The sequence below is a fragment of the Scleropages formosus genome, chromosome 22, assembly GCF_900964775.1.
Source record: "Scleropages formosus chromosome 22, fSclFor1.1, whole genome shotgun sequence".
In the NCBI taxonomy this organism is placed as follows: domain Eukaryota; kingdom Metazoa; phylum Chordata; class Actinopteri; order Osteoglossiformes; family Osteoglossidae; genus Scleropages; species Scleropages formosus.
Genome location: NC_041827.1, coordinates 24197496 through 24311654, shown reverse-complemented (window position 1 = coordinate 24311654; position 114159 = coordinate 24197496). Strand labels below are relative to the sequence as shown.

At 45.3% G+C, this 114159-nt stretch overlaps 5 protein-coding genes across 9 annotated transcripts; all 5 read right to left on the bottom strand.

Moving 5' to 3' along the window:
* Positions 1 to 5327: 5327 nt before the first annotated feature.
* On the bottom strand, positions 5328 to 17820 carry itih3a.1 (inter-alpha-trypsin inhibitor heavy chain 3a, tandem duplicate 1). Its single transcript, XM_018734180.1, has 22 exons — positions 17506 to 17820; positions 17045 to 17074; positions 16728 to 16751; positions 16197 to 16351; positions 15949 to 16053; positions 15646 to 15808; positions 15392 to 15502; positions 15139 to 15267; positions 14816 to 14932; positions 14158 to 14326; positions 13798 to 13923; positions 12013 to 12194; positions 10707 to 10892; positions 10294 to 10430; positions 9707 to 9867; positions 9237 to 9263; positions 8875 to 8913; positions 8626 to 8739; positions 6965 to 7166; positions 6576 to 6748; positions 6187 to 6298; positions 5328 to 5751 (listed from the first exon to the last, which is right to left on the bottom strand). The coding sequence occupies exons 1-22, from the start codon at positions 17608 to 17610 to the stop codon at positions 5613 to 5615; spliced, it is 2706 nt and encodes a 901-aa protein (XP_018589696.1). The 5' UTR covers positions 17611 to 17820; the 3' UTR covers positions 5328 to 5612.
* Positions 17821 to 22528: 4708 nt separating this feature from the next.
* LOC108923440 (musculoskeletal embryonic nuclear protein 1-like) lies at positions 22529 to 24943 on the bottom strand. The gene is made up of 3 exons (XM_018734181.1): positions 24731 to 24943; positions 24222 to 24345; positions 22529 to 23385 (listed from the first exon to the last, which is right to left on the bottom strand). Exons 1-3 carry the CDS (start codon positions 24737 to 24739, stop codon positions 23276 to 23278), a joined length of 243 nt encoding a protein of 80 aa, XP_018589697.1. The 5' UTR covers positions 24740 to 24943; the 3' UTR covers positions 22529 to 23275.
* Positions 24944 to 31524: 6581 nt separating this feature from the next.
* LOC108923436 (scm-like with four MBT domains protein 1) lies at positions 31525 to 55668 on the bottom strand. 4 transcript variants are annotated; one of them, XM_018734174.2, is made up of 22 exons: positions 55572 to 55668; positions 54545 to 54743; positions 45941 to 46021; positions 45607 to 45701; positions 42877 to 43117; positions 42369 to 42457; positions 41947 to 42199; positions 39760 to 39860; positions 39342 to 39443; positions 38962 to 39112; positions 38761 to 38843; positions 38309 to 38435; positions 37368 to 37481; positions 37021 to 37063; positions 36865 to 36932; positions 36629 to 36798; positions 36418 to 36527; positions 35560 to 35735; positions 35077 to 35258; positions 34617 to 34832; positions 34023 to 34151; positions 31525 to 33825 (listed from the first exon to the last, which is right to left on the bottom strand). In XM_018734174.2, the coding sequence occupies exons 3-22, from the start codon at positions 45963 to 45965 to the stop codon at positions 33685 to 33687; spliced, it is 2616 nt and encodes an 871-aa protein (XP_018589690.1). In that variant the 5' UTR covers positions 45966 to 46021; positions 54545 to 54743; positions 55572 to 55668; the 3' UTR covers positions 31525 to 33684. The 4 variants fall into 4 exon arrangements, with proteins under 4 accessions (XP_018589690.1, XP_018589692.1, XP_018589693.1 ...); XM_018734176.2 differs by having other exon boundaries at positions 36629 to 36771; XM_018734177.2 differs by having other exon boundaries at positions 36629 to 36768.
* A 6033-nt stretch (positions 55669 to 61701) lies between these two features.
* rft1 (RFT1 homolog) lies at positions 61702 to 73606 on the bottom strand. Of its 2 annotated transcripts, none has more exons than XM_018734185.2 (13): positions 73322 to 73606; positions 72727 to 72812; positions 71935 to 72051; positions 70574 to 70763; positions 70153 to 70254; positions 69537 to 69671; positions 69033 to 69111; positions 67847 to 67897; positions 67594 to 67724; positions 66985 to 67129; positions 66534 to 66639; positions 63823 to 64072; positions 61702 to 63732 (listed from the first exon to the last, which is right to left on the bottom strand). In XM_018734185.2, the coding sequence occupies exons 1-13, from the start codon at positions 73382 to 73384 to the stop codon at positions 63568 to 63570; spliced, it is 1620 nt and encodes a 539-aa protein (XP_018589701.1). In that variant the 5' UTR covers positions 73385 to 73606; the 3' UTR covers positions 61702 to 63567. The 2 variants fall into 2 exon arrangements, with proteins under 2 accessions (XP_018589701.1, XP_018589702.1); XM_018734186.2 differs by having other exon boundaries at positions 71935 to 72012.
* A 1108-nt stretch (positions 73607 to 74714) lies between these two features.
* On the bottom strand, positions 74715 to 108246 carry LOC108923432 (protein kinase C delta type-like). Its single transcript, XM_018734167.2, has 18 exons — positions 108075 to 108246; positions 87846 to 87975; positions 87499 to 87698; positions 86270 to 86336; positions 84598 to 84757; positions 83899 to 83930; positions 83161 to 83246; positions 82605 to 82734; positions 81896 to 81996; positions 81137 to 81221; positions 80797 to 80963; positions 80503 to 80676; positions 80332 to 80423; positions 77603 to 77665; positions 77246 to 77384; positions 76771 to 76959; positions 76458 to 76586; positions 74715 to 76240 (listed from the first exon to the last, which is right to left on the bottom strand). The coding sequence occupies exons 2-18, from the start codon at positions 87952 to 87954 to the stop codon at positions 76082 to 76084; spliced, it is 2082 nt and encodes a 693-aa protein (XP_018589683.1). The 5' UTR covers positions 87955 to 87975; positions 108075 to 108246; the 3' UTR covers positions 74715 to 76081.
* Between the last annotated feature and the right edge of the window lie 5913 nt (positions 108247 to 114159).

The window sequence follows — 114159 nt, the reverse complement described above, 5'->3', positions numbered from 1 at the left end:
AAACGCTGGAAACACGCAACGTAAGGTTGAAAATTAAATTGCAATCAAAACTATTTTGCATGACTGCTCTGAGTTTAAGAAGGGAGCAGTTTTCCTGAACGTTTGTTCCATTATCTTTAAACTTTATTCTTCAGACATTTTTCTTTTTTAATTTTTGATAATGATGTATATATACTGTACATAATGGGACATGTGTGTTTTTCCTAAGTTTACTTGTATGAAATGATGGATACAGTATTTACATCTATCGAGTCAGCAAGAACAATATGTTTGTTTATATTATTGAAGGTCAACATACAATGTTTCTCAGGACTGGAGCTACATTGTTCACAGGGAGAATTGAGTCTTTTTCAGTAAAGTGTGTGAGGAAATTCCCCAAGCTGTCACTGCATAAGTGAAACGCAGCAGCATCATTTCTCTGTAAATCTGTAATAAAGTATTTCTTGGAAAAGGTTTTTTTTTTTTTTTTTTGTTCTTTTTTTATTCAAAGCCATCACTTCTGAAACCTTTTTTGCCTTAATATCAATATGTTTTGCCCATGATGACTTCTCATGTATATAAATTCCCAGGAAGTTAAGATCTTTCTAAAGTTTCATTGTAGGTTCTATATATATATACGCTGTGTCTATATATATATATATAAATTCTCAACAAGTCTGACAGATTTAACCACAGAATTTTGTATCTTATACTTCATCAATAGACATTTTAGTAATAACTGATATCACTACTATCATAATAAAATATACATTGTTATAGTAGATATTGTCCATTTCTTTATAGGCCTGCAAATATCTCCATTCACGTCAGCTGAATTCAAAATGTATTGACAAAATACTACATATGACAAAATGACAGAATTGTATACATGGAGCTGCAAACATTTCAGTGTCTATGGGGACCATATATCATCTGGTGAATATGGCTATAATAACAGAATGCTGAGATTATAGTATTTTGTGTAAGTTATTCAAGCCCAAATCCTAGGACAATCTCAACTGACTATTAACACACACTATGAATGTGGGAGGATGATGAGATTACTTTATTCTCTTGGGTGACTTCGTCCTGCATGTCTGGGACATTCATGCAGCCGGTCTTTGGCCACTCCCTCAGTCCTTCGACCTGTCGCTGTCCCAGTCCCCTGCTACTCACGAAGCTGGCAATCGTCTGGACCTTCTCTTCTCCAGTAACTGTGGCTGTCCCGTCCTCTCTGTTACTCCACCACATGTATCTGATCACTTCTTCATCTCCTTCCAACCCTGCCTCACCACTAATCGCTCTCCTTCTGCACCCATTGTCACCTTCCGCCGTAGATTTAAATCCCTCTCGCCTCCCTGCCTTGCCTCTGCTTCGCTGTCCGCTCTCCCTTCTGCCGCACGGTTCTCGGATCAATCAACAGACGATGCCGCTAACATTTCCCTCTCTGCCCTATCTTCCTCTCTTGACTTTCTCTCTCCACCGTCTTCCAGACGGCACACTCCAGTACCGCCCCATTGCTGATTGATACGTTACATACCAACAGGACCAAACTCCAGGCTGGAGAGAGACAACGGCATAAATCCAAGACTCGCACGGACCTGGATGTCTGCAAGCAACTATTAGCTACTTTTCACTCTGCTGTCTCCTCAGCTGAAACAGCTTTCTTCCACAAAAAAATACAGTCTGCAGCTAAAGAAAAACACAGAGACTCTTCGCCACCTTCTCATCCCTACCTCCGCCACCCCCTCCTCCTTCTCTCACTGCTGATGATTTTCTTTATTTTTTAGAGACAAAGTCAACAACGCAATCACGGACAAGTTCACGGCATCTCCCTGGCCTGTTCGCGCTGGACTTCCCTGGAAAGGCATGCTCTCTGAATTCAAGCCACTCTCAGTATCTAAAGTCTCCGACCTCCTGATGTCACACAAACCCACCACCTGTTCGCTTGATCCGATCCCACCCTCACTCCTACAGACCATCTCCCCGCAACTCTCCACCTCCATCGCTAAGATCATCAACTCCTCGCTCTCCTCTGCCTGCTTCCCATATGCCTTCAAAGCTGCTCTCATTTCACCTCTGGTAAGGAAACCTGGCAGTGTCTGATTCTCTCCAGTAGGCCAGAGTGGCCTCCCTTTCCTCGGTCCTCACCCTCTTCGATGTGCATTCTCTAGCATTAGACGCTGTCAATCACCACATTCTACTCTCCTCGCTTAGTCAGCTTGGATCAAAGGAACGGCACTAAGATGGTTTGAGTCCTACCTATCAGACAAATCCTATCAAGTGGTCTGGCGGGGCTCCCGTTTTTCTCCTCTGCCTCTCTCAACCAGTGTCCCGGAGGGCTCAGTACTGGGTCCTCTTCTCTTCTCAATCTACACCTCCTCCCTCGGCCCTGTCATAGCCTCCCATGGATTCAAATACCACTGCTACACTGATGATACCCAGCTCTTACTCTCCTTTCCACCTGGAGCATCCCAGCCTGTCATCGCATTCTGTGGCAGCACGTGGACAGAGAGTTGCTTTCTTGCTTAGAAGTGTACTTCTATCACACTCACTGTATATCCAACCCAAGGAGCTGTGAGAAAAGCAGGACAGAAGATGGCATTTGGAGTACTGTACACTGGTACTATTTCTTCTCCAAGGGCTGTGGACCAAGGAGACCAGTTGAGATTTTTGCGAGTGATAAGACTCAGCTCATACTCCTGGAGATGGGAGACCCAGGGGATGGTTACAGCAAAAGTTTTAATGACATGATCAACAAGGTGAAGACTGCCAAGGGCTCCAAGGTCCTCGAGAGCAAGCCAGGAGGTTGTGGTGGTTTCCAATAAATTCTCCTGATTCAGTCAGTTATTGCTGATCTCAGCTCAGTCAGCAATAAATGTAGAATCTCACGTGGAGAAGATGTTGAACGCAGAGAGACCTTTGCTCAAACTAAACCGTGACCTGGGGTTTATGCTATAGATATAATTCCTACATGTTTTTCCAAATCAGACTAAGGTTTAAGCCGATATGGGTGGAATCCCAGATGCTCTCGTCCCTCTCCTCTGCTCAGTCTTACTAACTGTAATGCACTGGGTTATTTCCGATTTCCAAATACTTTTCCAGAAGCTGAAGTTTTAGGCAAGCAAACTGAGGAATAATTTATTTGCAGGGAAACAGGGAATGAGAAGTTGTATCTTCAGCTGACATTCTGTTTCCTTTATTAATTTTAATAATATGTGCAAAGAGAAATTGCCATTTTTTGTGTTTTTAACGGTTTTATTAATTAAACAGGAATCCCTGATTCACAAAATGAATCTGTTTGGGATACCAACATTATGGATATCGGAAGCCTTTCTGTTTTAAATGAGAAAAACAATGCTTCCCCAGCCCGTCCGAAAAGCCCAAACCAATTTTCCCAGATATCAATCACTACAGCACATAACTACACACACACACACACACACACGCACATTTTCTGAACCGCTTGTCCCATAGGGGGTCACGAGGAACCGGAGCCTACCTGGCAACACAGAGCGTAAAGCCGGAGGGGGAGGGGACACACCCGGGACGGGACACCAGTCCGCCGCAAGGCACCCCAACCGGGACTTGACCCCCAGACCCACTGGAGAGCAAGACCTGGTCCAACCCACTGCGCCACCGCACCCCCTGGTATATAACTAGTAACACGATTTCAGCTTTGTATAGAACACGTTTACCTTTTGTCAGAAATCACTGTAAGGCAAAGTGGTTCCCAATGCAGAAGTTTATTTTCATGAAAGTGCGATGGGAGGGCACAACCAAAGTAGAACTCGTCTCCGAGGGTCTTGGGAAGGTGGACGTTGTGCAGGACTTGGTGGATGCGGACGGGGAAAGGAGCTCCCCGTTTAAAGATTCTCGGGACGCGGACAGATTTCCGGAACGAATTAGGTCTGTGTAAAGGGGGATACCTGTATGTATTATAGTATACAGTATACTGTAGTACAACTATAATATTATGCTATTAATGGGCAGTATCATACAAAGTAAACTTTATGTAGATAACCGAATTTTTTTCAGGGCTTTTAAAATTTTTCTCTGAATAACTGATGTTTACGTTGCTTAATTGAACATTTTCTCCCAAGTAACAGATCATTTCCTATTTCTCCATTATTTTCTTTGGAAAAGAAAGACTAAAGAAGGAGCGCGAGATCAGAATGTAGGTGCTAACCTGCTGCTCTTCAATCCCTTCTTTAACCCTGTGTTTCACACAAAATTCACGAAAACAATGTCAGGTTCTTACTTATCATAGAGTAACACAACACAAGACCTCAGAGCTGGAGGTTTTGCACTGAGCTTTAGGATGACTGAGGTACATGCGGATAACAGATCATCTACAGCTTGTTCACCTTCTGTTTGCTTCTTTTCCACCTTCTCCATAACAGAAAAGCATCTGTGAAATGACTAAATGTGAATATAATGTCTGGCTGGATTTCCTTGCCTCATGCACCGAGATGGGCCTGTCGGCTCTCCGTGCTGCTCCCCGCTCTCTGCCCGGTGCTGCCGCCGACCGCCACTTGTGCCCAAGCCAGGAGGGACAGGCTGCTCATACCAGCAGAGGTATGAATCTGATTCCGTTTGCAAGGTGCATTGGTGGTTTTAACTAACGAGTTCATTCCTGAGCGCCCGTGTAGTTCTCGCAAGCGTTCGTCGTTCTCACCATGTTCTGCTGGCGACCACGAGTAAAAGGGCACCTACGGTGTTTTGCAATGGAACTGGCGCTACAAGCTGGGGCGACGCTCTGTACACAAGCTTATCAGGCACAGAGAGTTATTCTGAAGAAGGAGGTAAGGAGCCAAACCAGATTCTATGCCCTTCTTCTGCAACGAAATGCAGCTTCTGCAATTGCTGAAGGCTTCCTGGAGCTGTTTTTGCTCCCTTCTCCATGGAAAACTTTTGGAGGTTTCCAGGCAAGAGCAGCTCCTTTCAGGTCTTACCACAGGTCTTACCACAGTATCTCATTGGAATTCAGGTGAAGACTCCACAATACCACTATATGAGGCAGTAAGTCACTATAAGTAATCTGTTTCTGTTCCATTGTTCTGCGTCATAATGGTGGGTCATGTAATTATGTTATTTGTGAAAGAATTTTAGGCAAGTATAATTGCTCATAATTTAATAACTAATTACATTTGAAACTGCTATAAGTAGTCAAAGATCGAGCAACTTTTTCATGAGCCGCTAATTGCACCTTTAAGCATCCAAAAACAGCACATGGGATTTTAAAATGTAACCACCTCTTTCAAATTCTGTATTGTCCTTCTGCTCCCCCGGTAAAAAACAACAAAAAAAATCAATGGGTCGGTCTAGGAAATGTCAATGTAACAAAATTTTTGAATTTTGATTTATTTTTTAAGCAGGCAAATTGCTTTATTTGCTTTATGAATATGTTTGATGAAAGCAGATTGATAGCATATAAATTTCTGTCATGCCCATTAATTATAAGTGGATATTTATAGCAGCACATGCAGGCACAATGGTCAGCATTCCATTAACAATGTGTCATGATGGATGAAGATAATGAATTTCTGTTTTTCTGTCTACAGAACAAATGGGAAGTTGATCCAAACCACTTTGCCATTCTGTGTCTTTCAGTGTTCCGGTGGTGATGTCGCTCAGCTAGTTTTGAATATCCCGGATACAACGTAGTCATGGTGGGTGCCATCGATTAGTCCGGTGCCGTTGTTGTGGATGAACCAGCAGGGTACACCCTCACCGTACTTTACATCCTGGCGATAGTCTCTCTGCCAGCCCCTGTTGCCAAATGAAACAACAGCGCTAAGCGTAAGCGTGAGGAGTGAGGGTGGTCTACGTGCCAAAGGTCCGTGTCACGTGTCCAGCTGTGCGTAAGTACTTGTGTGACAAGCCTGTAGTGTTTTGAGCATCTGTAGGACAAGCATCACTGTGTCAAATGTTCATGTGACGAGTGTCGCTTTGTTGCACATCTGTGTGACAAGGGTTTAGGTGATAATGTGGATAGTATGCGGAGCTTTGCAATTTTTTTAAATAGCTTAATACTGAATTTTGCGACATTTTCAAATGTACATCAGTCTAAGAAAATTCTAAGGATGCTTTAGAATTCATTTCTTACAAAAGACTTTGTTATTGTATTATGACATTTCTTGATGACTCAGAGGAGACTAAGAACTGCACTGGCAGATGGAAACAGAGGTCGGTGCCAGTACTTACCTGGTGACATTTATCTCCACACCTTTAATCTTCATGGTAGCGTCTGGTTTGTCTGCATTCTGCCCTTCGTGCAAGTCACCGACCACGAGCTGCAGGCCATGGTAAAACTGCCCTGTGGACAGCGATAGAGAACAGGGTCCACAGAGAGCCTCAAATTCGTGATGAAATTAAATTTATAAGAGAAAATAGTGCACACGGTTAGGTCAGTATGTTGTTCAGTGGTTACATGTTTTCCAGGACACAGTTCACAAAATAGTCCGCGGTGATGTTCGAGGGCTTTTCAGGAGTAACCGTGCCCTGAATATTTTAGTCTTTTTTTCTCTCGCTCATAAAATATGATGACAATATGGTCCCGTAAGGTTTAATCTGAAGCATGTTTCTGTTCTCACCAAGTAGGCCATGAGTTCTGTGAGAGAGCAGATGGCTGTCCAGGGTGTAGAACCCTAGGAAGTCTTGGTGGTAAGGGTGCTTCTTCCAGACCCTGTGCAAAATGACCACAAACTTGGCAGAGTCCTTCATGGTGATGGTGAGACTGCGGTCCTTGGTGACCTGAAGTTCCATGCTGCATAACGGAAACACAAAGAGCAGCAATGCATTGTAGGTTATGGAAAAGGGCGGTGGGGGGGGTGGGCTAGCTGACTGATGGTGTAGTGAGTGTGACAGAACTGAGTTTAGCAAAAAGGTCCTCTAAACTTTGCTGTAATTTTCTTTTCTACGGGAAGCTCTTATTCAGCGCTCTGAGCAGCATTTATACTAATTTGTGCCCCACATTGCTTACCCGAGAGTTCTGAAAGTCCTCGTTTCTGCCCAGGAGAGAATTGTCTTCATCCCCTCCCGGGAGACCACTATGTTCTGCGTGCTCACTTCCACCCGGAGGCCCCGTTTTTCATGAGCAATTCCAAATCGTCCAAAATAGGTGTGGACCTTGCTCCCCGGCTGTAACTTCTTGTCTCCAATAGTCTGGCCGTTGACCACAATTCCTGCAGGGAATAATTTGAGAAAGGCGCTAATTTTGCGGTTAAAAAGTGCAAACAAAAGCTGCCCCATTGGCACACACCCCCAATGGATTTCCTCATTCCCTACGAGACAAGAGACCTGAAAGGAACCGCCGGCGAGGGCCCGGTTGGAGCGGAGGGCTCTGCGGACAGGGAGACGACTGCCGCTCTCCCCTCTGAGCACGACTGGCACGGCGATGTGCCGGGTCACTAAGAAAGCCGCGTGTTGCACATTTGTCGCTGACATTTGTGTTTCTTTGTCGGGACCTTTTCGGTTGATAGCTCTGAATCGTTCATTTGCTAAGAGAGGTTGAAACAGAGAAAAAATTTTTTGGAGTTACGCTGCAATCCACGGGCTCCTCAGGTCTTTAGAACCCCTCAGATCTCACAAAGATGGCGGAGAATGCAGGCAAGGCTGCTGCAGTAACAAGGACATTATGGATTTTTAAAGAGGTGTTGGAGATTAATTTGGCCCAACAACATCAGCTGCTAGCCAGCATTCAAGGAGCCAGGATTTTATGGTTGAATGATGGGTAACAGTTGGCATCATGCTGCAGCAAGTAGCACTGCAGCCTCACAGTGCCTGTGCAGTGCAATAGAACATGGGTTCAGTCCCTGGCCAGACTGTGTGGAGTTTGCATGCTCTCCCTGTGTCTGCGTGGGTTTTCTCTGGGTACTCTGGTTTCCTCCCACAGTCCAAACACATGCAGTTCAGGTGGATTGGTGACGCTAAGTTGCCCTTAGTGTGTGTGAGTAGCAACCGTGTGATGGACTGGTATCCTGTCCAGGGTGTACCCCCCTCAGCCTTGCGCCCAGTGCCTGCTGAGGACAAAAGGATTATTGAAAACTGATGAATGATGGGCTACTCAGGTTCTCTTGCCAGGCCCCAGAACCAGGCCAAGAACTTCTTGACTGTAGCAGTTGGTTCCTGAGTCTTTCCTGTACACGTTCAAACAGATGAGGAGCTGGGACCCACTTTATGGTTCAACATCAAGCACAGAACGCCTGTCTCAACTTGAAAAGAACGGAGAGGAGGAATGACCGTCTCCTATGCACCGAAATCCTGGCACAATGTAGCATCATGCCAAGAAAAGTGCCATCCGGGCACATCAGTCAAGCACTTCAAGAGAAAGCAAGATGATCTTTTGCTCCCACTTTATTTATAAATAAAGATCCTGATTCCAAAGAACAACAAGGAGTCTGTTTACTATAGTCCACTGCTTCCTTCAATTCTTCATCTCCCCACACCACCTCATAAACTTAAAAAAGAAGTACATGGCAGATAAATGTATATTTAGGTTTACTGCTAACATTTTGCCAATTTGATGAGGTCTACTGCCTAATTTGCAGGTTCTTAAAGTTCCTTATAGAGTAAAATGAGAGCAGAATCTTGGCACACTTTCTCGATGGCCCTTGAAGCTGATAGTGCCGAAATGCATCTCACCTGACACTGGGTCTCTCACCAAGTTAAAGATGGTGCCCGGAGTGTCGTCAATGTTGAAGCACAGGGTGTCGTTTCGGTCTGGTACCTCAATAATAAAGTGCGGGTCTCCATCCACTGAAGACAAAAAGCAAGTGAGTTTACATGAGTTGAAAGGCGAGAGAGATTTGATTTGCTGAGCTGATGTTCAAGAAAAACAAACTGTTAGGAGCCATGAGAAAGTAGCTCAGAGGCAACGACTTGGTGACTTACCACTTGTGATAGGAGAGTAACTGGGTGAGCTGTAGTAACCTGCATTGGAAACGATTTACATGCTCTATCAGAATTCTTGACTTGTTCCCCATTTTTCACGTTTCATTTTACCACGTGCTCTTTTTGACAGCAATATCAACAAGAAAAAATACAGTAACGGAACTGAAATTATCTGAACGAACATACTATTTAAACAAAGTAAGGCCTTTGCTACATGCATTGTTCAGTCGTCCATGATAGACATTAAACTCATGCTAAGGTCTGATGTTGAACAACACAAAGAGCATGTTCAAAGTGTTGGAAGGTCTTCAGCAAAGTCCCTTTCCTCCAGGAAGCCCTTACGAAGTGTGACCAGTCCTTACCGGTATAGCTTGGTCTGCCGCGCTGAGCTGCAGAGCAACAGAAGGGTCCATGGGTCAAACTTCTCGACTTTTGAAATATCACTCAGTGAATAACTTTGATTATTAGTCAGACATAGGGCCGTTTACCGCGCTGTTTACAAGCTAATCAATGGTAACAAATCCAACTGGCATATTTCCCCAGTAATGGCAGCAGCTATAGCTTCTGTTATTCTAATGTATATGACTCGTGCTTATTGCATTTCAACAAAACTGCAAAATCAATTGTTTATGCGATAGAAAGTATAGTGTCATAAATGCATGCATAACTGTTAATATCTTTAATAATAATAAAGCTGCTGCCTTTGGACTCAAAGGTCTCAGGTTTGAGTGTGATCTGGAAAGGCAGTATCCATATATGTGAAAAATGTGGTGTTTTTATCCACTGCAACCGAGACCCCCGAGCAGCTCCACATGACCACTCTGGTGCCCACCTTCAGTTAGCTTGTCTGCAATGAACATGTCCTCTGGCTCCTCATCCCTCTGGGGCTTGGTCACCACCATGGAGGTGAGGGGTGTCACAAAACTGTACTTGAGGGATAAAGCCAAGGCCTCGGAAGTGGCATTGCTCTTCTCCTCAGCGGTGCCACTTCCCCTGGGAAGACAGAGAGCAGCTGTGGCTCCTCAAAGATTCCCAGTGTGCTACAAGGGTGGATAAACCTGTCACTTCAAACTCTCTCTACTGTCCTGCTTTGGAAGCTGGACCTGAATGATGACCACAATACATCTACCAGTTTTACATTTACGAATGATGATCGATGTGCAGTATAAACGGCGGCTGACCGTTTGAAATAATTTACAGAGGAGTCTCAGAATGATAAAGCGAAGAAAGGTTTTGAGGGAGTAAAGGTGCTTTGAACAGGGTGAGTGAAACAAAGATTGGTGCACATGGAGTAAAGTAGCCAAACAAGGTACTCAAATAAAATACTCAAGTAAAAGTACTGCAGGAATTTTTCTGCAGGGAATTGTTACATGGAGAAAAAAAAGACCCGAGGGAACAATAAATTACGCTTCGACTGACCTCTTATTCAGTAGCTGCTGGATGGTCAGATAGGCCCAGAGACGCTCTGTGAAATCCCCAAAGATGTACTCCTCGTGAGGAAACAAAACATCCCACTTCTGGGCACTGGCCTCACCCTGGAGGTGGATGTCATTAACCTGGAAAAGTTGTTGGGGACGGACAGAGAACGAGCACAGTTAATCCTTTCGCCAAACGACTGACTAGTCCGTGTGTCTGTGTCGCGGACTCTGATGTTTTGTGTAGCACCGCGATGGTCCTGGAGGAACGTTGCTTCGTTTCACCGTGTACTGTTGTGCGTGCTTGAAATGACAATAAAGCCTCTCTCGACTTGACTCTCGACTTGACTCTCGACTTGACCCTTCCCATGAATCCCTTCACAGATGAAGGCGAAACCAAGCGCAGACTTCTCTTACCCCCTGTGCCGAGATCTCGAAGAGGAAGTTGTCCAGGTCATTATCCGTGAGCCGCCCTGCGACCACAATCTCTGAGCCGTTGAAGAGCTGCTTGAAGTGGCTTTGGGTCAGTGAGTCAACTGTGTTGTCTTGATACTGCATGTGCACCTCGGAGAGCAAGGGGCTCGCCACCTCACTGTAGAACCCCTTTAAAGGCAGACGAGTGGGAAACACTGCATTTCCATGTTTCTCTCACCCCCGACCCCGCTCACACACACAGCGTCACATACGTGAGTCATTATTAGTCACCATTTCTTGCAATGCAGCCCTTTGCTGAATTTCAATAATCCTTCAGCAACAGGATGACAGTGTCCTGTGTAACAGTCCAATGAGCACAAACTCTGAATAGCAGCGATGTTTCCACACTGAACAGGGCTGCATTCAGTGCGGTTTCAGGAGCCTCGGAAATGCCACAGCATTGTTTTTCAAGTGTTTTAAATTGCTACATGCATAAGAAACAGATGTAACATCAGCAAAAAAGTGAAAATATTTAGTAAATTGGTAAATTCAAAATGATAGTGCACAATATGGGCTGTCTAATAAAAAACGATCGATGGGAGGCTTAATAACCAAACCTAAGAACTAAACTTATGAATCTTTAACTTTATAATTTTTCTGTCCATGTGTTTGCATATAGATATACAGTATACATATATAAATTATACTATTTAAAATTTAAATGTAATACTATTATAACAAAGAAAAGTACACACACACACACACACACACACACACACACATATATATATATATATATATATATATATGCGTGTGTGTGTACTTTGTCTCCATGACACTGGTTTCATGGTGATAAAAAGAACAATAAATTGTATTGTAACGGCCCGCGTTACTGAGGTGTGTCACGGTCGAGCGGGAACAGACGTTTATTGTAAATAGTTGGGACTTGTGGGAAAGATGTAAGATAGTTGTTTGGCTCTATGGCTGTTCACAGGGATTATGAGGAGGTGAGGTTAAGAAAAGCTTGAAAAAGACTAAGCAGGCTCGGAAGGGTGGCTTGAGGTGCAGGTCTTGGAGGAAAAGGGCTCCTCGGAGCGAGAGCCTCGTGTCCATCGGTTCGTGTTGAAACCTCTCGCTGTGTGTTCCGATAAACGTTCGTAACGAACGGTGTCCGCGTGTCCTTCTTCGCCCCATCCGAACCCCGAGTGCAGCGCGCTACAGTCTGCATGGTTTTTCAAACAAAAGTTTCCGAATTGAATTTTTTTCCACCTTTTTGAATCTTTCATTCAAATGTGACTGATGGAAGCACCTTAAGCTGAAGCGCAGCATCCGAATCCTCGTAGATCCTTCTGGCGAGTCCATTGTTCTGCTGGGCCATGACGTCTAAAAAGGTGTAGTCAAGACTGTAGCCAAAGCCCAGGCAAAACAAGGTCACGTTTCCTTGGATGGCATTGTGCACATTCTCCTGGATCTGCTTCTGGTCAGTTATTCCTGCCAAACACATACATATGTAAATATACAACTTACTTTTTCATGCACACACTGACAGCAACTGAGGGTCTCTGCTTCACATGAAACACGTCTTCAGATTTCAGGAGCACATAAGCACAACAACTGCACACAAGCTGAACCAGATTTGAACCTATATCCAAACACACAGCCCAGGAGCTGTGAGGCCCCAACGCTCCCTAATGCGCTACTGTGCCCCCCATAGTTACCATAGTTTGTTCATCACGATTGAGCACAACTGCAGTTCTCTGGCTCGGAAAGAGTGAGCACACCTCTAGTTTTGTCATCTTAATCAGTTTTCATTTACCTTTGACTCAGCAAAACAGCTTTCCAAAAATATGATTGCAAACAGAGGAGTTTTAATAAGCCAGCTTTGTACAAAGATGAGGAACCTGCTGTGGTTTTGAAGTAACCACACATGAGAATGAATACATCTTGCCAAGGTCAACGTAGATGTCAGAGGATCCACGAGGAAAGATTTCTGATGCTCACAAATCTCCAAAAGGATACTGAGCTCTAAATTACTGTCAGTCTACCAAGAACAGGTAATCACACCAAATTCAGAGCACATGATGACGAAAAATGTCTCAAGATGTCCCCAAAAAGTCCAGGTCAACATCAAAGGATCTACAGGCATCTCTTGTGACAGTTATGGTCAGTGGACAAGAGCCAACAATCAATACACAGCTTTCATGTAAAGTCAGAGGGAAAGAAGCCTCTGCACTCCAAAATGAACACTGGGGGCAGCTGGTAGCATAGTCGTTAGAGATGCTGCCTTTAGACCCAAAGGTTGTACGTTTGAAGCCCACCTCTAGCTGTAGTACCCTCAATTATTCCTGTGAAATTACTCTGCTCTTTAAATTGGTAAATAATTGTAAGTTGCTTTGGAGAAAAGCATCGGCTGAATGAATGAATGAATGAATGAATGAATGAATGAATGAATGAATGAAAAGATTTGATGTTCCCCAGAGGCCACCTGAATTGAACACATGACTTCTGGAACAGTGTGCACTGGAGAGATAAGTAAAGTAAATTGTGGAATTATCATGCAGCAAAGCCCGACACCATGTTTGCTGCCTTTGAACACAAAAACCTCATAACAAGTGTAAAAATGCTGACTGTAGCATTTTTGGGGCTGCTATGGTGTTTCAGGGCCTGGCCAACTTGCTATTATTGAGTTTACAACGAATTCCGCACATCGGAGAAAAGCGATGCAAAACGTGAGGCCGTCTGTCAGAAAAAATGAAGCTGAACTGGCTGATCATTCAAAACGCTCAAGCAAATCCTCAACAAGATTAAAGGGCTGAAAGAGACGAAATGAAGACCTTTGCAGCAGCCGAGCGAAAGACTCAAGTTCTGTGCGGTAAATAATTGCAGATTACAAATTTCCGGTGATATCTGTTAAATATTGTTATCTTAACCCACCACTCGCATGTAGAAGAGGATCATAGCTCCACATGCCTTCATTCAATGAAAATGACAAAACTTGAGGGCATTCTCACTTTTCCACTTCACTGTATACTGTGACACAGCTGAGTCTTGGGATTCAAAAACTCGCACTCTTATTTCACCCTGCTGGAGGCACCTGAAGTGGGATCCCCATCGGTCAGCAGGATGATCATGGAGACACTGTTGTCTGGTAGCGTTTTGTTCTTTTTGTCTTGGTACAACAGCTCAGTCGCCTTCAGAACAGCTTGATTGATGTCTGTGGCTGAGGACAGAGGTGGAGGTCAGAGGTGAGAAAATGGAGAGGAGGAGCTGGTCCATGACAGTGTGAGTCCAGGGTCAGGGATGCAATCAGGATGGAAAAATGCTCAGAAGACATAGCAGCCGCAATCAGGCAGGACTCGAGATGTGGCAAGACATGCTGAATTTAGGAAGAAGAAGAAGAGGGAGAAAATCAGAGAGGAAAAGTTAATCTGCAAAAAACCACCCGTTCACTTACCTCCTCTTGCACGGAGGCCGGAAACAAATTTTTGCGCTTCTGCGACATTCTCCACAGTGGCCTGGGTCAGAGACGGCTTCCAGAACTCAACATAATGGTCAAACAGGACAAGGTTGAAATAATCGTTGCTGTGAATGTCATCCAGGATGGTCTGCAGAGCTTCACGGGTCTGTAGCAGAAGAACAAGATCTTACTAACAAATCTATCTGCCGTTACTAAGGAAAACTCAACAGGTGTTTCATACTGCTTTAGGATACAACAGCCCCCCCCTCCCCCCAATATATAACAGGCTGTTTGTCAAAATAAACCTTTATATCAACATTTTTTATGCCAACCTGAACCTTAAATTACTGTTAACAGCGCTGCTGTGTAGCTGGGCCAGAATCCAGCATTTGCACAGACCAACTAACCAGCAACCTGCATAGCACTACTAAATGTTAACTAGTAGTGAGGTGTAATACACTACTAACTAGTTGCAATGTGTAATATTCTACGTACTTTCACGACATCACAGGTCCAAAAAGCAGCCGACCTGTGAGCACCACGTATGACCCTACAGTAGTTTATTGACACCGAGGGCAGGAAAAAGAAAAATTGAGATCGATGAAGAGCAACACAATGATCACATTTCCCGTGTCATTTTTCACTGTTTCCTTACCTGTTTTATCTTTGCTCCTTCCATAGAGTAGCTGACGTCTATGACAAAAACAACATTCTTGGGCACTCTGGGCAGATCCGAGGGGGCGAAGAAGTGTACAAAATATCCGTTGACTATCTGCAACAGGAAGGTCACTGTCACAGAGCTGTTCTTCAGCCTCCACACAAGTGCACCGCAAGGACGTCACCGACAACGTGACGAAAGCTGAGTTCACCTACAGAACACACGTGAAGCGACTGAACTGTACACATTGTGAACAAGTGTCATTGTCATTTCGGCCGCTGCGTAAAATAATTTTGTTTGAAAATAACTGAGAGCGTGACCTGTATGTCACCAACGTCCTTGTCTCGCTTCACGTCGTATTTGATGAAGAAATCCCCATCGATGAGCGTGCCTTCGCAGTCGGGACACGTGCGCTGTTGCTCCAGCGTGGGGCTGAAGGACACATGGGCCTGGGAAGTGGGAGATGGAATGAGGGAGCATCAGCTTTTCCTCCACCTCCCTGGACTGAACTGCACGCTTTTTTTGCCTCTGCAATCATGTGACATGTGGCTCCCAGTAGAGTAGCCCAGGCACCTTATTGTCGCTGACGGTTTTCTCCACCAGAGGGAGCAGATCATTGGTGAGGAAAGTGCCGTGGGCGTCCAAGGAGGCTATACCCTGTGGCTCGTAGATGTCTGCTACAATCTGTTGAAGAAATATATGGAAAACACACTCGACTGAACTGACAGCACGAGGATCAGCTATGCGAAGGAAGGAAGGAAGGAAGGAAGGAGATTTCAACACCAGAACCTTTGCATATGTGTGCGATGTTCACGCTCATCCCAGACCTCAAACTTGTGGACCAGCTGCTTTGGTTTGACCCGGATCATGAGCTCGTACTCTCCCAGGCGGCGCTGGAGCAGCTCCTCGTAAGTCAGTACGAATGTGACGTCGCTTTGGGCCGCTACGTTCACCGACACGGAAAATTTCTCCATCTTCCTTCCCGATGCCCTTTACGTGCGATACACAAGTCCCCCGTAGGAGCCATGAGGGCCACATAGTCGGAATGCGTCAAAGAGGTATTTCATTTATTAGAGTTACATATTGTTTGCAAACAATACCGGAGACAAGAACCCAAGTTCCACGTTCACCTGACGAGTCCTGCAGTCTGGCCTCGAGACACAGCCTGCTCGTACTGCTTCTTGGCCTTCTCCTTCTCCTTCACCTGACCTACGTACGTCACTCCCTCAATCTCCCTGTGACAAAGGCGCACGTCAACCAGAGTAACTCATCGGAAGCAACAGCAGATGATCTGATGTGGGGAACGAGTTCTGCTCACGTGTCCAAAGTGTTACGGTGAGCAGGGAACGGAGCGGCACAGCTCGCCACGAGGACTCACATGCTGAAGTTGGTGATGAATGCTGTCTTGGGCAGCTCCACATCAAAGAAGACCTCCTGAGAGGTGTTGGCCCTGTTGATGGCTTTCGAGGTCATGACGGTGTGAGCGAAGCGAGACGCCACCTTGCAGTTCATTGTCACACTCTGAACGTCCACCTGTCAGTCACGTATTCGTGGAAGGTAGGGAGACAGAGGACGTGGAGAAAGGTGTGAGGGTTGTGCGTGAGTCTCAGTGCGGCGAATCCAACTGGCCATTTGGTGCAAACGGTGCAATCGATTCATGTACCTTGTGAAGAACTGGCCTCACGCCTCAAATATCATGTAACATTTTGGACAGACTCTGCTTTTGAACCAAAAACTGGACGTAAACAATACGTAAGAGCCTGTCGTTAAACCCACCCTTAAAATACAACGAAATGATCGTCTGAATATCATAAATGAAGTAATCTGTGAAAACAAGGTGAAATTCCATAAATGAGTGAGGCCAGTTTTCACCTGATGAAACCAAACTGTGATTTAAAAATGTACCGACCTTAACTTCCCCGAGACTTCGTTTCTGTTAAGAAAATATTGAAACGCTCATGAGGCACATGGACCGAGTTTGGAAATTTCAAAGGAATAAGAGGAAATCCATGCAAATCGTATAAAAACATCCACATTTTCAACGACTTGTTGAAACTTCCCTCCCGTAACTTGTTCTTCTGCCCAAATGCCACGTACATTTATGTCTTTGCCACTTTAATTCTGCAAAATGTTTCGCTACTGCTGTCCATCAAAAGTACAACATTGAAATATTTCAGCGCTCTGTAAAAATACAGAACATTGAACTGAATCGGATATTGAAGGTACCTTGAGCCCATGAATCCCAGCGTCCGTGTCCTGGAGGAGAGAGAAGGCGAAGGGTTCGACTGGGCTTTGAAGGACAGAGGCAGTTGCTACAGATACACAACACTGATCTAAAATCACGTTTAATTTTTCTCATTGATTAACCTGATCTTCGCTTAAATCATTCCTGCTGGGAAACCTTCTAAGCAGCTGAACACAATTTGTTAGGGAGGCACTGAACCTTGAGTTTCCAAACAGCCTGCAGTTCAAACATTACATGTGAAACAGCTCATACTTGGAGTGAAGCTGTAACGTGAAAAGCAGGACTAGCAGGAACTTGCAGGTTTTCTGTCGCCAGTTTATAGTTTTTTACCAGTTCTTGGCATCAAAATGCAAATGCAGAGAGCGGATGAAGCAGAGCGGAGCGAGAAGAGGAGGCTCAGCTGGAGCGCGAGCGGAAGCAGCAGGAAGGTGCAGTAACTTACCTGAAGAGCGGAGTCACGAGAATGGACCAGTGCAGCGTGTGTCCCCGTCAGGACGCAGGCCCAGAGCAGCAGCAGCGGCGGCGGCGGCAGCGTCCACTGAGACATCGTGGGACCGAATCGCAGCCCCGACGCACTAAGGCAGGGTGAGGCCGAGCGCACGTGGCCGGCGAAAGGGACAAAGAGAAAGAGCGCTGCGTGCCGTGCGCTCTGCACAGGGAGCAAGGGGCAGCTGAGCCGAGCAGATCCGTTCCGCGCCTCACGGGAAACGTGAACGCCAGGACTCGGGGTCAGAGGCGGGGTTGTGCAAGTGCTGCGCTCTCTTTATTTGACTGGACTCTCATTGCCCAGTCACTTTTTCCAGCACTCCAGGGTACATCTGGCACTTGTCACAAAAAACACCTTTAAGAGCAGTGAAAAACAAGGAGTCGTAGCTCAAGTAAGTCCATAAGAAGGGCTAAGAGCTGGCGTGACGATTCAAGGCACTGAAAAGTGCTCTACTCTGTGACCCTCTGTTGCAAATTCGGCAAATGTCACCAAAAAACGATCAAACTCTCTGAATACATTGGGCTACAGCTGGGGCTGCAAAGCCATTCCTATCTGGATTTATTTGGAAATTCAGGAAGTTGTGAAAAACTCTTGGATAAAGCTATAATATATGACATGTATTTATTTCATATGCTATAATTTAGTTAGAATAAAGAATATAGTTTTTTTTTAATTCTAACAACTTCAAACTATATTAGAATTAAAATGAATTTAGGATGGCTGACAATATGTCTCCTAAACTCCTGTTCAACACCAATCTGGACATACAGTTGGGTCCATGAGTATCTGAACAGTGACACAATTTTCATTCTTTTTGTTTTCTGCACCACAATGGATTTGAACTGAAACAATCAAGATGTGCTTTAAGTGCAGAGTTTCAGCTTTAATTTCGGACACTTGGCTGCAAAGCTGTTCCATGGCCGGGTGTGTGTTATTCCCTCATTGTTTCATTTCCCAGTAAGCAGATAAAAGGTCAGGAGTTGATTGGTGATTTCACTGACACGTTTCATCAATAAAATGGGCATGAAAATGTGCAAAAACACACAAACAATTGGATTTAAGTCAAAGCGAAGGGAACCGTGTGTGAGTTGGCCCAAGTACACAGACTGCAGGCACTGGTTCGGCACAGGAGGCTGTGTGTCATAAAGGCACGGTGCATACGGTGCCTACAGTGCCACGGTACCGTGGTACCACGGTGCGTCTGTGTGCCCTTCTCGCATTTCATTACATTTATATTTACTGTTAACTATGCTGCTCTTCCAGCTGCAGAGCCGCTCCCAGAGACACTGATGTCAGTCCTGTGTGAGTCATGATTTCATGCTAAAGCAACAGCCCCCACCCTCCATGGACCTGGACCTGAAGCACTGACTACTTTAGCAGAAAATATCATTTACCAAGAGTTCAAGAGCAAACAAAGATACTGTGAGACTTCATGGCAGTCACCGGTTGCTATATTGTCAAATGTAGAGGTGGCGGCAGCATTATGCTATGGGGCTGTTACTCTTTAGAGGCTCAGGATAGTGATGAAACTGACGACCTTCTAATGTCAAAATATTCTGGCACAAAAGCTCAAAGGAAGCTGAAGTTAAAGTAGAGACAGCTCTGGAAAGAACTGACTTCAAAAATAAGATTAATGTCCTACAATTGCCTGGTTCTCAGTCGTATAGAATATTTGAGGATTAGCATAACAATTCCCTCAAAAACTGATTGAAATTAAATTGAAATTCGGCAAAAAGAGGAGGGAAAAACACTAAATTAAGGTATGGTAAATTGAAAGCGATCAAAACAGATTTACTGCTGTAATCAAAGCAAAAGTTGGGCGCATTTTACTGATACAGAATGCTGCTGCACGAGTTGTTTTTGGACCTGCCGAAGTGCTCCCACGTATCACCCCTCCTTATCTCTCTGCATTAGCTTCCTATAGCTGCCTGGATCAAATTCGAGATTCAAGGTGGGGCATTCCTGACGGTAACGGGTAGACTATTCCACAGTTTAGGTGCTCTATAACTAAAGGCGCGATCTCCTACTGAGGTCTTATTGATCACGGGTACTTTAAAGTAACCTGTATCTAATGAACAAAGACACCATCTTGGGATCTAAGAATCAATAACGTCACAAAGGTAAGCTGGAGCAATGCCATGTACTGCCTCATAGGTCAAAAGTAGGATTCTCTAATCGACTGTAAATGCTACCAGGAGCCAATGCAGCGATTTCAGTACCGCTGTTATATGGTCGTACTTCCTAGTTCTTGAAACAATTCTCGCAGCAGCATTTTGTACCAACTGTAGCCTGGATACAGTCTGGTATGGACAACCCGACAACAGAGCATTACAACAGTCCAATTTACTTGAAACAAAAGCATGAAACAATTTCTCAGCATCCTGCCTGCACAGGAATCTCCTTAATTTATTTATATTTCTCAACCGAAGGAAGCACAACCTAGTCAATGTAGCAACATGAGACAAACGACGGGTTTCCATCCAACAAAACACCCAAATCCTTAACACAATCTGTAAGCTTGAAGATTATAGCACTGGTGGTAAAGAGTGATGTGACTGTGGCAAGAATCTCAGCACCATCGCCTACCACACGTACCTCTGTTTTACTGGCATTCAGACATAAAAAATTATTACGCATCCATAATATTATACTGGTAAAACAGTTTGCTAAAGACACAAAATGTGATGGGTCATCGGGCTTAAATGAAACTTATAGCTGAGCATCATCAGCATATGAGTGGAAACTTGCATTGTGTTCGCAAATAACATCATCCAATGGTAACATATAGAGTGAGAACAATAATGGACGCAACACAGAGCCCTGAGGAACACCCTACTGATCCTTAGACAAGAACGATGATCCATCTGATGTACGCAGTAGGTGAACTGTCAAAGGGTCAACAGTATGTTGGTGGCACTGCAAGCCATGCCAGTTGAATAATGTACCAGGACCAAAAACCACAGAGACAGAGAGAAAGAAGAGAGGACAACTTTCAAGTACATCACTTAAGAACAATTACTGAAATTCAAGGTTGAAGAAACATATTTTAAGTCCAGATCTGAAGGCAAAACATTAGGGCAAGTCTCATTATAGCAGGCAAAGACTTCTACAATTTATGAGCCCAATGGCTAAATGCTTTGCCACCCTCAGTCTTCATATGGAACTCTGGGACCACAAGCAAATTGGCGACTTGTGAATGTAGGGCACAGGGGAACTCGTAAGTAGTGAGCAGACTGGCAACGTACGGTAGTGCCAGACCCTAAAGTGCCTCATAGCTCAAAAGCAGTACCAGGAAGTCACATCTATAAGCAACAGGTAGCCAGTGAAGGGATGGAAGAACTGGAGTAATATGGCAGTAATTATGGGAGCAGGTGACAACCTTGGCTGCAGTATTCTGGACCTGGAGCTGAAGGGACAAGGTGATGTGAGCAGAGCAGTGACACAACAAGAAGTTGCAGTAGCCTGCAGGAAACGAAGGCATGAACCAGCTTCTTGGCGTCCAGTCTAGTGAGATACTTTGATTTGGAAACATTCCTCAGCAGGAAGCAGGACATCATAACTGAGTTGATGTGGGATTTTTAAGACGGTTCTGGGTTAAAACTCAGAGATTCCCTGAGAATGTAGCGATGCTGTAAAATCGGTCCTCAGATTTCAATTGTGACAGTTTGCTACCAGGAGTTTTTGGTCCAGGATCTTTGAAAGTTAGCAGGATCTCTGTTTTTTCTGAGTTCAAGGCAACATAGCTGCCACCCATCCCTGTCTTAATGTCATCGATACAGCAGGTCAGGCGCTTGGTTATCAAACACATCTGAAGGCTTGAAGGAAAGGTAGAGCTGATGATCGCTAGATAGGAGTGGAAGTCGACACTGCTCCCAGGTAATATAAACTAACAATGCAGGTATAACGAGAAGTGCACGGCCCCAGCACAGGAACCCTGAGGTACTCCGTGTCGGTGTGGGGAAAACAAGGGCGGCAAAGAGTTCTCACTGAGATATAGTAACTAACAGGATGCCTTGAGCGAAGAAAACACTCCAAACTGGACGCACTGAACACAAGTGTCAGTTAAGTTGTTCGGTAATACGCAGCTTCACCCTTGATGGGACACAAGTCAATGAAAAGTCATTCACTCGCACGTGAAGGGAAACGTAGAGTCGCCAGTCGTCACTGATCCGCATTCATTAAACTCTTAGTCTGCAGTCTGTCCAGGAAGCGCTGGGCACCGGGCTACAAGCGATACACCCTGGATGACACACAAGTCCGTCTCAGGGTAGCCACACACACCGACACCCTACAGCCTATTTAGGGAGGCAGGAACACAGATTGCGGGGGGACCAAACCTGCGTCTCAAAAAGTAGTCCAGGCGCTAGAGGCACCAGCGCTACTCACTCTGCGACCACGACGACTAGTAATGTTAATGATGTGTTTTTCATAGTAAATAAAACCTGTTGCGGGAACGTTGTGTCTTACAACTGAGTCTTTCTCACAATCATCATCTTCAGAGTTCACCAGTTCTACTTGCAGCCCGTTTCTGGTGTGAACACACACACACACACACACACGGTGGCTGAAACCGCTTCTCCCGACTGAGGTCGCAGGGAACCAGAGCCCAACACGGCAACACAGGGCACGAGGCTGGAGGGGGAGGGGACACACCCGGGACGGGACGCCAGTCCGTCGCAAGGCACCCCAAGCGGGACTCGAACCCCAGACCCACCGGAGAGCAGGACCTGGCCAAACCCGCCGCACCATCGCACCCCCGCACCCCCCTAGCGCAAACACAGCTGAAAGTATTTATGCCTGTGTTCGGCACTCTGTGTCACTGCGGGAGAAGCGCACTCTATAAAAATACATTGAATTGAATTTCCTCTGTCTGCCTTTCATGTAAATCCAACGTCAGGTCTCGGTGCCCAAACTCACTCATCTGTCCCAGCCACGCAAATGAAATGAATACAATTCAACACAGACGTTTTTTCTGGCACATGTTTTTATTAACAAAACGCACACAGAAAACAGAACACGCAGAAACATTTTATTAAGGCGGACGTGACGTAAACCGTTTGCTATTTTGCGCATGTAGACCCACACGAAGCGCGGGCACCGTCTCCGCCTGCTCCCGTTCGCTCGGCCGGGGTCCCGGCTGCAGGGTCGCTCCCACGGACACCGAGTTAAGTTCCGTGTGCCGGATGATCTCACGCTACAGGGCAGCACCCTCCCCCCACGCAGGGCTGGACCCGGACCTGGACCTGAAGTACTGACTGTTTTAACACAAACTCTCTGCTTCTCAAAACACGCATTGTGCTTAAAGCGAGACACAGAGGCCGGATTGACCGGTGCCACTTATTCGGGATGCTGAGCTGTAACTATTGCAGATACATCAGACAGATGCCTCATGTTGTATTAAAAATAAACATTGCACAATGCGGTCCAGCCTTGAACAGTATCAACAGTGTCTGTCCTGCGGCGTCACGTCCATGGACCTTAGTCCACACAAAAATGAGGAAAGCAAAGCAAGTTGATACAGATATATATTCAGATTTGTGCCAATACAAACACACGCACACACACACACAAAAAGACACACACACACACACACACACACGCTCTTCCTGCACTGTCATTCCAGCAGGGAATAAATGGAATTTCTTCAGAGCTCCGTTGTCTAGACGTCCGCCCACTTTCACTCCATGGAAGACAAAGGCAGGCTGGTTATATCTTCTCTGTGGCTCTACTTGCCAAAGACGCTCGGAGGTGCTGGTTCGCCGGGCTTGCTGAGGGCCGTCTCTGACCCAGACCGCAGGTTGCTGAACACGGACGGAGCCACTTTGCCCATGCGCTCTACAAACAGTTGGGGGGGGGGGGGGGGGGACACACACACTTAGCCACGTTAACCACTGACAGCGAGAACAGCAAAACCCCGCGACTTCTCTTCGCGAGTCCAGCTGCTGGAAAGAAACATTGTGCCTGTGGGATGGCAGTAGCTGTGGCAGTGGCGCATTTCAAGTATATACCATGTTACATCGACCCAGATGCTGTATTTGCTGTCGAGCAGCCTTTGGACATAAACTGCTGAACAATGTCCTCTGCCCCTCTTCCTACCCCGGGACAGGGCCAGAAGGGCAGTGAGCCCAAATATTTACCGCCGCACTCCCCGGCGTGCCATTTCAACACCAAATGCTCTGCAGAAGGAATGGAAACTTAATCGCCCAGTAAAAGACTGTCTCCCTCAAAGGACCGAGCACTTTTTATAACACTGCTATAGTTCTCCACGCTCGTCTCTCCGGCGCTCGTACAAGAAACAGTTCCTCAGTACTTGTCTCTGCTCAGCTCAGGCAGTTCTCCGTACTCGCTCCCTCCTGGCATCCGTACGAGAGCTCCTTTCAGCACCTTTACAGGGTTCTTTGGCTGGAAACTTCCTTTATGCAACTCACACACACACACACACACACACAGTTTATTAAATATACGTGAGAATTCTCACGAGCACAACGTTATTTTCAACACGCTGATGACGACGTAGTATAAGAAAATACACTTCCTGCCGATATCGCTGATGTTCGAGGGCTGAAATATTCTAATTTCCAGTGACTTATGGTCATATCCCCGACCCCTAACCCTACCTATTCGTATGGCTCTCGTTGGCATTCGTGAAAATTGCAGACACGCAAGCTCACCGCATTCCACCATGACTTCGTAGGTCTTGCTCTTCACCTCCCCCTTGAGACCCAACTTGCTCCTGGCTCCTTTCAGGTCCTCTTCCTTCATCACGGGCCGCTTCTTCTTCTTAACCTCGCCTGGCTAGGGGGAAAGCGGATGAGCGGTGACACTTTTAGAGAGGTTTTGGAGCCGAGCCACAAAGATGAGAGAGTCGAGAGGTTTCTGAGGCCGCACGCTAAGATCGGTCCTCGGCGTGAAGGACCGTGTGCTCTGTTGACTCCGAACTGTTTATCGCTTGTTAATGACAGCAGCCATTATTTCAATATAGCTTCCCGTACCACCGGCACAATTACAGAACGCCGCTGCGCCGTCCCCCGTTCCCAGCGCAGCAGTTGTAGCGACATTGTAGCGACGGTCCGACCCGACGACGTCTTCAGCCCTTGCGCTGAAACCGATATTCTTTCAAACGGCAAATCTCCCCGCACACGTAGACAGAAACAAACATCCTGCATTTCAGGGGTCTTACTTGGGACATGATGCGTGTGGCTTTGCGGTGCAGTTCCAAAGATGCACCTATAGTGACGAGGAGCTCCAGAGGGAACGGGTCCTGGTGCAGGTCTGTCTCCTGCCCTTCACTGCTATTTGTACCCTGAAGGGACCCTTCGTGAGTCAGTGGGCTCTCCCTCCGTGCTGTCACAGTATATTATTAGCCATGATGTGATAGATGGTACAGCTGGTACAGCCTTGTGTTCAGCGGGCTCCATATGAGCAGCTGAAAGTGACAAAAACAACCACCAGCGTCTCACATCCTCTCCAGAAGGGCAGCACAAGCGGAGGCCAGGTGGAGCCTGCAAAGCTTCCGGACGAGAGCTTCTAGAACATGTCAGCAAGTAGACTGCAATGCAAAGTAGCAGGAAGGGACTGGAACTGGGAATTGAACACTTTGCTGCGAGTGGAATGCGTGTAATACGTGTCCTTCTGCGCAACGCAATCTAGTGCTCTATTTTACTGAAAAATGCTCTCGGTGAGATCAATGTTGTTCAGGGTGGGGTGGGATTGGGGTTTGAACTCTACTTGTGTTGTTCCCCTAAACTAAGAGTCAAATTTCTGCTTACACTCAAAACAGATTCTTGTCATCATCACTCCAGCAGTAATTTACAGCTCTATAGTCACTTGTACTAATCCTTAAATCACTCTGCTATTTTCGTCTAAGTGAACAGATGACTATAAATCGTGACACCCTGGAAAGCTCGGATATTATCAAACACCCAGATTTAAACCATTCAGCATCTCAAAGTTACTTCTGTCTTGCAGCAAAAGGAAAAAAAAGAAAAACAGATCATCAAGTACAGTCCTGATGTCCTCTGGTCTGGGTGGACAGCAAGTCAGCTGATCTATGAAGGAGTGATGTGTGTAAAAAGCTAATAATAGCAGTAGTAATACATAGTGTGCAAGTCCATGGGCAACTGAGGAACGTGAACACAGCATATAAGAGTCATTTGAAGCAGAGTAAAGCTTTGACCCCCCACCCCCCACGACCACGCCACCATCTCCAAATTACTCAAGGCTCCTGCTCTTCCGCCACGTTTGCTTCGGGCAGCCGATTCGAGGCCAGCGAGCCCCTGCCGTAATCTCGGTTAATTCAGCAAATGCTTTACTGGGATCCGCTGGGGTCAAACTTACGCTCTCAGTGATTTTCATTCAATTCCTCTACCTTCAGCTTCTGTCCTCTTTCGCATTATGGCACTTGACAGAAAGCAACGATGTCGGACCTTCCGTCCCCTTGTACCGTAGTAGATAAAAAAAGAACAGTTTTGTAAGAATAACATTTCAAGAGTGAAGCATTACAGTTACACCGTACCTTGGGTTGTGAAAAGTCGAGCTGCGAATTTTTGAAGATGCGCTTATTCCTCATCTTATTCATTTTTCACTATGTTTCCTTCAGCATTTGACAAGTGCAGAGAATTTTAGTTCATTTTAAGACTTCAGTACATCCTTGCTTAGAATCCCAGTGCCTCTTTACTACAGCGTACTCAATCCTGCGCCGTATTAGCGCTGCAAATTCTCTCAGTCGGACCACGTTTCTGTCCCCGGCTGGTAAACCGCAGCACAAGTGTGTTTATTTAGTTGACACTTTCCAAAGCGACTTGCCTATTTATCCAAGTGGGCAGTTTTCTCAGACATTAATTTAGGGTAAGTACTTAACTCAAGGGTACGAAGAGCAAGCGGTGCAGTTCAGACCTGGATCCTTTCAATGCAGGGAAGCGGCTTCCCCAGTGTCAGCTATTGAAGGAAACTCCTGCCTGTAACTCACTCGATCATAAACCAGGTTAAAACACACACGCTCACAAACCTGTGTGCTTCCACTCGCACCGTTATAAAATCATCGTGTGTCCCGACACACATCAGAGTGCGCAACTACCAACTTCATCTATTTTCAGTCTACTGCAGCAGGAGCTGTGTTGTGTACTTGTCTTTCTGCTTGACCAGACCCATAGGCTACCGATGATCCACCGCGTCTCCCTCGCACACCTGGCCACAAATGACGGCTTTCAGAGATGTGTGTTTCTGAACGAGAACCGCATTCGGCAAGATCCTCAGCGAGGTTCATATGGTGTCACGCAGGAAGTCCAGCCTGAATCCTTAGGCAAGAAAGAAAGAGCAGCTGTGTGAAACGGTAGGAACGCTTTTCGTGAACTTTCATACCTCTTTTAGACCTGACTGTAGCTACACTGTACAGTCCGGGCGTTACATGGTGCTACATGAAATGGTAAATGAGGACGTCCCGCAGCTAAAGGCTATGCTCAGCTGAGCTCCCCTCTGACTCCTCGCGTGACAGCGCTCACCTCTACGAGACCTTACTGCCGCTCCGAGAGAGTCCTCCGTGGAACGGCAGAGCTGAAAGTTGAGTCAATATTTATCAGAACACAAACATAGAGATCTTCCAGTAATACAGACCAAAGGTGCACCAGGAAACTAAAGCTGTGTGTAAGGACGCGAGGAAGGACCCGGGATGGGACTTGAGGAAGTCTAACGTGAGGAGGGAGGCGTGAGTCTGAAGTCCAAAGAGCACGGTTGAGATCCAAAGCGCACGTCGAAGGTCCAAGAGACAGGTCGAGGTCCATGGGCACGATCTCGAGCGTCTTGGTCGTGGTGCAAAGTACAGGGGTTGCGATCACAAGGGTTGCGGTTCAAGCGCGAGGACAGAAATGCAAACGGTCGCAGTCATTGTTCGAAGAGCGACGCTTGTAATCCGAAGGGCAAAGAGCAGGGATGATCGCAAAGAAGGCCGTGGCGTCTCAGAGAGATTCCCCAACCTTCGTGGGGAAAGTGTCCCCACGGTCATCTGGGGTGTTGTCCCCAGGGGTTGTGATGCAAACATTTTCTTAAATTAAAACAGGTCTCCGTAAGACAACTTCCTCTTCTGAACATGAACTTTATTAAGCTCTGACCTCATATACTGAGGACACTACAGCAGCTGGTGAAAATATTCTGCTTTCATACAACAGCACATCTGCCTGTTACGCAGTTATTCTACTTCCATACTCATCTTTTTTTTCTTTTGAATTTTAAAACAAATTGAGTGACGCTATTAATAACCACAACTCTTCAATAAAAGAGAACACAACAGGAAACAAGAAAAACTTCCCCTCAAGCAGTAGTTCTCACGATGTACTTAACTTCAAGGCTCTGTGTTCAACCAAAATGCAAACGTTCATAGAAAAGAGTCTCTAGTTCTCCAGTCCTCACGTGACCGCTTTGAATAGATTTTATAAAGTTAATTCAGTGGACATTAAGTGAGCTCAACCTGTGATTCTTCCATCTTTCTTGCGTTACCCTTTTCTGCCCGAAAAAAGACTTGCTGAATCCAGCTACTGCTGTCTTCAGCCTCCCCAAGAAGTATCAATAAAGCTTTCCTGGGGCAATCTGTAGGCTTTCTCATCCACAACCCCCACCCACCCGGTCCTACAGCACCCACCCATTTAAGCGACACTCCCAACAGTCCAGACTCTCTGGAACTGATTCTCCCCACGACTCACAACCCTTCTCAAGCCATCGCCACGCCGACCATCTGAAATGTTCCCAGGTTCAGCCCCCACCTCCCTATCCCATCTCATAAACTCGGAGCTCCTTCACATTCCCAACATCACGGGCCGCTCGTTCCTCCTGGCCGCAGGCTGCCACGCAAAGGAGATGTCCGGTACCCAAACAATGGAGCCAAGCCAGCGCAACCAGTACATTCAAATCTCTGTCTCCCATTTGCAGAAATGTAGGCCTTCCTCCCCTGCCTCGCCCCACAAACCGCTGCCAGTATTCTGGTGTTGAGCTTTGGCCAGCAGCTGGCGACGCTCAAAGAGTATGTGGTTCATGTTGACAGAGCACAAAGCCCACGATGTGTACAAACCTTGCACAAATGTTGATAGGGCGATAAAAGTTGAAAAGCTGAGGAGGCACCGGTAAAACTCTCATTCGGCCCAATCCGCTCGCTTCACTGGGCATAATGTGGCAGTACTACATTACTGCATATGTCAATCATAACAATGAGAACTGAGATGAGACATTTTTTGAATGCAGGCTAAAACAGCAAGTATACTTAAATATACCTTACTCACGAGAGAAATATTCATGGGGGAATTAAGTAATTGATAAAAAATGTGCAAAAACATGCATTTCCAAGGCCAACAAGATCTCAGACCTGAGAAGAAAAATAGTTTAATAACTAGTTTAATTTCTCAGTATAGCGTATCTATATAAGGGGCACTCAAAGCGAGCTCTGACAGGAACGCACTGGCAAAGCGACTGAACAACATGCCAATAGCTTGTTCGGAGGTGTCCGCAAACCTGACGGTGGGCACAGCGGAGTCACTGTCAATGACAAATGACACAGCTAACAGAGTAAAGTGCATGACCAAAAGACACACACATTTCATATACTCTTTGTTAAGAGTAAGGGCGGTTTATGGACACGTGGAGGGAGTTTTGTCTGTAACTGGTGGCACGGTGGCACAGCACCTCCCACAGTCTAAAGACATGCTGTTCAGGCACACTGGGCGCTCCCAAGTCGCCCACAGCGTGTGAGTGACACAGGGAGCGTGTTCCACTGGTGTATGGATGAGTGACTCATTCTAAGTAGTGTAAATCACCTTGGTGAATAAGGTGTAGGCTGATAACACTAGAGTTTGCTGGAAGTCACGTGTGCTAAATGAAGTGACGTAAACGTAACATAACTGAATAATGTAACATCCTCGGCCAATGTGGAACATAAGGGAAAAGGTCAAAATGTAAAAAAGAATTTGGAAATATCAAAATTGAAAGCAAAAACCAAAAAAATTCATCCTGATCAGAGGGATGTTCTTCAATGAAAAACTCAGCTTATTTCCTCTTCCATGTGGGAAGCTTTCATTCTCTGGGTGGAAAAGATAGACAGAACTGCACAGCATTACCAGGTGCTACAGGGCCTCCTCTCATGCTTGAGCTCCCTGAAGCGCTGCACTCATAAGGAGAAGCAAAGAGGAAACGGAGTCCATGGTCAATCCGTAACTTCAAATCATCTTTTACCCCTAAATGACAATCAATAAAAGGTTAAAACAGATTTGCTTCTGGAAAAAAGTCTTGCGGCCAGCTATAATTTTTTTTTTTTTTTTTTTTTTTAAATAGTAATATCCCAAGATACGCTCATCAAAGCTGCGTGAACTCGATTTCATAGCAACTTTCCGTTAACAATCCTACTTCAGTCTTCTTCGCATTTACGAGGATGAAATTTGCTTTTCCAGTATCTTCCGACAGCCAAGCAAGCCAAGATGTTTACATTTACATGTATTAATTTCGCAGATGGTTTTCTCCAAAGTGACGCGCAGAGATTATTGCCTAGTTGCAAAACACCACGTCAGCGTTAAGTGAATGCAAATTCTTTTCTTTGTATGGATTTTTTTCCATTTCATGCAATGTTTTCATTGATTTCTTTAATGCCATTTTTGTATTAATTGTTGAACGAATACATAGTATCACTTATGTTTAGTTAGTGAGAGTACAATAGCTATGAAAGAGATGGAGAGTATTCACACAGCCACAGGGTTACAGAGGAAATACTGAAAGAAAAGTGTCTCTAGTAACAATACCTGATGTGACGTCATAAAATAATTGTCCATTGTCATGGAATTTGGTGATATTTTTCCAAAAACTGTGTCAAGTTCAGAGCTCAGGAACACACAAAATATTTATACCACTGAAACTATTGGTAAGCGATTACACCTTTAAGTTAATAAAGTTCACTTTAGGACAGGTAAGGTGGGAAAGACTCCTGTGCAGGATGACAGAGAGACAGGTTTTCCTCGTAACAGACACTTTATTAACTGTAGTGCAGGGCACTGGCTCCCCTACCAAAAATGTTTGGGTTACCAGTTTTGACACACATAAACATTTTCTGATTTTTACATGCATTCTGCGCTCTTACCGTTTTCATTAACGTCTGTATTGAAGTTTATATTACCAACCAGTAGATCACAGTAAAACATACCCAAACAAAATATATGTGTGTTGGCAATAATTCAATTGTTTGCAACTCGCTTCCAATGTCTGGACATCTCCATCACTTAGGTATTTATGGTGACAAAGTAATTTTTCCCTCTCATTTATTTTAGTCCTAATTTTAATATAGTTCAAAATGAATAAAAAAAAAAATAATCTAATATACATATACCCAATAAACTGAGGGGCAAATGTATTATTAGTCTGTTTATTAATTGTGACTTATTGGGTAAACGTGACTTTGGAGTTGAACTGTGGACGAAAAAGTGAGTTACAGGTAGAGTTACAGTCATATCTGTGTTCTTTAAGAAGAGGAGAAAGAGTAGTTTTCAATCATCCAATGTCCATCAGGCTTTCAGCTCATCATGACACTGTGGGTCTGCACATGGCCTTCTGGCAAATAGACAAAAAAAGATTGAGAAAGAAATTGTGCAATGCCGTTCATAAAGATAATCAAAGGGAGCCTGGTTACATACAAGAAAAACATGACCTCAGATTTCAACCTTCCAAACTGGTACTGCTGCTGTTCTCTTACAGCAAGTTCACTTTTGGTCAGAATTCATCAATTTTAATTACTGTGTTTTTTCAGTTCAGTTTTAAATCCTGGGCAGTAATCAACAAGACAGAAACTAGTGCTGTAGTAGTACTAATAAAAATACTTTTCAAATACGAACAGCTTGTCACAAATGTTTTATAACAAGCAATTTTCTAAAAATGCAAACAAAATTAATTTTACATGAACGTCAAAAAATAAACAATTTTTAATGGACAGCATGAAAATGTAAGTGCCAGCTAAAGAAAAGAACAGAAAAACAGTTTACAAGCCACTAGAATCATCCATATTACAACATGGTGGTTAAGACTCCCATAATTGCTCCCAATACCAGGGTATGATACCCCCCCACTCTAACCAGCAGGGAGGGCTATGGGGGAAACTTTTACATGGAAGGCTGGATTTCTGCCCGTCTTTTTGAATACTATACAGTCCTTCTCTAAAATCACAGCTTGAATTACTCAAAATATTGACTTGAAGTTCTTTGTAGTAACTCATCTCTAACCGTTTTTGAAAATTTAGTGTGGCCTGATGCATTAGAAAAATTTTTAGGTATTTGGTGACTTGACAACCGGGTACCTAGAATCCGAGGAAAACAACTATAACCTATAACTTGCAAAGATCAGGCACCCAGACCTATGCATTAATTCAATAAAACAATTAAATGGAAGCTCACCATATCACCGGATCTTTATAACCGTGACACAAGTTGATACATTATAATATCTATTTTTCGTCCCAATTTTTTTTTTTTTTTTTTACATTATCCTAACTCCACAGAAACCTAATTCAGTGTCAGAAGCCATTGCAAATATGCACAGGACAACTGAATGGGGGGGGGGGAATCAGAATAAAGAGTAAAACAGGCAGAACAATTCATAATATGTCTAGTAACTACTTTTTCACAATACTTGAAGAAACTAACTGAATTTATTTAAAAGTAAACAAATTCGACCAGCAGCAATCAATACACTAGTTAGAGCTAAAGTGTCACTCTTTAATGGTCAGCCATGGAGTTTTCTATCAGGATTTTATTTCAGCACAAGTAACAAAAGTACTGCTTAATACTGAGCCAAATTCATTATCAGACTTGGAAAGGGGTTTTTCTGGTGAGCAGAGGTAACTTAATCTTATTAAAGTAGATCCTGTCAATGGATATGACAAAGGTTCTGAGGTAGACACTTTCCCAGTTAACTGCAGAAAAAAAAAATGTAATTAAGGGAAAATCTTCCCTTTAACTTCCTGTAAGCCCTTGCATTTATAAACAGAGAGGTTGACAAGGCTGCTTCTCTGTCCACAAGCCTGGTTAACCTGTAATTAACCAGATTCAGAAGCAAAAAAATTAATAAATGAACCTACAAACACCAGACTTGATGAGATGAGCACTTAGAAAATATTACTGTAACAGCAAAAAGTAATTTAATGCTTAATCAAATGTGATATTGGCATTAACAACGTATTATGATCAAATGTGCACAGAATAAATAAGACGTATAGCCTGTTCAACATACCCTGTTACCTAATGTGCCTACATAAGTCTCACCAAAGTTCAAGTCTTGTGGCACGTTTTAGAAATTAGCATTACCCTTATATATTTATCAAACAGCATCTCAACATTGTTTCTTTCCACAAGTGGGTATAAAGTACAGTAACAATGAGGATATAAACACTTTATTTGCTCTTAGTATGACTTTGAGGGAACAAACAGCATTATTACAAATTTGACAATTCTCAGGATAATGGACTGAAAGCACTACAACTACAAGCTACTTGGAGAAATATATTAATGAAAAATTTGCTGAGACACTTTAATGGAAAGCAACTCATCCATTAGCTTCACCCATTTCTACAGACATTATTGATACTTCAGCAATTCGAGTTGAATCATTTCTGTACGGAAATAACTACAAAATCCTGTTACTGACTTGAATCTCCAACCTGGTCAGAGTTAAAATTTCTTACCTGCTGAGCCACTGGACTGCCTGCATAGTCACGGCTCCAATTAAACCTAAACCTCTTCTATGCAGCTTAAATAATCACTGAACTGAACATTTCTTAATCAATCAATCAACCAATCAATCAAAAGACAGACAATGATAAGTACACAGCATACAATAAAATGATACATGTAGCAATGTCCTCCTCAATTTGAGTCTTTTTGTGCTTGGTTTATTGCATCTGACTAGTTTATCCCTGGAGCACTGGTGCAAAAATCTGTATGCTCATGCAATAGAAACACTTCTACTAACAGGCCACCAACCACCCGTGAGCAGTCTTGCCTCTCAGATGAATGCAAAATACAAATGGCACAATTCGGTGAATGTGGTGTACAGTGAGGTTGGTGGCAAGGTGGCAGGTCCATGCTAAAACATTAGGCACCACCCTGTTTTGTGGCTTCCTCAGCCTGCAAACTGCTGAAAGAAGGCCAGTTTCACCCTCTCAATGTGGCTGCACAACTTTACAGCTGGACCTAACTTCAGCTCCAAACACTCCTGTACAGTGGGCAGCGTCAGCAGCAGCAGAGCCTGGCCGTCAATCTCCTGGTTACACAAACACAAACCCCGGTTATAGGGAGAAAGACCATGACCACAACCAATTCAGAAGTGAAGTCACTGATGGTTACAAACAGTGAGAGACACAGTGTCAGTTACCAGCACAGCTATAGGGCATGCATACATATTCAATCATAGGTACAGAGGTTTAAAAATTAGCACTCTGTGAATTTCTGTTTTGATACCTGGTCCAGGAAGATGCGTGCCAGGGGGGCACAGTCAGTGCCCCGGATGAAGCGCACCACATCCGCCACGCTCCACTCCAGAGGACTGCTCTCCAAGCAGAGCTTGTGTGATGCCTCCAGTCGGGGGCCCTGACACAGCAACAGAGGCTCAGTCGTATTTGACAAAGGTGCAACAGGGTCAAATTACAGCGAGATATCACTGCCCCACAAGGAAGCCTTAGAACAGTGCCCTGTGGATGCACAGCACCACACAACCACAGACACAATTAACTACACTCCTCATAACTAAAAAAAAACACAGCTCAGACCAAACACATATTTTGTATAAACAAACATTTTGTTATGTATTCATTTAGTGGACAATTTTCTCCAGTACGACTTTCAATGTTAAATTACTTACAATTATTTACTCATTAATAGCCTATAGCTGCAAAATTCTTACTTGATCAAGGGTACTACAGCAGGAGGTAAGATTTCAGTGTGAGTCCCTAGAGAGCAAGACAGAAACTCTAACCAATATGCTACCCACTAGCCTGATGTACTTGTCAGGAAAAATGGAGAGAAAACAGTGCATTGTGGGTACACATGTATTACCTTTGGCAAAGGGGGACAGTTCTCATCGTCAGAGTAGGACAGGGAGTGGGCCTTGCGATGACAATGGGAAGAGGCAAGACTCTCAGTAACAGAGGGAGAAGATGACTCAGCCTTCTGCTCTGAGATCTCGGAATCCTCAATGAGCTCGTCATGCAGTTCAGAGCTAGAATCCTCACTCAGGGAATTCTCATCCAGGTCTTCTTCCTCACCACTCCCCTGTGGAATGTGATGTAGAAGGAATCTCAGAATTTTACATTTACACTTTACACACTGAGCAGACATGTCCCCCCTAATACTTATGGACATGTCTAGAACAATATTCCTCTGTGGAAATATTTTATAAGGCCGAGTACATATGCATTTATCACACCTTTGGGGGACATTTTGTTGGCAGTGTTTTCCAAAAAAAAAAGAACGTAAGTTAAAAACTAATTAAAAACTAATCTTAAGGGCACAGTACCTGTGGGGAACCCGCAGGTGTACTATCCAGTGAATTGGATGATCGTTTCTTCTTGTGGACAAAGAAGTGCTTCCTCTTCTTCCTCCTCCTCCTTCCTGGTCTCTTCATTCTACCTTCCAGATTAGTGTGACCTCCTGGAGGGCGTCCCACTCTCTTGCTCTTTTTCTTACCATAATAATGAGCTACAGAGTGTACAAATACATACAGACACATTATCACAATGCAGAAGACTGAAAGCTAATGAAAAACACTTCAAAATAAATACTGTATACCCATAAATGACCTCACAGAAAAGAAACAGATTACTCTGAAATAAATCAACCCCTCCAGGCTGAACACAACCAACAGTAAAAAGTAACAGTGGAAGGAAAAGACAGGTGACAGAACTCTTCCCTACACAACTTCTCTTCAGCCAAGGCGCAATGTAACAGACGGAATGTGTACAAAAGAGGAAAAGATGAGAACAAGGTCAAAGACACTCACTATATTTGGTCTTGGTGAGCACGGCACAATTCTCAGAGCAGCGCTCTAGGACCATACGTGGACCAAAAAGGTTGGGGCAGCATTCCAGTTTGACGCAGGTCCTCCTGCAGAACTCGGCCACCTGGTCGGCTGTGCGTGCAACCCCCACTGTTGCCCGGTAGCTTTTGCCCTTGTACCTGCAAGACATCAGAAGCTCATGTGAGAACAACAAAAAGAAAAGAAGAGGGTACTTGAGAGGACTACCAATCATAAATACCATGAAAAACACTCAAACTTATTTTTGTGTAAGAGATTTATAATGCAAACAGATATCATTGACAGTAAAGCATGTCACTGCAACTTCTAAGTTAATGTGGGTCAGTTATAACAAAAAAGTGAGCAATATCTGTGAAAAGAATTTTACTTGAAAGAAACCTGAACTTCAACTAGAGTTTCAAAAGACTAGTCCACGGGCCCAGAGCTCTGCAGACTTTAAAGAAGAGGTTCTCAATCTTGGTCTTCCTAAACACATATGTATACTGATTTTTCTTGAGGCCCATTTCTCTATTGTTTGACTGAACACACAAAAAGACTACACCCATGTTGACCCAAAGGATTTTCTGACCCTTAACAACTCATGCTCTGCAAACAAGTATAATTAAAGAAAAACTAACAAAAGGAACTGAGTTGCAAACCCCGATGTTAAAGAGTACATTTTAATTAGCTCATAACTGAAACTTGAAATTTCAGAACAGGTGACACACTTTCAATTTATATTAAAAAGGAAGCAATGACTAAGATTTCAGACTGTGCAAAAATGTGCAAACCCTGCAACCTCCTTCACTAAAAGCACAGTAGAATCCACAGAGGTCCTCTCACTTGGCCTTGAGGGTCTCTTTATGGTCTTGCCAGCGTGCTTCCTCATCCACCTGCAGTTCCCTCAGGACACGGCTGGGCTTGTAGGCTGCATTGATCAGGAGTGTGAGAACCTTGGGGGGGCAGATAATGGTGGCACTTTGGAATAAGCACTGAGGCATAGCCAGAAAGGTCAGGTATATGGTAAGGCCTCCTTGACCAAGGCTTTGCCCACCTCTTTTAGTACCAAAACACAGCTCCCTGGCCCCACGCACTGTGGTAGTTCGGCAATGCGGCCCTTGTTCAAGTAGGGCCCGGAGAAGCAGCGGTGGTTGAAGTAGATCTTTGGGCAAGAGTACTTTCCATTGCACTGTCCTGCTGGCACAAAAAAGCCAACTGCCCTGACTACAAACACATAAATATGAATACGATTTGGCGAGTATGGAAAAGATAGGATATTGCAATTCTAACCATTTTCCAACTGGCTGTTAACTTGCTGCTTCAATGTATTTTGAGGCGTAGCTTTAGGCAGGTCTTTCCTACTCGGTGAAAAAGAAACATGTCAGTCAAGACTGGCTTGGACTGAACACTAAGGTATGCACTCCCTTCAGTCTCTGCAATACTCACTGTTTCTCTGGCTGAACAACGGCAACCTTTCTTTGCTGTGAGACTGGAAAGTAGAAAGCATTCATTAACCATAATGCCTTGCAGTACAGCAGTGCCAAACCACTTCCAAAAGACTTGCAGTTCCTCCAATTTACTAAGAATGCACTCAAAACTAGAAGAAAGAAGCCTGCAGAGGAACAGGTTCTTAGACACTTTCAAGGTTTCTACTGGTGAACTTTGAATTTCTTCCTTTGAGATCTGGACACATTAGTAAATGGAAAAGAGACAGAGAAATTGAAGCAGATAACTGTTAAAGTACAGGAGAGTGTCAGGAACAGGGTGGATAAACATATAGTTTTGTGCCATACCTTTGGGTTTGTGATTATGCTGAAGAGGGTAACCATTAGTCTCACACCAGCTGACTGGGAAGATTTCCATGGAGTCAACATGGAGAATCAGCTCTGGGACAATTTGCTTGAGCCCTAGATGCAGAGGTGGTATACACCCAGCACAGGGTAAAGAGAAAGGGAACAATTATAAGACAACAAGATGAACATGCACCATAGCAACAACTTTCGTATGATGCTTTGAGTTTGTCCATCTTAAAGCACCATAACGATGGTGCAGCAAATAATGCTGATGCCTCACAATGCCAAAGCTGCATGTTCGAGCATAGGTTTCAACCTGTGTGAAGGTGTGTGTAGTTTGCATGTTCACAATCCAAAAACATACACAAAAGGGGAATGGTAAACCACTTCCACTTTCTGTTACCATGAAAACCATGCAAGTGGTTGATATGAACTGAATTCGACTCAGCAATTACCCCACCTTATATGTGACCTATATCTGAAACGAATGTGAATTAGGATTAAAATATTCTTATGCTATACCTATTTTAACAATTGTAAGAAGGACTCCAAAAAAATTCTGAAAAATCTTGTTTGCAAAACAATACCACAACTGTGGCTGCTACAGGAACAGTGAATTCCCAGCCAGATTATACACACACACACAAACACACATTTTCAGAACCACTTGTCCCATACGGGGTCGCGGGGAACCGGAGCCTACCCGGCAACACAGGGCGAAAGGCCGGAGGGGAAGGGGACACACCCAGGACGGGACGCCAGTCCGTCGCAAGGCACCCCAAAAGCGGGACTCGAACCCCAGACCCACCGGAGAGTAGAACTGCAGTCCAACCCACTGCGCCACCGCATCCCCCAGCCAGATTATATATACAGTTAAAATTTTCAGAGGACCTACAGTGGGACTCCTTTTAATTGCAAGAACCCAAATATTGCTTTCTTACCTTCCAGGCGTAGCCAGATGTATTGGCCTCTGACCTTGGTGACAGTTGCCACGTGGATGTCTGCAGGGGACAATGGGTTTACTGCTTCCAGCTTCATAGACTCCTTGAAGCTGTGGTCTGTGTTCACCTGAAAAGAAAAAAAAAAAAAAAACAAAAGGGAGAAATAGAGATACATACCTATATAATAAAGACTGAGTGAGTGAAATTCAGTAAAAAGTAAATTCAAATTTGCATTTTTCCATTAAACATAGTTAAAATACTTAAAAAAATAATAAATCTAAAGCAACACCTACTGGTCACCAAGCACCCACATTTAAATACACAACACCAGGACAGTGTTCTAATATCTATTATCACTACTGCATACTACTAAGAAATGTAATTTACAGGCTCTTAGTTGGATATCAGTCCATTAAAAAGGCTGTTACACTCAATCTTTCATTCAGACTCACCTCTGGAAAGCAGTGCTGAGGTGCTGCATCTGCCCCGCACTGTTTCAGGTAGTTAGCCCAGTCAAAGTCCTGTCCTTGGTATCCTTTAAACACACCAGCACAGTGGGTCCACAGATAGTAGAAAAAAGGACTGATATGATGACTACCAACAATTACCACACAAATCATGGGAGCTGTGCTGTTCTGTGCCAAACCACTGACCAGGAGGAGGGCTGAGCTGTACCCCATTCTTGAGGCTCCACTGTACAGGCAGGATGCCCAGGCTGTCTCGGTTACACAGGAAGGAGGAACCACACCCCCTACCCCCCCTCAAGTCATCAAACTCCACCAGAAACTCCATCTCATTGAAGACCTAGACAAAGAGAGATGAGGAAGCTTCTCAGCAGTATCTCATTTGTTAGAGCATCCATTTGGGATATATGGACCTCTTATCACTGTATGTCATTAACACACATTTTGAAAGTTGACAGCAGAAGTCTCATTCTTGTAGATGAAGCCACACGACCCTGTCTGGCTAGTCTATTCCAGCCATGGCAGTGAGCTGGCATGCCTGCTGTGGGAGTGCTGATCTAGGGTGTTACCTTAATGACAGTGGCAGGACTAATGCTGAAAGGGGATGCTGGATCCACAGCTTCAAGCTTCATCCCTTCCGTGAAACAGTGGGACGAAGTGGCCATTTTGTCCTTGACAGAGACAGAGGCTTGCTGCATGAGGTCTATGCAACTCAACATATTATACCCTGGTAATCATCTTACGTTATTGTCCCACCTGACTGTTCTCCAGAAACTACTTCAGTGAGAGACCTTCACTTTATTTTTACCTCGCATATAAATGAAACCTGTGTCATTTTATAGAGAGACAGTTAAAATGACAGTAATACTTAATTACTAGTTCACGTTCAGTGACAGTCCATCTATCCATCATCAATACCTGTTGTCCACTGTATAGTTTTGGCTAGAGACACACTATTAATAGGATACACCAAACAACTAAATGTACCTTGAACTTGAAATCTGCAGCCACTGTTCCATCAAGCATCTGGGAGTTGATTCTTTGCCGGACCTCATCCCACTCTGTCTGGGAGCGCAAGGCATGGATCGCTGAAATGTGATATTACAGGTGTAATAGTTAACAGATTTAATAATTAATTAATAAAAAAATAATTTGATACGGAACAGACCAACAATAACTTTGCTTTGTGTGACATCAAGCGGTAACCCATAATTTTTTGCAGGAGGAGGTGTTCCACCCCCTCCTCTTTCTTTTCTCACTGCTCATGACTTTGATTTATTTTTCAGACAAAGTCAACAACGAAATCACGGACAAGTTCACGGCATCTCCCTGGCCTGTTCGCGCTGGACTTCCCTGGAAAGGCATGCTCTCTGAATTCAAGCCACTCTCAGTATCTAAAGTCTCCGACCTCCTGATGTCACACAAACCCACCACCTGTTCGCTTGATCCGATCCCACCCTCACTCCTACAGACCATCTCCCCGCAACTCTCCACCTCCATCGCTAAGATCATCAACTCCTCGCTCTCCTCTGCCTGCTTCCCATATGCCTTCAAAGCTGCTCTCATTTCACCTCTGGTAAGGAAACCTGGCAGTGTCTGATTCTCTCCAGTAGGCCAGAGTGGCCTCCCTTTCCTCGGTCCTCACCCTCTTCGATGTGCATTCTCTAGCATTAGATGCTGTCAATCACCACATTCTACTCTCCTCGCTTAGTCAGCTTGGATCAAAGGAACGGCACTAAGATGGTTTGAGTCCTACCTATCAGACAAATCCTATCAAGTGGTCTGGCGGGGCTCCCGTTTTTCTCCTCTGCCTCTCTCAACCAGTGTCCCGGAGGGCTCAGTACTGGGTCCTCTTCTCTTCTCAATCTACACCTCCTCCCTCGGCCCTGTCATAGCCTCCCATGGATTCAAATACCACTGCTACACTGATGATACCCAGCTCTTACTCTCCTTTCCACCCGGACCATCAGACATTTTTGTGCGCATCGCTGCCTGCCTGTCAGACATCTCTGCACGGATGTCTGATCACCACCTAGAACTCAACCGCTCCAAAACAGAGATCCGACACCTCCCAGCTAACCTGTCGTCTTGTCATGATCTCTCGATCAAACTGGACAACTCATTTATTTGCCGACCTCCCCGGCTAAGAGTCTGGAAGTGATGACTGATCAAGTTTATCTTTCTCTCAGCACATCGAAGCCACAACCCAGTCCTGCCGATACATCCTGCAAAACATCCACAGGATCCGTCCTTACCTCACAACAGACTCTGCCCAACTACTTGTCCAGGCCATGGTAACTTCCCATCTGGACTACTGCAACTCTCTCCTGTTGGCCTTCCTGCTACTGCCATCAAACCTCTACAGCTGATGCAGAATGCTGCTGCTGTCCGAGTTTTGTTTAACTTGCTGAAGTGTTCGCATGTATCTCCTCTACTTGTTTCTCTGCACTGGCTTTCCATAGCTGCCAAGATCAATTTTAAGACCCTGGTTATGGCTTACACAAGCATCAATGGAACTGCTCCTCGGCTATCTACAGGACTTGATCATTTGCTACACGCCACCCAGACCGCTATGCTCTTCTACATCTGCCCGCCTGGTGGTCCCACACATGAAAGGTAAAGCACAGAGGTTCTTGCTCCTGGCTCCGTTGTGGTGGAACGACCTCCCCCTCTCACTCAGAACTGTTGAATCTTAGGCCACATTTAAAAAGGGTCTTAAGACTCATCTCTTCCGGACCCACGTCGCCCATGATCTCTTAAGTTCACGTAAAATATAAATGTTCATGATCATGCTAGGATCAGTCCTTTACAGAGCCACTCCTGCAATGCAACGTAAATGTTTATATGTATCTCCAAAAAAAAAACTACTAGGAAGGTGATTAGAAATTGGCGATATTCTTGTAAAGTTTCATGCAGCTTCTTGTGTAATGAACGTTGGTACATATGGTGAAGGGAACAAACTAACTGTACTTAAGAATCACACATCTGCAGCTATTTCTCTTTTTCCTAAGGTAATGGACGACACATTGTATTTTCTATGAGATGTACGTCACTTTGGAGAAAAGCATCCGTAAAATTAATACATTTAAATGTAAATGTAGTACTAATAACAGCACAACTACATTTGTGGTCATTCACACTGTTAGAAAACACTACTTCACCACTAATACTGACCAGCAGGGGGAAGGAGCGTGCAACCATGCTCCTTCGCCCAGCCCAAAGGATGAACTAGTGGATGGAGGTAAAAGAGCCACAGACTGCACTGTGCCAGAGCTAGTCCCTCGGTGCCAGTGTAGCGAAGATGTAGCCGCCCCCCTACATTCTCCTCGATCACTGCCACCCAGGCAGCTCTCGCATCCCCTCGGTCTTGCAGCTCCACACTGGTTCCTGGAGCCAGCAGATCCAGGGGGTTCTTCCCTCGGTGAGGCTGAAACAACAGTTAGGAAGAACAGAGCTCTACTATACATATTCCAAACATACACCTCCTGTCTGTAAATCCAATAACAATAACTGTAAACCTAACTCCAATGCTTAATGAGCTGCCATACACCTTCAGTACTCCGCTGACACTACAGGCAATCAACCTAGTCACTCACCCCCTTGAGCAGATTTCCAGGTACACTGCAAGACTCAAAAAGGGTTTTCTCTAGGAGAGCCTCCCAGTCCTCATGCTTCTCGCGGACACCTGAAGCCAAAAGGGTCACGATGGGGCTACTGCGGATACATTTAACATCTTGAATTTTTGCTGATCTACAAATTTTACACATGCTGATTTTGTAAGAAGTGACAGAACTTGCAAACATATGGCCCTCAAAACAGAAGGGTAGCGAGCATAAGCACCCCCTTGCATAATGACTATAACTCATACATTCAGTTTCAAAAGTTGCTTTTCCTGCAGGTTCGCACTAAGCAAGAGCTTATCCTACAATTGTTGGGTACACACTGGAGGGGATGCCAGTCCATCACAGAGCAGCCACAGACACAGTCACTCACCCGCTCAGACAATTTTAGGTGACTGCAATTCTTTCCTGTAAATCTGATAAGGTGAAATGCATATAAAATATGATGTCATTGTAGCATTGTAATATACATGGTAAAATTCACCTTCTGGTGGTTTCATTGTCCTCCCTTGCTGCCGGCTCCAGCCTATGGGATGAAGGTCAGCTGTCATTATGTCACACCAGAAGTCTGCGCGGCGATCATCCTGGAAGCCCTCATAGCGCAGAAGCAGCAGCTGGCCACAAGTGGTGATGATGGTGGCAACCCAGTAGGTATCTGGCTGATCCCGCAGAGGCACTTCCAGCTTCATTCCTGGGGAGAGGCCAGTTTGTAGACTCTGGTCCACCTGTAAAAGACAGTGTGAACCTCATTTCCAAATACCATTACAATACTGCTCCAAAAAACAGCAGGGTACAGTCATGGGCAAGTTTTAATTTAGTTTATTGTTATACCAATGCAACCCCAATTTTAAAAAAGTGAGGACAGCATGGAAAATGCTAATAAAAACAAAAAGGAATGATTTGTAAATTTACTTTGACTTGTATTCAAATAAAAACAGTATAAAGACAAAGTATTTCATGTTTTACCTAATCAACTGCATTGTTTATTCTGAAATGGATGCCTGCAACACACTCAAAAAAAAGGGGACAGCTGAGTGTTACATCACTGTGTAACATCACCATGTCTTTTAATAACACTTATTAAGCATCTGGGCACTGAAGACACCAGTTGGTGAAGTTTAGGAAGCGGAATTTTCCTCTTTCGTACATTATGCAGGTCTTCAGCTGCACAATTGTATGGGCCTCGGTTGCCATATTTTGCACTTCATAATGCACCACACATTCTCAATCAGACACAGGTCAGGGCTGCAGGGAGGCCAATCAGATTGCTGATCTGATTTGCTGAGATGTACGTCGCTTTGGACAAAAGTGTCTGCTAAATGAATAAATGTAAATGTAAATCTGGTACCTGCACTCTCTGTTTACACAGCCATGCACTTGTAATCCAGGCAGAATATGGTTTGTCACCGTCCTGCTGGAAAGTGCAGGGATATCCCAGGAAAAGAGAGCCTTTCGGTGGCAGCACATGTTGCTCCAAAATTTGTACATATCATTTTGCATTAATAGTGCCCTCACAGATGTGGAAGTTACCTATCCCGTGGGCATTGACACACCCCCACACCATGACAGACACTGGCTTTTGGACCTGATGCCGATAACAGCTGGGATGGTCCTTTTCCTCTTTGTTCCGGAGAACACAATGACTGTTTTTTCCAAAAACTATTTGAAATGTTCATTCGTGTAATCACAAAACATGACTCCACTGCGCTACTGTTCATCTCTGTCCATGAAGACAGCAGGTAGCATAGTGATTAGAGCTACTGTCTTTGCATCCAAAGGTTTCAGGTTTGATCCTCACCTCTGGCTGTAGTACCCTTGAGCAAGGTACTTACCCTAAAATTGTTCCAATAAAATTACCCAGCTGTATAAATGAGTAAATAACTGTAAGCTTGTAACTGGAATAATTATAACCTTAACACTGTAAGTTACTTTGGTGAAAAGTCTCAGCTAAATTAATAAATGTAAATCTCAGATAAGACCAATCCCAGAGACGTTAGTGGCACCTTTGGACAGTGTTGATGTATGGCTTCTGCTCTGCACAGTAAAGCCTTAACTTGCATCTGTGCATGCAGTGGCAAATGGTATTGACTGACAAGGGTTAACCAAAGTATTCCTATGCCCATGTCATGATATCCATGACAGTTTTTAAGAGAGTGATGTCTGAGGGATTGGAGATCTTGCACACTCAGAAGTGGCTTTTGACCTTGCCCTTTAAGCACAGAGATTTGACTGTATTCCTTGAATCTTTTCATAATATTGTGCACTGTAGAGGGTGAAATGCCCAAAAACCTACTGATCTGTCTTTGGGTAACACTGTTCGCAAAGTGCTGACTGTTTGCTGACGCATCTGTTCACAAATTAGCCATATTTGACCCATCCTTGCTCTTGAAGGTTTAGGCCTTTTTTGGAGGCTCCTTATTTACTGCAATACAATTGCTTCACCTGTTTAACATCACCCATTTCACATTACCTTGTTATTTCAACTTGTCACATCATTATTAGTTCTGAACTACTTTGCAAACTACTTTATCCCAACTTCTTTGGAACGACTGTAATGTAAATGTTTAATGAAAAGAAAAAAATTAAAAACTGTCAATTATTTGGATAAACCTTTGTTCAGCTACTCCTGCTATGTACATTGGTTCATATGGTGGAAAGTAAAGAACTAACTCTGCTTCAGAACCACGTGTCTGCATCTAAGTCTCTCTTTCTGCCACACGTATTTTCTCCGAGATGTATGTAACTGTGGAGAAAAGCTTCTGCTAAATGAATAAATGTAAATGTGCTGCAGGCATCAATTTCAGAATAAATGTGTATCTTCAAAAGCAATGCAGCTGATTAGGTAGAACATGAAATACCTTGTCTTCATACTGTTTCTGTTTTAAAAACAAGTCAAAATAAATTTAAAAAGCACTTCTTTTTGTTTTTATTAGCATTTTCCATACTGTTCCAACCTTTTTAGAATTGGGGTTGTACGTTTATACATGTTGAAACAGTATTTTTATAATGAGTATTGCGTGCTACAATAAATATATACAGAATGGGATTTAGGCCCAAATGATATGGGTGGGCCACATAGAGTCTGGTGTTTACTACTCCTTTTCACAATATTTTAATTTCTGGAATTGTACTGGGAGGTCCAAGCAAAAAAAAGAAGTGGCTAACATTGCAAATACAACACAATAAAAGTAAATGTACAAAACACCAAACTCACATGCTTGAAGGCATGGTGGGGCACGGCTGATGCCCCATTTTCTTCCAGATAGTCCTCCCAGCTGAAGTCGGAGTCATCATGCGCAGAAGCCTCATCTGAAGTACACACTAACTTTTAACTCATTGGACTCCCTTACACTGTATGCCAATCACACATAAAAACCCCCATCCCACAACAACCGCAATGGCAAACCCAAGGCATATCCTATACAACATTTCACATCAACATTCTCTATAAAACTTAACACATATTCAATAACATGACAATCACACAAGCCTTCAGCACAGCAACACTAATTTCAAATGCAAAACATAGAAATATAGGTTTAATTCACCTGACTCCAACGGATTATGATCCATGGTGATACCACTTGTTGGATACTTCACAATGGTTCCCACAATATGTTAAACAACCACTGGTAGGAGGAGGATAGTAAAACTCAGTAATTCTGAATAGGACATCATACAACCAAAGACTCACACTCAAAATTAATGGATCCCCATCCTCCTGTTAGCCAATTTTGTTCATTTTTAATTCAATAAAATAAAAAGAAATGTGAATTTTTCTACCTGTAACACTAATACCTGGGTAGTTTCTCAATGTACTTGTTAATGAAGAATTTAAGAGAAGAAAACTGGAATATTTTCAAAAAATCGGATTTATACAAAAACTGGTCTGGTGTCAAAAGGAAAAGGCCTCCTTGGCAAAGATAAAACCATATAAGAAGGCCTACTTAACCCAAATGCAATGTAGAGGAAATCCAATGCCTGACACCTGGCAACTGTGCAGCATGAGCGCAAGACAAAATCCCCCTTAGGACAATACCCTCTTTGGAAAAATAATTAACGAAATTGTTATTTTTCTGATTACCTGTAGTTCATGAAAACTTCTCTGAATTGTAAAAGACTACATTTACTATATAATGAGACTGCAATAAGGAAGGCATGATAAGTATTATATTGTAGCATACATTAATACTTGCATTGTAAATTTACAGCTCACTATTTTAGAACATAAAATTATTTGTACAGCCATAAAAAAGCATAATTAAAAGATCATATCATAAATCTTTGAAAAATAAAAAAGCAATACTGAAAATATCACCGGGTTTATTTAAATTTCAGTTACTACCACCCGATGCTGTGTACAACGCCATTCAGAAATGAACCAACACAGAAAAAGATAATATTTTCTAGGATTATTTCCGTATTAAATTACTAAATTTATATTTTTTTTTCCAGTTATAATGGTATTAAATGGCAATTAAAAACAGGGGCTTTTGTCATTTTTTTTTATTTAATTAAGAAGGTTTTGTCTTACTTTGTGTTTCAGAAAAGGGGGTTTGTCCAAGGGATTTCGTCTGGACCCCGTGCAGCATGATACCCAGATTATCTTGGCTCTCCTTCTGAGCAAAAGGTCAGAGTTTGTCAAATCAAGCCTCTTTGCACACATCACCTACTCACCCAGCCTCATACACACCCTTTACCCCCTCCGATACACTGTGCTCTTATAACGAACTCTGAAATTTAGCTTCTTCAGCAGAACATGTACAAAATTTCATATCCCAATACACACGGTGGCTGAAGCCGCTTGTCCCGAGCGGGGTCGCGGCAAGCCAGAGCCTAACCCGGCAACACAGGGGATAAAGCTGGAGGGGGAGGGGACGCACCTAGGACAGGACGCTAGTCCATCACAAGGCACCCTAAGTGGGACTCAAACCCCAGAAGCACCAGAAAGCAGGACCCAATCCCAATACAACAATGTGAAATCAAATAAACAACCTTAAAGACAAGGTTGTACAAATAACATTAGTTTAATGTAAACTACTACAAATACAGTAGAGAAGAAAGTTGCATATGGGGAGGAGTCCCATGACAACCAGCTAACTTCACAGTATTGAAGCCTTGCTCACCAGTAGCTCTAAACTAGAATGGTGTTCCAGCGACTAAAGGGACAGCAGAGAACAACATGGAGGAAGCGTCATCACACCAAAAGAGGAAGAAGGTGAGCAAAGTTAAAATTCCTATGGTATGTGTGAGGTCCCTAATTTGAATGTGTACGAGCTTGCACCAACGGATATCAACGTGCACTTCTAAAATAGTCAGAACAGAGAAGCACCACCCCAGTGTTGACACTGAAATGGGAAGACCCCAGCATTCTGACCAGGAACTGGAATTTGACACTATCAACCACCACTCCCCAAACCACACAAATATTAAGGACTATTCCTTGTTTAGCTTTTTGTCCAAGACAGCTTTCAACAGTAGGTTGGCGCAATTATGTAAACCATTTACATATCTGGGTAGTTTTAATACAGAAATTTAACACTGTGATCAAAGCTACTGCAGCAGGAGGGGATTTGAACCAGGGAGCTTTCAAAACAGCTAATATAACATACTTTACCTGCATGCACCTTAACTCATTCAAAGACAGTCGGTGCAGACTTTGCAACATGAGTTTTTATATATTTTAAGTTTCAGTACTAATAAAGTCTCATACAAACCACTTACAAACTATACATAAATTTTCAGGTAGCATTCAATGCTTACCCAGATATAATCCACATGCATTACAACCTGAACACAAGATATGACAATCTATGCAGCATTATTCGTCCCCACAGGGCAGTCAACTAAAGTCAAAACACACTGATTCTCCATTGAGGCAAGCTGTCAACTTGTCTTTGTGAGTACTGATATCTTCATCAATTCAGCAATGGGTGTCATGCAGCTCTCCACTGGCAGCCCATTAGGCATTCCACCCTCCCGACACAGAAAGAGCGAGGGGCTCAGACACCTCTGCAGGGTTTCATTGTGTGTAAAGCCACACCGTCAAAAGGCCTACTCCGTGCTTGGAGGGCAAAAACCAGCTGCTCCACAATACAAAGAGAGACAGCTATTGTGGGAATTATTCAGCTACATCGCTCTCAGAATTCTAAAATGTTACAAAAAACAATACACTGATGAAATAAATCTCAACAGTGGAACTTAACAATATGTGCTCACTACAACAACTGAAAAAATATAATTACAATGGGTGCTGGATCTTCCAAAAACAAGTGGAACAAAGCAGGTCAGCACTTACAGTTGTACACAAATTTATCATGATAAGAGAATCTAATATGGGGTGTGTTTTGGCCTAAAGCCGTCATCATTACATGGGGCATTGGAAAAATGTAACATAGGGAACACACACACACACATTTTCTGAACCGCTTGTCCTACACAGGGTCGCGGGGAACCGGAGCCTACCCGGCAACACAGGGCGTAAGGCCGGAGGGGGAGGGGACACACCCAGGACGGGACGCCAGTCCGCCACAAGGCACCCCAAGCGGGACTTGAACCCCAGACCCACCAGAGAGCAGGACCCGGTCCAACCCACTGCGTCACCGCATCACCGCGCCCCCCTCATAGGGAACACAAAATGTCATATTACTCCAAAGGCCTTATGGTTCATGGGTGTTGAAACATCACAGGAGAGGCCGTGACAAAGGCCGACATCTTCCAAACAGACAAATGGTATAGTTGAATGTTGAGTACAGTATCCGCTTTTGATATGAATGATGATTAGTCCTTTATATTCTTTGTAATTAGTACTTTTTTATTAACACTTTATGCTTTCCTTGTCTGTTTTTCTTTGATTTTATGTGATTCATGCCTAATGTTTTTGGGAACATTGTATCTCTATACTACCAACTAATACCATAGTTACTTTCACGTCATATGTGAAGCAGTTTGTTTTGTGTCTGTTTTCCAAATTCAACTTAATATACTTTATTGGTATGAGAAATTGTATACATGTGTATTTCCAAAATATTAGCAAAACAAATTTATGAGCAATATGTTGTAATGAGAATGAATTAATTAATTTTCACGTTTGGAAAAAATCGAAATTCAACAAATTAAAACCAGTATCCACAACAACACATAATAATGTGAATGCAGACACACTTCCATCAGTTTGTGACAGGCGTGTACATATAGCGTTAACACTTTCACACACTTTCTTCTTTCCCACTGGAAATCTGCCACAGTGTTTATGAATATGAGGAAGTATCTCTGATTTCTATGCATCTGTTACAGCTGGTTAGGAAGTGAGCCTCTGTCTCTACTGCCCTTTGGTTGTAGTGGGGGCATAACTGCTCTCTCCTAGGTAACCAGGTCTACCTGTCTCTATGGCCAGATTGTGCTCACTGAGTCTGTACTTTGCCTAGGTTCTAACCAGTCTGTCATTGCTTCCCTCTGTTAGGTACTGTGCCACACTGCATAGTCTGTTCAGAGCCAAAAAGCACTGCACTTTACTTGGGGCTTTTCTTGTCTTTGCCAATGCTTTGTTTAATAATCTTGTAAGGTCAGATTCTCTGAGCTGGGCTCTCACTGTCCCTGGACAGGCTGTTGTCGGGACTCTCAGATTGGCTCAGTCTGCTGAGCCCTATGACCAGTTGGTTGAGGGGACTCATCACTTCCCAAATCCTGGCTTTTCACAGCTTTAAAGTGATAAGAGCTGGAGTCATTGGTCTTTAGGTGATCCCAGATTTTAACAGTCCTTTTTTGTATTTTGACCACTAAGGGATATTGGCCTAATTCCACCCTGCATGCACTGTTAGGTGCTTCTCTTTGAGCCCTGAGGGCAGTTTTTACAATCTCTGCATGCAGTATTTCAACTGGATTTTTGTTCCTTTTTTGAAATTCCTGACTGATGAGTGGAATATTTTAATCCAAATTCAAACTCAGTGTTCAGTGACTTTTTAAATGGTATAAAAACCTCACTTTCTCTTTATTCACAGACAAAGTTGAAATTTCCAGTGCAATTGATTTTCAACCCTACATACATATGGTTTCTCGCTTGTTCAATTTTTGTCATGTCCAGGGCTAAACTGCATTTTCTTCCCTGACATCTGTGTCCACTCTGGAATACTTTTGTTTTCTGTGGGTTGATGGTTAGGGCCCAAGTTTGACAGTACTCATGTACCAGATCACGGTTGTACTGTATACCCTCTTTTATTGGATACAGCAGCACTAGGTTATCTGTAAAGAATAAACATTTGATTTCTAAATAAAGGCAGCAATAGGGGAACTGGTAACACAGTGGTTAAAGCTGGTGCTTTTTGACCCAATGGTCATAGGTTTAAATCCCATCTCCAGCTGTAGTTCCATTGATGAAGGTACCTACCCTAAATTGTAGTATGAATTCAAGCAGCATGGTAGCACAGTGAGTAGAACTGCTGTCTCACAGTGCCTGAGTGGTGTGAGAGAATGTGGGTTTGATCCCTGCTCAGTCTGTGTGGAGTCTGCAAGTTCTCCTTGTGTCTGTGTAGGTTTCCTCCCAAAGATGTGCTGTTCAGGTTCCCTCACAGTGTGTGAGTGACACACAGAGAGGGTATGTTTTGCTGATGTATGGATGAGTGACCCATTGTAAGTAGTGTATCTAGCAGTGTAAGTCACCTTGGTGAATAAGGTGTGTGGGCCAGTAACACCACATAATATCCATTGTAAGTTGCTTTAGTGAAGAGTCTAAGTGAATAAATGTAAATTACCCAGCTGTATAAATGGGTAAACAGCTGTAGTTTGCTTAAAATTGTAAGTTGTTTTGGACAAAAGTGACAGCTAAATCAAATAATATAAATGCAGAGTTTTCTAGTACCTTTGCTAATTATTAATGTACATGGCAAAGAGGAATGGTGAGACTGAAAAGCCCTGCCTCACACTCGTCATGGGTGAAGAATTCTGTTTAGTCTCCAATTTTAACTATGCATGTGCTGCTTTCATACAGCTATTTGCTGGTGTATGTTTTTCCCCCTACACCACTTCTGCTAAGTTTGTAGAATAATTCATCATGCCCGATTGAATCAATTGCTTGCTGAAAATCTATGGAGCATGCAAAAATGTTGCTTTTATTTTTGTGTATGTGTTTGTCAGTTAGGTTATGTATGGCAAAAATATGATCTCATGTTCTACAATTTGGTATGAACCCAATCTGACTTTTGCTCAAGACATTGCTTTGGGTAAGGATGTTTATGAGTTTCATGTTTATAATGCTGTGTAACATTTTCCTGAAATTACTGCTCACGCACATGCCCTGGTAGCTATTTGGGCCCAATTTGTCTGCACTTTTAATATGGGAGTGATAAGTCCTTCATTCCAAATGTCAAGGAAGTGTCGGACACTCAGAATCAAGTTAAACAGCTTTAGGATGGCCAGTCGAAACTTGTCATCTATGTGTTTAAGCATCTCATTTAAGATGGTGTCTGGTCCAGTTGAATTTTTGGATTAGATGGCTGAAAGTTTGTCAGTCAACTCTTTTTGTGTAATTGGGTATTCATTAATTATAATTTCCATTCTGTTTAGGTTTTTGTATATCTTACTTTGGGTTCATAGATTATCTGGAGTACAATTTTTTTATTTAAAATGATTTCTTCAGATATCTCCATTTTGGATGGTCAGGTCATTGTGTTGTTTACCATGTGGGGAGTTCTAGCCCTCCCAGAAATTGTGAGAATTTACTGATTCAATTTGCTTTTAGCTGGCTTTGGGAATACTGTTGTTTTTTTCTTTCTGAGTGTATTCTTGCATTATCAAATGCTTTTACAATAGCTAATTGGCAGTTCCTGGTTATCTGGCTGCCTGTATTCTTGTTTGATAACATTCTGACATTTTTTCCCTCAAATTTTTGCTATATAAATCAAACCATTTTTAATTTTCTGTTTTCTTGGGGTTTTTGAACGACTTTAAATTTATCAATGCCAAATGGTTGAAAATCTCGCTGATATTATCTATAGCATGGTTCGCTGATTCTCTAATGTGAGGACAGGCATTAGCCAGGAAGTTATCTGAATTATTTAGGAAATGTCTGGGTCTGGGGTTCAGAAATTGCTGTCAGTAATTTGACTGAGATCTGACAGAGGTGTTAGTGTTTTGACTGTGAATGCACTTAAAGAAAAGGGTCCAGATCTGTGATCATACAGTCCACTGTACTGCAGCCAAGAAGTGAACAGTAAGTCTTTTCCCTCACTTTAAAGGGTGAGTGGTAAAAAGGACAAGAACAGTAAGAAAGATTTTTAACAAGCAAACATAGTCCTCAGCACCTTTAAACAAGGTACATGTCCTGCTCATACACATATGGCTCCAATCCTTCTCCACCCTAAAGCTTAGCACCACTGTGGAACACACATGTATAGAGAGAGTACTCCAAGTGGCACGAAAAGAAGATTTCAATGTGAAGCTACAAATGCAGAAAGGACCCAACAATATTAATATTAATTTATTTACCTGGCACCTTTGTTTAAATCTATTTACATTGTTATGTTTGTACAGTAAGCTACTTAAAATTATTTACCTATTCACATACAGGCAGAATGTCGCGTAATGGTTAGAGTTGTTGCCTTTGGATCTGAAGGTTGTCAGTTTGCCTTCTACCTACCGCTTGTAGGTGTTTTACCTGAAATTGCTCCACTAAAAATTACCCAGCAGCATAAATGTGTAAATCACTGTAAGGTGTCCTGGAGAAAGGTGTCAACTAAATGCATAAATATAATGTAGGTTGGTATTTCTTACTGTACAAATTCTGGGTAAGTACCTTGCTCTAGGGCAATACTGTAGGAACGGACACTCAGACGAGGATCTTGCCTCTAATTACTATGCCACCTACTGCCCCCATCATCAGTTTTCAGTGTATTTTTTCCCCATTCAGCAAGATTTTGCTGTGAACTCCAGTATATGCCAGAACAGAAACTGCAGTACCAACCTTCACCTAAAGTTCACATGAACAAACAGGAAGTGGAACTGTTTCCCGTGACTGACAGTGGCTGCCTGTTAAAACACACCAAAACACAGACCAGCAAACATAGTTTCAACATTCCTCTTTAACACATCCACACACATTAACCGGATACTTTCATGAAAGGCCAGAGTCCTGAAAATATTCTTTATCTGAGGAAAACAGAAGATGACAATAAGGAAACACTAAACACAGCAATGGTCTCTTTCTCCAGTGAGAAAGAAAACGCCCATGAAAACTGTGACCAGAAGACATCAAATCTGACATAAAGAAGCCCAGGCAGCACATTTATAAGTTCACCTCAATAAAGTAGTAATTAGCAAATGATGGACATAAAACAGGATTCTCTGTGGGCACCTTTGTCCAGAAGCAACAATGTTTCTTTCTGATGGGATATTTTAATATTTTACACCAGCTGCCTAACAACCTCTCTGTCCTGAGTACAATGGCTAATCATTTCAGACCCCCCATCCCTCCCCGGAAATGATTAGCCATTGTACTCGGGGCAGTTCTAGAAATGTGGAGGAACACATCAGTATTGCCAGAACACTGTGTGTTACATAGCATGTTCACAAAGCCCTGGCACCATCACTGTAAACAAGGTACTACGGTAAACCCATCGGGCTACACATTCACGTGGGCTACCGACAGCCTCCTGTCGCCTAAAGCACAGGTCAGGTGTCGCGACCGGCCGACCACGCGCTCTGTGTACGTCACTGCAGAGCACGGGCCGACCACTCGTTCCCGCACGAGCCCAACGGGGGGAGTGGTGGGGTCACTTTTCTCCAGGAATACAGTCGCTGACGAGATCAGCGTCTGGCAGGCACAGCGACTCCACCGTGTTGTAATTGAAACGACTAACTTGCGCTGCATCAGACTGCCTAGTTTTCCGCCGGCCCGGTGCACACTGTGACTGTTTCTTACTAAAGTTTATTGAAATGTGTCTCGTGTTCTTTTACTTTTCTAGCAACTTGCTCAAACTATCGCTCTTAGACTAGTCCGCGGAGAACCTGACAGAACGGGGCCGAACCCAATTCTAATTTGGCGTCCTTCCAAAAACGTGTACTGTACGTTTTTTCTCTCTCAGTCTCAGATCAAGCCAGAAAAAGCAGGACATGATTTCCGTCACTACTTCGCTTCGTTATGAATTATTGTCACTCACCCATTTGCATTCTCGGTCTGCCGATCGATCCGCTCCTCGGAAGGTCAGCTCTGCCGGGCGCCCATTAGTCAGCGACCGTTACTCTGGCGGCAGCCCGCCGCCTCGCACTTGTTGTTTACCTCGTGCCGAGAGCACGAGGAGCTGCGCGCGACGAGGAGGGAGGGCACGGCGATCGCTGTGACTCCCGCCCAACCCGCATCTATAACAACGCAAATAATATTAACTCACGAAAAGAAACATTTTTTGACGCCATTTTGTAACCACAACTGAAAAATGCTAGCAGTTTTATGCTGTCTGTAAATCGAGTATCAATACAGAATATTTAAACTGCAGGGGAGGGAAACGTCGTCCAGTTACGAGTAAACTTAAGACGTACATTTTTAGTTATCATCAATGCCACTAACAACACCACGCAGTTTTTTAAGTGAATCACTGAATGTGTAACGTAAATGAGAAAATGTTGTTGCCAAATTTAAGAAATTCTCTGCAACGTTGACGAGCTGTTTAATTAGCACTAAGTCTTAAGTTACAGTAAGTTACACTTTCGGTCTGTATTTTCCAACACGCTTCAGCGACTTACAACATTCCAGATATTTACACTTACAGACCCTTCATTATACTGTAGCGTTATTAACGCGGGACCCACGCGTATAATTATGCCGGTCAACTTAACTGAAAACCAAAACGTGGACACTCACACTGACTCCGCAGCATCAAACTCGAAGAGAAAATCATCATGCATTGCTTTACCATTCAAGTTCCTACATTTCCTTGCAAATAATTTGGATAAAAAGATCGCAAGGGGGAGTATGTATAAAAATGTGCAATATGTGTTCCTGAGCTCCTGTGACCAAGTTAAGGAAACGTCGGATGGAAATAAGACTGATTCCGAATGAACCCGAACCCCGCAGCTTCTTCAGCACTGGGGAAAAAAGGCGGAAACGATACCAAAATAGAAACAAAAATGTTCATTAGTCATGTCACTTCCTAGTTTACGTGAGAAATTTTTGCCAAATTGGAATCTCACCCGATATGAGTTGAATAAAGTTGATTTTAGATGCCTCAGCTCCGCTCGGCTCGTCGCTCATAACCTAATTCCAATATGGCACAGGCGCCTCTGCGCATGCGCGGCCGCCTGAACGCGCACAGAGAGAGAGAGAGAGAGAGAGAGAGAGAGAGAGAGAGTTTAAAAATGAAATTGGGTCGTGCGGCATGGTTTTCTGCAATTAATGTGTGCAAGTAGAGTAATTTAATCAATGATCCCCACTGACTTTTTTATGAAGTAAGTTGAATAACCAGCGGTTCCGTCACGTGTCACCGAAGGACGTTTAGCTGCGATACACTAATTACACTAATACACTAACAGCACTAATACACTAATAACACAAATACACTAATAGCACTAATGCACTAACTAATAACACTAATAACACTTCACCTCCCAGTCCCACTCCCACTCGCTGCCATCCCTTGGAAAACACCTTTCCACGCAGTACTTTGATGGAACAAGAGGCCCCGAGCGGAAGTTAATGACAATAATATAGGTGAAAAACGGACATGTTTGCCCACGCTGGCCGAACGAACAGCAACATTAGACTGTCGTGTGAGCAGAGCAGGCCTTACGCCGCATTTTCTCAGCGAAAAGCAACGAGATAAGTTAGAGAGAAATGTTTGGAAAGCGATACGGTAAGTTTAGTAACACGACCTGCCTTTGGGCCCAAATAGCAAATAAAACACATAGTGGTACAACTAAAAGATCAATACGTGCCTATATGACCGTGTTACACAATAATACTAATTTCAATGATGAATGTCAGTAAGGTCAAGTCAAGAATGACAAACAGAAAAAGTACCCCATATACCTGAAGGGAAAATATGCAGTTTGTTATGTGAAACTCGTTTCGTTGGCCAAACTAACTGCTAAGTATACTTTGTATATTTCTTTCTCTTTTTTCCCTTCTTTCTACAGGCATCCAGGCACAGGAATATTCTGCTTTACATAGAACTGTATAAAGTGTGAGGAGCAAGCATCAAATTATTTCACCTACAGTATAGTGGACGTATGGTGCGTATGGTACGATATGGTACAGTATGGTACGGTATGGTGGCAACTCACCGTAGTGACTTATCTGTAGCGCTAGCAGTTTATTAGAGATCTTTACACTCTTTTACCATTTTGTCATTTCAAGTTGCACGTGCGGTATTACTATCGTAACGTAAAATGCTCTGTAAGGTCAACTAATGATTAAACATGTTTCAGACTCATTTTGCTTGTTTCAAACTTCTGTTTAGCCACAGCTTGAAATGGTTTTCAAGCAAAGTTAGTCTCTTGACCTATATTTCAAATCCATCAGGCATTTATAATTATAAGATGCCTGAAGTATTTCTTACAAACTCACTCGTAGCTTCTGTGTCGTGCAGCTCTGCAGGTTGATAGATACAATCGGTTGTGTGTTTGTGTAGCGTTGCGTGGCACTGTAATTATTTTGTTTGTTAAGTAGTATTTAGTGGTTTTGTTAAGACGACTGTTCTCCGGATCGTTTCTGTGTCCCATAGTGGGAGTGGGCGTGACTCCGTGAGTTTGATTAATCGTGTCTGGTTGGTTGGTTGTTTTGGTCACTGTTGTTGGTGTAGCTTCGGTTTCGATTAGGAAGTCAGCTGATAGGCAGTAGCCCAGTTTAAATAGCAGTATGGTGACCCGTAGCGGCAGCCTCTTGGTGCAAAGACAAGGGAGTCCTCAAGGGAGCATGCGTCCAACATGTCGGCCATCAAAGTCTACGGTAAGCAAGCCATGCGATTTCGCCATCGCTGGAGACCTGGGCGCTCTCGCTGCTATAGCAATCTGGTTTATCCTCACATGTCAAACCTTCCATCTTCCTTTACTTCCTATGGGACTCTGGAGCTGCCAGTCTGCTGTGAGAAAAGCTGACTTCATACCAGCCTACGCCTCCCATCTCTCACTGGACCTCCTGGCCCTCACTGAAACCTGGATCACCCCAGACAACTCAGCCACGCCTGCAGCTCTCTCTACTAACTACTCCTTCTCTCACACCTCTCGTTCCTCTGGCAGAGGTGGAGGCACAGGCCTGCTCATCTCTCCCCGGTGGGAATACTTTGTTCTTCCTCTTCACTCGCATGATCTGTCCTCCTTTGAACGGCATACTGTCTCTATCACTGCCCCAATCATGCTTGTTGTGGTTGTCCTCTATCTCTCTCCTGGCCCTTTTGGCCGCTTCCTGGATGACCTTGACATCTTGTTGAGCTCTCTGCCAGGGGACAACTCTCTGCTGATTCTCCTGGGTGACTTCAACCTGCATGTCGATGACATTCATGCAAGCGGCCTTCTGTTGCTCCTACAGTGCTTTGACCTTTGACCTCTCCCTGTCCCAATCCCCTGCTACTCACAAAGCGGGCAACTGTCTTGACCTTGTATTTTCCCACAACCATGGCTGTCCTGTCCTCTCTGTCACTCTGCTGCATGTCTCTGACCACTTCTTCATTTCCTTTCAACCCTCCCTCACCACTAACTCTTCGTCTCTTCCTGCACCCGTTGTCACCTTTCGCCGCAACTTAAAATCTCTCTCACCTTCCTGCTTTGCCTTTGCTACTCTGGCCGCTCTCCCTTCTGCTCCACAATTCTCAGATCTATTTACAGATGATGCCACTAACACTTTCCTCTCTGCCCTGTCTTCCACCCTTGACTCTCTCTGTCTTCTGTCTTCTAGACCAGCACGCCCCATTGCTGCCCCACGGCTGTCTGATACGTTACGTGCTAACAGGACCAAACTGCAGGCGGCAGAGCGAAGATGACGTAAATCCAAAACTCCATCGGACCTCGATGCTTACCAGTCACTCTTGGCTGCTTTTCAGTCTGCTGTTTCTTCAGCTAAAACCTCCTTCTTCCACAACAAAATACAGTCTGCATCCAAAAAAAACACACAGACTCTTTACCACCTTCTCATCCCTTCTGTGTCCCCTGCCACCTCCTCCTCCCTCTTCTCTCACTACTGAAGACTTTGCTTTGTTTTTCAGAGACAAAGTCAAAACGATCACTGATAAATTCTCACTATCAACCTGCCCAGTTTACGCTGGACCTCTCTGCGAAGCTATCCTCTCCAACTCCAAGCTGCTCTCTGAATCTGAAGTCGCTGACCTCCTGATATTGCGCAGAGCCACCACCTGCTCGCTTGATCCGATCCCATCATCACTCCTTCAGAACATTTCCCCGCAACTCTCCTCTTTCATCTCTTCTATCATCAACTCCTCACTCTCCTCTGGCAATTTCCCAGCTGCCTTCAAAACCACTCTAATTTCACCTCTGTTAAAAAAAATCCTCCCTGGACCCCAATCTGGTTGAAAATTACAAGACTGGTCTGTCTCCTCTCCTTCCTGTCCAAAACCCTTGAGCGGGCAGCCTGTGATCAACTGTCTGATTTCCTCACCTGGAACCATCTCCTTGATGGTTATCAGTCTGGTTTCAAAGTTGGTCACTCCACTGAGACTGCCCTTCTGGCGGTATCTGACACTCTCCAAGCTGCTAGAGCTGCCTCCCTCTCCTCGGTCCTCATCCTCCTCGATCTGTCTGCAGCATTCGACACTGTAAATCACCGGATTCTACTCTCCTCTCTTAAGCTGCTTGAGATCAAATGTGCAGCACTAAGATGGTTTGAGTCCTACCTCTCTGACAGATCCTATCAAGTGGTCTGGCGGAGCTGTCATTCTTCTCCTCTGCCTCTCTCAGCCGGTGTTCCGCAGGGCTCGGTATTGGGTCCTCTTCTTTTCTCCATCTACACCTCCTCCCTCGGTCCGGTCATAGCCCCCTATGGATTCAAATACCACTGCTATGCTGATGATACCCAGCTCTTCCTCTCCTTTCCACCTGGTGCATCAGACATCTCCGTATGCATTGCTGCCTGCCTGTCGGACATCTCTTCATGGATGTATGATCACCACTTCCAGCTCAACGTCTCCAAAACAGAGATTCTTTACCTCCCAGCTAACCTGTCTTCCTGTCACAACCTCTTTATCAAACTGGACAACTCACTCATTTCACCTAGTTCCTTTGCTAAGAGTCTGGGAGTAACGATTGATGCGAGTCTGTCATTCTCTCAACATATCAAAGCCACAACCCAGTTCTGCAGATACATCCTGCATAATATTCGTAGGACCCGCCCCCATCTCACTACTGAGTCCGCCCAACTACTTGTCCAGGCCATGGTGACTTCCCGTCTGGACTGCTGCAACTCTCTTCTGTGTGGCCTTCCTGCTAATGCCATCAAACCTCTGCAGCTTCTACAGAATGCTGCTGCACGAGTTGTGTTTGATTTGCCAAAGCACTCCCATGCATCTCCTCTACTCACCTCTCTGCACTGGCTTCCTATAGCTGCCCGTATCAAATTCAAAACCCTGGTTACTGTGTACAAATGCATCAATAGAACTGCTCCCGGCTATTTACAGGACTTGATCAACCAGTACACCCCAGCCAGGCCCCTTCGCTCATCTACTTCTGCTCGCTTGGTGGTCCCGCGCACGAAAAGTAAAGCTCGGAGGTTCTCGGTTCTGGGTCCGTTGTGGTGGAATGACTATCCCGTCACTCAGAACTGCGGAAACTCTGCCTGTTTTCAAGAAGGGTCTGAAAACCCCCATTTTACCCAAAAACCACTTTGCCTATGGTGTAACTGTTCACGCATTGTAACTCCAGAAGCATCCCCAGATACAACCTTTATTCAGCCATTACTCTGGTATTGTTCTGCTCATTTGTGTATCTTATAATATTTAATTTTAAAAAAAAAAATGGTGTGGGTATTGGGATTTGTCTATCCTGTGTCTTATGCACCTACTTGATCGATGGACCTCGGTGCTGCAAGTGGTAGGGAACAAACTAAGTTTACTTGAGACTTTCATGTCTGCAGCTGTCTCCTTCTCTCAATGTAATGCATAAATTGTACTTTTGTGGAGATATACGTCACTTTGGACAAAAGCGTCTGCTAAATGAATAAATGTAATGGCTTCTGAAGTATTGTAATATACAAACTATATAATGAAATACATTTCATTTTTTATTCAGCAGCATTAATGTTTTTAACAGAACAACTTCCACAACCAAAATTTTAAAGTTTTATCACAACTAGTCCTTCTTCACCTGGGGGGTCAAAGGGGACTCCAGTACTGAGCACTGATTCACAGGCTGTTTAGGAATAAAGCAAAGAGGAAAATTGTTTTGAATAAATTATTCTGCTTTCGCAGTGAGTAGCGCTGCTGCCTCACAGCACTTCGGTGTGAGAGAATGTGGGTTCAATCTTTGTTCACTCTGTGTGGAGTCTGCATGTTCTCCCTGTGCCGGTTTTCTCCCATAGTCCAAAGACAGGCCGTTCAGATGTTGTCTCTAATTTTCTCTGCGTGTGAGAATGGGTCAGTTACTCTGTATGTTTTAGGGGCTACCTTGCAATGGACTGGCATCCCATCCAGGTCCACACCCATCCCCCCAAGCATTGCGCCCTGGATCTGGATCATCGTGACCCTTGTCAAAACAAGCAGTGATTGAAATTGGATGGATGATTCCATTTTCAGATTTGATCAAGTAACCTTTCCGCCACTGTTGTAACACTGGATGTAAAGTAAGTCCACCACTGGTAGACTTGTCCTTAGCCATATGGGTAAGATGTGGAAACAGGCCCTATTTGTGCTCCTCTAGAGGGGGTTCAGCTGTGCATTCATGGAGGTCCTGATGGAGGTATGACAGTGATCAGCAGAATACTGGAGTGAGACAGCTGGAACCACTAGGTCTCTGTAAGATATTGATATCCCTTTACATTTACATTTATTCATTTAGCAGAGGCGTTTGTCCAAAGCGACGTACATCTCAGCAAAAGTACCTTGTGATCCTTGGAAGTTCAGCTGATTTTTTGTTTGCTGTGCACAAAATATCTAAACACCAGTGTACAAAAGTGAGGGCAAGTGTTCATAAGTGAATCAATTACTGTAGCAGGAAAAAACCCAAAATGGATTTATCACCTATCACATTATCACCTAGACTTCCTATAAAAACAAAATAAGCACCAAAATGTGAAAACACTCATGACCGTGCTATCTGAAAAACTTTTTTATTTTTTTTAATGTATTTTAACATCAGTTTACTGTGAAAAATAACGCAAGCAGTAGAAATGTTCAAGTTTAGTTTTTAGGTGTTTTGCTATGTCCGAAGCAGAAGTTAACTGTGACAGTAAAAAACCTTGGCTGTGGTTTATACTGCTATTATCTTGTATTTTAATATGTGCTGCAATTTTTAAGGACCGACTTAATTCAACCTGTATTTAATAAACAAATAGGAATTTTATCTATGCAATGATAGTGAATTCAGCCCAGAAAAAGGGCTTAGAGTACCGTTTTCTGTAGCCACATTGTATCACATGCTTGTTTTATATGTCAGCAAAACCCTGAAAATGAATGTGTACAGTAAGCAATAACCGCTGCAAAATGCAGGAGACTCACGAGGTATTTCAGTTTAAGGTGAACAGAATTTAGACAAATGTCTCTCTAGGTGGTATAAAAATAAGTGAAAGGAGTGTGTTTTAAACTACATTGCTTTCTAAAGGCAGGCAAAATCATCTGCATTGGCTGAAGAGGAAACGTCCTTTACTTTCCCACCAAAAACGATGTGCAGCAGTGAAGCGCCCCCTACTGAGCGATTGCAGTTTGTGCCGCAGCTCTGGGCCCTTAAGTGTTCCATACCCAATTTACAATGATGTAGCCATTTACACAGCAGGATACCTTCACTGTTACCTTCCCAGGGTAACTCAGCAGGGGGATCCAGCAGTAGTGGGATTCGAACCTGAGACCTTCAAGCTGCAAGGCCACCATAACAGCAGCGTCTGCATAGAAGCGCTAAAGGAACGTTGGTGCACTTATTAATGTTAATTACCGTGCAGTATATACATTTGCAAAGGACATGACTTGGGATCAGCTGATCAAGGTACACTGATTTGATCTAATAAGGTTAATCCATAACATATAAATGGGTCATTCACTGTAATTCGCCAAGTATAGAAACCTAAAATTCTAAGTCACGCAGACAGAGGAAGCAGAAAAATCAGGATTAACAATAATACGTAGCAGATTGTGGTCTTTTGTATTTGATTAGTCTAATTGACAGCATCTGATGTTATTTGCCCAGCAGATTTAATTATTTGAAAAAAAGCAGAACGTATACTTACAGTAACTTAACATTGCTAGTGGTTCATAACATTAAAAGCTTCATTTGAATCAAAGTCAGTTTAGTACAAGTACTTTTTTGACCTGATGCCTTTATTCAAGTAAATGTTTGGATGAGTACTTTTACTAGTTATTTCTTTTAAGGTAAGAGTATTTTTACTTGAGTACCATCCTTGGATACTTCACCTACCTTTTCAGTTTTTGGACCTGGTTCGAAAATCATAATGTAACCAATTTTCATTTATTGATGAGGCAAGATATGTAGACTATAATAAATTCTTGGTCTAAGTATCAAGTTTTCCGGGATGTCATAATTCGCAAAATATAAAACTTTTCCTGTAACATTATTAGTACAGGTGTTCAGTGGACTCCGCCTCAGTACAATACAGTTTAGTCTCTTAAGTGCTTCATATGTACAGTTATGTGCATATTGGGTCTCAAATCAAGTAGCGAGAGGTAACCCTCAGCACTCTCATCTCCCATATCTTTTTGCACATTGTGCACTGTGCCAAAACATCGCAAGAAGACGGAACACACCCTGAAAAAGACTGCATATAAAATGTTATTTCTCAAGAAAACTGTACACAGACCGGTGAATTCATTGACTTACATATACTCCTGGCAGCTATACTTCTCCAACTATTAACATGAATACCGGAGATTTGCAAAGGCGACCTTATACTATGCCCACATCCAGACTCGAGATGAGCGTACGAAACCCAGATACGTCGACGAGTGACGAGTTCCGTTCGAAGGCCCTTTGTGCCACTCTTTTCATCGATGCCTGCCACCGCCAGCTATGCCCGTCTCCCCTACGTCTCCTTCTTGGTGTAGCGGGACAGCAGCTGGGCGTGGAGGAAGCGGACAAGCCGAGTCTCTGAGAGGAGGACGGAGGCGAGAACCCCCAGCAGGCAGCCCGCCCCCACAGCGACGTGCACGAGCCGGAACAGCCAGCCCCTGTCACAGCAGAACGTTGCCTGGAACAGAAAGCGGGGACGGACAGGAGCTGAGAGGCGAGTGCTAGCTGCATGTCAAAGGCTGTCCGCTCACGGTGGATCGGCACTTACCTCCGAGAGGCAGCTGATGACACCGCTGAGCCCCAGGGCAAACAGCAGGAGCGGCGATGGGAGCAGGCCATTGAGCGGTGCCCAAGGGCTCCCCTCGAAGTAGCGGCGGATGTAGAGCAGGCTGTGGACGATACGCAGCGCCATGTTGAGGCAGTTGGCCAGAACAAAGCCCACGCTGCCCTGCCACCACGTCAGGAAGTAGGACAAGACGAGGAAGGACACAGACAGTGCCAGCATCGCCACATTGTACCTGAGGAAAAAGTGGCAGTCAGCACTTTCCATGGAGGTTGGAGAAGACAGCGGAGAGGTAACGTGTTACGTGTACACACACACACACACACGCACACACACAGAGATATAATATATATACAGTATATATCTGTATATGTACATCATGGTGCTCCAATCCAAAAAAAAACCAGTCTTCTCTTGCCTAATGGGATCCATTTGTGCCATGAAATCAGCCCATTTGGGAAACTCCTGTTATTAGGGGGATAATTAAAATTATTTCTTATGAGGAAAATATTGACCAAATTAAAAATTAAACAAAATAAAAGGTTTTTTATGCATGGCAGTGAAGACAAACTTTTTGTAAAAATTGTAAGAGAAATGAGTGAATTCTATCACTTGACCTATGAATTGTGCAGAACAGTGAATAAACTCGTAAACCACAGGAGAAACACTATTTACTTAACATCAGCAGAGATATTCATGTTACAGAAGCTGTTCCATGTCACTGAACATTGGAGCTAATGTTTACATACTTATAACGTTCATTTCTAAAAGTTGAATTTGCCACTTTAGATGTGACTTGGGTTTACTGTCACATGTGACTGCTTGAGACTGTCAATATACTGTACTACAAAGTACAGTGCATTCAGGAAGTATTCAGACCCCTTCACTTTTTTCACGTTTATGTTGCAACTTCCTGCTAAAATTGTTTCATTTTCCATCGTCAATCTATACTCAATACCTCACAACGGCAAAGCGAAAACAGGACTAGACATTTTTGCAAATTTATTAGAAATTGAAAACTGAAATGTCATACTGACAGAAGTATTTATAGTCTCACAGCGCCTGGGTGGTGCAAGAGGATGTGGGTTCGATTCCCTGCTCAGTCTGTGTGGAGTCTGCATGTTCTCCACATGGGTGTACTCTGGGTGCTCCGGTTTCCTCCCACAGTCCAAAGACATGCTGTTCAGGTTCCCCATAGTGTGTGTGTGTGTTCCACTGATCTATGGATCAACGACCCATTGTAAGTAGTGTATCTAGCAGTGTAAGTCATCATGGTGAATAAGGTGTGTGGGCTGATAACACTACATAGAGTTTACTGGAAGTCACTTTGGAGAGAAGCGTCTTGATAAAAAAAATAAATGTAATATATCCAGACCTTTGCTATGACACCTGAAATTTAGTTCCCATTGTCCCAGTTTGCATCCCACTTCTACTGATCATCTTTGAGATGTTTTTACATCTTGTTTGGAGTCCACCTCTGGTAAATTCAACTGATTGGACATGATTTAGAAAGGCATACACACCTGCCTACGGTCCTACAGATGACCATGTGTACCAGAACAAAGCTTGTGTGCAAAGCTTGTCGCGTCAAACCCAAGAAAACTCCAGGCCGTGATCGCTGGCAAAGGAGCTTCAGCCACGTATGGAGTAAAGGGTCTGAATACTTACATTTACATTTATTCACTTAGCAGACGCTTTTCTCCAAAGCGACTTACACTGGATGCTATGTAGTGTTACTGGCCCACACACCTTATTCCCCAAGGTGACTTACACTGCTAGATACACTGCTTACACTGGGTCACTCATCCATATATCAGTAGAACACACATCAAGACGATGCGCATCATGAAAGATCACAGTCACCCCGCATGGGCACTTTTCTCTTTTCTGCCGTCTAGAAAGCTGCTCAGGTCTATTGGAACCCACAATGTTAGGTACAGGAATAGCTTTTACCCCACTGCTGTAAGAGTATACAACACTAACCAATGTGCCACCTTTAGTAACTAGAGTTGGACTGCTCCACCCAAGCACATTGGTAAATTACACTGTCACTTTAAGCATTCGCATTTTTGCTCTCACGTTCTCAGTTCTCTGGCTGTCTACTGGTATTATTGTTATTACTGTTACCATTATTTATTGCTATTGCTGTTGGACTACTCACTGACTCTCTGAGCAGCATGTCTTGGGACTGTGGGAGGAAACCAGAGCACCCGGAGGAAATCCACACAGACACGGGGAGAACATGCAAACTTCAATACTTGTGTCAAAGGGACATTTCCGTTTTTTATTTTTTACTAAACTCGTTAAGTGTTCCAAATTCTTGACTTCACTTTGTCATTACGAGGTATTTAGTGTAGGTGGATGTGGGGAAAAAATGAATTTGAACAATTTTAGCATAACGCTGCAACATAAGAAAAAGTGAAAGACGTGAAGGGGTCTGGATACTTTCTGAATGCACTGTACATACAACAGTAAGTTTTTTCCCGAAGAAGCACAAGGGCTGCAAGCTCTGCAGGATGAAACGCATAGAAGGCGTTGAATAAAATAACTGCTGTGGATGTAAAACTGCTGAGCTACTGGGAACAAATGCTGTTGTAATCCTGCTGTGTGCAGGAGAGTGTACATTATTTTCACAAGCTGTTGGAGCAGTTTTTCACTCTACAGGAGCCCGTTATGTGAACGAAGGGAGTACAAACCGCTCCACCTCTTCTTTGCTCATGGCAGCGAACGTGAAGCACTCTGTGACCCCATTTACCGCCAGCAGGAGAACGTAGAAACTGTAGCAACGTAGTAAACTTGGACCTGTGAAGGACACCTGTTAGTCTGGAGACAACCAATGTCCTTGTCTGGTCCACACAAACACACGCACACATGCACACACGCATGCAGGCACGCACACACGAGCCCTGCGCATTTTCCTTACATATATTATACTGATATTAATGCACTAACTCTGTAACACTGCTGTCTTTCCTCCTAATGAACCTGTTCCCCTGAGACACCTCATGCACTGGCTGTTTTCATGGTATTGCACATCCTGTGCCCCTATTAACCCAGCTGTCACACTTGTCACAACTCACTGCTCTGCTCTGTCACACTAATGCTCCTGTCTGTCTCGCCTGTGTGTAGTGTACATTCCCAACACACCTGTGCCGCTGCTCAGCAGAGAGCCGCCATAGATGTCCAGAGCCAGGTCAGAGTAGCTGTACCCAAATACAGTGATGATCAAGCCGATGACAAGCACCAGTTTTAGAAGGCACTCCAACACCTCTGCTGCCATGGCAACATTGTCCTGCAGTCCAATCAGAGCTCAGCATGACCACAAATGAGAACACTTTGACCACTCAATGGATACGAGCCTCCACTCTTCAACAGGATGCTTGTCCGCTAGGCTGGATTTCCAAAACAATCTGCAGTTTTTCTTTACTTTATTTAGGAATAAAGTAAGTAAATACATTATAAGTCATATTGGAGAAAAGTGCCAGCTAGGCGATCAAATGTAAATGTTAATTAACTCTCAAATTAACCTAGCCTGGCACTTTCATTGACTTCCATAAGCGACACATGCAGAGCAGATTTACTGCCTAAAAGTCTCTGTACTTGACAGCTTCATGTGACAAAAACTATTAAGAATACAATTTCAAAGTCTAAGTGAGATGTGAGGAACCATCTTCTGTCATGGTCAACAAATGTAGGTAAGGAGCTTCTGACTGGACAATGAAAATGAAGAAAAGAGGGAAAGGACTCCACACTGACCTGCCTCTGGTCCCTCACTTTCTGTCCCCGCTCCAGCACCTTGGCGAAGAAAATGTAGAAGCTCTCCTCGATGGGAAGAAAGACAAAACGGGCCACCATGGAGCCCAGGTTGTTCACAATGTCGTAAACCCCTGAAGGATGGATTAAGGGAAGGGAAGCAAACAGACAGCAATATTTATCAAGTTTCATCACACCATAGAAACAATAACCAAATGGGAGTTCTTCTAAACAGTAACCTGGATGTACATCTTACCTTGGTCTCCAAAGCTCAGCACATTCAAGAAGGTCATCACATAGCGCTCACCTGAAAATACCACAGAGAAGCCGCTGCAAACCGAATGCATGGAAATAGCCTTGGTGAGGCTGACTGAAAAATAACAATATAAAAATCTGGTACTAGCCTGAGGTTTTGGATTATTATTACATGATTGTGGAAAGCTCACATATTTTCTAAGAATTGAAGAAAGCCAGGTGTGATCCTCATCCTCCTCGACCTGTCTGCAGCATTCGACACTGTCAACCACTAGATTCTATTCTCCTGTCACAGTCAGCTTGGCATCAATGGACCTGCCCCGAAATGGTTTGAGTCCTATCTATAAGTCAGATCCTACCAAGTGGTCTGGCTCCTGATCATCCCCTCAGACTCTCTCAATGGGTGTCCCACAGGGCTTGGTTCTGGGCCCCCTACTCTCCTCAATCTACACTTCTCCCCTTGACCCTGTCCTCACCTCCCATGGATTCTCCTACCACTGCTACCTCAACGATACCCAGCTCTTCCTTTCCTTTGCACCCAGAGCTATAGACATTTCCTCGTGCATTACCGCCTGCATATCACGCATCTCTGCCTGGATGTCTGATCACCACCTACAACTCAACCTTTCCAGATCAGATATCCTTTACCTCCCAGCTGGCCTGTCTTCTTGTTCGAAGGACTCTGTCAAACTGGACAACTCACTCATTTTGCCTACCTCCTCAGTTAAGAATTGAGGAGTAATGACTGACTGAAGTCCGTTTCTCTCTCAACACATCAAAGCCACAACCTGGATCTGCAAATACATCGTGACCCCTCCGTCATATCAAACGCTACACAAATCTTGGTCCAGGCCATGGTGACATCCCGTCTGGACACTGCAGCTCTCTCCAATCTGGCCTTATTGCTACTGTCATCAAACCTCTACAGCTGATACAGAATGCTGCTGCTACCCGAGTTGCGTGACTTGCCAAAGCATTCCCATGTATCCCCGCCCCCTTCGTGTCTCTGCACTGGCTTTGTACATTCAGAAACAAGTGGTTTTAGGAGTACAAAGGGTGAGTTACATTTATTCCGGGGCCTGAAAAGGCACATATTAGAGCTAGTGTAAAGGGTAGAAAAACACATGTGACATGGGACTTGTCTACTCTGTGACATAAGAGAGGCCAATAGTCAGCAACATCATTACCCTCTGTAAGGATCTGCTTCAGGAAAGACTGCTTGAAGAAGCTCCATGTGAGTCTAGCCAGCTTCTGGTTTACTGCTGGCTGAGGGGAGGCAAACATGAGCAGAAACACATTAGTGTACATTAGTGTACACTGGTGTAAGGGGCAAACAGATATTTGGTACCGTTGGAAGCTGAACTGTGAACAATGTACATAATTCATGTTGCTTCAGTAAACAGACCACGTTTCAGAAAAACAGACCTGCGTAAATCACTCTGAAATAGAGTGCATGATGAGTAAGTACACATTTTGTTATGCATAGTATTATAAAGATGGCATCAGGACATTTAGCAGTCAAGGAACTGGAGCCATGGCAGTAAAAGAAGTTGACAGAACCCAAACTGCTTTGGAAAATCGTCTACAGTGGCACTGGAAGACACGCACAGATCGTGGGGAGAGAGCAGGTGTGTGCAGTGTCTGTTAAAAAGGTGAGCGAGTGGGTGCAGTGAGGTGTTACCCTCTCCCACCTCTCCATTCAAAGTGGAAGGCAGCAATTCCCCAGCCCTGTGCAGGGGGAAGCACATCCTCTTCGCTTCTGCAGAGCCCAGGAAGTGCAGAAAATAAACAGCATAGCAGAGTACCAGCGTTCCGGTGTACACCAGCTGTGGAAATGGAAATATGACTTCACTTATATCGAGGTGTATTTAAGATACATGTATAACAATTCACTATCATGCATGACCAGATATTAAAACATACAAGGCTGTGCTATTTAGCTGATTACCAAAATGTTACCATGCTCTCTAACAGCGTGTACCAATTTTAAATACATACACAACACACATTTTCTGAACCGCTTGTCCAATACGGGGTCGCGGGGAGCCGGAGCCTAACCCGGCAACACAGGGGATAAGGCCGGAGGGGGAGGGGACACACCCAGGACAGGACGCCAGTCCATCGCAAGGCACCTCAAGCGGGACTCGAACCCCAGAACCACCAGAGAGCAGGACCCGGTCAAACCCACTGCGCCACCGCATACCACATACACAACATGTCAATGAAATGAGAACGTTACATGACACTGTATAGCAGACGTGAAGATTGCAGCTGAGCCCTTCGTCTATCTAGACCCCTCCTCCTTACCTGTGCGGCGCAGAAAATGTAGAGCCCGAGCTGTGGAGCAGAGAGCAGCAGTACGGCAGTCAGCGCACACCTGGCCACCATGGCCAAGCTCTCAGCAACCACCTGAAGTCACAGCACATGAGACTTCAGACGCATCGACATAGTGACGCTCACGGATATAGACAAAAACACAAGAGGTATGGACAGACACACACACACACACACACACACACGCAAAATGAGCACAAGAACTTCACAGAAAAGCCCAAAACAGAGGCAGAAGTCACCTAATGCTGGAAATTAGAGAAGTATAGAGGTACAATGGTTTATATGACAAAATAAGCAAGCACTTTTCAGAATTCTGCCCTTGGAGATTTGGCAAAAAAAAAAAAAAAAACTGTGAGCTGTGTAAAAAGAGAGTAACTGACCAAGGCTGCATCACCTTGAGCCGGACAAACATGTGAGCCTGAGCCAGAACCCAGAGAGGCTCCGCCAGAAGCTCCTGCAGCGCCGCCAGGCCAAAAAGCCCCACAGCCGGGGCATAATGAGGAACGGAGTGGGAATCGGGAGCCTCGAGAAGCCACAGCCACACAGAGCCCAGAGCGAATGCCCACAGTGAGCCGAGTGGCAACCTAGGAGGAGCAAAGAGGACAGAGCGACGTCAGACACGGACTCTCACTCTCACGTGTGTGTGTGTGTGTGTGTGTGTGTGCGTGCGCGCGGAGACTCAGTATTCTCTTGTTCACGTGGCAGCGCATGGGACAGATTAGTTGTGCCACACTGTCAAGATGCAGCTGTAAAAAGAATGACAAAGCCTGTAACTATAGGTCTAAATGTGAAATTTTAAAAGGACTGAACAGTGCTCTCGCTCTCTCTATTTACACACACACACACACACACACACACACACACACACACACACACACACACACACACACACACACACACACACACACGGTGTACAGCGGTACCCTGCTATTTGCCCTTAGCAGGAGCTCATTTCCTGTTATTCTTGATGGGGAAATTTATAGTGGGTTCCAAGACCTTCCCAAAAACCCCAAGTAATTTTCACAAATGTCCCTACAAAGTCTACAAACGGTACAACATGCATTTCAGTTGCGATAACCTGCCTACACTTTGCTACCAGGGCTCTTACAGAAAGACGACTCGGTGGACAGAAGTGTTGGAACACCAACTCCATGGCACCTCTACATGGGCACAGAACACACACAGAGCGGGCACAGAACACACACAGAGCGGGCACAGAGCGCACTCACAGCGCGCTCACAGCGCAGCACACACACACTGGCAAAGAGCTGTCGGGTGACAGAACAACACGTTAGTCACGAATCCCCATCGCTCCCCACAGTGGTTACCCAACAACTATTTCCATCCATAGCAGCAGTGCTGCATGATGGGAAAGCAGCTGCTCCAGTTGCTGCCGCTACAATGTTTTGTAGCATTTTTTGTCACTCTGAGTAAGAAAATATAAGAAAACATGTTCTTAGAAGCTGATCTTTACATTTTTTTTCAGAGATGCTATGACAAAAAGGTGATACCTGCAGGGCGGAGATTGGTTTAAGCCTCTATGTTTATACATACATATATACACGTGTGTGTGTGTGTGTCACCACATATCGAGTGATACATTAACAATGCACAACTGGAAAATTATAAAGGAAGACAAGTAAAGCAGTCCATGTGTCACAAGAGAACGAGTGTTGTGGAACTGTCCCCAACCACCAAAGGACAGTAGAGTGGATGTGGCAGTGTGCTGCCCTGTGTGCTGCCCTGTGTGCTCACGTCAGCCAGAGCAGATTGATGATCTGTCTCCAGTTCTGCTCTGTTCCACCGCTCAGACAGGCCCTCCGGAATGCCTCCCTGGACAAGAACACTACTGTTGAGTAGAGCAGAGTCAACCTATAGGCACAAGGAGAAACAGAAACTGACCTGAGAAAGAACAACATGGATGCACAGGCATATTGTCAATCCCAAATATTTACTGTCAACCTGGGCAGAACATGGTCCTGCTCTCTGAAGGTTTTGTTTTTTAATTCAATCCCCTTGATCACAGTTGTTGGAAGACTAAGTGCCTCCAGAATGATCTGTCCTCCAACTGTGTCCTTGTGTCCATTGCAGTGCCTAAATCCATCCATATGGTTGGTAATAATCCTCTCTCTTTTGAGAGAATGCACTCTAATTTGAATGATAACGTTTAATATAACCTGCATGAAGTTGTAAGTATGACTTTGATCCAGGTACAGTTACTCCTGCTTGGACCAGACAGAACACCCTACAGCAGAAAGTGGCGAATCACTGTAAAGGTAATTATGTAACAGAGGAAGTCACCTGCGACAAAGGCATCGGCTACAACTAATAATAGTGACAATCAACTAGGATTAAGAAGGAAGCGAATGTGGACATATACGTTAAAGAAGAGTTTATTTAATATGGAGGTCCGGGTGCTGCTGTGCCTCATGTTATGGGTTCGATACTGGGGTTCTTGGTGACCCTAGGGCTAATAAGAAGGGCTCTCTCTCTGTGTGTGTGTGTGTGAGAGAGAGAGAGAAGTAGACATGCCCATGCCTGACGCACCTCACGTTCACGACTCCGAGGAGCTCCTTGGAGACAAAGCGGAGGGTGAACGCATTCAGCAGGAAGGTCAGCACGCGGAACACCACCTGCGGAGGGAGGGAGGGAGGGGGAGTGAGTGGGGCGGAGAGGCGGAGGGAGGGAGGGAGGGAGGGAGGGGGGAAGGGGGAGTGGGTGGGGCGGAGAGGCGGAGGGAGGGAGGGATGGGGAGCGGGTGGGGTGGAAGGAGGGAGGGAGGGAGGGGTGGGGCAGAGAGGCGGAGGGAGGGAGGGAGGGGGGAAGGGGGAGTGGGTGGGGCGGACAGAGGTGGAGGGAGGGGGAGCGGGTGGGGCGAGAGGCGGAGGGAGGGAGGGGTGGGACGGAGAGGCGGAGGGAGGGAGGGGTGGGGCGGAGAGGCGGAGGGGCGGAGGGACGGAGGGAGGGAGGGGTGGGGCGGAGAGGCGGAGGGAAGTGGCGGAGGCGTGACGTCACCGCGGCGCTCGGGACGCGTCACTGTCAGAGGGCGCCGCTCCACCGAAACGGATCCGTCACCTCAACTCCGACAAAACGGGGAACGCGAAACAACAGCTGTGTCACCCACGATAAGTCGCTACTGTACCTGAAGGAGGACATTGTACGATGCCGATGTTGCAGCACTTTTTAGAACATCCCGAGAGCTCATTGCCGCGGCAATGATGATTGCGACGCCGCCGCCGGCGCTACTTCGCTTCGTTTGCACTTGCAGGCCAACTAAGTATTAAGCCAAGCGTATAGCTAAGTAAGGCTGATTTACCGGGAAGCGCGACACGTAGAGAAACTCTGTCAGCGTCGTTCAGAGCCAGTAACTCGCACACCGACTCCCCCCATTAGTTCGTCGCACGCACGACGCTGACGGATCAGTTCCCAGCAGTCGCAGGATAATGACGTCACAGACGGGCTGCGCTTCCGTGCGAGGCCGTGGCGCCCAGAAGCCGCCGCTAGGTGGCCGCTAGGTGGCCGCTAGGTGGCGCCCGACGCCCGTATTGAGTCCAGAGGAGCTCGAGTTTCCGCGCCGTTTCGCCCTTTAAATCGGCGGCAAGAGTCGCTCGCTCGCTCGCTCGCATTGTGTTGCGGTTTCACTCTCGCGTTTCGTGTGCGGCTGGTTGTTGTGGGCAAATAGGAGCCTTCAAAATACCTCAGCGTTGAGATATTGTGACTTGCTTTAACTATATAAACATATATACAGTCAGTGTGTGTGTGTGTAGCTGTCTGTCTCACTTGCCACGTGCCCAATCAATCAAGCAGACAGACAGACAGATAGACAGAGTGTCCTTTGAACGTCCACTCACTCGCCACTCCGTCTTCTTCCTGCCATTCTTCACACTCTCTCTGGCTGTTTGTTTCTTGCGTCGTTCAAGTCGTTCAAAAGCAGGAATGTTGTTGTTGTTGTGACACTCGAGCCTCTGACAGCGATGATGCCGCCGACGTGTTTGTGAGCATCCACTCTTATTCCCACGATGTCGCGTGACACGTGAAAGCCCCTCATCCGATCCCAGTGCACGAGCGAGGGCGTCGCGTCGTAATGAGGAACCGACGACCTTCTTATCCTTGGTGGCGCAGGCAGGGCCAGCGATCGGCAACGGTGCCTCGTGGTCCGTGGCTGTGGGTTCAGTTCACGAGGGTGCTCTGGTTCCCTCCCACAGTCCAAAGACGTGCATTTGAGGCAAACTGGAGAATCTAATTCGGTCTCTGAGTGAGCGCTGAGCTGCTCTCTTGTATGAATCCATAATTAATTGTAGGCAGGGCAGTGTGTGTGTAGTGTACGCACTGCATGTCACGTTGGGCAAAGGCATGAGCTAAATACAGATGAATAATAATGATCAGTTGATATTGAAAGATTTCAGACACTGCTCAAAATTAATCACTTTATATGGTTGGTGTTTTAAATTATTATGGGAAACCACAGATTTATCCATGTTTGGTTTTATTATTACATTTTAAAGGTTAAAAGAGTAATAAAAAAAAAAAAAAAAAAGCAAATCCTTAGCTCACCAACTGTATATCTGTTCCAACAATATATATATACACAGCAAATTATTTCTTGATAAAATGACTACATTCAAGTAACATTACACACATTTCAACTCATTCACTTGCCAAGGATGCAGAAAGTGGTGCTCTTTAGAACAAGGATATCATGCACGGTGTCCCATTGCCGCGGTGACAGCAGTTACAGGGCTTCCTGGCTACTTTATCAACCTGCTGCACGTGGCCTTGGGGCTAAGGCTACGGTGACCTGTCAGAGCAAAGGACTTTGACCGGTCTCATCTGCAGCCTTTTAAATGGCAATGAACAAAGCTAAATGCATCATTAATGCACAGGGTCATATCTTTTTACTCGTTACACACATACCGAAAACACACCAAGATCAGAAACCATGTGTATACAAATCTCATCCAAAATGTAATGATGCCTATTTCCTCCACTGAAATTTACAATTTCTCAACCTTTAATTTTAAAATGACTGCTTAAATAACCTTAAGTACAAGTAATATTTCTAACAGGAATCATTGAACCATTGAGTTATACAAACCAGTGGTTTGGAAGAATAAGTGAGATCAGGACGGGAAATTTGTTCCAAGTTTTGTAGTAACAATGTCATTCATTTCTGCTGTCATTTTTCTTCTGTCTTCTGTACATGAGCTGACATGTTTTATTTTGATTCACATAATAATGCAGTTAAAGTTGCAGCCCTGGCTAAGATAGTCAGACATCAGTAAGCACCACAGATTGTGCAACTGTAAAGTTGATGTAAGTTTATGTGGGAAGTCGATGGTGTACAGAGCAGAACTGCTATGCCATAAAGACAGCTGTAATCTTGGATCGAAAGGTGTGATGATAATGACCAACGGAGTGTAACCGTGACCCCGAAATGCAGAGAGATGTTAGTAATGCACTCAGTCTGACTGCAGCACTTCAGAAAGGGAATAAAGCTGGACAACAGAGGTAGAGGATATTGAATGGAATTCCTGTCTAAAATCTTGGGCAATGTGAGGTATCTGTCTCTTCCAGCTGTTACAGTGTCCTTCAGTAACAAGGGCTTTGAGCTCCTGAAGTTCATGCCCTGCTACACAGAGTATAAGTTCATTACAATGAGTTGTGGGCATCTAAGCACATACAGCACGTCCTCGCTCCATTATAGACTGTTTTAAGAGTGGCTGGTGACGGAGAGGGTGTATGTGTCGGTACATAGTTCAGTACAACCACTAAACAGTAGATTTAAAGTTCCATCACAAGAAAGAAGACACTATGATTTACCCTTAAAAGCTGTAAAGTTAACATCCTCTGGTTCCATCCTCTTTTCGTGCACTCATGCTACAGAGTGTTGGAATGGCTTTCTTCATATCTCCAGGAACCGCTCCATGTTTGGATTGATGAAGGAGAAACCATAAAATCCTGTCTGATCCATAGAGTCAATGAGGTTTTTGTCAGCCTGAGAGAGGCGGGGCTTCTCATTCAGGAATTCCCGGTCAAAGTTGCTGTAGTCATTGGTGGTTTTCTGTAATGATCAAAAAAAGTGCCAGGGGAAAAAACAAATGATACAAGTGAACTGCTGCTGGAAAGAACACGAAACTCCTACTCCTCGTTTATTTGGTTCAGTGTACATTTTACATTAAGTAGACATCCATATCACTGTGTTTAAGGAACACCTGTAGCACAAGCTGCCGTCAAAGCAACGAGTGCGCTAACAAGCCAGTTAATCAGTTTTGTCATACCACTTTGGGCTTGAAGGGGGGCTCCACTTCTCTCCTCTCCAAGGCAATCCAGTTGATGGTTTTGAAAAAGGAATGTCCCCGGATGTTTGCAACAAAACTCAACCTGAGAGAGGGGTCTCGCTCAAAGAGCTGGAACACAGAAGGAATATCAATGAACACTGTGTTTGTTTGGCAGAACGGTTGGTTGACCAAACTTCATCAAGCGATTATCTACAAAGTGAAGGCGGATTAACTGCTGTAGCTTTGAGCGGAAGGAGGCTCGTCCTGCTTTGGCCGTGAGGGTTAGGGATTGCTTGCGATCTGTTTCACACACCTTCTCCAGCAGGTCCTTGGACTCCTTAGTGATCCAGTGTGGGTAATAGGGCGTGTCCATGCGGATGGACTCAAAGAGCTGATCTTCATCGTCCCCATGGAAGGGAGACTGGCCAATCAGCATTTCATACAGCAGGACTGCAAAGGACCACCAGTCTACAGAGAAGGAGTACCTCTGTCCCAGCAGGATCTGGAGACAGATGAAGGGCCTTGTAAGGAGTTTTGTGGACTATGAGGCTGGGATGTGATCTGATCTGTTTGAATGTTATCAAGGTTCTCGCCAGGTCACAGTATTTTAAGGCAAACAATCTGTCTGGGGAGGTACTCTGCGTGCTGGCATTTAATCACACAAATAAGCAGTGTTTTATTAGCCACCTACAATGCAAACATACAAGGAACAAGTGAACTAGCTACAAAAGTGCTATGGGGGCTAGATACCATTCATTTAGGATGAAAGAAATCCCCCCACGAAATACCTCAGGTGCAATGTAGTCTGGCGTTCCACAGAAGGTGGTGGCACGGTTCTCCCCAAACATCTTCTCCCTGCACATACCAAAGTCAGCAATCTTGATATGTCCGTCCTGGTCCAGCAAAACATTGTCCAGCTTTAGGTCCCTGCAAACAAGCAAAGTAAGAGAAATTGAAGCAATTCACAAAAGTATAGCCCAAGAGAGCCTATTGCAGAAATTGTTATGACAGTGAGGGGCTTTACTTATGAGGAGTAGCTGAAACATGGAAACACTGACACGTTTAGAACATGAAAATGGTGTTCCCTCATAACGCCTTACAAATGCGGCACTCATCTGAAAGCCATCGCCAACGATTGTACAAACCTGTACACAATTCCTTTAGCGTGCAAGAACTGGAGTCCACAGACGATCTCAGCAGCATAGAACCTGGAAACACAATGCAAAGAGCAAAAAAACTCAGTGCTGGGAGCAGCCTTCTAGTTTCATGAGAGACGAGGATTATCCCAGAAAACACACACACACACATTTTCAGAACCGCTCGTCCCATACGGGGTCACGGAGCCCACCCGGTAACACAAGGCGTAGGGCCGGAGAGGGAGGGGACATACCCAGGACGGGACGCCAGTCCGTCGCAAGGCACCCCAAGGGGGACTTGAACCCCAGACCCACCGGAGAGCAGGACTGCGGTCTAACCCACTGCACCACCGCACCCCCACTCCCAGAAAACAGTAGACTTGTTTTAAGCAATGCATCTGTGGGACAGGCTGCTCCATCTACCCCCACCTCCAGTCAAAATTTGTTTCCCTCCACAATCCGCTGACGATTGCTGCTGTAGTTGTACGAATGGCTCTACTCCTAACCATCTCCCTATAGTCACATTACATCAGGTTTCTTATATCTGGACTTGACTGGAAGGTCCGTGTTTGCATCATAGGAAAGGCAAAGGAAAATTCTGTGCAGTGAACCCTGCCGTTGCAGTAGGAATTCATTCCAGAGCCACCATCATATGCTGAAAATATGGGCTGAATTGGTACCACGGTTACCAGTTATTATCCCAGAGGCACTGCATATCTATACCTGTACCTTATACCTTGTAATTCTCTTTTTGCTCTGTTATATTTGCATGTAAGGTGTTGTTCTGAACAAGATGACTGTTGGGTAATCGAGTGATCGTGAACATATCCATACATGCATATAGCACGGTGCTCATTTACAGCAAAAAGGGGAAATGGGTGAGAAACATGAAACATGTTGCAATCTTTTAGGTATTTTTACACAGTAAAAGGGCAGTGGCTCCACATTTCATGTGTGGGAAAGAAGGCACATCATCTCAGCAGCACCATCACCCAGGCAGTTGTGTTGAAGCTGTGTTGTGTAACAGCGAAACGGACCCTTACAGATTTTTCCCTCCTGAAAATCAGAAAATCTTCCAGCATGTACAGTGTGGAGCAGCACAGCGGTGAGATTTTTAAAGTAGGCCGGGAGGAAGCTGTTGGCAGAATGTGCTGTGGGAAGACTGGAGTGACAGCAGAAACCCACTGGAATCCTGGGAAGGAGAACTTTTGTCCTTTTGTCTGTATGATTATGTGCATCACCTGCCTTGGAAGTGTCTTAAAGAAAAGGACACAGCTATGTCACACTCTCTCATCAAATGGGAGCTAAAATCTTGTGTGTACAGAACAAGCACATTCCTCTTCACCAACAAAACATCAGGTCACATAATGACTTCCTGGGTGTCGACACCCTCAGGCTATAACGTGGTCATAACAACGTGGAGAAAGAGCAGAAACGCATAAACATGTCTCTCCAAGGATAAACACTGTTATTCCAAACTGTGTCATTTCCAGACTGAGAAGGCAAAGGAAAATTCTGTGCAGTGAACCCCAACACTGCAGTAGGAATTTGTTCCAGAGCCCACACACACACAGTCTGAAACTGCTTGTCCTCAGCGGGGTCGCGGCAAACCGGATCCTAATCCAGCAGCACAGGGCATGAGGCGGACACACCAAGGACGGGACGCCAGTCCGTCGCAAGGCACCCCAAGCAGGACTCAAACCCCAGACCCACCAGAGAGCAGGACCCGGCCAAACCTGCTGCGCCACCGTGCTCCCACGCCCATACCATTATTCATTACTGTTAATTTGTTCCCAAGCTCAGAAATACAAAGAAGCTATTTCCAGCTCTAGAAATATGTCTTACAACTTTATTCATGTAGCAAACAATATTTTTAAAGAAATTAACAATAAAGTAAACAGAGTAACACGTCGGCACAGCGAGGGCCACTACTATCTCTACTATGCTAATGGTGCAAAAGAAGGTGAGTTGGAAGCCCGTGCAGCGTGTGTGTTGTGTGCATGTTCTCCGTACGTTCGTGTACTTATTCTCCCAAAGACGTGGCAGTGGCAGCGGCAGCTTCGGCGAATATCCCTATGAGGATTAATAAAGTATGACTGCCGTTACTTGCATATTTAATATGCGCAATAAATTACAGTGAGTATTTCCCTTAGACTGGAAGAGCTGCTGGCTGATACTGGTGGTGGAGTGAGTAGAAAAAGAAGTAATATATAAAATCAAAATTTCATAAATGTCACCAAGGCCACTGTTCCACCGCGGTCAGATAAACAACGAATGGGTTCCACCAAATACACCTCATCTGCTCATTGGCTGAGAACACCCACATTCTTGTTGCCGATTGGCTCTCATTCCACCCAAGCCTCCGCTGTCATTTCCAGAGGTTCTGAACAACGCCACCATATTTACATCATACTGTGAAATCAATTTTATCGTAAGGTGAAATAAACGCGATGCCAGAGTAATGCGAGGGTTGTTGTACATGATGGGACTGAGCCATGTGTATCTAATAGCCGCAGCTTTGTCGGGGTTAGAACCTGAGCATTTTTCCTCCATCACTACACCTCACTAATCTGCAGTGTAAGGATCAGGTGGCATGATTGCAGCAGTTGAAGATGAGCTGTGGGCTTGTTTGGGTTTGGGGGAGAAAAAATAAAAAACAGCTAAATGTCCCGTTGGCCACGATTTCACAGCCACTCCTCTCACGGACAGGCAACTATTCACAGGAAGCTGACACTCACATGGATCTGTAGAGGTCAAAGCGGCCTTTCTCCTGTATGTGGAACATCAGGTCTCCCCCATTCAGGTACTCCATCACAAAGAAGAGGAGTTCCTGAGAACACAGATTCACTTGTTCATTTCTGCCTAGTTGTGGCTCGGAGAGGGATTCGATTCCGAGTAAGTGGTGGTACCTTGGACTGGAATGTGCAGTACAAGTGCGTGAGAAAGGGGTGTTCCCAGGCTAGTGACAGAACTCTCTTCTCCACCATGGTGCATTCCACATCATCATCCATGAGCACCACATCCTTCTTCAGGGTCTTGATGGCAAAGTACTCTCCAGATCTTTTCATCTCAGCCAAAAACACCTGTGGCAAGCATTTCAGACAAGAGAGGAAAGTAAGGATGCTGGAGAAAAAAGAAGTAGGCATTTTAACTGACAGCTGGTGAGATATCCAGGCAGCTAAACTTGGAGGTCCTGAACCTACCTTACCAAAGCTGCCCTTGCCCAGCACTTTGTGGAGGGTGAAGTCGTTTATATTAACGCGTGTCTGGTGGATGATGGGAGCTGGGGCAGGGCTAGGTGAAGGTGCAGGGGATGGGTCAGGGCAAGGCATTGGGCTGGGGTCCTCAAAAATCTTCCCATATGGAAGGCCTTATGTTCAACATACACACAGAGGAGGCATCGCATCAGTGGCTATTCATATCTTCAGTACTTTATGGAACAAAGATGGATGAAGCTTTCTTTTAAAATTAAAACCAAAACTTCAGCAAAAGAGCCTACTCAGTTTACGCTTTCGAATACATACAGAATACATTTAGTCTCACCATCTCCATCTGGATCATGGCCCTTGCCGAAATCCTGGTAGATTCCGATGTCTGACAAGTTGGTGTCGGATCGCTTCGTGGATTTCTATACGAGCGGGAGGAGAGAGGCTGTGCGATCAGAAACGGGAGGCAGTGTTGAGCGAAGTAGACGCTCCCGGCTTGGCTGACCATGCGACCCTCCATACAGGTGCTTTTACACACGTGAGCAGCTGGGTCAGGTTTCGCTGGATTGGCACACTCAGTGTGTCAGGTGTTACACGCAGGGATCGACTGTCTTGTTCTTTCCATTAATTAGCCCTGTGTTAGCAATGTGTATGTAGGTCTGACAGATTTAGCCGTCAGTATGATCAGTGACATTTTTAGTCACTGTGCTGTTCTATTTGCATCCATTTGCCCTGCTTTCGACCGGAAGAAATGCAGGAAAAGCAGATTTTCAGTAATCAATAATACCTTTGCCGTATTACAAACTGGTTTTAATGAACCTTGTGTCGAGGTGAGCATCATTACTGCAAATACATTCTTTGGAATAAAACGTGTGCATTAAGACTGGCATGAAGAACTGGCCATCACCAAACTAAGTGGCACCAACTGGACTCTTTGGAAAGTTTGAAGGGCAGCACTGTACTTCTGAACACTGTACTAGAGCATGATGCAGTGTTGCAGAGTAGGTCTAGAGACTGAGTGCCGGTCTTGTGAGTGCAGTCAGGTTTCTTTCAAGAGTCTTGTTCTGCCCTTTGCTTGCTCAGTGCTCTCTCTCACCTGGCTGACTTGGGTCAGGGCTTCAGCTAGCATTTTCTGATTGATCCCACACAGGTTGGCCACTTTGCTCTGGCACTTGTGATGGACGTTCATCGTACACTCTATAAGGAAGAGAAGAGCCTGGGTTCGTGGATGAATAAAACACACGTGACAAGAGAATCGTTCTCCATGTGGCAAGAAGACCGGGACTTCGTGTGAAACAGAAGAAGTGAGACTGTGTTTATAAGCGGAGAGCCACTGGAGCAAATATGTGTGCTGAGAACAATTATGGTAGCTTTAACACAGCAGGCTGTGGCAATACAATGTGTCAAGCGTGACACAAAATTGAGGTGCGGTAGAAACGGCACCGTCGGTAGTTATGGGGTATGCAGGAATACAGCGAACGAGTAGCGACCGCAAGCAGGCCGGGTCCACAGAAACTGAGCAGTAGTAACTGGACAAATGGAAACAGCTGAGTAGAGGAAGGACGAGCAAGAAACGGCAACAACTTGTAGCGACACAACAGGTAGAAACCCACAGTGAGTAGATACACAACAACAGGAAGCTTATGAAGGACACCGTATGAAAATATGGACGAACAACAGACACCGAGGGGCAGAACGCTGCACAGCACAAGACTCGCAACACCCACTGGCTGTGGTATAAAAGCAAGGTACATTCCCATTGTATCTGGCAGCCACACGCAGAAGATTCGGAAGCTCTGGCCCACCTTCACACTTGAGGCCTTGCTTGACGAGGCCCCACAGTAGGCTGCCGCAGTGGTCACAGAATGTGGGGCTCATGTAGTTGTAAGTCTTGAAGCGATGGGGCATGTCAATTTTGAAGCGCTCTTTCTGGAACTGCAAACAAGTAAGAGGCCTTTCAGGACCTTCTGCAGCACTTGTCGATACCCCTGAAACCCTTTCCCTTCGGCAGGACCGCGCTCTTTCTGGAGAGCGGAGCGGTGCGTCTCGGAGCGCCTCACCTCCCCTACTTGGTTCCCACGGCACTCCTCATAATGTCATCGTCTCCTCTGAAAAGGCTGAGCTTTGACAAATTTCGGCAAACTGAAATATTTCTTCCCGACATTGCAGGAGTGCTCACTTACGCTTTCTGGCTGCCACGTTACAGATGTCCTGGTCCCACAATTACCACGGTTTGACAACAAATCACTTTTCTTATGGATAACCTTCCAAGTGCAAAAGCACATAGTCTCCCTTTTGCTTGAGCTGTACAACAGTCTGTTTTCACTCACTATAAATTACACTTCTTTTTGCATCACTTACCATGGTATCTCGGCTGTTGGCAGCTGTGTCTGTACAGCGGGCAATGACTTTGTCAGTGCACTTCTTGTGGATTGCAGCATTGCATTCTGGGAACAGAGATCCAGTGTTACGTTGATGCATTAAAGAAGAAATGATGACAACCAGCTTAATTTCTGATATTCAACCCTTAACTGTTCATTTAGCTGAAAATGCTTTTCTCCACAGCAACCTACGGTGTTAATCTACCCACAGTTACTTAACCATTTGTACAGCTGGGTAATTTTACTGGAGTAATTTAGGGGTAAGTACCTTGCTCAAGGCTACTAAGGCAGGAGGTGAGTTTCAAACCTGCACCTTTGGGTCTACAGGCAGCACCTCTAACTACTACACTCCCAGCTGTCCTTGGTAAATACTTCACTTTTGATTCTGAGTCAAAAGCAACTTAAAAGGCAGTAACTCTAAAAAACTTCCTTTGTTTTTTCTTTTTAAGTGACTGCTGAATTGCAGCCCACTAGTGATTTTTATTATTTAATTGTCATAATTCATTGCTGTCGACAAATATTTTGTTTAAAAGGAACTGTACAAATGTTAGGACCATTTAGTCTCTGTCAATATGCAAAAGATGTGAACTGCTACAGTGAAGCAACGACCAATATAAGCACCTCTGGAAATACTTAGTAGTTTAAAAATATGCATTTTATTTGATATGTTCATTTCTTTCCACTTACTGCACTGGACGATGTTAAGGTTTGTACTTACTTCTGCACTTGTAGCCTTGCTTATTGAGCCCCCTGCAGAATAATTAGATAAGGAAGAAATATGTTACAACTGTCCATTCTCTTTCTCCCCCAAGAACTGCTAATAACAGGAAATTGCTTTTTAGCCACAATTAGTGCTTAAACTTGACTTCTGCAGATGGGAGATAGGGACTCTTATCAGATGAGTGAGTCCAGCTGAAAACTGGAGAGACAGTCTCCGCAATAAAAAGGACAACAAATTTCTTGTAGCCCTGCTCACATGCACGCGCACGCCCACGCACACACACACACACACACACACACACACACACGCGCGTATCGGACAGAGCTCACCGTTAGCTCAGCCCCAGTTACTTTTCACGTAGGGTTAGGGTGGTGAGCTTGTACCAACAATCACACATTCCAGTGTAACAACTCACACTATTCATCAACCTATTCAATCCCACCCCACACACATTGCGGCTCCACTCAGAAGTTATACTGTGATGTTTCAAGATTGTGTGTTAAGTTCTTATGAACAAACTGTTGGTTTTACGAATGATGCTTCTGCAGCTGGTGACAGTGGTGAGCGCCACCAGCACTCGGGTTGACTGTAACACCCCAAAGAATGCAGGTAGGCTGGAGCTTGAGGACTCTTGAGTTACTGCAAGCTCATCTGCCTTGCTCCTGCCTCACCATGGTGCCCTAGGGAGCCTCTTACCACACAAACTCCCGGCACACTGAGCAGAAGGTTGGCTGCTTGAAGAAGGTGGCAATGAATTCATGGTTCTTAATGTTGTGGATTTTGGCTTGTTTTATGGCCCCTCGGCGACGGTTCAGGGTTACTGCTCCATCCTCTGGCTGCACAGATTGCTTGTTTTCTGGGGACAGATCATATCTATGTTCACTGCTCAACTTTATATTGTTAACTCAACAAGAGCTCTTTTGTTGTTTTACATCCACTGTTTGCACTGAATTTTAGATTTAAGCAAATCTAAAATCTACCTTTCGAGGAGGTGGAAAGGTAGTTGCATCCATAAACAAATTAAGAAATGACAGCCCCTAAAAACTATGCTGAAATACCTCTAAACAGGGTATTTCAAGGCTTGCATTTTGTTCATACCACAAAAGTAATGCATGTCAAAGACTGATCCTGAAGGCCCGAGTTATCCGCTAGTAGAAACCAAGTGGAAAATGACAGTACTATCATTTGGCAGAGCATGTAACATTTCCAGTAAACATGGTCAGTGTTGTTGACCAGGTCACGGTAAAGCAAAAGGGACTGTGGTAGAAACAGAAGGGGACTGGCAGAAAATGCTTGGCTTGGATGTCTACTTCAACTCTGTGGCCTCCAGCTAGACTTCATATAAATGTTTTGAAACAAGACTCCCCGCCAGCAAAGAACGCTGCATAGTGACAGACCAAGTGCAAGCTGAAGAGGACTGCCCAAGGCTGTGCAGACATGCTTCGCTAAAAATATATGCCAGCGAGGGCCGCTTTCCATGAGCCCTCTTGCCAGAATCCTCCCACAAGGAAGAGACTGAGACATGGGTCTTGGACCCCCGCCAAGACCTGCAGAATTGACACCCATCTGAATCCAAAGAATGGGCTAAGGGGGTTGTCTGCGAAATGCTGTGGCCTCTCGGCTCCCTCTTAACAGCGTCCGTTAAATTTTCTATCTTCTCATGAGCCAGGTGGTCTCTGCCACTTTGCATGGTGACAATTTTCTGCACTGCAAACTCCTTCACTTTATTACTCTCTTTGGGCATCTCTGTGGTTGGACATTCAAGGAGCAGAACTTTCGACTTTTTGTTACAACTTTCTAGAATGTGGTCAATACATGGCAGACCAGTGGAAGATAAGCCACTAAGTAGTGTGAGAATATACTTTAGTTTATGATCTAGAAATTTGGCTCAAAACCCAGGGTGAGCCTGAACTACATCATCCTCCGATTTGTGTAGAAGAAACAGAACTGATCTGCCTTAATTTTAATTTTTAATGATGTTAGTCTTTTTGTTCACTGCAGTACGAACTGCTAAGTAAGTGAGTGAGTGCTAAGTAATAATTGGTTTGGTTTTGCAGATTGAGTCTTTCAAAGGGCAAATGAAGGTCAAACAAACTGGGCTACAATACATCCTGGAGACCTTGTCTTAGATAGCTCCTCACTGATCCTTATCTCCATGTGTATGGAATTGCTTTTGGTTTGACTAGCAAAAGCTAGGAAATGTGGTCAGTGATGTGATGCCCTTTCAAATAGTGTTTCTGCAGTATGAAGTAGGGCTTCATTCCATTCTCATTACATTAGAAAATGTACAGTCCCATAAAAATGGCATCTAAACAGGTTTACATGCTCAAAGGAAGGAGGAGCAGGTCATCATTCCTGATGATCTTACCTAAGTCTGAGTCTTCCAGGAAGAACTGTACTGCCATCATCACCTTCCCAGAGGGGTGCAGGTCAACCTGCATTTACAGGCAGCAAAAGAAGGAATAATGTATCGGAACTAAATGATTTTCTGAACCACATATTTTGTTTTTGGGCAAGTGCCCCCCCCCCCCCCCCCAATAAGTCATAAGTCATAAGTCAAGAGTTTCAGACATTGTGTACAGTAGCCAGTAAGAATGAAACAGATGAAAACACAAAAATTATCCTGCTATGCACTTGTCTGAAGGCAGACACTACATATTGAAAGGTGTCTCTATACAAATAAAACAGATACACATTACAAGGTAGTAAGATAAAGGCAACACACCATCGACCTACCTCACCTACAGTATACATTCTTCATCAGTGAGATTAAAGAAAAATTAGAAGGGAGAATGGAGATGCACAACCTAAAATTAAACTTAAAATGATCAAGAGTTGTGCCAAAATTTCTCAGGCTCCTTTATTTAAACTACTCATAAATTTACTTAATTGCAAACTCATTGAAAGAGCATGTGTTGCACTGTGAAATATTAGATGTTGAATGCATGTGGGTGTTCATTACAGCCTAATGATACTCTGCTGTCACTTCTTCATGTCTTAGTAAAGCAATTTTAGACATGCAACCAAGGTCTCAAAGATATAAAATCTATTTCAATTCTTGCATGTTAATTCACATAAAACTAATTCAAGTTGTTGGATCCAAAGCCTTCTATACATCATAAAGTCCTTCTATTAAGGATCTTGTCCCCAAAGGACAGTAAAACCTTAGAAACATTGCTAAAATTAGATACCTGTCACTAACAAATGCCAAAAAGTAGTTCATATGTTATTAGACTTTTATGTGCATATGTATATGGACCACAACAAATTCCAGAAGATTCAAACATTAATAGAGTGCAGCCTGAACTCTTCCAGGTTCGCGTTAGGTCAAAGACTTTTTCAGTAACTAAGCCATGTATACACCTTCTTTTTCAGCTCAACTTATTATGTTCCTTTAGAGCTTTGCTTAGAGCTGCAATTGCTCAGAGACAAAATAACGACGCTGATCCTTTCCCCATTGGGCACTGGGGTTTTTAAGCCTGTATCAGCTCTGAAGGAAAATTTTGTGTACCACATTGTGAGAGCTTTGTCGTAAAAGAGTGCTGTATCAGTCTGATGAACTTATTAATCATCTCATGCACACTGTCCACCCCTCACCCAGAACTCAGCCCTTCCGTTGCCTTTCTTGCAGCGCTCCGCCAGCACAGACACGCCCACGGTGACCTCGGACAGCGGTTCCTCGGCTGTCTTCATGAGCATCACCTGCAGGACACGGCCCTCGTAGATGTGAGCGTCAAAACTGGACTTCCAGGCTGGGTACATGGTAGGCTTTCTTTGGACCAGGGTCTTTCCCCGTTCTGTAGGTTGAGACGACAAGAGCAGTGAAACCGTCACGCGTGCATAAATGGACAAACAGGACTTGGAACTTCACACCACTCATATACACCACACAGAGAGCGATAACCTGAGCACCTACTCAGACTCACACTGTGTTTGGTCTTTACCTGTGCTGAGTGACTCCTTCATCTTGATGGCACAGAAGGGTGAGTCAGCCTGCGGGGGCAAGGAACCTAAGTCGAAATCATTGAAAGCGATCCGCAGGAAAGGAGCCATGGTGACTCCTCAGCCAGCCTCCTGGAACAGATACACAAGAACATGTTAGTCTTGCATGTCACATACGAGTGTACATCACTTGGCAGTGGTCTTCTTCGGAACAACCGTATGCCCGACAGCAGGTCATAAATACCAGGGGAAAGTCTGAGTGAGCTTTTGTACTGCTGCAGGAACCATCAGATGAATGCATCAGTCTACTTTCAGCTCACTAACAATGTGATGGCATTTTTCAGCAGCATTCGCGGCAGCCAGGAATAACGATCAGCAGCTGCGGCTATTTTCTATCAAGCATGTATAACGTACAATAGGGGTTAGTCTCTTGATACGTTGATATGATCCAGAGCCACAAACTTGGATGTAATTCATCCCACAAAGGTCAAGGAATTTAGATTTTGCTTGCACTATAAAGGCCGGAGCCTCATGTTTTACAGAAATATTCGTTTAGCAGAGTTCAGAGGCAGCTCAGTTAATTTCAAGCTTATATTGAAATCGCTAACTTACCTCAACATTAACTGGAGCTATTCAACATCAATATATTGCAGAACAAATCAGTATACTGTGTGTGCAGGACTTTTGACTGGATGTGTCTGCGTAGCTCTTTCGTATGCCAGCCAGCAAAAATAGTAGGAGAGAAGCACGAGGAATACATGTAATCATGTCGGCAGCAGACTCCAGCTCATACACCTTTTGTCTCCTAATTTCTCTGAAATGTACATCGCATTGGACAAAAGCATCTGCTAAATGAATACAGTGCATGTAACCGTTCAGTGTGTGCAGTTTTGAAACCTACAGCATAAGGAGTTAACACTGAGGATGTACTCAGTGGTCCAGTTCAGGAATTAATGCAACACACTGCCTCCTCAACACAGTTGTGCCATTTCTGATGTTATTTGTTTGTGAATCCATGAGTCCCTTTTATCACCGAGTCACAGTCAATACAAAGTTTGTACCACACACACACACACACACACACACACAGAGTCTGAAATCACTTGTCCCGAGCAGGGTCACGGTGAACCGAAGCCCAACCCGGCAACAGGGGGTGTGATTCTAGAGGGGGAGGGGATGCACCCAGGACGGGACACCAAGCAGGACTCAAACCCAAGACCTACCGGAGAGCAGGACCCGGCCAAACCCGCTGCACCACAGCGCCCCCGTTTGTAGTACAGGCCTCCCTTAATTTACTTCCAGGTTAGGTGTTGTAAAAATCTTGGCTAAAGCTAAAATGCATTTTTGAAAGTTTTTCTGAAGCCTTAATTTTTTACCTTGAAAGTTCTTACCTCAAAGTTCCCAGCATATGGAATAAAAGTTGCAGATTATGAATGCTCATTTGTAAAACACTGAAACCCCGCCTCACACAATGTGTACCTTGTGTTCAAATCAGCTATGCGTAAATTGCCTACAAAGCACACACACACACACACACACACACACACACACACATTTTCAGAACCGCTCGTCCCATACGGGGTCACGGGGAACCGGAGTCTACCCGGTAACACAGGGCGTAAGGCCGGAGGGGGAGGGGACACACCCAGGACGGGACGCCAGTCCGTCGCAAGGCACCCCAAGCGGGACTCAAACCGCAGACCCACGGAAGAGCAGGACCCGGTCCAACCCACTGCGCCACCGCGCCCCCCCCCTACAAAGCATAAAATTAAAAAACAAAAAAAAAAAAACTACAATAAATTTGACTGCAAGGAGATATTTTAAATGTTTGTAAATATTTAGGCATGTTGGCGCGGCCGGTTCAGCCGGTGGTGCCTGCTGCGTGGTCGGTCTGGGGTTTGAGCCATGCTTGCGGTGCCTTGTGATGGACAGGCGTCCTGTCCTGGGTGTGACCCCTCCCCCTTCAGCCCTGTGCCCTCTGTTGGCGAGAAAGGCTCCGGCTCGTCGCGACAAGCAGTAGTTGACGTCGGTTGGTATATTTAAAATTGCTCATGGGGGTGAGACTGGGGCCGGCTCTCAAACTGGAAACCATCAACCATGAGCAGTTAAATCCGCTTTTACTTTGTTTGGCTGCCGGTGAACTTCAACCTGAAGAGCTTCCAAAACTCCTTAAAAGTAAAACTATAAGGAGTGGAAGAGTGCTTTTCTTGCAGACTTTACAAACCTCAACCTACAACAGACCAGGCTGGACAAAAAGGTGAATATTGTGAAGAGCAGCTCAGCAACACAGAGATCTTGTCTGACAACTGAGGTGAACTTGATCAACTAGATTTCACCCACAAGCCAGACCTGCTTCCTTCTCATAAACTCTGGCCAGACCGGTTTTAAATCTCTAAATTTTGTGTGTCGAGATTCCACATCAGCGGTGAGAGTGTTCTGAAGAAACACACAAACACACCTCTGTATGTTGCCAACGCAGGCCAAGTGGCCATATTTTAAGATACTGCCATAATAAAAAAGAGCTGGCAACTGATCGTTGCAGCTGGAGGCGGGAACTTCATCAAGGTCTGGGACGTGGCGAACGAAAGCTGCGACTACAGGCTGAGGAGAGGCGAAGACGCAGGAAGGTCAGGCTTCAAGTGGAACGTATGAACGGCACCCAGAACATCTGTTGCAACTGCGGCAAGGACTGTCACTCTCGATTGGGCCTTCACAGTCATGGCCGGCGATGCAAACCACCGTGAAGCGGACAAAACCAAGGCGCAATTCCATGGTCTTTCTAGACCGATGGATGCCAATGACATAATAAAAATCAAAGTAAAAGTAAATAACTGCGTGTTTAGTTTCCATGGGTAGAAGGAACAATCCAAATCAGCACAACTAAGTGTAACCCCAGTCATACGACTTCTACACCCACAGGCTACAGTTTACCGTGATGTCCAACATCGTCATCTTTCAGAACAGGGCTAAGACGGTACGAAGACAAATTTTTAGTCATTTCATTTATACATTGCAGAAAAAATTCTTTACCTGTACTTTAGGTGATGTATTCAAAGTCAACTGTATGGAAGTGACAGGATTTTTAACTCGCTAAAAAAGAAAAAAAAGGTGTAAGTGTCACATCCCACGGGGTCACTGCCCCTCCTGGTCAGAGGCGGCGCCACTCAGTGCCGCTAGCTAACGCTCACCTATCACCTCACAGTCTCGTAGGACATGGAGGTATAAAAGGAGCCAGCGGAGCAGAACTAGTCGCGGATTCTTAATCAGCAGTTCTCTTGTGCTTCGTTGGCGATTGGTAGTCTCTTGTTCCCTCAGTTTGTTTTCTAGGTGTGCATGTTCCAGTCCCGAGTGCCCGTCCCGTCAGTTCCTGCCTCTTGTTCTTCAGTCCTGGTCCATCGTTCCTGTCCGGTATTTCGTCACGTCTCAGGGTTGCGGTCAGACTCACAGATTAGCGTTTCACTGTTCACCGTAGTTCCAACACCGTGTGTGTTTCCTGGTCTCGTGTTTCTTGTTTCACTTCCACCGAGTGTCTTACAATACTCACCGTACACGTCTAACCTCACACTGCACGTGAAGTCATTATATATTTCGTCTGTGTTTGGACGTAATAGCAACGCGCGTCCGTGTCGGACTCCCGTCCGGACGCTACAGAAGAATCCGCCCGCTAATATGACTTCAGCGGAATGGCGTGAGCTGGCGGATCTGACAGAGGCGAACCAAGAACGGCTCCTGGTTTGCGCAAACGCCGCTAGCCGCCTCACAGATCAGTTGGAGCAGTTGACACGACTCCTCAGTCACGGTGGGCGGGGCGCCGATCCGACCAGTTCGCAAACGCATGATGATTGGCGGACATGTCTTTTTGATCGTCTTTATGCTTCCTCGGGTCCTCGCGCGGAGCCCACGAGCCCTGTGCAGACCAATGGGATCAGCGCTACTGAGCAGCTGTCCGTTCCCTTCCCGGAGGCTTTGCAAGGTAGTAGAGGTGAGAACCAGAATTACACAGAATACTCAATCTCCAGTCCAGCCTCTCTGTTCCCAGGGCCCTACTCTCCAGAGTCACCCCCTAGCCCAGACAGAAAGACAGAGAGACAGTTCTTCCCCAGCACCAAGAGTTTTCAGGTGCGTTCCAGGTCTCCAGTGGAGAAGACATCCAGCCCCCGATTGTCAAGACCACTCTCTCAGGAGTTCTCGCCGGATTACCGGAGCAACTCCGGGTCCAGCCGGACCCCGACGCCGCCAGGGCAGCAGGTGCCCTACAGCCCTGTGGACAGTGAGCCGGCTCAAGCACGCAACCTTGTCAGCTGTGCAGGGCTCGAAGAACAGTGCGTCAGACAGGGAATAATACGACTCAGTAACGGGCGTTTGACAGAGGAGGAAAGGAGGCGCCGTTTTCTGCAACGCTTGTGCTTTTACTGTGGAGCTGCGGATCACGTGCAGGTTTCCTGTCCAGTGCGGCCACCCCGTGGATCCCAACGGACCGACTTACTGGTGAGTGATGTATCTCTCCATACCTCCCTGTTGACATTACCAGTTACAGTATCCTGGGGTTTCCAGCAGCAGCAGACGGAAGCTATGGTAGACAGTGGCGCTGCAGGGAATTTCATGGATCATGATATGGCCGCGTCCTGGGGCTTGCCCTGTGCCCGATGCCCCAAACCCCTGGCTGTTAAAGCTATTGATGGCGCTCCAATCGGGTCGGGGCGTGTAGAGCAGCGCACAGAGCCCGTTACTATGCAGGTAGGGCCACTCCATAAGGAACAGATATGGTTCTATCTGATTAAGTCCCCTGATAACCCCATTATTTTGGGATATCCATGGTTATGCACCCATGACCCTATTATCTCTTGGAGGGAGGGGAAACTGCTGTCTTGGGGACAGCAGTGTCCCGAACACCTGGAGACATCTTGTAACTCCACATCCATAGAGAGCCCTAATGCAGATCTGCCCCTGCAGCTTCCAAGGGAGTATGCAGATCTAGTGGCGGTGTTTAGCAAACACAAGGCTGCAGAACTGCCTCCTCATAGACCTTGGGATTGTGCTATAGATCTTTTTTCTGGCACTACACCCCCTAGGGGGCGGGTATACCCTCTTTCTCAACCTGAACATCAGGCAATGGAGGCTTATATAACGGAGGCACTAGAAGCCGGATTCATCCGGCCGTCTACCTCTCCAGCTTCCGCTGGCTTTTTCTTTGTTGAGAAAAAGGACGGGGGTTTGCGCCCCTGTATTGATTATCGGGGGCTAAATGCCATTACTGTGAAGTACCCGCACCCCTTGCCTCTTATCACGTCGGCCCTCGAACAGGTTTCCGGTGCTACCATCTTTACTAAACTGGACCTTAGGAGCGCATATAACCTGATTCGCGTTAGGGAAGGGGATGAGTGGAAGACCGCCTTTAGCACCGCCCTCGGCCATTATGAGTACCTGGTCATGCCTTTTGGCCTGGCGAATGCACCTTCCGTATTCCAGGCTTTTGTTAATGAAGTACTCAGAGAACTAATTAATCGCTCAGTATTAGTGTATCTGGATGATATCCTGATCTTTTCTCGGTCCCGTGAGGAGCATATTGGACATGTCAGGGAGGTGTTGCAAAAGCTGGCAGCACATAAGCTGTACGTGAAAGGGGAGAAGTGCCAGTTCCATGTGCACTCTGTGGATTTCCTGGGGTACATCCTAACACCCAACGGGGTCACGATGGATCCACAGAAGGTCTCGGCAGTTCTGTCATGGCCCCAGCCAAAGACAGTAAAGGACCTGCAACGGTTCCTAGGTTTTGCGAATTTCTATAGGCGCTTCATAAGGAACTTCAGTTCCGTTGCAGCCCCGTTGACTGCTCTGTTAAAAGGAGCCCCTAGGCGCCTGACCTGGACTCCTGAGGCGAGTCAGGCCTTTGAAGACCTAAAGAAGCGTTTTACTTCTGCCCCAATCCTGAAGCACCCTGATCCCAAACTGCCCTTTATTGTGGAGGTTGATGCATCTGAGGCCGGGGTAGGGGCAGTGCTCTCACAGCGCCAGGGAAGTCCCCTGAAGCTCTATCCATGTGCGTATTTCTCACACAAGATGTCGCCTACTGAACAGAATTATGATGTAGGAAACAGGGAGCTCTTAGCCATAAAGATGGCCTTAGAAGAGTGGAGACATTGGTTAGAGGGGGCTACGCACCCATTCTTAGTGTTAACTGATCACCGGAACCTGGAGTATCTGCAGAAGGCAAAGAGGCTCAATTCCAGACAGGCGCGGTGGGCCATGTTCTTCACCAGGTTCCGTTTCACGGTGACCTATCGTCCTGGCTCCAAGAACGGCAAGGCCGATGCCCTGTCCCGTTTGTTCGAGGTATCGCCTCAGCTCTCCCCACCAGACACCATCTTGTCCCCGACGCAGTTTGTGGCTCCTATCCGTTGGGCTTTATTGGACGATATCCAAGCAGCCCAACGTCAAGAACCCGGTCCCAACGAGCAGCCCCAAGACAAAGAATACGTCCCGTCCACTGTTCGGTCCGAGCTCCTACACTGGGCCCATGATGGTCCAAGTACAGGACACCCAGGGGTCAACCGAACCTTGAAGCTTCTCGCTGAACGCTTCTGGTGGCCATCCATGAAACAGGACGTACGAGACTTCGTCCTTGCCTGCACCACATGTGCCCAGGCCAAGGTCCCACGGCAGCTGCCAGCAGGGCTTTTAGAGCCACTCCCGATTCCCAACCGTCCATGGTCCCATATAGCGGTGGACTTCCTTACTGATCTTCCGTGTTCTGATGGAAACACCACCATATTGGTCGTCATAGATCGCTTTTCCAAGGCCTGTCGACTGATTCCTCTGAAAGGTCTACCTACAGCCCTGGAGACCGCGGAACTGCTGTTCCAACATGTCTTCCGGCTGTATGGCCTGCCAGAGGATGTCGTCTCGGACAGGGGACCCCAGTTCACCTCAAGAGTCTGGACGGCCTTCTTTGCCCGCTTAGGAGTCTCAGTCAGCCTCTCCTCTGGTTATCATCCACAGTCTAATGGGCAAGTGGAACGCCTCAACCAGGAGGTTGGACGTTACCTGCGGAGTTACTGTGCTCAGAATCAAGCGGATTGGAGCAGATACCTCCCCTGGGCAGAGTACGCCCAGAACTCCCTGGTCCATTCGTCCACAAACTTAACTCCTTTCCAGTGTGTGCTCGGTTACCAGCCTCCGCTGTTCCCGTGGACGATGGAGACCAGTGGGTTGCCAGCTGTGGACGACTGGTACAAGAGGAGTGAGTCGGTGTGGGAATCCGCACATGTCCGTCTCCAGGAGGTGGTATCCCACCAAAAGGAGAAGGCCGACAAAAGGCGTAGGACTGTATTGTACCAGCCAGGGCAGAGAGTATGGTTGTCCACCCAGGATCTCAAACTGCATTTGCCCTCGAGGAAGCTTGCCCCCCGTTTCATCGGCCCCTTCAAGATCCTGAAGAGGATCAACCCGGTTTCTTACCGTCTTCAGTTGCCCTCGCATTATCGTATCTGTCCCACGTTTCATGTTTCGCGCCTCAAGCCCCATTGTGTTTCCGCCCTGCAGAGCCCAGCAGTTGCTCCACCTCCACCGTTGGATGTGGATGGTTCTCCTGCCTACTCCGTCAGGGCCCTCTTGGACTCCAAACGGAGACGGGGTACGCTGTACTATCTGGTCGACTGGGAGGGCTATGGGCCGGAGGAGCAGTCTTGGGTACCAGCACGGGACATCTTGGACCCAGCTCTTATTGAGGACTTCCATGAGTGTCATCCAGATCGGCCTGCTCCGCGACGGCGGGGGCGACCGCCTACCCGCCGGCGTTCTGCGGCTGGAGCCGCCCCTGGAGGGGGGGGTACTGTCACATCCCACGGGGTCACTGCCCCTCCTGGTCAGAGGCGGCGCCACTCAGTGCCGCTAGCTAACGCTCACCTATCACCTCACAGTCTCGTAGGACATGGAGGTATAAAAGGAGCCAGCGGAGCAGAACTAGTCGCGGATTCTTAATCAGCAGTTCTCTTGTGCTTCGTTGGCGATTGGTAGTCTCTTGTTCCCTCAGTTTGTTTTCTAGGTGTGCATGTTCCAGTCCCGAGTGCCCGTCCCGTCAGTTCCTGCCTCTTGTTCTTCAGTCCTGGTCCATCGTTCCTGTCCGGTATTTCGTCACGTCTCAGGGTTGCGGTCAGACTCACAGATTAGCGTTTCACTGTTCACCGTAGTTCCAACACCGTGTGTGTTTCCTGGTCTCGTGTTTCTTGTTTCACTTCCACCGAGTGTCTTACAATACTCACCGTACACGTCTAACCTCACACTGCACGTGAAGTCATTATATATTTCGTCTGTGTTTGGACGTAATAGCAACGCGCGTCCGTGTCGGACTCCCGTCCGGACGCTACAGTAAGCAATTATAACTCGCAACAAAAACGTTTTAATGCAGAAAATTAAAGGTGAAAAAATCCGGCTGAACACATCTGAAAATACAGGCAGCCTTTGGGTGTCTGTGGGCTCTTATTTGGAGCATCATGACAATTCCTCAAATGACTACATAAGACAAAGTACTAAACCCACTCCCAACACCTACTCCTCTCTCTAAGGCAGCGTAAAAGTAGCTTTGCCGTTTCATATGAGCACTTAAGTGGGTTGAATGGTAGTCGCAAGGGATTCTGGAACTGCAGCAACTTTGCCTTTTTAATATTTTGCCTGTATCCTCTGAAGAGGTGCTTTAGATTCAGGTTCAGATTTATCCTTCAGGCAAGAACTTTTTAAAAATAAATGATGAAGGTCAGCTTGCAATGACCTTTACTGTGCCATCTGCAAACCAGCTCTTCAGGGGAGAATGTACTTCTCTATCTGAGAACGAGTTAATCGGGTAACTGGAAATCTCTGCCAGTTTCAGAAGTAAATTAAATCACGTATGAAATGCACTGAATTTGGGGCAGGTGGGTGGGATCTATGTGTGGAGCTTTACACGTGATGATGTTTCCATGGAGACAGGCTGCTCTGCCATGGCTGTGGAGATGTTAGAACACAGGTGGGAAAGATTCGGACCACCGGCCCGCTTCCGCACGCTGCCCGTCGCAGCTCTGGAGCTTGGCTGCTAAGTAGGCCACAAGCAAGGAGCAGAACATTCCTTTCCCAAGAAGACGACCTCGATCCGATCAGCTCAGGAGAAGAGCTGGCTGCCAAAGCTGCGGGCTTCTGCCTCAACACAGACATTCTCACACACTTTTGAGTGCAAACACATAACAGAGCAATTCCTCATCCTTAGAGGTCTGGGCCAGAAGGTAAATGATGCCTGGGACAAAGGGAGTCATAATGTAATGTGCAAAAAGTGAACTGAAACTCACAACTGGCTCAACGGCTCAAGAGCGGAGGACACACAGGTGTCCCTGAGAGTTTCACAATCCCACACACAAATGCGTGCACACAGAAATCAGCAATGAAAATCAACGCAAAGAGCCGGAAGTCCCATTCAGTGTGACTTTGCATGTTCTCCCATGTTCATGTGGCTTTCCTCCCACAGTCTAAAGACACGCGTCAGGTGAACTGGTGACTCTAAATTGCCCGCAGCATGTGCATGTGGCCATACTGAACGTGTGTGTGCTACAACTGGCTGGTTTACAGATGGGTGACTGATTGCAGCGAGTTCAGTGCGGTGTGTCTAACGCTGTAAGTCACTTTGAAAAAAGGTGTCAGCTAAATACTACATTGTAATGACAGCATGTTGCTTTGGAGTGTCTGCTAAATAAAAAAAAACTGCAAATGTAAGACCACGAAACACACCGAATGCCCTGAATCTGGAGCTGCTGGGCAAGAGGGACACTGGTATTCGAGCTCTGAGGTCAGCTGGACAACTGCAGATCTGGAAACCAGCGCTGAGGGCACTGGCTCCTTCACTCATTCGCCCAATGCAGCCCACCCAGCAGGGGACCAAAGAGTCCTGATATAAAAGAAGGAGAACAACCCCCCTCCTCCTCATAACTGAGCCCTCCCTCCGAATCTAAAAGGTCTGGATGGCTCTCTTTGAACTAGCCAACTGCCCCAATTTCAAATTCTTACTGAGAATGATCTCAGCGGACATCGTGGTAACATGTGCACTGCAAGAAAGGAGCACTGAGAAGAGCCTTTAAGCTCAGCGCAGCCCCGCTGGACAAAATGGAAAAAGTAAGCAGAGCCAAGCCAGACAGGGTGGGGTACAGTGGTGTGGGAGGACCATTAGGACCTCAAACCCTAGAGGAAGACACAGGAAGTCAACTGCAAAACACACACTCAGCAACAGGTCTGAGGGACATTTTACGTGCAGATGTACTCCTGTTTATCTCGACTGCTCACTAGGTGCCAGTTAAATCCTGAAAAATGACCCATCGGACTTGTTTTCAAATTGAAACCATTCCATACATACTTGTACACACACACACACACACACACACACACATACATATATATACACCCAGAGACAAAGGCACACAGGTACACAGAAACTACCATGTCAGAAGTGCTGCCTGTATCGCAGACAACTGGATGAGCAAGTTTGTTTGCTTCTGGAAAATCTATCCACATTATTGTGTGTCACTCGGCACAAATGACACAAACATTACTCACCTGTATCCCGTGTGCAGATAATGTCCTTACACCATCTCTGCTGTCGAGCCCAGAATGCCAGTTCAACCCACACTCTTCGCTCTACTGTTTTTCACACATTCTACCCACTTGCTGTTCTAAATCTTCAGACAAGCAGGGTGCTACATCTAAGATATCGTTGCCATAAATGCCACAAATCCTGTAGTGACGTGGACGTGACAGGTAAGACTATTGGTGTAAAGAAAGGAGACAATAGTGCTCATACCAGTGTAAAATGCCCCAAGCCAAAAGGCAGCTGACTGTTCAAAGCATCATTATGGAGTCATTATATGCAGTAAACTGAATCTAACAAAGCTTCACCCACTTGCATACAGCAAACCTGCTCTAGTATGAAGTATAAAGAAACAATATATAACCTGGAACAGTAAAGACACAGTAGATGTTTGCACATAATATTACATTTTGTATTTAATAATAAAAAAAAATATATATACTATTTAACATATTAAGCATTTGGTATATGAATAATCTCACTGGAGTAACAAAGATGAAATACCTTAATAATATATTTAGTATTTAACACTTGGGCTGTGACTGAGACAACGTTCCATTTTTGGTGCTCCTTTCCGCAATCAAGCAGCTCACTGCAACAGTTTATAAAGCTGCTATAAAACACAGATTGTCTCGTAATGTTGTGTTACCCCTTAGAACCAACTTCATTCCTGGTCATTATCACAAGTTCTGCTCTTTTGGAATTTATGGTCTGTACACCTCGATTAGCTGAGCACATACTACGGATGCAAAAGTGCCATTAATTTCCCACAGCCGGCCAAATCTGAGGAGATGCACCTCAGATGCACAAAACACAAATAAAAGAGGTGAAATTCAGTGAAACCGCTCATCGTTAATTTTGTGTTTGGATGTCTCGTGTCCGGGCGATGTCAGAAAGCCCTGCGGTAATGAGATATACATCATATCGTATTTATGATAGGGAACAATTGTTAGTGCCTCAAATTTGATGGGAACGCAACAGGGGGGTGAATCGATGCTTATGTTCCATACAAGACATGCACACAGTATTAATGCTTTTCACAGTACAGACTCTGTTTCTCTCTGCAGTATCTATGACACCACAGGGGCCTCCCACCGTCATTCACATTCACATTCATCACCTCTGCCTTGACGTTCACACATCCCTCAGCATGTCATCGCAACGGTAACCCCGTGCTACTAACTACCCGCAAGATCAACTCGCGTTGGCCTGAGGACAAGGTGCCGTGGGTGGCCCGGTGTCCCGATGGCTCCAGCCCCGCAGCTGTGTACGACGGGGGAACTGTTACGTAAACGTTCCTGGCAGGAGGCCGTTCCGTTTTGCCGTGTGTAGGAACGCATCGGTCAATCTGCCCTCGGAGAAAGCAACAGACGAGACGTCTGGCAAAACTAGAAGGCAAGGGGCTCTGCTCACATTTTCTTCTGCATTAGAACGCACGACCCAGTAGCATATGTTCTTCACAGCCCATTTCGAAAAAGAGCAGAAACACAGCAATCACGCTGCAAAAAAGTAACATCGTTCTATTTTCTTTGCTTCTGCTAAAAATACATGCTGGCAGGACTTTCCCAGAGGGTTTTACATTCTTCGAGTCTGACAACAATTTAAAGGACAGCTTGATCAATTTGTTATTTTCTGTTTCTCACTGTTAGGAAGGGTAACAGTGTGCAGACTGTGGTGGCACCCCAACAAGAGTATCATAGCTCTCCAAACATGATGCTGTTCAAAAAGCTCAAGGAGTTCTCTGTCTTCTGATGTCAAAACAGACCCTCAGAGACAGCGAGAGTGCGAGACTAAGGAAAGCCAATCCAGATCACAGTACTATGGTAGAATAAACCCACCACTGGAAAGTGAGAGAGCAAGATAGTCCTATGACAGTGTATATATCAGAAGACCACCCAGCTCCAGTTCCACAGCCCCACTTAACATACACACACACAAACACACACACACACATACTCCAAGAAGCACTTGCCAAGCCTGTACTCAACCTGTTCCTCAACAATCCTGCATTTTTCACCACACATTACTGCATGCAGCTGCTCAGCAGGTTCTTCTACTGGAAATTACCTATTTTCCAATTCTCAAACTCATGTTCACAGCAGCAACAATGGCACAGTACCTCACAGTACCTGAGGTATGCGTTTAGATGTAGGTTCGAATTTGGTTCAGGGTGTGCTGAGTTTGCATGTTCTCCTTATGTTCAAAAGCCAAAGACATGTCCATTAGAAGACAAGGGTAAACTACTTCTGTACCCTCCTTTACCATGATAATCAGACCAGGGGTCACCTGAATTGAATTTGCTTCAACGGCAGTTACACCACCTACTCATGTTCACTGAGACGTATTCTTGTTCTGACACGTTTAAACAGAGCCTTGACCAGCCAGTGAGAGGAATATGTGGGTTTTGAGTGTACAGAATGTGTTAAGGATCTGGGAGTTTTGTTGGGGGGGGGGGGTGTGGTAGTGTGGTAGTGTGGTGGAGCAGTGGGTTGGACTGGGTCCTGCTCTCCGGTAGGTCTGAGGTTCGAGTCCCACTTGGGATGCCTTGTGAAAGACTGGGTGTGTCCCCTCCCCCTCCAGCCTTACGCCCTGAGTTGCCGGGTTGGGCTCCGGTTCCCCGCGACCCCGTATGGGACAAGCGGTTCAGAAAATGTGTGTGTGTGTGAGTTTTGTTGGACTTAAACCTGTCATTTGTGTCTCATGTTACATTGACTACGTCAGGCTTCCTGTAGTTCTGAAATATAGGTACATTAGAGCAATTTCGATGTGGGCACGATGCTGAGAAACTAGTTCATGCTTTTGGATCTAGTAGGATGGACGGTTAATTCTGTTATTGGGCTGTCCGTACCAAACTGTACTCAGGTTACAGATAATAAAAACTGCTGCTGTCAGAAATGTTAAAAAAATGAGGAAGAGCAACCTTATAACACTGGTTCTTAAACTGCTGCCCTGCCTTACGTTTACATTTATTCATTCAGCAGACGCTTCTCTCCAAAGTGACTTCCAACAAGCTTTATTTAGTCTTATCAGCCCACACACTTAATTCACCGTGGTGACTTACACTACTTACAATGGGTCACTCATGCAAACACTGATGAAACACACTCTCTCTATCACTGATACACTATGGGTGAATCTCAAAACCATGTCTTCGGGCTGTGGGAGGAAGCCCACACAGACACGGGGAGAACATACAAACTTCACACAGACTCAAAGGGGATCGAACACACGTCCTCTCACACCACCCAGACGTTCCGAGACAGCAGCGCTACGTGCTGTGCCGCCATGCCGCCTTCCGGTTAAATTTAGATAAGAAAATTTTACTCTTGACGTATAAGGTAGTTAATGGCATTGCTCCAGCTTACCTTAGTGAGATTATTGATTCTTATGTTCCAGAACATTTTTCTCCCTTGCCTTTCATTTGGGAGTTTTTTTTTTGTTCTCCTTTTCTTTGTGGCTAGTTAGCTTACTTAATACCTAATACTTACTTTAATACCTCATGTAGCTCTTGTATTAATTTAATGTATAGTCAAGTTCTTCTTTGTATTATGTCGTCTGTTCCTTTGTTCAGTACTCCATGTCACTGTGTGAGAAGAGCAGTCTATAAAAAGAAATGGAATTGAACTGAATTTGAATACTGGAAATGGACTGTAAATTCCTGTTGCTTACAGACCTGTTCTTCTTCAACTAGTAATAAGCAGGGAGGAATGGTGCGATCACCAGATCTAAAACTAATAGCATTTATTCATGAAATGCAGCTGCCACACTGCCACACTTTCACCCCTAAACCCTCTTGAGTGGACAGCAAGGTCGTCTAGTTACTCCTTGCTGAGACACCGCAATGGTTTCCACCAGGGAATGCAGGCCAGCTGTTCTTTTCACAGACAGTCTAAGAGGGATCAAATTCTGCCTCATAAACAGAACCTGCACGCAGCGAGCATGAGCCGCCTTAGCATCTGCACCCGCATCCGCCAGTCCATCACAGAGGCGAGTAAATAAGTAAAAATGAAACAATGATGGATGGCATGTGAGGCAGTACATTCAAAGTATGTGACAAATGTGAGAGAATGCCCTGCAGGCCACCCAATGGACCAAATGTTTAGGTATGTTAATAATTCAGACTGAGAACATGCTGTAGCCTTTGTGTTCCTTTACAACTGTAGCAAAACCTACAAACAGCATGAGCCCAAAAAGCAGCAAATGGGCTCCTCGATGAGTGAGAACAGTACCACGCCTTTCATGTTTGCTGACAGCACAAGACAAAACAGCTCTGTTAACGCAGAACAATCACCAGTGCTAATACAGTACATGTCTATGATTTGTTCCACACTACCTATAATTTTTAAAAGTAGGGTACAATATCTAATACACTGTCAAAAAGCCAAATAAGCCATCTGTTTTTTAGATAAAATATTTTCTTGCTCAAATGCTTTATTTTGACTGGATGAAATGACACTGATTTTACATAACCATAGGGAACAATTTCAGAATGTTACATTTTTTTCTGGTGGTGTTGAAATTCTGAGTACAGACAGTCCCCGACTTACGATGGGGTTAGGTTCTGATAAACCCATCATAAGTCAAAAATGCATTTAATACACCTAACTTACAAAACATTATCACTTCTTATCCTTTAAGATGGATAATTGAGACCGTCAATTGTGAAAGTCCAAGTTCAGGTGCGATGGCCATTATGGGCTTGCCGCCTTTATGCTGGGCAATTATCTTGTTTCTCCTCAAGAGTAACTGCCTTCCTCTTCTTCTTCTCACCAGAAGCAGGGGATATAGAGGGGCGTTTCGTAGACTTGATGGATGCACAAAACACAACGTAGATACAGGGGGTATCCAAAAAACGCTGGCCACATAGAACACTACAGAACATTGGTTGTATATGCTAGTGAGCATGTGGCAGACTGGGTGATGCAGATTGCTCTCGCTGTCCAGCTGCCCAGAGAGTATTGTACCGCATATCGCTTGCCTGGGAAAAAAATCTAAATTCTAAATTCGAAGTACGGTTTCTACTGAATGCGTATCGCTGTCACACCATCTTAAAGTCGAAAAATCAGAAGTCAGGCCATCGTAACTCGGGGACCATCTATACCTTCAATTCAGATTATGTTCTGTATAGTACCCTTCTCAAAATGCTGCATCAGAGCCTCATCCACCAAGGAGAGAAGAGCTGGGAGCCAGGTTACCTCCTCATCCAAATAAATAAATTGTGATCTCAAGCAATACACTACCCGTGATGTCAAGTCCTGAAGTCCTTTCTGGAAAAAACAAACAGACCTGGAATCTTTCACGACGTAGATATTAATCTTTAAAAATATGTCTACATAGACTTTTTTTGAATTAGTCTACAAATCCAAGCTAGTCAAGGTGAGCTGGTTGCCAAGCAAACTATTATTTTAATTTTTGGTGTTCTTGATCATTTTATTTTTAAATAAGTCACACTGGTATCAGAAAAATAAACCATTTTTTGCTGTGTAGTTGTACGAATATAATGTACTACAGGGTTGTCATACTTTACACTCCAAAAACAGCAAAACCCTTAGTAGTTTATTCCTTATTTAAGATTAGAAGGATGTCACAAAAGCACATGGTTGTAACTGTTGTGTCGATGTACAGAATGAGCTCTGAGGTCACTTAAAAAAATGAAAACATGTCTGTGTTCTGCCCTTTCTGTTTATCCTCTTGTCATGCAATATGTCCAGTACAACTGGAACAAAAAAAGTTACGTTCAAATTCTATGCAGTACTCTTCATCTCCAGATATGTAGAATGAATGTAATGGGCCCCTCTGTACGTGTAATAACAAGACACTTGGTCTAAATTGTTTTGAAGAATACTGAAAAGCTTTTCAGGGGGTGTGGTGGCGCAGTGGGTTGGACTGGGTCCTGCTCTCCAGTGGGTCTGGGGTTCAAGTCCTGCTTGGGGTGCCTTGCGACAGACTGGTGCCCTGTCCTGGGTGTGTCCCCTCCCCCTCCAGCCTTACGCCCTGTGTTGCCGGGTTAGGCTCTGGCTCCCCGTGACCCTGAATGACACAAGAGGTTCAGAAAGTGTGTGTGTGTGTGTGTGTGTGTGTGTGTGTGTGTGTGTGTGTGTGCGTGTGAAAAGACTTTCCAAAGATGTGCAAGTAAATCTTAACATACTTGATCCACACAATTAAAAAGTGAAAAAATGTGTGTGAGTGACAAGGAGAGTGTGTCCCACTGATGTATGGATGAGTGACCTGCTGTAAGTAGTGTATGTCACTGTGGTGAAGAAGGTGGGTGGGCTGATAACACTACATAGAGTTCATTGGAAGTTGCTTTGGAGAGAAGTGTCTGCTAAATAAATAAATGTAAATGTCTCAAATTATTAAAATGCTGAGAAGCGAATGTCATACATGTATTAATTTAGCTGATGCTTTTCTCCAAAGCAACTTATAATGCTAAGCCACTTACAATTACCTGCCTGTTTATACAGCAGAGTAATTTTAGGGTAAGTACCTTGCTCAATGACCGAAAGAATGAGATCGCGGATACAAGCGGCAGAAATGAGTTTCCTCCGCAGAGTGGCTGGGCGCACCCTTAGGGATAGGGTGAGGAGCTCAGTCACCCGGGAGGAGCTCGGAGTAGAGCCGCTGCTCCTCCGCATCGAGAGGAGCCAGTTGAGGTGGCTCGGGCATCTGTTCCGGATGCCTCCTGGACGCCTCCCTGGAGAGGTGTTCCGGGCTTGTCCCACTGGGAGGAGGCCTCGGGGCAGACCCAGGACACGTTGGAGAGACTATGTCTCCCGGCTGGCCTGGGAACGCCTTGGGGTTCCCCCAGAGGAACTGGAGGAGGTGTGCGGGGAGAGGGAAGTCTGGAGTACTCTGCTCGGACTGCTGCCCCCGCGACCCGGCCCCGGATAAAGCGGAGGAAGATGGATGGATGGATGGATACCTTGCTCAAGTGTACCTCAACCGGAAAGAGGATTTGAACCTGAGACCTTTGGGTCCAAAGGCAGCAGCTCTAACCCCCATCCTACCGCTTAAAGAACTGCCCAGGATTGCCTGAATGACCAACAGCAATTGTGTTTTTTACAATATTTCATTGAAAACACTACCGATTGTGGCCAAAAGATAATCAGAGCACCTGATATCAGAGAGTCCATCACAGCACGTACACCGATCTTTGTACCAGGTTTCGGCCTCCACATTTCTTTACTACTGGTGACCTTTAAGCAAAATGTACAGTAGGTAGCTGTGGCTTACTTGTCATGAGCTGAGCACAGATCTCTACTGTAGTGTCATATTATAAAATTTTCTTGTCGATCCATACACTGTCTCCAACAAAGTGACGATTGTGCGAGACGGACCCCAACAAAAGCAGATATTGAAATGAAAACCCAGGATCTACACCATCATTTCACACCAATGTAAACTTCAAGCCTCCTCCAGAGCAAGATGGAAACCATTTGTCGAATGGTTGATCCATTCTGATGAGAAATCTAGTTTTAAACTTACCTGCTTCGAGTGAACACTGAATGATAGCTGAGCATACATTCGAGGGCCCGTTATCACGGTCATTGTCGTGGTTTACCTACCACAGTTTACCATAGCAAATGTTGCGATGAGTGATTTAAATAGTGTTGTTTGTGCCAAACACCACTGCGTGGCACTTAAAGCTCCCTCACCAATAAGCAGGGGCATTTAGTAAACCAAAAATAAACCGACAAATTCTGATTGTAGGACTGTGTCTAAATGGAAGCTAGAGAAAAAGAGTAATTTTCCTGAAAATCCCATCTGTAGCCACCCGACCAACTTTAAAGCTGTGAGACAATGGAAAGGAAATTAAGCGGCCACCACAGTGACAACCACAGACGCTCAGCAGAGTTGTGGCACGGCAAAATAGCCTGGTGGGGAGACGGACTGACCGAGAGGCCAAATGAGTGCGAAGAGCAGGACACACGAGAACAAATTTAGCTGTAGTCTGGAACTGCCCTGTCAAAGGACACACATTTTAAAGCAAGTGCGAACTGTAAGGCAGCTGGGAAAAGAACTGCGTCACTTACATGCTACGTTTCGGCCGGCGACACACCAAAACGTGCTCAAAGAAAGACTGTAAATTTGTTACATTAGTCCACTGACAGCTGTGGTTTCTGGACTCTTGAGCAAATATAAACAAATCTCTGGGAAAAGCATAACATTTTCACATACCAATTCACTTAAAGCGTGAAGATATTCAGGGATCGTGCAGGGCTCTCCTGGCTACTAGCTCCTTGGCTCTTGAAGAGAACTTAAAGCATCCCTTTATGTTCTGCCTTCTACATTTAACTGCTCATTTGCAAGAAGAAGTTCCAGTCCATTAATGTTACAGTCGGTTGGAAGAATTTTTAGTATGAAACCTAGTGGGAAGCATCCTTTTGTCATGCCCTTGGCACACCATTGCTGGTGTCTCATTTTTACCAACAGCGTCATCCGAAAAAAAGCCCATAATGTTACAGGTTTCTCTGTAGTCGTATGAATCCCCATGATGTTACAGGTGCTTTTCTGCAGATGTATGTGGTGCTTTGACTTTACCTCAGTCGACGAAGTGCTTCACATAAGTTTGAGATTTTTCTTTATGGACCATTGTATCCACTCCGCCTACTTTTTGCATTGATTTCCTTATTGTTTCTAAACTTTTTTCCACCTTTAAATGAAGAACGTGCCAGAGAGCTCGTAAGATTTCGAGCATTAATTTTTGTCTGGCTGGTGTGGAGAAACTCCACTATGGGAAAGAGTGGCGCGCGAATGTAGGCGCCCGCGCGCTAATCGGCGGCGGCACGAACTCCGCGCGCGCAGCAACGCAATTACGAGGTGTCACGTGAGCCGCGAGTCCCGTCTGCTCGGCCGAGGCGACAGAACAGCAGCGCTGCGGCTTTACTGAGGCGCGCAACGAACAGACCGTCGGTCGCGGTTCACGTTCGTTAAATAACCTTAAGCAAAAAAAAACGGGTTTAGTCAGTGAAGTTCACGTGGGTGGAAAAGTGAAAAAGTAAAGGAAGGAAGTGCCCGAAAGTAGCGGTACAGTGAGTGAGTGAGTGAGTGTGTGAGTGTACTGCAGCCTAGGCTTAGTTACGCGGACCGACCGCACATACAGTACTAGTGTAGTGATGCACAACCGTTTCCTTCTCCTCCTCCTCGGATGTTCAGGGATGTAAAAAGTAAATATGAGCAGTGAAATAATCGTTTCCTTGTATAAATACTGTGTTGTACGAGAACTTGATGACCGTGTGAGCGCAGTAGGCAGCATCGTCACACTGACTGTCACTGACTTACTTACTTACCGACCGCTCAAGAGAAGAGGCGAAAAGTCCGAGCGAGCAGCACCTACGGCTACGTCTACGCGGGGCGACTCACTCAGTCAGACTGGACTCTGGTCCGGAGCCTGGAGGAGTGAGCGACACTGACGGACTGACAGGAGACGCTCGCTGCGACTCGCTCGGCGTCCGGCGTCCGGCGTCCGGGCGGCTTTTCTCGGTCTCACACAAATGAATTATATTGTAACTCCGCTTCTTTGCGGCGCTTCCTTCTCTCTTCTCACTTTGATTTTGCCCCACACACACACACAGTTCCCGAGCTTTGAATAAGCATTCATTTTGGGTTTATTACTTTATAAACTCACCTGGGGCCCGGCAGCGAATGTGTCACTCACTGCTGGTGCTGCTCCTCCGCCGGCGTCTATTTGTGGAAGTGGCGCCGGTTCCGCGCGCTATGCAGTAGTAAGTAATACGCTCCTCCGCGCTCCGCTCCGCTCCGCAAAACTGCACTGCTGACGTCGCCCAGGTGCGGGCTGCCGCGCTTACACGCACACGCACGCACGCACACGCACACGCACACACACACACACACACACACGCCCACGCGCACCCATCCATCGTCCCCGAGAAGCGCCGTGGAGTCGCGCGCCCGTGTGGCGGCGCCGCGAGCGCGAACGTCTTGAGGTAAAGATGTAGCGAACGTGGGGACACGAGACATGATTCAATCCATGTCCCCGCAAATCATGGGGACAAACTAAACTGAGTCTTGTTTTCAGCGAGAATCACGTCGTTACGCAGAGCCTGGACGCCGCTGCTGGTGGCCTCGATTCGCGAATTTTCCAGGTGTAAAAACTGTCACTTGGGCCAGGGACACTTACTGAAGTGGCACCGCTTTGTCCCATGTGAATTACGTGTTAGAACTTGAAAAAAAGAAAAACCTTTTCGCCGCTGGTATTCTCACTCCATCAGTCCTGGGTACCGTGGTCAACGGCGGGCTACAGCAGCGGGACCGACTGGGATTCAAACTAGCGACCGTGAGACTGAAGGGACCGGCCGTAACCGCCACATTACGGTGGCTGCCTGCGCAAAAACAAAGTGCAGTAGTCCGTTTCCACTTTGTTTCGTTTTATTATCTCGCACTAAGCAGCCCACCGCGAAGGCCTGACCGCGACGGGAGCGCCGTGACCTCCGGTCTATTGGCGCACATCCCCGACACGCACCTGCACAACGAATGTCCTCGGTGGCCTCGTGTCCACGGATTCTCCGTTAGCGGTCAAGAGGCAGCAGAATGTGCCTGGGCCACCAGCATCTCCACGTGAGCAATGCATGTACACGTAGTGGAACGTGCAGGAAATGTACAGAATTACACCGTTCTCTCACCCTGCATATGTAAAAGTGTATTAATGTAGCAGGAAAATAGGAACATACAACATTGTGATGTCAGAGGCCTTTAACCATCACATCACCTTGAATCCAGGAGGCACAAGACCGATGTGCTCGATGAAGAGAAGAACGAGAGTCTCGTGTAGAATCTCCGCGCTGACGCTGAACGACAGCCGTTCTACAATGTCTCCTGTCAAGTAGACATTCGACGTTTTGGCCCTGTTGTTAAACATTGTCTGTAACAGTAAATAGGGTAAAATGTCATGGCTGCTTGTCACACAGTACAGTTGAAGTAGTGGGGTAGTCACTAAGGATGGTCGAGTGAAGGTGCTTGTCATCCATACTGGTCTCCATGCTCACCCACCTGTGGGCCACTTTGCACTTTGTCTTCTCCCTGTGCGTCCTCTTCAGAAAATATGAGAAAGGTGGATGCCGTAAGTGTGACGCCGTTGGGGCCGGATCCATGTCAAAAACATATGTGACAAGACTGGAAAAACATCATCGCATGACTGAAAAAACACACGCACGCACGCACGCACCACTTGTTCCAAGCAGGGTTGCAGTGAGCTGGAGCCTAACCCGGCAACACAGGGTGCAAGGCCGGAGGAGGAGGGGACACACCCAGGATGGGACACCAGTCCATCGCAAGGCATCCCAAGCGGGACTCAAACCCCAGACCCACCGAAGAGCAGGACCCGGTCCAACCCACTGCGCCACCGTGACTTATTGTCATAGGTACAAGTACCGTGTACAAGTATCATGAAATTCTTCTTGAATGCTTCTTCGCAGACAATGGACAAAAACAACAGAAATACTGCACAAAACAATGACAATGACAGTGAGTAATGCTAATAATAGTACATAATGGTAGCAATAATAACAATAAATAACAGTAGACAGCCAGAGAACTCAGAACGTGAGAATGCTTAAGTGGCAGTGTAATTTACCAATCATGTGCTTGGGTGGAACAGTCCAACTCTAGTTACTGAAGGTGGCACATTGGTTAGTGTTGTATACTCTTACAGCAGTGGGGTAAAAGCTGTTCCTGTACCTAGCCGTGCGGGTTCGAATAGACCTGAGTCGTTTTGCAGACGGCAGGGAAGGGAAAAGTGCCCGTGCGAGGGTGACTATGATCTCTCGTGATGCGCGTCGTCTTTCTGATGCAGCGTCTGCTGTAGGTGTCCTCGACTGCTGGTAGCTGCGTGCCGATGATTTCCCGAGCTCTTTTGACCACTTTCTGTAGGGCTTTCTTGTCCTGTATGGAGCAGCTGCCACCCCAGGATGTAATGCACCCTGTGAGGACGGACTCCACAGCACACCTGTAGAAAGTGGTGAGCACTGTAGTGTACATCCTGGCTTTCTTCAGACGCCTGAGGAAGTGGAGGCGATGATGGGCCTTTTTGATTGTTGATGCTGTGTGCTCAGTCCATGTGAGTTTGGCAGTGGGGGTGACCCAGAGGAATTTGAAGCTGTTGACCCTCTCTACAACGTCCCCTCCTATGCAGATGGGCGCATGAGCCGTCTCCTGTTTCCTGAAGTCAATCACCAGCTCCTTAGTTTTACTGACATTTAGAGACAGGTTGTTGTCCTGGCACCACTCTGCCAGGAGCCTCACCTCCTCTCTGTAGGCCATCTCATCGTTGTTGGTGATCAGACCCACAACGGTGGTATCGTCAGCAAACTTTATGATGGTGTTGGAGCTGTGACTGGCCATACAGTCGTGTGTGAACAAGGAGTACAGCACTGGGCTGTAAATAAATAAATGTAAATATATCCAGGCTAGAAAAAACAGTGTCTCCGGAATCAAGAATATGGGCGTCACGTCTTTACTGTACCCAGTAAGGTAAATGGGAAGGCACAATGTGCACGGCTATAGAACAGCGTTCAAAGTGTTTCTCAAGCTTTTTTCAAGGGCTCAAATAGTTTCAATGAGAACTTTATAGTAGTATTTGTTTCCTCGCTGCCTTGTGAACCATGAGAGGAGTGAATTCTTCGAAGCATCCAAATAGAAAAGAAATGAAGCAGCAGCCTGGAATTGTTCTACCAGGGAGTGTGCCAGAGCGAGGGAAAGTATGACGACAGTTTGACCGTGCACTTTTACCCCCCGACCTCCCCAACTCCACGTCACAGCTCCACTGTGCGACCGGAGCGCAACACCAGCCCGGTCCGTTGCGGCTGCGGAAGGGGGAACGTCCAACCCGCTCGTGGCTCGCGCCCAGCGAGCATCTGGGACGTCGCCAACGCTCTGTGCCTCGAGCGCCCGGTTTTGGGGGCGTTGGGTGGGCAACGCGCTCATGTGACGCTCGCTCGCCCGCGGCTCCACCCGTCTCACCGTAAGGCTGGAAGGAGGGATAAGTTTAGGTCTCGGGTCTTGGTAGTGCCTCCGTTAAGTATCATGTAAAGAATTTCAGTTTTCTATGTGTTTTTTATAACCTCCTTCCCAACACTGTGGCCTCGACTTCTGTGTGAACGTGAACATTACGATGGAATGCCGCTCTGCTTGCCCAGACCTGCGTGTGTCTGTACAGAGGGCACTTTACCATGTTTTGTTTACTCCACACGAACCCAGTACTGAAGGAACCGCTCTCCAACTTCGTGTTGATGTTTGTATCTGATCCCAAGAAGCATAACTGCAAATTATGGTCATAAACAGTTTTATTGCTTGCTTCTTTCAGCTCACGCACATGCTGAAATACAGCGGCCCTGTCGACTTTTTTTCCTGCTGGATGGGAGTTTTTACCCTCTTGTGTACAAATTGCATAATAAAATGGAATATTGTACAGAAATTTCTTGGGTGACAATTACATGTGAATCGACTCCATGCTTTATACACTGATGTGCATCACAAGCAACAACAGTTAAGTTTGTTTTAATCATTCCACAAAAAGAATAAAGATACACTTCTAAATACACTCGAATACTGTATTTTTCACGTAAAGTGAGTTTAATAGGGTTTGGAAAAGATCCTGAATTTTACTGTGCTAATATATACTTTTTTCTGTTTCTACAAAGTTTTGTCGTTCATCAGTATCGCATGTAATTGCCTTGTTGTCGCTCGAACTAATAGCTCCGTAACGTTGATAAGATACAGTCATTAAGCGTTCACGTGTTTGGGTTCGGGTTAGAGTTAGGGTTAGGGTTAGGGTTCCTGTCAATGAAAGTGTGCCCCTAGAGGCCGCCGAAGTGGCTCAAACTTTAGAGGGTCTTTCCTTCCGCTGCGGCGGAGGTTAAACACGTTTGAGCCGCGTCAAATTTCAACGCACGCGTCTCCGGCACAGCGGCCCAAAGGAATGTTTCCGTCCTCCCCGACAGACAGAGCGCACATTTTATGCAGAAAATAACCCTTTTTAGTGTCGCTAATGTGCTTTCATTTCCGTTTCCGTCTCCATGTCTCTCTGCTGCTCACTTAGCAATATATTTAATCATCTATACAGGTGTTTTAGTTCCTTTATGTCCTTTAGCTTTTGCAATTCTCTTATCATATCTTGTTGTTCCGGTTTATTGCTCAATGTTCCCCCGGTAAAAACTGTAAAAATACAGCACAAGGCATCAGTTTTCTACTGCCAGAAACATTTAACATTTAATGTACATGATAATTTTTTTAATGCTTCGCTCCTGTTCAGATAATTCAGTTGTAGGACAACGGTCGTGGATTTATATAAATTTATATACATATATATACACTGTATATATACTGAGTATAGGTGCATAGTCCAAAGAGGAAATTGTTTTAATGATTTCTCCTTCCAATGTGCATTACAATATACTAACATAATGTACAGAGTGTAAGTGAACACATATTGACCTGTGCTGGAGAATGTTGTGCATTTTAGAGAAGAAAAGTTAGAGCTGAACTGAAGAATTTCCCTCTCCCTACAAGTTACATTTTACCGGACGCCCTCGTTGTCCCAGTAAAGAAGCTGCGACAGCGAAGCGCTGAGCCCTGGAGCAGCAGCTCACGGTGACACGCACGGCAATGGGAGGTGCGGTGCGTGTGCGCGCGAGGAATTGCTCGCATTCGCCCGGCCCCCCTCCGCGTCCTTCACCGTCGTCGTTGCCGCACCTCAGCGCTCAGCGGTGCCGCTTTCCACGGCAAAGGAGCTCGTGCGCGAAGCGGAACCCCGAAGGCCGGAGGCAGAGGAGACGACGCGGGCGTCTCCGTGGAGGGAAGAGGAGCGATGAGCGCAAAGACTGAAATGAGGGGGCGAGAGAAAATACGAGCGGGCAGCGCACGTGTCGCTCGGGGCTCGCAGGCGGAGTGCGGCTCTCCAGTCGTGGAGACAATTGGCTTACACGTAATGACCGTGGCTTTACCGCGGTGACTTTTTTTACTCGCCACGTAATGAGCAATCGCAGTACGGTGCTCCATGTGTTCAGCATGTGGTACACGCACACGCGCGCCCTTGGGTGAGGTGGGCTTCAAACCTACGATCTCCGGCACCGCAGAAAGCGGCTCCAGCTACGACACCACCCGCTGCCCCCGGTTACCTGGGAGTAAAAGGGACACATGGCGGAATTTACATGTTAATGTAAATGTAGAAATAATGGAATCTCATTTGTTGGTTTGTTTCTGAAACACTGCCATGTGCCACGAGCCCTAATATTTAATAAATGCTTCTCACGCATTAGAAGAGCTTTTCTTTCCTCGCTCCGCTTCATATGTGAAGGCCCCAGAAATGAGACCGATCCCACACAGTGTGCAAAGCTGCACTTTGCAGGCTTCCCTTTAGTGAAGTTTCCAGAAGTTTCCGTCTCCTCCATCAGTCCACAGTGTCTCTGGGGCCTGTATCGCAAAGAAGCGCAGCACATGATGGCAAAGTAATAGTTTTGTAAGAGGATGGTAACAAAAGGCAGAAAACAGTCTTTGTGTATTTAATATAAATGTGTATATTCAATATTCAATATTAATATCTATATTCAATATGAATGTTGTCACGCCCCCCACGGCAGCGCAACAGGGAACACCTGCCGCGACTCGTTAAACGCAGGTATGAGAAGGGAATACGGAACACGGCACGGTGCGGAACCTCGTTGAGCCTTATTGATCACTCGCCCTGCTCCTCGCCT

What these genes read in the sequence shown, in the direction of transcription:
- LOC108923440 (XM_018734181.1), bottom strand. An exon ending in CGAAGTCATGGTGGAATGCG is followed by an intron (nt 23,386 to 24,221) that starts GTGAGCTTGCGT and finishes AACTGTTTGTAG; the next exon opens with AGCGCATGGGCAAAGTGGCT.
- rft1 (XM_018734185.2), bottom strand. Translation starts at nt 73,384, where the DNA reads ATGAGCTCTCGGGATGTTCTAAAAAGTGCTGCAACATCGGCATCGTAC. An exon ending in ACATGTTTGTCCGGCTCAAG is followed by an intron (nt 70,255 to 70,573) that starts GTGATGCAGCCT and finishes CTGTGACTTCAG; the next exon opens with GTGGTTGCTGAGAGCTTGGC. An exon ending in AAGTGAGGGACCAGAGGCAG is followed by an intron (nt 67,130 to 67,593) that starts GTCAGTGTGGAG and finishes ATTGGACTGCAG; the next exon opens with GACAATGTTGCCATGGCAGC.
- LOC108923432 (XM_018734167.2), bottom strand. Translation starts at nt 87,954, where the DNA reads ATGGCTCCTTTCCTGCGGATCGCTTTCAATGATTTCGACTTAGGTTCC. An exon ending in ACGGAAGGGCTGAGTTCTGG is followed by an intron (nt 86,337 to 87,498) that starts GTGAGGGGTGGA and finishes CTGTAAATGCAG; the next exon opens with GTTGACCTGCACCCCTCTGG. An exon ending in CCAAGGACCTGCTGGAGAAG is followed by an intron (nt 76,587 to 76,770) that starts GTGTGTGAAACA and finishes TCTGTGTTCCAG; the next exon opens with CTCTTTGAGCGAGACCCCTC.
- LOC108923436 (XM_018734174.2), bottom strand. Translation starts at nt 45,965, where the DNA reads ATGGATCATAATCCGTTGGAGTCAG. An exon ending in GTGTTTTGGTACTAAAAGAG is followed by an intron (nt 36,528 to 36,628) that starts GTGGGCAAAGCC and finishes TGCCCCCCCAAG; the next exon opens with GTTCTCACACTCCTGATCAA. An exon ending in AAAGAGACCCTCAAGGCCAA is followed by an intron (nt 35,736 to 36,417) that starts GTGAGAGGACCT and finishes GATGTCTTGCAG; the next exon opens with GTACAAGGGCAAAAGCTACC.
- itih3a.1 (XM_018734180.1), bottom strand. Translation starts at nt 17,610, where the DNA reads ATGTCTCAGTGGACGCTGCCGCCGCCGCCGCTGCTGCTGCTCTGGGCC. An exon ending in GGTGAGAGACCCAGTGTCAG is followed by an intron (nt 7,167 to 8,625) that starts GTGAGATGCATT and finishes TATTCCCTGCAG; the next exon opens with GAATTGTGGTCAACGGCCAG. An exon ending in GTGGAGATAAATGTCACCAG is followed by an intron (nt 5,752 to 6,186) that starts GTAAGTACTGGC and finishes ATTTGGCAACAG; the next exon opens with GGGCTGGCAGAGAGACTATC.